Raw genomic sequence first — 144,179 nt, 5'->3', positions numbered from 1 at the left:
ATCTTGCAAATCTAAAATGGCGCCTCCCGTGCTTTGCCTTCTTCCCCGATTTAACAAAATGGCACCTCCCGCGCTTTGCCTTCTTCCCCGCTGATTAAGATGGTGCCTCCCGCGCTTTGCCTTCTTCCCCGCTGTTGTTAGCGCTGCTTTCCATGGTTTCTTGCGCGTTTAATATTTTAAAAAAAATTATTTTCCCGTCGTGGAACAACCATGTGGGACTCTTGCCTCCCTCTTCGCGGGTCTATACGCAGCCCGGCTTCGTAGCACCGGCCGCGCCCTGTGTGCTCCACCCTCTCTCTCTCTTCTTCCCGACAACGCTGCTCGGCCCCGTTGCAAACCACCCGCTCGAGTTCGCGACCGCCGCAGCCCAGGAAAGATCAGTGCACTACCTGCCACCAGCCCGATTAGCTGAAGCACCGTCGACAGGAACCATGCCCCGCATCCGACAGCTTCTCCAGCAATCTTCAACTCTGCAACACAGGGCGGATGCCCACGGTCGACGCCCATTTCTACTGCCTCTTACTTTCTTTTCTTTCTGGCCTCGACCTCTGCTCACGTCGCTGTAGGAATGGATCCCAGGAGGTGGTGCAGACTGTAGGTAGGTTCGTATCTGCTCGTCGCCAGTATTATGTCCGTGAATGATTGAGACACGGACAGTAGGAGCTAATCAAAGCACGTCTTTACTGGTGGAAGTCAATAGTGAAACTAAAACAACAGAGGCTCACTAGCGCCTTTTATACAGGGGTGGTCACTGCCGGTACTGCAGTCTGAGACCAGTTATTCTCTTAAAGGTACATACACAACAACTTCTGCCTTGTAGATTGTAGAAATGCATTGGGGAGTCAGGAGGTGAGACACTCGCTGCAGAATATCGAGCCTCTGACCTGCTCTTGTTGCCACAGTATTTATGTGGCTCGTCCAGTTAAGTTTCTGGTCAATGGTGACCCCAGGATGTTGATGGTGGGGGATTCGGCGATGGTAATGTAATTGAATGTCAAGGGGTGGTTGTTAGATGTTTGCTCATTGGAGATAGTCATTGCCTGCCACTTGTGTGATGTGAAGGTTACCTGCCACTTTTATCAGCCCAAGCCTGAATGTTGTCCAGGTCTTGCTGCATGTGGGCATGGCCTACTTCATTATCTGAGGAGTTGCGAATGGCATTGAACACTGTGCAGTCATCAGCGAACATCCCCACTTCTGACCTTATGATGGAAAGAAGGTCATTGATGAAGCAGCTGAAGAAACTTGGGCCTAGGACACTGCCCTGAGGAATTCCTGCAGTGATGTCCGAGGGCTGTGATAATTGTCCTCCAACCACCACAATCATCTTCCTTTGTGCTAGGAGTGACCCAAGCCAGTGGAGTGTTTTCCCCCTGATTCCCATTGACTTCAGTTTTACTAGGGCTCCTTGATGCCACACTTGGTCAAATGCTGCATTGATGTCAAATGAAATCACTCTAACCTCACCTCTGGGATTCAACTCTTTTGTCCACATTATGACCAAGACTGTAATGAAATCTGGAGCCGAGTGGTCCTAGCGGAATCTAAACTGGGTATCAGTGAGCAGGTTATCGGTGAGTTAGTGCTGCTTGATAGCACTGTCGACGACACCTTCCATCACTTTGCTGATGATTGAGATTAGACTGATGGGGCGGTAATCGCCGAATTGGATTTGTCCTGCTTTTTGTGGACAGGATATACCTGGGCAGTTTTCCACATTGTCGGATAGATGCCAGTGTTATAGCTGTACTGGAACAGCTTCGCTACAGACACAGCTTGTTCTGGAGGACAAGTCTTCAGCACGACAGCTGGGATGTTCCTGAATCCAGTGTGCTCAGCCGTTTCTTGATATCAAGTGGAGTGAATCGAATTGGCTGAAGACTGGCTTCTGTGTCTGTGGGGACCTCAGCAGGAGGCTGATATGAATCATCCACTCGGCACCTCTGGCTAAAGATAGTTGCAAACGTCTCAGCTTTGTCTTTTGTACTCACGTGCTGGGCTCCACCATCATTAAGGTTGGGGATATTCATGGAGCCTCCTCCTCCCGTTAGTTGTTTATGACTGGATGTGGCAGGGCTGCAGAGCTTTGATCTGATCCGTTGATTGTCGGATCGCTTAGCTACGTCTATAGCATGCTGCTTCCGTTTTTTAGCATGCACGTAGTCCAGATTGGCACCTCATTTTTAGATACGCCTGGTGCTGTTCCTGGCATGCTCTTCTACACCCTTTATTGAACCAGGGTTGGTGCCCTGGCTTGATGTTAATGGTGGAGTGAGGGTTATGACGGGCCATGAGATTACAGATTGTGGTGGAATACAATTCTGCTGCTGCTGATGGCCCACAGCGCCTCATGGGTGCCCAGTTTTAAGCTACTAGATCTGTTCTCAATCCATCTCATTTAGCACTGTGGTAGTGCCACACAAATGATGGAGGGTGTCCTCAGTGTGAAGTTAGGAATTTGTTTCCACAATGACTGTGCGGTGGTCACTGTATTGATTTCTTTGTGGGTTCAATGATGAGACATTTATGAAAGAGAATGAGTTTTAATCTAAAGTCTGTTCAACTCTTTTATACAGCTTTTACAGGAGACACGATGTTGTGATGCATCCAGAACGAAACCGAAACTAAAACTAACTGCCTTGCTTCTCTCGGTCACATGCCCTCTGCTGGTCAGGCACAAGCAATCAATACATGCAATCATGCTATTAAGGCATCATAATCGAACAGGCAAATACCATCTCTATTTGCTGATATCATTACATCTCCTTTTCTTAAAACAAAAGTATTTTACTTTTAACTAACAACATGTTTTCTTTGTATTAATCTGCATTTTAACTGTAACACTTAATGAACTTACATTATCATTATCATGATCAAGGTTTTTTAACCTTGCTTTGTGTGTTCACATGAAATATGTCAATACACTAGAACTTGAAGAAAGAATAAGATAACTTTACTTCCTTCTATAACAATAGTCCTTAAATTTGCTCAATGAGTCTCTCAGGAGGATTCACGTGTCTTGAGGATTTTCTGATTGATTGTCCTTGAATCTGAGTTGTTGCCTCAGATGATTGGTTCTCAGCTGTGTGATCAGGTTGTTCAGCAGTATCAGTCTCTTGACCTGCTGTGGCTGGTCCCATGAGAAGATCCCTACGATTTCTTCTCAGAACAGCACCCTCATCTGTCTGAATGGTGTATGATCTTGGTTGAACTTCACTCAGGACAGTTCCCTTCTGAGTCCATGTGTTTGTTTTGTCTTTCAACCTTACTTGGTCACCAGTGTGGAGTTCAGGTAGGTTTTGTGTTCCTCTGTCATAGTAGTACTTTTGCTTTTCTTTCTGTTGTTCTTTGAACTTACTCACTTTCTCCCCCTCTTTTGTTTTCAGGAGGTTCTCCGGGATGGGTAGGTTTGACCTTAGCCGACGTCCCATCAGGAGTTGGGCTGGTGACATACCACACTCGAGCGGCGTTGTGCGGTATACAAGCATGCTTTGGTAGAAGTCAGTTCCACTGTCTTTTGCCTTGTACATCAGTCTTTTCACTGTCTGGACCGATTTTTCCACTAGTCCGTTGGACTGTGGAAAGTGAGGACTTGACGTTGTGTGGACAAAGTCCCACTCTTTGGCAAAATGTCGGAAACTTGCATTGTAAAACTGAGGTCCGTTGTCTGTGAAGACCTCGTTTGCCACGCCATGTCTGGAGAATATGGCTTTCATACATGTTATCACAGCATCTGCAGTGATGGTGTGCAGTCTACAAACCTCTGGATACAGGGAGTAATAGTCTGTGACTACAAGATAGTCCTTCCCTTGACATACGAATAGGTCAGCGCCTACCTTCTGGTAAGGTCTGTTTGGTGCTGGGTGTGGCTTTAGTGGTTCTACCAGATTGCTTGCTCGATATTTCAGGCATATTGTGCAGTTTGACACCTCATTTGTCACATCTTGGTTGATTCGTGGCCAGTACATCACCTCTCGTGCTCTTTTCTTACACTTTTCGATTCCCAGATGTCCTCCATGGATCTTTTTTAGCATCTCTCTTCTCAGACTCTTTGGGATAACTATTTTACTTCCTTTGTAGATGATGTCTTCGACCACTGATAGTTCCGCCCTGCAGTTCCAGTACTCTGCTATATCAGGTGAGCAGTCTTGCTTCATGTTGGGCCATCCATCCAAGATGCTTTTTCTCAGTCGTCTCATTGTTTCATCTTTGTTTGTCTCAGTCTTTATGAGCTCCATTTTTGCATCTGCTATGGGCAGTGCACTTGTGATCATGTCCACGTAGGCGTTCACTTTGTCATCCATTGTGGTGTTTGCGGGCTCACTTGGGTCTACAGCTCTGGACGTGTCTGCTGTATACATCAGCTTACCCGGTGTGTACGCAACATTCAGTGTATAGCGTTGCAGCCTGATCATCATTCTTTGTATTCTAAGCGGACAGCTATTTAGTGGCTTTTGGAACAATGCAATCAAGGGCTTATGGTCAGTCTCTACACTGATTGCTTGTCCTGCCACAAACTGGTGAAATCTTTCACAGGCGTATGTGATGCTGAGCAGCTCCTTTTCTGTTTGAGCATATCGCGTCTCCGCGTCTGTCATTGAGCGCGATGCATATGCAATAGGTTGCCAGTAGTCATATTGTTGCAGAAGAACGGCACCGAGCCCACTCTGTGATGCATCTGATGATATCTTGATGGGCCTCGCTGGGTCATAAAACCTCAGAACTGGTTCCTCTGTGAGCAGTTTCTTTCGATCGCTCCATGACTTCTCATGCTCATGATTCCATTCCCATTCTATGTTCTTTTCAGTTAGTCTTCTCAGTGGCGCCATCTTTTCTGAGAGGTTGGATATGAATTTCCCCATGTAGTTGATCATTCCATTAAACCTCTGCACGTCCTTTTTGCATTGTGGCTTTGGCATTTTCTCAATGGCGGACACCTTTCTGGGATCTGGTCTGATGCCCTCACTGCTAAGGATATCTCCCACGAATGTCAGTTCTGTCACCCTGAGCTGGCATTTCTCTCTATTCAGCTTCAGGTTTGTTTTCCTTGTTGCTTCCAGCACTTTTTTCAGTCTCTCGTCATGCTCAGTTCTCGTGGTTCCCCATACTATGATGTCATCCATTGATGTATCAACTCCCTCCAGGTGCTCATAGATCATATGGATAGTCTTGTGATACACTTCAGGAGCTGAGGCAATGCCAAATGGTAACCTTAGGAATCTGTATCTGCCAAATGGACTGTTGAACATGCACAGTCTTGAACTTGCTTCATCCAGCTTCATCTGCCAAAATCCTGATGATGCATCTAACTTGCTGAAATATTTTGCATTTGCAAACTGTGCCATGATTTCCTCACGTGTAGGAAGCTTGAAGTGCTCTCTCTTTATTGCTCTGTTTAGATCTCTTGGATCCAGGCAAATTCTGAGCTTTCCATTCTTTTTGTCCACTACGACGAGGGAACTCACCCACTCAGTTGGCTCATCTATCTTCTGAATCATGTTCAGGCTTTCTATCCTGTCCAACTCTGCCTTCAGTTGCTTTTGAAGAGCAAACGGAACTTTTCTGCATGGATGTATGACCGGTGTCATACTTTTATCTACTCTGATCGTGTGTTCTCCTGGAATGCAGCCTAGACCCTTAAATAGGTCGTTGTACTCTTTCATGAGTTCATCATAGACTGTCTCTCCTTCGCTTTCCACAACGAGGACTCTCTTTACCAGGTTCAGTCTCTCACAGGCTTTTAAACCTAGTATAGCTTGCACATCCTTTGGCACCACAATTAATGCTAGCGTGTGCTCTCTGTCCTTGTGTGTTACTTTGACAATGCATCTTCCTTTCACTGGTATATCAGTACCTGAGTATCCTGTCACTTTCACTTTTATTCCATGTATCTTTGGTCTGGGTCTAATTTTCTTAAAATCAGTCTCTGATATCACATTAACTTGTGCTCCAGTATCCAATTTAAATGTGTATGTCATTCACTTTTAGTGTCAACATCCAGTCTCTTTCTTCTTTTTTGTTTTCAGACACAACATCTACATTGAACTCCTCTATCTCGCTTTCATCTACTGTATGGACCTTGCTTTGTTGCGCTTGGTTCTTACAGCAACGGGCATAATGGTTGTTCTTGTTGCAACTATTGCATGTTTTACCATATGCTGGACACTTTCTTGGTGGATGCTGTGTATCGCATCGACTACATGACTTTCGATTGTCCCTTTCATTTTCGTTCGCTGGCCACGCCTCTTTTTTCACATTGGCGCTCTTTTTGTTAAACGGTTTGTGTCCGTTCTTACTCACTGCATCCACGTTGCAGCTACTATCACTGAACAGCTCTTTTGCTTGCGACTTCACAGTCTCTGTAGCCCTACACAGTGCTATGGCTTTTCCCAGGTCTAGATCTTGCTCTCTTAGCAGTCTTTCCCTTGGACCGTTATCTGGAATACCACACACCAGTCTGTCTTTTATCAGCGAGTCTGTCAGTCCCCCAAATTCACACGATTTGCTTCTGTTTCTCAGTTCAGTCACATACTGATCAATAGTCTCACCTGTTTTCTGTACACATGTGAAAAATCTGTGCCTCTCAAACGTCACGTTACGTTTAGGTATGCAGTAGGCCTCAAACTGTTCCATTATTTTATCTAGCTTCATTTTGTCTCCATTAGCAGCGAATGTGAAGTTATTATACACCTCCAGCGCTTCATCACGCACGACATGTAAGAACATTGACGATTTCTTTTTATTACTTTTCTCATCAGCTCCGATTGCTGATAAATACAACCCCACACGTTGTTTGAATCTCCTCCAATTTTCAGCCACATTACCTGTCAACTGAAGCGTCGCCGGTGGGAGTAAACCTTCCATTTTTCACTTCGTTAGCTATTCTCTAATGGTAAGTAACGATGTTCTCTTTTGGCTTGCTAATCTGTGGAGAGCTGATTTAACTTCAAATTTTTTCTCTTCATCTCTTTCAGCCACTTCTGACACCATGTATTGATTTCTTTGTGGGTTCAATGAGGAGACATTTATGAAAGAGAATGTCTTTTAATCTAAAGCTTTGTTCAACTCTTTTATACAGCTTTTACAGGAGACATGATGCTGTGATGCATCTAGAACGAAACCGAAACTAAAACTAACTGCCTTGCTTCTCTCGGTCACATGCCCTCTGCTGGTCAGGCACAAGCAATCAATACATGCAATCATGCTATTAAGGCATCATAATCGAACAGGCAAATACCATCTCTATTTGCTGATATCATTACAGTCACTGCTGCCAATGCTGTCATGAACAGATGCATCTGCGACAGGTAGATTGGTGAGGACGAGGTCAAGTATGTTTTTCCCTTGTGTTGCTTTGCTCACCATCTGTCGCAGGCCCAGTCTGACAGCTATGTCCTTCAGGACTCGACCAGCTCTGTCAATAGAGGTGCTACCGAGCCACTCTTGGTGATGGACCTTGAAGTCCCCCACCCAGATTACATTTGGTGCCTTTGCTACTCTCAGTGCTTCTTCCAAGTGGTGTTCAACATGGAGGAGTACTGATTCATCAGCTGAGGGAGGGCAGTAGGTGGTAATCAGCAGGAGGTTTCCTTGCTCTGCTTGACCTGAAGCCATGAGACTTCATGGGGTCCGGAGTCAATGTTGAGGACGCCCAGGGCCACTCCTTCCCGACTGTATAACACTGTGCCGCCACCCCTGGAGGGTCTGTCCTGCCGATGGGACACGACATACCCAGGGTTGGTGATGGAGGAGTCTGGGACATTGGCTGTAAAGTATTATTCTGTAAGTATGACTGTGTCAGGCGGCTGCTTGACTAGTCTGTGGGACAGCTCTCCCAATTTGGGCACAAGTCCCCAGATGTTGGTGAGGAAGACATTGCAGGGTCGACTGGGCTGTTGTCGTATCTGTAGCTGCTGCTGAGGTCGATGCCGGGTCGTCCGTCCGGTTTTATGTTTATTGTTTTTATAGCAGTTTTTTTACAATTGAGTGCCTTGCTAGGCAGTTAAGAGTCAACCACATTGCTGTGGGCCTGGAGTCACATACAGACCAGACCAGGTAAGAATGACAGATTTCCTTCCCTAAAGGACATTAGTGAACCAGATTGTTTTTTACGATAAAACGATAGTTTTCATGGTCCCTGACATGAATCTTGCCATTCATGTAGAAATGACTTATGAAAGAATACTGGGCGGCCTGCTCGTGGCACTGTCCAGGGAGAGTATAAACACTCGGGCACGGGCCCAGCTTGCTCAGGACATTTTGTAAACAGGAACTAGTGAAGGACACAACTAGACCTCCATGTTGTGAAACAGTTGATTAAAGCCTTGTTTAATACTCAGACCAAGTGCCTAGTAGTTTTCTTATGTCAATTTAATCGACTGTTTGCTGCTCCACGCTCTGAATGGTTTTGGGAACAGACGGTTATGACTCAAACGGTAGAAGGGAACCAGAGGTAGTAATCAATCCATCATGGAGAAACTACTTCGACCCGCCTGTCTTGACCTGGACCCGAATTCACCTACAACTGCTAAGGTATGGAAACATTGGTATCGTACCTTCAGCGACTTCCTCAGGGTGTGTGGTGAGAATGTTCCTGATAAGTTAGAGATACTTGCCAATTATGTATCCCCTCATGTGTTTGACTATATCGAAGACTGTGTAGACTATGACTCCGTTATCCAAATACTACAGCAACTATATGTTAAGGCCCCAAAAGAAATTTTTGCTTGGCATCTACTGGCCACAACTCGACAACAACCCGGGGTATCACTTGATGAATTCCTTCAAAAGCTTCTCAGGCTCAGCAAGGATTGTAATCTCAAAGCTGTCTCAGCTGAGCAGTACCAGGAGGAGTTAATTCGTGATTCCTTTATTAATGGAATTGTGTCTCCCTTCATACGCCAGCGTCTGTTGGAGAATAAAACCCTCAAGTTACAAGCTGCCTATGACCAGGCATGTTCTCTGGACTTAGCAAAAAAATGCAGATGCCTATCTTTTACCGCATGCACGGACTGCTGCTATCACTTTTGGTGACTCCTCCAATGGACCTCGGGCGGAAGCCCTCACTGATGACGACCCTGCCCTAGCGGCATCTTGGCAATCTGGAAGGAAGTGTTTCTTCTGTGGAGGTGCATTTCACTATAGGAAATGCTGTCCTGCTCGTAACGCAACCTGCAATCATTGCAGTAAGAAAGGTCACTTTTCTAAGGTATGCCAGTCAAGTGCCTCTGTTAGTTTTGCAGCTGCTACCTATAAAACTGCTCCTCCCCCAAGAGCCACTACTAAGGTTACAGCTACTATCTATAAAACTGCTCCTCCCCCAAGAGCCACTACTAAGGTTACAGCTGTCAAGGGTAAAACTGCTCCTACTCCCATCACAGCTGTTTTTCCCCAAAGCCTGTCCCATGCAGCCACGAAGGTTTCGGTAAAGGAATACATTTTGAGTGCACTAATCGACTCATGCAGTTCTGACAGCGTCATCAGTGAGCAGGCTGTCAGTAAGTTAAAACTGCGTATTTACTCCTCGGACAGGGAAATTGCAATGGCTCTGATGACACTGACCACCAACTCTTCCAGCGTTTGTCTTGTCGACCTTATTTTCAATGGCTGCACTTATATCTCCACCCGGCTCAGGGTGCTCAAAAACCCATGCAGTGATGTGCTCCTGGGACAGGATTTCCAGAAACACAAAAGACTCACTTTCGAGTTTGGAGGGTCAAAGCCAGAGCTATTTCCAAAGTACCGTTTTGTGAGCTTTCGCCGGCTTCGCTCGATGAGCCCTCCTTGTTTGCCAATCTTCCCCCTGATATAAGCCCATAGTCACTAAATCATGATGTTTCAGCCAAGATGATCTACCCTTTATCGAGGCAGAGATCTCTCGCCTTCTAGCTGACGGTATCATTGAGCCATGTTCATCTTCCTGGCGGGCTCAAGTCGTCGTTGTTAAAAATCCTCCGAAGCAACACAAGAAACGTCATTGCATCGATTACTCGCAAACTATTAACCAGTACACTGACCTGGATGCCTACCCACTACCACGTATTGATGACATGGTCAATAAACTTGCCAACTACAAGGTATTTTCAGCTTTTGACTTAAAGAGCACATACCATCAAGTACCGTTAAAGGACACTGACAAAAAGTATACGGCCTTTGAGGCCAATGGTCGGCTTTACCAGTTTTGTCACCTTCCATTTTGGGTTACCAATGGGGTGGCTGTCTTCCAATGGGCAATGGATAGCCTAGTCAAACAGGAGAACTTAACGGACACTATTCCATATCTGGATAATATCACCATTGCTGGTCATGACCAGAAGGAACATTATGCCAACCTCCAGAAATTTCTTGACGTTCTCCGTCGTCGCAACTTAACCTTAAATTAGTCCAAATCTGTGAAATCAGTACCATCAGTCAACATCCTTGGCTACTGGGTGGGCAATGGTGTCATTAAACCGGATCCGGAGTGACTTCATCTGCTTCAGGAGCTCCCTCCTCCTACGAATCTCGGCTCTCTTCGTTGGGCCCTTGGCATGTTCGCCTATTATGCGAAGTGGATACCCCACTTTTCTGACAAGATCCAGCCCCTGCTTCACGTGAAGTCATTTCCATTGGAGGCAACGGCTATTTCAGCTTTCAACCTTCTCAAGCAACAACTGGAAAAGCCACGCTTCATTCCATTGATGAAAATCTCCCTTTCGTGGTCAAGTGCGATGCATCGGAGGTGGCGATCTCGGCTACCTTGAATCAAGGTGGTCGACCCGTTGCATTTCTGTCCAGAACTTTGCAGGGTAGCGAGCTCCATTATCCTCCTGTCGAGAAGGAGGCTACGGCTATCATTGAAGCAGTACGTAAATGGAGTCATTTTCTCACTCGTCGCCATTTCACGCTTATAACCAATCAGCGCTCTGTGGCTTTTATGCTGGATAACCGGAAACGCACTAAGATCAAGAATAACAAAATACAGCTCTGGAGGATGGAATTGGCCGCCTTTGGCTACACCATACATTATTGACCCGGCAAAGAGAATTTGGCCCCAGATACCCTCACGCGTGCATTCTGCTCTTCCATGTCAACTTCTCTTGCGGATCTTCATACTGACTTATGCCATCCTGGTGTTACCCGTATGTTACACTTTGTGCGATCTAAAAATCTCCCATTTTCTACGGAAGACGTGAGAAGAACGTGCTCCACTTGTAGAAATTGTGTGGAATTAAAACCGCAATTCTTCCGTCCGTCGGATGGCTTGCTCATACATGCTACACAGCCTATGCAGCGACTCAGCATTGGCTTTAAAGGGCCACTGCCTTCCTCAATGCGAAACACCTACTTGCTTACTATGGTGGACGAATATTCACACTTTCCCTTTGCTTTCCCCGTCCCAATATGCTTACTTCTACAGTGATCAAATGCCTCGATCAGGTCTTTTCCCTTTGCAGTACGGCCAATTTCATCCACTCTGATTGGGGTCCCTCCTTCATGTCAAGTGAACTCAAAAGTTATCTTTCCCAACGGGAAATCGCCACAAGTAGAACGACACCATATCATCCTATTGGAAACGGACAGGTTGAGAGATACAACGCTATCATTTGGAACGCTGTTCATCTTGCACTGAGGTCACACAACCTATCAGACCAGCAGTGGGAAACTATGCTCCCTGACGCATTGCATTCCATCAGGTCTCTTCTTTCTACATCCACCAACGCTACTTCTCACGAACGATTCTTCGGGTTCCAGCGTCGCTCCACTCATGGGATGTCCCTACCATCATGGTTGGCAGCTTCTGGCCCCGTGCTGCTCCGAAGATTTGTCCGATCCTCTAAGAGTGATCCCCTCGTCGACGAAGTGGAACTGACGGATGTCAATCCCACGTACGCATACGTGCGGTACCCTGATGGCTGGGAATCCGCAGTGTCACTTCGGGATCTGGCTCCCTGCCCAACCGGTCCCACGGACCCAATCGAGGGTGGGATCCGTATTAACGATGCCGATACCCTGTGCTCTTCTGAGGATGATGCCCTACCTGGGACATCAAGGGATCTGCCAGCTATTCCGCTGGATCAACCCGGGGAACAGATCGCTCCCTGCGGGATGGCCACCCGAAGCCAGGACGCCTGTCAGTCACTGACTACTGGGCAGGATGAAGCCAGCTCTGCGCCTGTGGGGGCCCAAACCTGGAGCCACGATCTCCCCAGTCCCCCCCCCCCAGGTCAATCAAGGTGACACGCACTCTGCCAGCCCACCGGTATGAACTAAGCGACCCAGGAACCAAAACATGGTCCGAAGAGACATGCCTTCCAGCCACCAACAGAGATCCAAACACACCCGGAGCCACGATCCCCCCAGTCCCCCTCAGGTCGATTAAGGCGACATGGACTCTGCCAGCCCGCTGGTATGAACTAAGCGACCCAGGGACCAAAACACGGTCCGAGGTGATGTGCCTTCCGGCCACCGACGGAGATCCAAATGACTGTGTCTATTCTTAGTCTGACTAATTTGGTAGAAAGAAGCCGCCGGACTTCCAAACTTTCAGGCGGGAAGAATGACATGAATCTTGCCATTCATGTAGAAATGACTTATGAAATAATACTGGGCAGCCTGCTGGTGGCGCTGTCTAGGGAGAGTATAAATACTCCGGCATGGGCCCAGCTTGTTCAGGACATTTTGTAAACAGGAACTAGTGAAGGACAACTAGACCTCCATGTTGTGAAACAGTTGATTAAAGCCTTGTTTAATACTCAGACCAAGTACCTAATAGTTTTCTTACGTCAGTCCCCATGACTGATACTAATTTTTTATTCCAGATTTATTACATTAACTCAATTTAAATTCCCCAGCTTCCATGGTGGGATTTGAACTCACATCTCCGGATCATTAGTCCAAGCCACCGGATTACTAGTTCAGTAACATAACCACTCTGCTCCCATTCCCGAGAAAGAGACAGACCCTGGACTGTAGAGAGAAACAAACAGACCCTGGACTGGAGAGTGAGAGAGACATACCCTGGACTGGAGAGAGTGACAGACAGATCCTGGACTGGAGAGTGAGAGAGACATACCCTGGACTGGAGAGAGTGACAGACAGATCCTGGACTGGAGAGTGAGAGAGACAGACCCTGGACTGAAGAGTCACAACCCTGGACTGGAGAGTGGGAGAGACAGACCCTGGGCTGGAGAGAGAGTCACAGACCCTGGACTGGAGAGAGAGTCACAGACCCTGGACTGGAGAGAGAGGGAGACAGACCCGGGACTGGAGAGAGAGAGAGAGACAGACCCTGGACTGGAGAGAGAGACAGACCCTGGACTGGAGAGAGAGAGAGAGACAGACCCTGGACTGGAGAGACATACACCCTGGACTGGAGAGTGAGAGAGACAGACCCTGGACTGGAGAGAGAGTCACAGACCCTAGACTGGAGAGAGAGTCACAGACCCTGGACTGGAGAGTGGGAGAGACAGACCCTGGACTGGAGAGAGGGTCACAGACCCTGGATTAGAGAGAGAGTCACAGACCCTGGACTGGAGAGAGAGGGAGACAGACCCGGGACTGGAGAGAGAGAGAGAGAGACAGACCCTGGACTGGAGAGAGAGTGAGACAGACCCTGGACTGGAGAGAGAGAGAGAGACAGACCCTGGACTGGAGAGACATACACCCTGGACTGGAGAGTGAGAGAGACAGACCCTGGACTGGAGGGAGAGACATAGACCCTGGACTGGAGAGTGAGAGAGACAGACCCTGGACTGGAGAGCGATTCACAGACCCTGGACTGGAGAGAGAGAGAGACAGACCCTGGACTGGAGAGACATACACCCTGGACTGGAGAGTGAGAGAGACAGACCCTGGACTGGAGAGCGATTCACAGACCCTGGACTGGAGAGAGAGAGAGACAGACCCTAGACTGGAGAGAGAGAGACAGACCCTAGACTGGAGAGAGACACACAGACCCTGGACTGGAGAGAGAGAGAGAGAGACAGAACCTGGACTGGAGAGAGACACATAGAACCTGGACTGGAGAGAGAGAGAGAGACAGACCATAAACTGGAGAGAGAAACACAGACCCTGGACTGGAGAGAGAGGGAGACAGTAGGCGGAAAGGCTTTGGGGAGTCAGGAGGTGAGATACTCGCCGCAGAATACCCAGCCTCTGGCCTGCTCTTGTAGCCACAGTATTTATGTGGTTAGTCCAGTTAAGTTTCTGGTCAATATTTACCCCCAGGATGTTGATGGTGGGGAATGCGACGATGGTAGTGCCGTTGTAAGTCAAGGGGAGACGGTTAAACTCTCTCTTGTTGGAGATGGTCATTGCCTGGCACTTGTGTGGCACGAATGTTAGTTGCCACTTGTCAGCCTAAGCCTGAATATTGTCCCGGTCTTGCTGCATGCGGGCACGGACTGCTTCATTATCTGAGGAGTTGTTGCTCCTATCTGGAGAGAGTGCTAAACCTGTGTTAAAAGATGGGATATGTTGTGTATGTACCTTTAAGAGAAGAACTGATTCTATACTGCAGTACCGGCAGTGACCACCCCTGTATATAAAGCCATAGCAGGCATCTGTACTTCAGTCTTAAGTTACCCTCTGTTCAGTAAATACCTGTTTTATTATTCTCCTGCAGTCCGTGTATCATTAAGGCGCGGACACTACAATGGCGACGAACAGGTTTGAACTCACCTGCAGTACTGCATCACCCCACGGGGATCTTTCCCTGAGAAGAAGCTTCTTGGAGGTCGAAGTCAGGCAACGGGCGTCGACCGCGGGCAACTGCCCAAGGATCCTTCGGAGTTCGGAGAGTTGCAGGAGAGGCTGTGGAGAGCTGGGCTTGGCTCCCCAGTCAAGGTGTTCCAGCAAATCGTGCTGGTAGCAGGTAGTGCGCTGACCCTTCCGGACTGCGGCGGGCTCGAGCTCGATCGAGCGGCTCTGCAAAGGGGCCGTGCAGCGTCGTCGGGAGGAAAAGAGAGAGAGAGAGGGTGGAGCGCACAGGGCGCGGTCGGTGCTCAAGAACCGGGCAGCGTAGCGAAAATAAAACAAGGGGAAGGAAAAGTGAGACGCGCCGAAGCTGCGGGTCGCCGCCATTACCCTGCAGAATGCTAGGAGCAGCGTGGCAGCAAGGGGAAGAAGGAAAAGCACGGGAGGCGCCATTTTATCCATTGGGGAAGAAGGAAAAGCACGGGAGGCGCCATTTTAATCCATTGGTGAAGAAGAAAAAGCGCGGGAGGCGCCATTTTAAATCACCCAAGATGCCGAAAAGTGGCAGTATCACTGCTTTCGACAACGAGGTAGAAGACTGGACCACGTATGTGGAAAGAATTGAAGTGTACTGCAAGGCAAATGAGGTGGCCGATGGAAAGAAGGTGTCGGTATTATTAAATTTGATGGGCGCGAGAACGTACGGCCTATTGCGGAATTTAATTACCCCAGCTAAACCAATGGAGAAAAATTTTGAAGAGATTGTTAATATCTTACAGGAACACCTAAACCCTACACCGCTGCTGATAGCAGAAAGATTTAAGTTCCATAAAAGAAACCAGCACAAAGATGAGAGCAATGCTGACTATCTTACGGAACTATGCAAGTTATCGAAGCACTGCCAGTTCGGAGCAGGACTGGCAGACACCTTACAGGATAAGTTTGTCTGCGGGCTCCAGAGTGAAGGAACCCAGAAACGACTACTTTCGGAAAAGGACCTGACGCTAGAACAGGCTTTCAGCATGGCAGTATCCTACGAAGCAGCAGCACGGGGAGCTGCGGAAATACAACAGAAACCACAAGAATACAGCGCTAACGAAATGGTGTATGGAGCAGAAAAGTGCTATCGCTGCGGCAGAACAACCCATGATCAGAAGGACTGCTGGTTTAAGGACAAAGTATGCAGGCAATGTGGGAAAATGGGACACATAGCAAGAGTCTGCAGGTCGGGAAAGAAAACCAACACTACAAGAACTACTAAGGAAAAGTACAAGAAAGTAAAGAAATTGACACAGTAGTTCGGAAGATCAGGAGAGTGATAAGGACTTTGGGAGCAGGAGATTAAGTTGTCTAAAGTTACACAACGTGATCGCAAAGGAGGATCACCGAACCATTTGGGTCACCCTCATGATAGCAGGGTCCCCAGTAAAGATGGAATTGGGCACAGGATCAGCCCTAACTGTCATGAATCGACGAGACTATGAGCGGCTATTCTCACAAATACCCTTGAAGGACACGTCCATTGTATTGAAGACATACACGGGGCAAAAAGTCTACCCCAGAGGAAAAATAAGGGTGCCAGTTGAATACAACGGCAAGGAAACACAGAAACTGTATCTATATATACTACAAGATGGAGGACCACCATTATTGGGACGTGAATGGATCCAAAAAATACAATTGGATTGGCATTCCATTCAGGCGCTAACTGTGACTGACAAAAAGGATGATGACATCACACCTGGACGACTGTCAAAAATTCTAACTGACGCGAAAGAGGTGTTCCAACAAGGACTTGGGACTCTAAAAGGAGTAACAGCAACGATAAAAATCGAAGATAACGCAAACCCAAAATTTTTTAAGGCCAGACCAATACCTTACGCGATCCACCCAGCTGTTCAAGCAGAGCTGGAGAGTCTAGAGCATTCGGGTGTGCTGTCCAAGGTGGACTGGAGCGAGTGGGCCTCACCCATCACTCCTGTAATGAAGAAATCATTGAGCAGCACGCCTGGGGAGCCGAAGAAGGTTTGCATCTGTGGGGACTTCAAGGTAACTGTGAACCCAGTCCTGCACACAGTACAATATCCACTTCCACGGATAGAAGATATTTTCGCCTCACTATCTGGAGGGAAATGCTTTACAAAGATTGATCTGGCCCAAGCATATCTACAAATGGAGGTGGAAGAAACATCTAGGAAGTACCTCACGATAAACACTCACAAAGGCCTTTACCAGTACAATCGACTGGTATTTGGGGTAGCATCAGCCCCGGCTATTTGGCAGAGGGCGATGGAACAAGTCCTGCAAGGGATCCCGGGGACCCAGTGTTATTTGGACAACATCCTGGTTACGGGCGAAAATGACAGTGAACACCTTGCCAACCTGGAGCAGGTGCTCACTAGATTACGGGAGTATGGGCTACGAGCCAACCGCCCCAAATGCGAGTTCTTCAGGAGACAAATCTCATATTGTGGCCACATGATTGATGAGGAAGGGTTGCATAAGTCGCCGGACAAGATTGAGGCTGTAGTCAAGGCTCCAGCACCGGAAAATGTGTCGCAACTGAGGTCGTTCCTCGGGTTGGTGAACTACTACCATAAGTTCTTGCTGAATTTATCTACAATTCTGCACCCACTGAACGCCCTGCTGCAAACTGGAGTAACATGGAAATGGAGTGATGAGTGTAAGCGTGCCTTTCAGAAATGTAAATGCCTAATCACTTCAAAAGAAGTATTGGCCCACTACAATCCAACACTACCAATTCGGTTAGCATGTGATGCACCTCCCTACGGCATCGGAGCGGTGCTGTCACACAAATTCCTTGACGGTTCGGAGAGGCCAATAGCCTTTGCGTCGCGCTCGTTAACCTCAGCCGAGTGTAACTACGCCCAGATTGACAGGGAGGCCCTCAGCCTGGTGTGGGGGGTGAAGAAGTTCAATCACTATCTGCACGGGGAGAAATTCACCCTACTGACTGATCATCAGCCCCTGATCTCCATTTTTAACCCAAAGAAGGGCATTCCGGTGATGACGGTGCAACGGCTGCAAAGATGGTCACTTTTTCTAGAGGCACTTCAGTACAACATAGAGTACAAGGGTACGAAACAGCATGGAAATGCTGATGGGCTGTTGCGCCTACCGTTGCCTACGGTAGAGGAAGCACCTGCAGTGGACCCTGTTGAGATATTCCATGCGACCATAGTCGAATGTCTACCTGTTACAAACTCAAGTATAGAGAAGGAAACCCGAAATGACCCGACACTCTCTCAGGTCTATGATTTGACGGTGAAGGGATGGCCAGCACATGGCGACTCACTGTTGCCAGCATTCTCGCCAAGGAGAGAACAGCTGTCAGTGTGCTGGGGGACCTTGATGTGTGGATCCCGAGTGGTAATTCCACCCAAGTTGAGAGATAGAGTGCTCAATGAGCTTCATGAGGGTCATCTAGGAGGGGTGAAAATTAAGAGCCTAGCCAGGGCGTTTGTGTGGTGGCCGGGAATCGATAAAGAAATCGAGGACCAAGAGATGCACAGGATGCCAGAAGGTCCAAAACGCTCCACCACAGGCCCCGCTACATCCATGGGAGTGGCCCTCATCTCCATGGCAACGGGTACACATTGATTTTGCTGGTCCATTTATGGACTCAATGTTCCTAATCGCTGTGGACGCCCATTCGAAATGGCCAGAGGTCATCAAAATGTCCTCCACCACCACGGAGAAAACTATTGCAGTCCTACGGACCATCTTCGCCAGGAATGGTTTGCCAGAACAGATTTGCTCCGACAATGGGCCACAGTTTGTGTCCGAGGATTTCCGGAGGTTTCTGAGGAATAATGGGGTGAAACATTACACATCTGCCCCACATCATCCAGCCGCAAATGGATTGGCTGAGAGGTTTGTTCAGACCTTTAAAAAGGCAATAAAGGCAATGTATAACGACGACATACCACTACAACACAAGGTGGATAATTTCTTGTTTGCTTACTGGAATGCGACACATGCAGTCACCAACCAAGCTCCAGCCGTAGTGTTCTTCAACCGAAGGCTAAGATGTTGCCTGGATTTGCTCAAACCAAACATAAGATGAGATGTTGAGGATAAGCAATTCCAGCACATAAATGAGAAGCCAACCAGGAGCTTCAAGATAGGGCAACCAGTCTTGGCCCGTGAATACTGAACAGAAAAATGGCAGCCAGGAACGATATGCACACAGCAGGGACCACTAATGTACACAGTGGACGTTGGAGAGAGCATCATGAGATGCTATGCTGACCAGATTCTAGAGTCACAGGAACAAGCCAAACCAATACCACGAGCAGGTGCACCTGGTAATCAACCCGAAGTACAGATTGCGTCTACCTCAGAAGCAGTGGTATTGGAAGCTGACGAACCAACCAATGACAATGAGCCAGAATCAACTCCGCCGCAAGAGCAGGATACTCGAGAAAGGCGCTATCCAGTCAGGATCAGGAAGCCTCCTCAAAGACTGAACTTATAAATGATTATTTCAGTTGATGTATAGAGTACAGAGAAAATTGTAATTGTAATTAGTTATTATTTAGTTGTTAAATGAATGTTATGTAGTGTTTATCTAAAAGGGGAGGAATTGTTGTGTATGTACCTTTAAGAGAAGAACTGATTCTATACTGCAGTACCGGCAGTGACCGCCCCTGTATATAAAGCCATAGCAGGCTTCTGTACTTCAGTCTTAAGTTACCCTCTGTTCAGTAAATACCTGTTTTATTGTTCTCCTGCAGTCCATGTATTATTAAGGCGTGGACACTACAGGATATACCGGCGTTTCAATGGGTGACTCCGTTCATTACTTTGTCTGCTTGATCCTTTTCTACCTTGTGTTGTGTTCTGGTTTCCTGGTGTCTGGATGAGTTTATGCTCTCCAACGGGATGTCTCTCTGTCTCCCCCCAGTGGTAGGCCTTCGTGCTGTGCGGGATCATCATGGTGTGTCCAGGAGCTTTCATTTTTGGCCAGAGCACGGTGAGCTCTATCTACCAGGGCCGACACAACTGACCGCAGTCCCTCCAGGCTCCATCTTCACCCCCTCCTCCGACATTTTGCACGACAGGCTGGTGCCAATTGATCCAGTCTAAAGGGACCTGAACCGTGCGGTCAGTTCCAATGTTTCCAGAGACTCTGCCTGCCCTGTGAGCTGAGACACAACTAGAACTGCCTCTGCCCTGGGACCATTTGATTCTGCAATAACCTGTCTTTTCCTTGCAGGAGACATTTGGTGCTCTGGGTTTTCCTGCTGGCAGTTCTACAGTCCTGGTGATTCTGACCCTCTCTCTGGAACACGCGTTGTCACAGTTTTTCCCTCCAGTTCCTCTGAGGCTGTTTTTCTTGCCTCCCGTGGGGCTGCTCCTCGTCCTCCAGTGTTTGTGTGTTGTTGTGTGCCATGTGATGCTGAAAGCTTTCTCAAACCACTGCTCTTTATGGTGAAATTTTAATGGAAGGGTTTTTGTCTAACTATTGTGGCTATTCTTGCATCACTAAAATTGTGCACTTGGGATTGCAACCCAGCTATTGTTAAAAGACTAAAGACATGAAGCCCTCTCCCTGCACCCACTCCCTCCCCGAGCCCATCACTAACTCCTGCTCTCACTGACCCAGGAGCACTGACACTGCCTTGTCTGTCTGTAGCCACCGTGGGACTCGCAAAGGAAACGTTTGAACATGAAAATCACTGCTGCTGTTGAACATGAAAATCACTGCTGTTGTTTAATGTTTCTCAACATTTAATAACATTTCCATTTTTCAGTAGAGTCACTTTTTTAATTTAAATACTGCATCTGGGGGAATATTTGCTTATGGTGCGGTAGTACAAGCCTTGTCTGGGCTGCAACTCAGCCACACCAACCAGAAGGGTCGCAGGTGCAATCCTGGTTCTGTTCTGAGTTCACCAATTGTAGCCAGTGGTGTGGGATAGGGATACTGCAATTGGCCTGAGGCCGGTGTCGAGAGCAGCGGTACAGTGAGTATTTAATCTCACTTTCGCTGGCTTTTTTCAGTCTTACCAATCTCACAGACCAGCGGCAGCGTTCCAGAGCCACGTCATGATTCAAAAAGTGACACGGGCAAGAGGAAGTAGCTGATTGCGTGAGTACGGCCAGGTGAGTATTTATACTACTCTATAGTTTGACTGTTAAGTTTAATAGTTTATAAAGTTTAGAAGGTCTTAATTTTGTGGTTATAGTTTCTAAGGTCTCTGTTGTGTAGCGGGGAGCCCTTGAGTATATCATTTAATTGTAGTTTAATTAGTGGTATTGATTTGATTTGATTTAATTTAAATTAATTAAAGGGTAAGTCATGGCAGCACAGCTCGACCCCGTGGTATGATCCTCCTGCACTATGTGAGAAATCAGGGACACTTCCTGTGTCCCTGACGACCATGTGTGCGGGAAGTGTATCCAGCTGCAGCTACTGGCAGACCGCATTGCGGCGCTGGTGCTGTGAATGGATACATACTGGAGCATTTGCGATGCTGAGGACATCGTGGATAGCACATTTTATGAATTGTCCACACCGCAGGTAAAGGCTGCACAGACAGGAAGGGAATGGGTGATCACCAGGCAGAGTAGTAGGCGCAGGCAGGTAGTGCAGGGGCCCCCTGTGGCCATCCCCCTCTCAAACAGATATACCGCTTTGGATATTGTTGAGGGAGATGGCTTATCGGGGGAAGGCAGCAGCAGCCAACTGCCTGGCACCATGGGTGGTTCTGCTGCACAGGACAGGAGGAAAAAGAGCAGGAAAGCTATAGTGATAGGGGATTCTACTGTAAGGGGAATAGATAGGCGTTTCTGCAGCCGCAAACGAGACTCCAGGATGGTATGTTGCCTTCCTGGTGCAAGGGTCAAGGAGGTCTCGGAGCGCCTACAGAGCATTCTGGAGGGGGAGGGTGAACAGCCAGTTGTCGTGGTGCATATAGGTACCAATGATACAGGTAAAAAACGGGATGAGGTCCTAAAAGCTGAATATAGGCAGTTAGGAGGTAAATTTAAAAATAGGACCTCAAAGGTAGTAATCTCAGGATTGCTACCAGTGCCACGTGCTAGTCAGAGTAGAAATAGAAGGATATTTCAACTGAATACGTGGCTAGAGGAATGGTGCAAGGGGGAGGGATTAAAATTCCTGGGACATTGGAACCGGTTCTGGTGGAACCAGTACAAACTGGACGGTTTGCACCTGGGCAGGACCGGGACCGATGTCCTAGGGGGAGTGTTTGCTAGTGCTGTTGGGGAGGGCTTAAACTAAAATGGCAGGGGGTTGGGAACCTATGCAGGGAGACAGAGGAAAGGGAAGCAAGGATAGAAGCAAAAGACAGGAAGGAGACAAGCAAAGGTGGAAGTCAGAGAAATCAAGGGTGTAAATCAAACATGGCCACAGTAAATAATAATTCAAAAAGGTCTAAGAGTGTTAAACAAACAAGCCTGAAGGCTTTGTGTCTTAATGCAAGGAGCATTCGTAATAAGGTGGATGAATTAGCTGCACAAATAGATGTAAACAGATATGATATAATTGGGATTATGGAGACATGGCTCCAGGGTGACCCAGGCTGGGAATTCAACATCCAGGGGTATTCAATATTCAGGAAGGACAGGCAAAAAGGAAAAGGCAGTGTGGTAGCATTGCTGGTTAAAGAGGAGATTAACACAATAGTAAGGAAGGATATTAGCTCTGATGATGTGGAATCTGTATGGGTAGAGCTGAGAAATATCAAGGGGCAGAAAACATTAGTGGGAGTTGTATACAGACCCCCAAACAGTAATGCTGAGGTTGTGGATGGCATTAAACGGGAACACGTGCAATAAGGGCACAGCAGCTATCATGGATGACTTTAATCTACATATAGATTGGTCTAACCAAATTAGTAACAAAACTGTGGAGGAGGAATTCCTAGAGTGTATACGGGATGGTTTCCTGGACCAATATGTTGGGGGAACCAACTAGAGATCAGGCCATCTTAGACTGGGTATTATGTAATGAGAAAGGATTCATTAGCAATCTTGTTGTGCGAGGCCCCTTGGGGTGGAGCGATCATAATATGATCGAATTCTTCATTAAGATGGAGAATGAAGTATTTGACTCAGAGACTAGGGTCCTGAATTTAAATAAAGGAAACTATGATGGTATGAGGCGTGAGTTGGCTAGGATGGATTGGGGAACATTACTTAAGGGGTTGATGGTGGATAGGCAATGGCAAACATTTAAAGAACGCATGGATGAACTACAGAATTTGTTCATCCCTGTTTGGCATAAAAATAAAACCATAAAGGTGACTCAACCGTGGCTAACAAGGGAAATTAGGGATAGCATAAGATCCAAGGAGAGGACATATAAGTTGGCCAGAAAAAGCAGCAAACCTGAGGATTGGGAGCAGTTTAGGATTCAGCAAAGGAGGACAAAGGGATTAATTAAGAGGGGGAAAATAGAGTATGAGAGTAAGCTTTCAGGGAACATAAAAACTGACTGTAAAAGCTTCTATAGATATGTGAAGAGAAAAAGATTGGTGAAGTCAAGCGTAAATCCCTTGCTGTCAGAATCAGGGGAATTTATAATGGGCAACAAAGAAATGGCAGACCAATTAAATACATACTTTGGTTCTGTCTTCATAAAGGAGGGCACTAATAACCTCCCAGAGATGTCGGGGAACATAGGGTCTAATGAGAGGGAGGAACTGAATGAAATCAGTATTTGTAGGGAAATGCTGTTAGGGAAATTGATGGGATTGAAGGTCGATAAATCCCCAGGGCCTGATAATCTACATCCTAGGGTACTTAAGGAAGTGGCCCTAGAAATAGTAGATGCATTGCTGGTCATCTTCCAAAATTCTTTAGACTTTGGAACAGTTCCCATGTATGGAGGGTAGCTAATGTAACCCCACTATTCAAAAAAGGTGGTAGAGAGAAAACTGGGAATTATAGACCGGTAAGCCTGACATTGATAGTGGGGAAAATGCTAGAGCCCATAATAAAAGATGTAATAGCAGAGCACTTGGAAAACAGTGACTGGATCGGACAAAGTCAACATGGATTTAAAAAGGCAAATCATGCTTGACTAATCTATGAGAATTTTTTGAGGATGTAACTGGTTACCGGCACCCGGCTACCGACCATAGAGCACATATACCAGAAACGCTGTTTACGGAGGTCACGGACCATCATCAAAGACCCTACCCACCCCAGCCATAGTCTGTTCGCCCTCCTGCCAGCTGGGAGACGCTACAGATGCATTCGCACCCGTACGACCAGATTTAGGAACAGCTTCTTTCCCAGGGCTGTCATCCTACTGAACTCCACAAATAAACTAAAGCCTGCACATCTGCCAATGCACTTTATTATGGTTATGTTTATGTTAATGTATTACAAGCCAAATTAATGTTGAATGTTTAAATGTCTTAATCTAAATGTACACTCTCGGGAGCCGCAAGCCTGCATTTCGTTGTACTGCACTTGTGCACTAACAATGACAATAAAGTTGATTATTATTATTATTATTATGGTAGAATAGATGAGGGAGAACCAGTGGATGTGGTGTATTTGGACTTTCAGAAGGCTTTCGATAAGGTCCCGCATAAGAGATTAGCGTGCAAAATTCAAGCACATGGGATTGGGGGTAAGGTACTGACTTAGATAGAGAACTGGTTGGCAGACAGGAAGCAAAGAGTTGGAATAAACAGGTCTTTTTCTGAGTGGCAGGCAGTGACTAGTGGGGTACCGCAGGGATCGTTACTAGGAACCCAGCTATTCACATATATAAATGATCTAGACGAGGGAAATAGATGTAATATCTCAAGTTTGCAGACGACACAAGCTGGGTGGGCGTGTGTGCTGTGAGGAGATGCAGAGAAACTCCAGTATGATTTGGACAGGTTGGGTGATTGGGCAGATGCATGGCAAAGGCAGTATAATGTGGATAAATGCGAGGTTATCCACTTTGGTGGCAAAAACAGGAAGACAGATCATTATCTGAATGGCAATAGATTGGGAAAAGGGGAAGTGCAACGAGACCTGGGTGTCCTTGTGCACCAGTCGCTGAAGGAAAGCATGCAGGTGGTTAAGAAGGCAAATGGTATGTTGGCCTTCATAGCGAGAGGATTCGAGTACAGGAGCAAGGATGTCTTGCTGCAGTTGTACAGGGCTTGGTGAGACCACACCTTGACTATTGTGTGCAGTTTTGGTCACCTTATCTGAGGAAGGATGTTCTTGCCATGGAGGGAGTGTAGCAAAGATTCACCAGGCTAATACCTGGGATTGCGAGAGTGACGTATGAGGCGAGATTGGGTCGACTGGGCTTGTATTCGCTGGAGTTTAGAAGAATGAGAGTCACTTTTTAAATTTACAATACCGCACCTGAGGGAATATTTGCTTATGGTGCGGTGGTACAAGCCTTGTCTGGGCTGCAACTCAGCCACACCAACCAGAAGGGTCGCAGGTGCAATCCTGGTTCTGTTCTGAATTCACCAATTGTAGCCAGTGGTGGGGGATAGGGATACTGCAATTGGCCTGAGCATCCAATCCCTCCATGGCCTCGCCCCTCATCTCTGTAAACTTCTCCAGACCTACAACCCTCCGGGATCTCTGCGCCTCTTCAATTCTGCTCTTGCAAATTCCCGATTTCCTTCACCCCTCCATTGGTGGCCGTGCCTTCAGCTGCCTAGGCTCTTAACTCTGGAATTAGTTTCCTGAACCTCTCCGCCTCTCTAGCTCTTTCTCCTTTAAGATGCTCCATAAAACCTACCTCTTTGACCAAGCTTTTGGTCACCTGACCCAATATCTCCTTATGAGGCTCTGTGTCACATTTTGTCTGATAATTCTCCTGTGAAGTGCCTTGGGATGTTTTACTGTTAAAACTGCTGAATAAATGGAAGTTGTTGTCCTTGGGCTGGGAGGAAGGAGAGAGCAGGGATCCTGATTGCTCTCCGGTGACCCACTGCTGCAAACTGTTACTGGTCGGAGCACAATCTAGGCCCAGACTTCAGCGCAGATATGAGCAAGTGAAGCATCGTCTCAACTGTCGTCCTAAGGGTGAGGCATTAAAGTGAGGCCCTGTCTGCCTGTTCCAGGTGTATGCTGAAGATCCTGTGGCACTACTGGAAGAGCAGAGGGTTCTCCTGGTGTGCTGGGGAACAGTCCTTCACCAGGCACCAAACACCAGTTAACTGGTCACCCATTGCTGCTGGAGGGACCTAGAAATGTGCCAAATAGTTGATGTGACCCTATGTTAAGTCACTGCGGTGCAAAGTAACTCATTGTATGTGAAGCACTGAATGAAGGTGTTGTATGAAAGTGTGTGTGTGTTGAGGGGAGAACAGTCGGAGGGAGGGAAATTCCTGAAAATTTGGATATGATCTCTCCCTGAGCAGAGAACACACTGGGATGCTCAAAGTATGAGTTTCAGTAACTTTTGTCCCCATTCCCCCTCGAGGCTCTGCCTCTTGCCGAGAGCACAGATTCATGGCCACTGACTGCCCTCATTACCTCACCTCCTGTGCCCGTCCTTTGTGACAGAGCCTGGGTAGAGTGTTGGCAAGATATTTGACTGTGGAAGGCTGCTGTGGTGAGCCCCATCCAGACCATATGTGACTTTCCAGAATGGGGTACAAGATAGTGATCAGGAGGTGGAACTCTGGCTCCTGCCCCGTCCCTGCACACACACAATGGTACGGAGGCCAACTCAGATCAGCTGACTCACCACAAATCCACGAGCGAACCTGGGATTCTTCGATCTGTGTGGCTCTCTGCATGGGTGGACTGAGCCATTGGGTCGGTATTAATGCAATGATTTGTGTTCAATACTCGCCCAGGACCTAACTCGCATCATTCCACCACATCTGTCTCCAATAAACCGGATAGTATTGGGTACTCAATGATCCCGACTCATTATTCCATCAGATCATGAGCCAGGAATCATAGGTAGGAGGCGTGGGGTCCAGTTCGGCTAAGGTTTCGTGTTGATGGCCATGATAATGTCTGGGCCGAGGGTCTGGTACATCATCATCCATTTTACCATAATATTCACACGGGTTGTACCGACTCCTCCTGATGGTTCTCTTGTACACAAGCCAGGCTGACACTCCAGTATGGTTCTGAGGGAGTACTGCACTGTTGGCAGTGCCATCTTTTGAATTTGATGTTAAAACTAGGGGGACGTAAAAGATCCCATGGCCCTATTGGAAGAAGAGCAGCGGAAATCTCCTGGTGTCTTGGCCAATATTTATCCCTCAGCCACCATCACTAAAACAGATTATCTGATCGTTATTAAATTGCTGTATGTGGGATCTTGCTGTGTGCAAATTGGCTGCCGTGTTTCCCACATTCCAACAGTGGCTACACTTCAAAAGTACGTCATTGGCTGTACGGTGCTTTGGAAGGTTGTGAAAGGCGCTGTATAAATGGATGTTCTCTATAAGTGGGTCAGAATTAGCAGTGACTACTATGGCGGAGTCTACCAGAATGTGAACTAAAACAGCTTGAAAGCAAGATTGCATGAGAGAAAAGCTGTTGAGAAGGCAAATGGGATCGAGTTCTATACACAAGGGTACAGGACGTTGGTTAGACCATAAGTTGGAGTATTGTGTCTCATTACAGAAAGGATAGATTCACCAGAATGATGCCAGGGAGAAATGGACATATACAAAAAACGTAGTCGTCGTCGGTGTCTTCACACTGTTCCCTTTTGGGGAACTGTATGAAGTGGTGGAAGGATTTCTGGCCGCGTTAATGCTCCTTCCATGACCGTAACCATCTACATACCAGCCATTAGGTCGTTAGTCCTATGGCAGGAGGGTTTCACGGGCTCCCACAACCCATACGAAGGGAGGGGGGGGGGGGCACCCACACCCACGGACACAAGTATCCCGCTGGCTGTCAACCCAGAATTTAGAGCCGGAGCTCCGACTCCACTTGCCGGGACTGTCTGGAGCGGGGTTCGAAACCCTACACCACCTGGCCCAGCGGCGGGGATGCTACCGCTACGCCAAAGGCCCACTCCAAAAAACTTAGTAAAACTAGGATGGGAATTGAAAACTCCGTCAGACCTATTCTGTATTGAAGGCGCTATATAAATACAATTGGTGTAGTATTCACTGAGTGGAGAAGGTTAAGCAGGGATCCATTAGTGTAAGAGATAATCACAATGAGGAATGGAATGGAACAATCTCCCCTTCAGAAGCTCAGCTCCAACCTGAGGACCCAGACAAGTGCGAGCTGCTTTGTATTGATTATGAACTGAACAGTTGAGACAGGCTCAGACATCCCATGATCCTGGGCCAGGTCCCAGAGGTGAAAGGGAAGAGTTTGTTTAATGCCCTATGAACTTTCTCTGGGCGTTGTCCTGGAGATTAATCTTCAATTCCTGGAGACTCCAGGACAATCCTGGAGAAGTGGCAACCATTCCCACCCAGACACAAGAAGACAGGAAGGAGTAGAGTTTAGATCATTTATTTGAAGTGTCATTGTGCTTCAGAATGTCCTGTTGTGCCTCGCCCCCAGTCTCATGCACTGAGGGGCTGCAGCATGTACCCGTCCTATATAACTACCAGTTTAGGGAATAAAATCAACATCAAGCAGCATCAAAGGTCACTGAAACCAGGTCCACACCAGGGCGCGGCCCGGATAATGTTTTTTTTAAAAAGTGGTTCACTTTCCTGGGTCCAGTCTGCCCTCTTGCCCCAGCTTTGGTTGAAAGGGCAGGTCAGTGATCTTCTCCTTGGTTTCTACCATCAGCAATCGGATTGTGAGGGACCAGAGAGTTGGCCCAGGTGACTGCTTCCACTGTCTCCCTGCTCTCCTCTCATTGGTTGCCCACAGGGCCGCATTCTCCGCAGTAGAACAAGGGAGTGCGGACTTGAGGCCTCGAGACAATTCCCCGGGTACCTCACTCGGTCACCGAGAGGCCTCGGGTACCTCACTCGGTCACCGAGAGGCCCCGGGTACCTCACTCATAAGAACATAAGAAATAGGAGCAGGAGTAGGCCAATCGGCCCCTCGAGCCTGCTCCGCCATTCAATAAGATCATGGCTGATCTGATCCTAACCGCCAATCTACTATCACAGAACCATCTCCTGAATCTAACAGAATTAGACACACGAAATAGGAGCAGGATCAGGCTGCACGGCCCCTGGGCCCGCTCCGCTACCCACAGGGCCATGACCGATCCGAACCTAGACTCATGTCCAAATTCCTGCCCGCTCCCCGTAACCCTTAATTCCCTTTACTTCTAGGAAACTGTCTATTTCTGTTTTAAATTTATGTAATGATGTAGCTTCTACAGCTTTTTCGGGCAGCATATTCCATGGACCTACCACCCTGAGTGAAGTAGTTCCTCCTCATCTCAGTTTTGAAAGAGCAGCCCCTTATTCCAAGACTATGCCCCCTAGTTCTAGTTTCACCTATCATCGGGAACATCCTCCCCGCATCCACCCAATCCAACCCCTTCACAATCTTATATGTTTCAATAAGATCGCCTCTCATTCCTCTGAACTCCAATGAGTAGAGTCCCAATCTACTCAACCTCTCCTCATATGTCCATCCCCTCATCCCCGGGATTAACCGAGTGAACCTTCTTTGTACTGACTCGAGAGCAAGTATGTCCTTTCTTAAGTATGGACACCAAAACTGTACGCAGTATTCCAGGTGCGGTCTCACCAATACCTTGTACAACTGAAGCAATACCTCCCTATTTTTATATTCTATCCCCCTAGCAATGAAAGCCAACATTCCATTGGCCTTCTTAATCACTTGCTGCACCTGCATACTAACCTTTTGAGTTTCGTGCACCAGGACCCCCAGATTCCTTTGTACTTCAGTACTTTCCAGTTTCTCGCCATTAAGATAATAACTTGCTCAACGATTTTTCCTGCCAAAGTGCATAACCTCACACTTTCCAGTATTGTATTCCATCTGCCAAATCTCTGCCCACTTACTTAGCCTGTCTATGTCCCCTTGCAGGTTTTTTGTGTCCTCCTCACTCACTACTTTCCCTCCCATCTTAGTATCATCTGCAAACTTTGATATGTTACACTCGGTCCCCTCCTCCAAATCGTTAATATAGATTGTAAAGAGTTGGGGACCCAGCACTGACCCCTGCGGAACACCACTAGTTACTGATTGCCAGTCTGAGAATGAACCATTTATCCCAACTCTCTGCCTTCTGTTAGATAGCCAATCCTCTATCCATGCCAGAATATTACCCCCAATCCCGTGATTTTTTATCACTCGGTCACCAAGAGCTGAATACAGCTGTTTTGTTCACTGTGCAGGGAAGAACTTGTGTAATAGAAACTCCAAAGGCAGATGAGGGCTTTAGCGACCCTCTAAAAATAACCAACACCATTCCCAACGCAACACATTTAGCTCATTCTTTTAACTTTTCCTCCTCCTGAAGGTGTGGCCTGCTTGTTGGGGTGAGATTGATGGATTTAACCAGAGAATTGCTGGACAAGTGACCACCGTCCATCGAGTTCGCCTTCGACCATCCTGTTAATCCCATGATAGGATAATGGAGTTATTGACCAATCACAGCAATCAGTCTCTATCAGTGAATCTACAACAGACTCAGACACGAGGCGAGGGAAACCCCAGGGGTGGAGAGCTTGGGGAACCAGAGGTCCAAAGTCACCTGCCCCTCCCAAGCTTGCTACACTCACCACATGTCACCTCTCAAATTACTCATATACTGTCTCCCAAAATGTTATTTTATGTCCGAAATCTATCAAATCAAGGGAAGACTTGTGCCCCTTTCCGGAGGAGGTAAAGGTGTTGAGTTTGTTCACCGGTCTCTGACCTTTTTATAAAATCACAGTTAACAATTATATATAAAAACATTTGGTTAAAAAGTTCCCTCTAGGAACTGATTGGTTTGTACATTCCAGGGATTAGTGATCCCATAATTACAAAAAAGACACATCCCAAATTGGGATTTTTACCTAAAAATAGCAACGACACCAAGCTGAGCCGAACTGGGCCGAGGGGTCTCCCCGTACACAGGGGCCGGCCCCAGACTGAGCCGAGGGGACTCCCCATACACAGGGGCCCGGCCCCAGACTGAGCCGAGGGGACTCCCCGTACACAGGCTCTTCCACTGAGCTGTGAGCAGGGTCGGACCTCCAGGCCACGTTAATATCCCATTTACTGGGCAGGATTGGCTCAGGTGCCTAAAGCGTTGCCCGGGGCAATGCGGCAACCCAACATTAAACCGTGATGTGGGAGACTCGGAACCCCTCTCGGTGGGGGATTTTTTTGTTAGCGATCATTTTGCCAGGTCCACCATTTAGTTTCGGGCTGTGGGCAGAGCTTAGCTCCCACAAGTCCGTATCCATCAACCGGGGGCGGATTGGCTGGTCCGCGACTCTTTGTAAGATATTCCCCGTACTCTGGTTATCCGGCGTCGCTGAATCTGCCCGAGAAAGAGAGAGTATAAACAGGACGGAGACAGCGGCGAGAGAACTGTTCCTGATCTATGGGCTATCCGATCATGAAAGACAGTCCCAGTAACACTAGCCAGGCTTGCTCTAATAGGGCTGTGACATTTCTCAGAGTGCCCCTAACGAACACGCTTATGTCAGTAATGAGAGCATCCTGCAGGCAGGTCCTCCAACACCTGTTAAACCCACGGGCCCGGCAGCCCCTCCAGCGCTGTATGATTGAAGTTGTGATAACGTTGGTTCCAGTACCCAGGACAGGCCTCCAATCTGTCCAGGTCTAGTTTCTCCTGCAATGTCGGCACTAATGCAGCCAATCAAAAAACGGGCTCCTTCCTTACCTTTCAGTTTCATAAGAGAAAGTTCTCTGAATTAATGGTGGCAACTCTTATCTAACTAACGTTATTTGTATTGGTCCGATTGGAGTCTCTGTTACTAGGCGAGATATTGCTGGTTTGATTAGATTTGGCCCAGCTTGGTGCAGTTTGTTTTGGTCCCTGTGCTATGATTAAAAAGCCCACTGCGAGCACGTGTATGCGTGTGAGAAAAATTAAAAAATTAGATCATAATAAGGCAACAAGCTAGCAAGGCAACGAGCTGTGTAGGCAAGGCGGCAGCCCCATCAGTACGGAGAATTGGAGAGGAAGGATTCAAACATCTTCAAGGCTTGTGCTGGTTTCCACTGTGGTACCATGTGTCCAGCTCCCTGAGGAGAGAGAGAGTAAGGATTGGTCTCCTGACACATAAATGGCTCCCAACATCTCCCTGGTTACACGGGCTCCACACACTTTCCACCCAGCTCCCATTTCCCTATCTGAACTGAAAGCAGCCCATAATGACCAGTGCTCAGGGAGGTTGGTTGCTAGGCACTGCAGCATCGGTGAGGTCATAAAGCAGTGACAGTTCCCATGACACTTTGCCTGAATATCGTGACATCACAGATGTAACTTAGCAACTGTGAATTGTTGAGAACAACGTTGCCATGCCGACCAGCTATCAACCTTCAAGTTCATGAATCTGATCCCCACAAACATCACTCACTGCCCTGTGTGGATTTACATGGACTTCAAATCAGTTGGGTCCTTTCTTTCTGGAGAGACACATAACTTTCTGCCTCCTAATCATTACTATCCCTTTTATTGAGAACTCTAGGTGAAGGGCCATGGTGCAGGACACTAGCATCCAAGCTGAGAGGAGGAATGAAGACGAGGTAAATCGAGAAGTCCTGACTGGATTACGCCAACCCTGTAGATTTCAGGAGTACAAGACTACAGGAGGTGAGGAGGTCTGTGTGAGACGGAGGGGGCGGGGTGAGGCGGTGGGGGTTGGGCCAGTGTCAGACGGGGGGGCGGGGCCAGAGCCAGACACAGGTGGGGGGGGGGGGGGTGCAGTGCCAGACAGGGGCGGGGGCCAATATCACAGGGGTCAGTGTAGGAGCAGGGGAGTTCCCGGCTCCCCAGCGTCCTGGGCAACATTTATCCTGCAAACAATATCACGATAACAGATTATCTGTTCATTATCACATTGCTGTTCGTGGGATCCTGCTGTGTGCAATTTGGCTGCTGCGTTTCCTACATTACAACAGTGACTGCTCTTCAAAAGTACTTCATTGGCTGTAAAGCACTTTGGGACAGTCTGAGATCGAGAAAGGTGCTGTGTAAATGCTCTTTCATTTCTTTCTCAGACAAGCCTGATTGTAGTAATTACTCTGGTTCATTCAGCGCTCTCTGTGGTCAGATTGTGTCCTATCTCGTGTTACACCTTTACTGGTAGTGTCACTGCGGGTACAGATTCCACCATTACTCACGTCATTGTATGCTGGACTAAAGGAAAAACGGAGTAAAGGAGCGTTAGTTACCTTGACGGTCAGGAAGGTGAGGTTCCCGTACTGCTCGTAGAACCCTGCAATCTGGTTATTGCAAATCCACGGTTGGTAATCTACGGTTTTCTGGTGGTGAAGCAAGTTAGTCAGTCAGGTAGTTAGTTATTCATTCGGAATTATACACCTGCAGCTCAACTCTTACCGAAGTTCACAGGCTGAGCTCCCGCCCTGACCACACAGGCCGGAGGTTTGACTTTCCACATTACTAACCTGCAAGGACCTTGCTTACAGACACACGGTTATCCCACTGCCCCAGAATCTGCCTGGCAATGTGAGAGGGGTGAGCTCAACCGATTATGTTAGAGAACCGTTGTTGACAGAGAGGGCCTTCGATACAGACAGAACATCGGAGTGCTGGGCTCGTGCCCATGCCAGCACTCAATATCTGGGATCACTGCACATTCCACTTGGAAAGGGCAAACTGCTCAACGCTCTGGAATGACCCCCTCCCCCCTCCCCTGGGGCACTGACCCTTGCTTGGGTTCAGTCTCACAGGCCTGGTACCTTTCCCAAGACGATCATCCTTCATTTGATGAGTACCTCAAAACCATCCAGGACAAAGCAGCCGGCTTGATTGGCAGCCCATCCACCACCTTAAACATTCATTCCCTCCACCACTGGCGCACCAAGGCTGCCGTGTGTACCATCTACCAGATGCACTGCAGCAACTCGCCAAGGCTTCTTCGGCAGCACCTCCCAAACCCGCGAACTCTACCACCTAGAAAGACAAGGGCAGCAGGCGCATGGGAACACCACCACCTCCAAGTTCCCCTCCAAGCCACACAGTTCAAGAAGACGGCTCAACACCATCTTCTAAGGGCAATTAGGGATGGGCAATAAATGCCGGCCTTACCAGCGACGCCCACATTCCAAACATGAATAACAAAAACCGAAACCTCAACGGACTCGATCCCAGGCCTGACCAGACATCCACCCACACACTTTCCAGCAGGGGTCAGTGATCAGCAGCGGAGAAACTCCCGCTGTTTTCCCTGTTCCTTAACTACTAAAATCTCCACTGCCCCCCCTCCCGGGGCCAGATCGGCTGCCTAACCAAGCACTGAACGTTACCATAATATTACAACTTGGAAGGGTTAACAGAGTCACCGAGCTCTGAAAATCAAGGGGGAACATCTCAGCTGCCAGTCCTAGTACAGAGTGGGATCCTACGTACCTTCTGATTCAGTGACCGCACAAACCAGTTGTCGCCCAGGAAGTTGCAGGCCATGTCAGTGTCACCATTGTAGACCAGCGCGCGGAGACCCTTGCTGAGCAGCTTCAGGTAGAAGTCCTCCATGGTGCTGTAGATGCGCTGGTAGCTTTCACCAACCACTTCACTGCAGGGGGAGGAGATGCTTTAGCTCAGGTTAGAATAAATACATCAAAATTAATTCCAGGCCCAATTCACGAGTTTCGAAGTTTGAGGGGTGATCTAATCGAGGTGTTTAAAATCAAAAAGGATTCGACAGGGTAGATTTTTGTTCGGCAAGGGGATTAAGGGTTACGGAACCAAGGCGGGCTCCAACAGCACCATGTAAAGACATTGCTCCTCACCTCTGAGAATTTTTAATTGATGTCCCCTCATCACGGACTCGCAACCAGAGGAAGTAGACTTTCTATATTCACCATCAAAACACTTCATCATTTTAAAAACCTCGTCTAAATCCCTTAACCCTCTCTGCCCCAGTGGAAACAGTCCCAGAACCTCAAGTCTCTCATAACTATAGTTCCCCATCCCTAGCAACATCCTGGTGAATCTGCGCTGTACGCTCTCTCTGGCTTTAATACCCCTTTTATAACAGGAGGCCCAAAACTACATCGTACTGTAACTGTGGCCTAACCAATGCTTTGTATAAATTGATTACCTCTTTACTCTCTGCCCTTAATTATAAAATCCAAATTCTAATGGCCCTTTTTATGATGGCTTTATCTATCTTTCCATGAACTTTCAGGAAATATGTATTTGAACCCGAGGGCCTTGCTGTTCATCCACACCCTTCAGTGTCTTTCCATCGAGTGCACACTCCCTACTCCTCATTTTGCCTCTTCTAATTATTTCCTCACACTCAGCCATGTCAAATGGAGCTTCCAGCTGTCAACCCATTCCACTAACTTTTCTACGTCCATTGGTGTCTTTTCCAGTCCTCCGCTGTTTGCCAAACCTTCTACTTTTGGGGGACATCAGCAAACTTCAAGTTAATGAGGTGAATTTTCACTTTTACACATAGGAGGTAGTGGGTCTTCCACTCGATTTGCACCCTGCCTGATTTTCATTTCCACTGAACCCATTTGAAGAGGGTGTAAACCGGGCGGGGCGTAAACCCAGTGTTCGATCCACTAACAGGAAAGTTCACCCACTACTGAAGTTAGACCAACATATCAAGTTGCCCAGTTTATCCCACTCCAGAGACTTGAGCACATAATCTAGGCTCCCTCTTCTAATGGAGTGCTGTATTGGCGTAGGTGCCGTCTTTCAGAGGATACGTTAAACTGAGGCCCAGTCTGCCCTCTCAGATGGACATAAAAGATCCCATGTCACTATTCGGAAAAGAGCAGGGGAGTTCTCCCGGGTCCTGGCCAATATTAATCCCTCAACCAACATCACTGAAACAGATTATCTGGTCATTCCAGACAGGAAGGAGAAAAGCAAAAGTGGCAGTCAGAGAAATCAAGGGTTTAAATCAAACATGGCCACAGTAAATAATAATTCTAAAAGGTCTAAGAGTGTTAAAAAATAAGCTTGCAGGCTTTGTGTCTTAATGCGAGGAGCATTCATAATAATTTGGATGAATTAGCTGCGCAAATAGATGTAAACGGATATGATATATTTGGGATTATGGAGACATAGCTCCAGAGTGACCAAGGCTGGGAATTCAACATCCAGGGGTATCCAATATTCAGGAAAGACAGGCAAAAGGTAAAAGGAGGTGGGGTAGCATTGCTGGTTAAAGAGGAGATTAACACAATAGTAAGGAAGGATATTAGCTCTGATGATGTGGCATCTGTATGGGTAGAGCTGAGAAATACCAAGGGGCAGAAAACTTTGGTTCTGTCTTCACAAAGGAGGACACAAATAACCTCCCAGAGATGTCAGGGAACATAGGGTCTAATGAGAGGGAGAAACTGAATGAAATCAGTATTTGTAGGGAAATGGTGTTAGGGAAATTGACGGGATTGAAGGCCGATAAATCCCCAGGGCCTGATAATCTACATCCTAGGGTACTTAAAGAAGTGGCCCTAGAAATAGTAGATGCATTGCTCGTCATCTTCCAAAATTCTATGGACTCTGGAACAGTGCCCATGGATTGGAGGGTAGCTAATGTAACCCCACTATTCAAAAAAGGTGGTAGAGAGAAATTGGAGAATTATAGACCCGTAAGCCTGACATTGGTAGTGGGGAAAATGCTAGAGTTCATTATAAAAGATGTAATAGCAGAGCACTTGGAAAACAGTGACAGGATCGGACAAAGTCAACATGGATTTACAAAAGGTAAATCATGCTTGACTAATCTACTGGAATTTTTTCAGGATGTAACTGGTAGAATAGATAAGGGAGAACCAGTGGATGTGGTGTATTTGGACTTTCAGAAGGCTTTCGATAAGGTCCCGCATAAGAGATTAGCGTGTAAAGTTAAAGCACATGGGATTGGGGGTAAGGTACTGACTTGGATAGAAAACTGGTCTTTTTCCGAGTGGCAGGCAGTGACTAGTGGGGTACCACAGGGATCAGTGCTAGGCTAGGACCCCAGTTATTCAAAATATATATTAATGATCTAGACGAGGGAACTAAATGTAATATCGCCAAGTTTGCAGACGACACAAAGCTGGGTGGGCGTGTGTGCTGTGGGGAGGATGCAGAGAAACTCCAGTATGATTTGGACAGGTTGGGTGACTGGGCATATGCATGGCAGATGCAGTATAATGAGGATAAATGCGAGGTTATCCACTTTGGTGGCAAAGACAGGAAGGCAGATTAATATCTGAACGGCAATAGATTGAGAAAAGGGGAAGTGCAACGAGACCTGGGTGTCCTTGTGCACCAGTCGCTGAAGGTAAGCATGCAGGTGCAGCAGGCGGTTAAGAAGGCAAATGGTATGTTGGCCTTCATAGCGAGAGGATTCGATTACAGGAGCAAGGATGTCTTGTTGCAGTTGTACAGGGCCTTGGTGAGACCACATCTTGAGTATTGTGTGCAGTTTTGGTCGCCTTATCTGAGGAAGGATGTTCTTGCCACGGAGGGAGTGCAGCGAAGATTCACCAGACTGATACCTGGGTTGGCAGGAATGACATATGAAGAGAGATTGAGTCGATTCGGCTTGTACTCGCTGGAGTTTAGAAGAATGAGAGGGGATCTCATTGAAACTTATAAAATTCTAACAGGACTAGACAGACTAGATGCAGGAAGGATGTTCCCGATGGTGGGGGAGTCCAGAACCAGGGGTCACAGTCTAAGGATAAGGGGTAAGCCATTTAGGACTGAGATGAGGAGGAATTTCTTCACCCAGAGAGTGGTGAACTTGTGGAATTCTCTACCACAGAAGACAGTTGAGGCCAATTCATGAAATATATTCAAGAAGGAGTTAGATATATTTCTTAAGGCTAAAGGGATCAAGGGGTATGGGGAGAAAGCAGGGACAGTGTACTGAATTTGGATGATCAGCCATAATCTCATTAAATGGCGGAATAGGCTTGAGGGGCTGAATGGTCTACTTCTGCTCCTATCTTCTATGTTTCTATGATTCATCACATTGCTGTCTATGAGGTCTTGCTATGCGTAAGTTGGCTGCCGCATTTCCTACATTACACAGTGACTACACTTCAAAAGTACTTCATTGGCTGTGAAGCGCTTTGGAATGTCCGGAGGTGGTGAAAAGTGCTGTAGAAATGCAAGTCTTTCTTTCTTTCTTTGCTCTGCATCCAATCGAAGGCACATCTTGCACACGTAATATTGCCAGTGCGCCAGGATGTTCACTTACCTGCAGAGTTCCCAGGCCTGGACCTTTTCGGGGATGTGCAGGGCTCGTCTCACATCAGCACGGTTGAGCCAGGTCCACTGAGCTGTATCGTTGATACACGGAGGAACCAGATTACTGGATGTGTGTGTGTTCTGGTGAGAGAGAGAGAGAGAGAGAGAGAGAGAGACTTACTGCAGCGTCGAGGGGAAGTGAGTGACACAGAGCGCAGATACACCACGAGAAACTACCAACACACCAAAAACAACTAAACCCAACTCCTCACAGAAAGATAGGCAAGATCATTTCTACAATGTACTGGAGGCTCCAGATAATTAGCAAATATTTTACACTGACATCATGAAATATATACAATAAAAGCGTCTGGAAGGAGAGTGGCCAATTGGGATTCTGTAGGATGGGAGTGAATGGGAAAGGGTAGGGGCCATTGGGATTTTATACAGTGGTGTGAATGGGAAGGGGTCGGGTCCATTGGGATTTTATACAGAAAGGAAATAAATGGTTCGTACCTTCACTACCTCAAACTGGTAAAATTGAAAGAGGTTCTTGATGTCTCTGAGGAAACGCATGTAACTGCCCTGTACTCCCCCAGCACAGTCCATGTACAGCGAGTACACATTAAGTCCACTATCGTAGATGATCATGAAGGCCTCCTTGATCTGTAAAGAAAATAAATTTTCACTGTGTTTTCTCAGGTCTACCCGAGTACCCATCACTTTGTCACCTTTATACCACATCTGTCTCTCCATCCGGAACTCACAACATGTGAGCCAAGGATTATACCTACATGTGACCTGGGGGTCACATATACAAACCTATGAAGGTGGCAGGACAAGTTGATGAGGCCACTAAAAAAACCTTACAGGATCCTGGGCTTTATAAAGAGGCAGAGAGTACAAAAGCAATGAGTTTGTGCTAAATGAGATGTTAAACCAAGGCTGATCTGCTCTCGTAGAAGATCCCATAACACTATTTGAAGAGCAGGGGAGTTCACCGAGGTGTCCTGGTCAATATTTATCCCTCAATCAACATCACTAAAAACAGATGAGCTGGTCATTATCACATTGCCGTTTGTGAGAGTTTGCTGTGCGTAAATTGGCTGCCACGTTTCCTACATTACAACAGTCACTACATTTCAAAAGTGCTTCATTGGCTGTAAAGCGCATTGGAGAAGTCCTGAGGTCGTTAAAGGCATTATATAAAGTCAAGTCTTTCTTTCTTTAATCCTTTAAAAATTATTGGCTGGGCTTTAGCTGCAGTATTGTGTCCAGTTCTGGGCACCACACTTTAGAAAGGATGTCAAGGCCTTGGAGAGAGTGCAGGGGAGATTTACTAGAATGGTACCAGGGATGAGGGACTGCAGTTATGTGGAGAGACTGGAGAAAGCTGGGGTTGTTCTCCTTAGAGCAGAGAAGGTTAACGGGAAATTAAATGGAGGTGTTCAAAATCATGAGGGGTTTTGATCGAGTAGATAGAAACAGTTTCCACTGGCAGGAGGGTCGGTAACCAGAGGACAGAGATTTAAAGGTAATTGGCAAAAGAACCAGGAGGTAGATGGGATTTTTTTTCCACAGCGAGTTATGATCTGAAATGCACTGCCTGAAAGGGCAGTGGAAGCAGATTCAATAGTAACTTTCAAAAGGGAATTGGACCAAGACTTGAAGGGGGGAAATTTGCAAGGTTATGGGCAAAGGGCAGGGGAGTGGGACTAATTGGATGGCTCCTTCAAAGAGCTGGCACAGACACGATGGGCCAAATGGCCTCCTTCTGTGCTGTAAGATTTTATAAGAAGGAGTGCCGCAGAAACTGATCACTCCCTGGTTTAGAACGCACAAGTAAGTGCTTCTCAACTCAGCCCTGGCAGTTTTCCCCTCCGATTGACTTCCCTTACCTGTCCTCGCCTGAACATGGAGATTCTTGCTGAGGTACAACTCAGCCATCCAGTACCTCACCCCAACTGGGCCAGTATTCACGTGAGAGCTTAGAGAAGGAATGTCGAAGGCTGAAGAAATCGCACCTGCACCCGATTCTGTCCCGACGAGACGCCCAGACTGAAAAATGGAAACTGCACCAAACCGAGACCGGTCAACTCGTCAAAGGCCAGGAATAGAGCCAGGTCTGTGTGGCTCAGTACCACACCGTGTGGTGCAGTTCCATACGGAGTCACTGGGGGAGCCAGAGCATTTTCTGATGTCCATGTGATGTGACTAATGGTCTAGGACCACTGTGACAGTCTGTTATTCCCAGCACAACCCACTTTCACTTTGAATTAATGAGGTGGGGGGCTGGGGGGCGGGCGGGAGAGTGACTTAGAATGGAAAATGCCAGCGCAGAGAGGCCGGTTCCGATTTGAATCACTGATCTGGGCCAATTAAGTTAATCTCAGCTGGTGTGGTGATGGGGTCATTGTTTGGCTTGGAGACGATGGACTATCCAGTGACCCCTGCTGGGAGATATTGACAGGTTGCTGTGATGCCCTCCACAGTGGAACAGCCTGCCGCCACACATCATCTAGGCCATCATGCGAACGGCTGGTTACCTGGGGTAGGACTGCCACATGTGGAACTATAACAGAGAAGATAGGAGCAGGAGTAGGTCATTCGGCCCCTCGAGCCTGCTCCGCCATTCAATGCGATCATGGCTGATTCTTCAAATTCAGTACCCTGTCCATGCTTTCTCCCCATATCCCTTAATCCCCTTAGCCTTAAGAAATATATCTAACTCCTTCTTGAATATATTTAATGAATTGGCCTCAATTATCTTCTGTGGTAGAGAATTCCACAAGTTCACCACTCTCTGGGTGAAGAAATTCCTCCTCATTTCTGTCCTAAATGGCTTACCCCTTATCTTTAGACTGTGACCCCTGGTTCTGGGCTCCCCTGCCATCGGGAACAGCCTTCCTGCATTTAGTCTGTCTAGTCCTGTTAGAATTTTTTAAGTTTCAATGAAATCCCGTCTTATTCTTCTAAATTCTAGCGAATATAAGCCTAATCAACTCAATTTCTCTTCATACGTCATTCCTGCCATCCCAGGTATCAGTCTGGTGAATCTTCGCTGCACTCCCTCTATGGCAAGAACATCCTTCCTCAGATAAGGCGACCAAAACTGCACACAATACTCAAGGTGTAGTCGCACCAAGGCACTGTACAACTGCAGCAAGACATCCTTGCTCCTGTACTCGAAACCTCTCGCTATGAAGGCCAGCATACTATTTGCCTTCTTAACTGCCTTCTGCACCTGCATGCTTACCTTTAGCGACTGGTGCACAAGGACACTCAGGACTCGTTGCACTTCCCCTTTTCCCAATCTATTGCCGTTCAGATAATAATCTGCCTTCCTGTTTTTGCCACCAAAGTGGATAACCTCACATTTATCCACATTATACTGCATCTGTCCAATCGCCCAACCTGTCCAAATCATACTGGAGTTTCTCTGCATCCTCCTCACAGCACACACGCTCACCCAGCTTTGTGTCGTCTGCAAACTTGGAGATATTACATCTAGTTCCCTCGTCTAGATCATTAATATATATTGTGAATAACTGGGGTCCTAGCACCAATCCCTGCGGTACCCCACTAGTCACTGCCTTCCACTCAGAAAAAGACCCATTTATTCCAACTCTTTGCTTCCTGTCTGCCAACCAGTTTTCTATCCAAGTCAGTACCTTACCCCCAATCCCATGTGCTTTAACTTTGCACACTAGTCTCTTATGCGGGACCTTATCGAAAGCCTTCTGAAATTCCAAACACAACACATCCACTGGTTCTCCCTTATCTATTCTACCAGTTACATCCTCAAAAAATTCCAGTAGATTAGTCAAGCATGATTTACCTTTTGTAAATCCATGTTGACTTTGTCCGATCCTGTCAGTGTTTTCCAAGTGCTCTGCTATTACATCTTTTATAATGGACTACCGATGTCAGGCTTACCGGTCTATAATTCCCCGTTTTTTCTGTACCACCTTTTTTAAATAGTGGGGTTACATTAGCTACCCTCCAATCCATGGGAACTGTTGCAGAGTCTATAGAATTTTGGAAGATGACCAGCAATGCATCTACTATTTCTAGGGCCACTTCCTTAAGTACACTAGGATGTAGATTATCAGGCCCTGGAGATTTATCGGCCTTCAATCCCGTCAATTTCCCTAACACCGTTTCCCTACAAATACTGATTTCATTCAGTTCCTCCCTCTCATTAGACCCTATGTTCCCGACATCTCTGGGAGTTTATTTGTGTCCTCCTTTGTGAAGACAGAACCAAAATATGTATTTAATTGGTCTTCCATGTCTTTGTTATCCATTATAAATTCCCCTGATTCTGACTGCAAGGGACCTACGCTTGACTTTACCAATCTTTTTCTCTTCAAATATCTATAGAAGTTTTACAATCAGTTTTTATGTTCCCTGAAAGCTTACTCTCATACTCTATTTTCCCCCTCTTAATTAATCCCTTTGTCCTCCTTTGCTGAATCCTAAATTGCTCCCAATCCTCAGGTTTGCTGCTTTTTCTGGCCAATTTATATGTCCTCTCCTTGGATCTTATGCTATACCTAATTTCCCTTGTTAGCCAACGTTGAGTCACTTTTTTTGTTTTATTTTTATGCCAAACTGGGATGAACAAATTCTGTAGTTCATCCATGCGATCTTTAAATGTTTGCCATTGCCTATTCACCGTCAACCCTTTAAGTAACATTCCCCAATCCATCCTAGCCACCTTAATGAAGAATTCTATCATATTATGATCGCTCCTCCCCAAGGGGCCTCGCACAACAAGTTTGCTAATTAATCCTTTCTCATTACATAATACCCAGTCTAAGATGGCCTGATCTCTAGTTGGTTCCTCGACATATTGGTCCAGGAAACCATCCCGTATACACTCTAGGAATTCCTCTTCCACAATATTGTTACCAATTTGGTTAGACCAATCTATATGTAGATTAAAGTCACCCATGATAACTGCTGTGCCCTTATTGCACGCATCTCTAATTTCCCGTTTAATGCCATACGCAACCTCAGCATTACTGTTTGGGGGTCAGTATACAACTCCCACTAATGTTTTCTGCCCCTTGGTATTTCTCAGCTCTACCCATACAGATTCCACATCATCAGAGTTAATATCCTTCCTTACTATTGTGTTAATCTCCTCTTTAACCAGCAATGCTACCCCACCGCCTTTTCCTTTTTGCCTGTCCTTCCTGAATATTGAATACCCCTGGATGTTGAATTCCCAGCCTTGGTCACCCTGGAGCCAAGTCTCCGTAATCCCAATTATATCATATCCGTTTACATCTATTTGTGCAGCTAATTCATCCACCTTATTACAAATGCTCCTCGCATTAAGACACAAAGCCTTCAGGTTTGTTTTTTTTAACACTCTTAGACCTTTTGGAATTATTGTTTACTGCGGCCATGTTTGATTTACACCCTTGATTTCTCTGACTTTCACTTTTGCTTTTCTCCTTCCTGTCTTTTGCTTCTATCCTTGCTTCTCTTTCTTCTGTCTCCCTGCACAGGTTCCCAACCCCCTGCCATTTTAGTTTAAACCCTCCCCAACAGCACTAGCAAACACTCCACAGAGGACATCGGTCCTGGTCCTGCCCAGGTGCAAACCGTCCAGTTTGTACTGGTCCCACCTCCCCCAGAACCGGTTCCAATGTCCCAGGAATTTGAATCCCTCCCCCTTGCACCATTCCTCTAGTCACGTATTCATCTGAAATATCCTTCTATTTCTACTCTGACTAGCACGTGGCACTGATAGCAATCCTGAGATTACTACCTTTGAGGTCCTATTTTTTAAATTTACCTCTTAATTCCCTATATTCAGCTTTTAGGACCTCATCCCGTTTTCTACCTATATCATTGGTACCTATATGCACCACGACAACTGGCTGTCCCACCCTCCACCTCCAGAATGCCCTGCAGCCGCTCCAAGACATCCTTGACCCTTGCACCAGGGAGGCAACATACCATCCTGAAGTCTCGTTTGCAGCCGCAGAAACGCCTATCTATTCCCCTTACAATAGAATCCCCTATCACTATAGCTCTCCCGCTCTTTTTCCTCCCGTCCCGTGCAGCAGAACCACCCATGGTGCCAGGAGGTTGGTTGCTGCTGCCTTCCCCCGATAAGCCATCCTCCCCAACAATATCCGAAGCGGTATATCTGTTTGAGAGGGGGATGGCTACAGGGGACCCCTGCACTACCTGCCTGCGCCTACTACTCTGCCTGGCGGTCACCCATTCCCTTCCTGCCTGTGCAGCCTTTACCTGCGGTGTGACCAACTGATTAAACGGGATATCCACGACATCCTAAGCATCGCGAATGCTCCACTATGTATCCATTCGCAGCTCCAGCACCGCAATGCGGTCTGCCAGTAGCTGCAGCTGGACACACTTCCCGCACACATGGTCGTCAGGGACACAGGAAGTGTCCCTGATTTCCCACATAGTGCAGGGGGAGCATGCCACGGGGCCTAGCATTCAGCGGCTACCTCAGGAGAGGGAAAACCTGGGGGGTGGGGAGTTTAAGTTTAATCCAGCCCACCCAGAGTGGGATACTGACCCCATCAGATCGACAGGGCGACTTTATGGAAAGTTAAAAACCGAGTAGCTGATCTGATGGAGTCAGTTTCGCACCGTGTGAGTTGGGTTAAAATTGCCCCCCCTCTAGAAAACGGAGAAGTGTTCATCAGCCATGGCTCAGTGGGTAGCACTCTCACCTTGTAGTCAGAAGGTCGTGGGTTCAAATCCCACTCCAGAAACTTGAGCACATAATCCAGGCTGACACTCCACTGCAGTACTGAGGGAGTGCTGCACTGTCAGAGGTGCTGTCTTTTTGAGGGTACGTTAGACTGTTGACTGGTCTGCCCTCTCAGGTGGATGCAACAGATCCCATGGCACTGTGCAGAAAGAGCAGGGGAGTTCTCCCCGGTGTCTTGGCCAATATTTATCCCTCTACCAACATCACTAAAGCAGATTATCTGGTCATTATCACATTGCTGTTTAAAGGAACTTGCTGTGCACATATTGGCTGCTGCATTTCCTACATTGCAACAGTGACTATTTGAAAAGTACTTCATTGGCTGTAAAGCAGTTCAGGACATCCTGAGTTCATGAAAGGCGCTATATAAATGCAAGTCTTTCTTTCATATATCCACAGCATACAGAATCAGAGAGCGAGGGCAATAAGTGAACGAGGAGAACCTACCGATTCTTGGCAGTTACAGTTGGTGTTGTTGTAGAAGTTGCAGGATCCGTCGTTGCAGCAGTATGTGTTCAGGCTGCTCCACAATCTTTAACAGGGAAGAAAAAAAATGTGATCTAGTTCGCGACATCCAACTGTGCCTGTGTGCGTTTTGAAGGCCAGACGCCCTGATCATGAGGCATTTCCTCCCCGTCCCGTTCCCCATCCTCAGTCTCCTCACGTCAAGCTCAGTCTGCAGCCACCATTGGTCCTCCATACACCGAGTTCCCTATCTCAGCAGGCGGGAGGTGCTGAGATGCCCACTCCTCAATTAGTGACACTGAGACTGTCAATATCTACAGAACCCAGTATTTGCATATATTGTACTTTCATTAATCCAATTCTAACAAGTTTAATGCATTGTTGTAGATTCCACAAATCCCAATAGAAATTAATGGAGTTAATTAATCTGCTATGTTTTTAAATTGTCCTCTCCCCGCCCACACGACTCAATTAGAGGGATTATGGTCTCTCTGTATAATGATGGTACATCGTTCTATAATGGAAACTGTGCACCAATAATTAATATAAAAAAAGTGTTAAATCCTTTATATAATCTTTCTCAATACGAGAAAACAAATTAAGCAGATTGAGACTGGCCTCAGTTGTACCAAACCATTACCAGTGGATGAAGGCGGCTCACCACCACCTTCTCGGTCCACCAAGGGATGGGCAATCAGTGCCGGCCTTGCTAGCAACGCCCACATGCCACGACTCAATAAAAAAAAAAGCCAAAGACCTGACTACAAGTGATGGGAGCTGCAGAACCTCCTGGGCAATCCATTTTTAGGAAGGTGAAATTACAATGTGAAAAGTTTACGTAGCCCGTTTCTATCATAAATGTGGACGTAGGATTGTATAATGGAAACTAGTTAATCTCCTGTGACATTGAACATAGTAAGTCAGAGAATATGGCCACTCTCATACCTGTCTATGTTGTCTCATGCTGCTTTCTCTTTGCTCCTGCTTCTTTCCCCATAACTATTCTTGTTTTTTTTCTTCTTTCCTTTACTTTCAGATGGGAGGTGATGTGTCGGGGAAAAGAGCCACTAATGGCTGCTGGCTCCATTTGGGGTAGGGGGTTGTGGTGAAAATGTGCTCCCTCTCCCAATTACCTGTGCTTCCCCACTCCTCCGTCCTATCGTGTCCCCTACACCTTCACCTTCACACTACCTGCTCAACCCTGGTACTCTCCACCCACTCGCATCATTCCTACTTGCTCCCCCAAGGGCGTCTTGCAAGCAGCCAGACGCTCTAACCCTCAACCAGTAACCCTCTTCCCCTCCCTTCTGTTTTCATCAAAGAGGCTTCCAAAGTTCAAATTGTCGTTTGTTTTTTTTTATAAAAGAACTCAAATTAGAATGAGGAAAGACACTACACTATCTGCCTTTCTCTCTATTTATTTTGCACTTTTGTATCCTAGGTGTTATAAACTAGAAACTCAAGTGTAAAAGTGTAACATTTACCTTTTCGAACAGTCAACAAAACACAGGTGTTATATAATTACTTGGCTTTGAAATTCAACTTGTGTTAATATTCTTTTCTGAAAATTGAACCGACAACATGCCGACTGTTCTTTTGGCTTGTTTTCTTTATCAGAGCCCATTTTCTCATGGTGTTTTCTTGCCTCAGAAAACTGCTGGAAGCTGCTAACTGAGATGATAAAGCCCAGGCTTGGCACAAAGGCCGCTGACCAATGTTGAATGGCGGCGACCAATCAAATCAAAGAGCAGCGGTCACATTGCAGCCGCTGGCGCAGTCTCCAGGAAGTGGCGCTGGCCGGAATGAAAGCCCGGATGATTCAATGGGAACGGCTCATCCCACATTGAACAGAGCTGCTGAGCTTTTAGTGCAACTTTTTGGGGGAGGGGGGGGCGATGCCCCTTTAAGGCTGACCTCGCATACATGCGCCTGTTGATATAATAAACATGGTTTAGGGTTGTGAACGCGATACCCACGTGTCCCCGAATAGTCCATGATAGTATCCGAAGTAGGCGAGTGACTGGTCGTTGAAGTACGTGCTGCTCAGTCCGTTCCCGACTGCAAACCCCTACAACACAGAACGTAGTGTCACCACAACAAACTGGAGTCCTGCTGAGCCCCGAGCCCGAAGGCTGTGGCTCCAGTGTATACAGGCGCCGGCATTCCTCTGCCACCTCGTCCAATGGGGCCAATCTTCACGTGCAAGATGCTGAGGCCAACTGCTCCCCCCACTCCCAGCTGAGATGAGCTAACTCTGCCGAGGCCAGGGATTGGACGGCGCCCCACCGCGCACTGCGTTTGCCCACTGAGCCACCAAAGAATTGTATCTTGTGTCAGGAGCTCAGTGGGTCGCACTCTCGCCTCCGAGTCAGAAGGTTGTGAATTCGAGTCCCACTCTTGAGACTGGAGCACATAAATTGAGCCTGATGCTTCAGTGCAGTACTGAGGGAGTGCTGCACTGTCTGAGGTGCTGTTTTTTTGGACGAGACATTAACCCGAGGCTCTCTCGGTTCTCTCAGCTGGACATAAAACATCCCACAACACTATTTTGAAAAAGAGCAGGGGAGTTCTCCCCGGTGACCTGGCCAATATTTATCCTTCAACCAACATCACTAAAACAGATGATCTGGTAATTAACACATTGCTGTTTGAGGGGCCTTGTGTCTGCGGCATTTCCTACATTCCAGTCTCTCCCTCGCCACCTGCTTGATCGGACGTGCTCTCGACTCTCAGATTACAGGTTAAGACAAGCCCCATCTGCCTGTGCAGGTGGATGTAGAAGATCTCACGGCACCAGTTGGAGAGAAGCAGGGGAGTTCTCGGTCTCTTGGACAAGTGTCCTCCCTCAGTCAATACTGCCAAAAAACGATTAACTGGTCCTTTATCTCATTTGCTGTTTGTGGGATCTTGCTGTGTGCAAATTGACTGCCGCATTTCCCTACATTACATCAGTGGCTACACTTTGAAAGTACTTCATTGGTTATGAGGCGCTTTGAGACGTCCTGATAAAGTGCTGTATAAAATACAGGCTCTTTATTCTCTCGCACCAACACACCCTTTAACAAATGCTTCAATCCCACGTTAGAGTGCGGGGCTGGGGGTAGGGGCAGCATTCCAGACCACAGCTGAGACACGCCACCCATTTACGAATGGGCGGATAACACGTGGCCGGGGAAGGGCACGAGAAGCTGATCCCGGTTTCCATGTCGGAAGGAAGCGTAAATACCTTGAGGTTGATCTTAGCTGCGCCGGTCGCGATCCTGAGGCTCAGGGTCGGCGTGTAGACTCCCCCGTAACTCTCGCCAATCACGTAGAAGTCGTTCCTCGTGAAGTTGGGGAACTTCCTGAAGAAATCCTGCAGGGACAGGTAGTTGTTCTCTGCGACCTGCGGAGGTGGGGGGAGAAGGGAGAAGCGGGGGTGGAATACAGGATCGGGGGGTTAGTGCTATGCTTCCCACGGGGCGAAAGGACAAAGATCGATAGAGGACCTGCATGCGAGACTCATTGACATTACTGGGCTACGGGCTGTCAGCTGCCCCGTAAGCTTTGCGACGGAGTTCTGTCATTCTCCAAGACATTCCAATGTCAGCCGTGGCTCAGTTGGTAGCACTCTCACCTTCTGAGTCAGAAGGTTGTGGGTTCAAGTCCCACTGCAGAGACTTCAGCACATAATCCATATACTGAGGGAGTGCTGCACTGTCGGAGGTGTCGTCTTGAGGATGGGACCTTAAATTGTGGACCTGTTTGACCTCTCAGGTGGATGTAAATGATCCCAAGGTTTGTGGGATCTTTCTGTGCATATCGTGGCTGCCGCGTTTCCTACATTACAACAGTGACTATGGTCCAGAAGTTCTTCATTGACTATAAAGTGCTTTTGGGCATTGTGAGGTTGTGAAAGGCGCTATGTAAATGCAACTTCTTTCTTTGACCTGATAACTAAATTGCTCTCGGCTACAAAGCATAATATGTGTGAAATTCTGATATATTTGTTATATTCAGATTTCAGTAAGGCTTATTGCCAAACAAGTGATCAGCCGACAAAGTAGGACAGCATGTAATAGGCAACAATCTTCTTTGGTGGATTGTAAAGTGATGAAACTAGAGAAAGCAAAGGGTGGTTGTGAATTGAGCTGTCTCAGCGTGGCAAAGGAGCACTGTATTTGAGGCAGTGGGCGATTGAGGGGGCATCGGTTTTTGGGACTGCCCAGATCAACAAAGGAGTGTTTTTCTGCACTTGCCTGTGTCCTACACTCCGAGAGATCTGTTGATTAATGAAAGATTTCGAAGTGTATTTATTGAGGCACAGGATAACAGGAGAGGGTTGGTTCTATCACCAGGCTCTGGCCATGGTACTGGAGGAGAGTGTCCTTTGTGCGTGATATTTGGCCAATGATTAAATCCTTTAAGTGCTTTTTGTATTGTGGTGGCTTGTTTCCTATGCTGCTTCACACTGTCGCTGTTTAGTTCAGATTCCAGGACACTGGATCCAGGAGCCAACATCGGGATTAACGCGGCTAAATCCCGCTCCCTTTCCCAGTGGGAAAGTTGGGCCAAGAGCTGGTCTTTCAGATTCCAAACTAAGCAAGTGCAGTGTAAAGGGCCCTGGAAGATGAGAGAAGCACCTTCACGTTACAGAGAGACATGTCCCAGTCAGGAAACACACCCAGTTTAAACAAAAGAACAATCCTGCCCGGGCAACCAGTGCTGAGAAAGATCAGACGTTCACCTACACATCAACAGTCGCCACACGTCACAATGTCACTCGTTGTATGGAGTGCAATGAGACGCTTCAATCGAAGGCACTGTCGAAATACAATTAAACTACCCAGTTGAGGGATGGGCTCATCATCCCCAAAATCAGAGCCAGGAATGGCAGCAGCAGGAGAGGGCAGAAACCAGGGGGATGGAGGGAGGGGTAGAGAAGAGCAGAGGCCTAGGGCAATGAACAAAATGAACAGGTAGAACAGGCTGGGCTGCGTAAAGGTTCAGGTAGAACAAGGTCCGTCTAAACAACAGTCTAGATGGGGAGAGTCAACGCCAGCTGCTCAAGCAGCTACCTCATGTGACATCGATTGTTGAAAGCAAGAAATAAACTGCCCTGGGCTTCAAGGGTGAGGTGTTTTGCAATTTACAAGCACGTTTCTGTTAAGTCTGTGGGTTGTATTATAAATAATCACAGACTCCACTGTTAACAAAATAAAACACGTCTTTACTATTCAGAGGCTCGGGCGATTCTGCCCTAGTTAACGTATCACAACCCTTATATACTGGTGTGGTCACTATCGGTATTACAGTATACATGAGCCAACAAATAGTGCCACACCGAAAGTAGTGCTCTTAAAGGCGAACGGTTACATTCTATAGTTCCCTTAAAGGTAAACGGTTACATACACAACACTCCTCCCTTTTTAGCTTATTACTTACAGAATCCCCTTTAAACATACAATCTTCAACTTCATATAACAGTTTACAGATATACTCTCGATGGAGTCAACGTCATATAACAGTTTACATGTTTAGTCTCTGTGGAGGTTTCCGGATCCTCTCTGGATAACGCCGAAGTGGTGTCGTCATTCCTAGCGGCCCAGTAGGGGTGCCTGGCAAAATCGATTCAGCTGGAACAACAGTGTCAGGTTCATCTGAATCCAATGTTACTAGATCAGCAGTAGGTGTTCTAGGTATTTCAGTTTCAACATTACTCGGGTCAGGTGGTGAAGTCGAGTGCTCATTTGTGGCGGACTCTATGAGCTGGTCAACATGGCGCCTTATTACATTGTCCCCAATGTTCACCGTGTACATCAACGGGCCTAGCCTTTTTTTAATAGTTCCAGGCTGCCATTTTTCTGTACGATAGTCCCGGGCCAAAACTTGTTGCCCCATCTTGAAAGACCTAGTTGCCCTGTCATTGATGTTCTGGAATTGCCGGTTCTCCACGTCCCTTCTGACATTGGGTTTAAGTAGATCCAGCCGGCATCTTAAGCGTCTGTTAAAAAACATCATTGCGGGAGTTTGATTTGTGACCGCATGTGTTGCATTTCGGTATGCCAACAAAAAACTGTCTACCTTATGTTGTAGACTTATGTCTTCATTACTCATGGCCTTTACGGCCTTCTTGAAGGTCTGGACGAACCTTTCAGCCAACCCATTGGAGGCGGGATGGTATGGGGCTGATGTGTAATGTTTAACCCCATTGCTCTTTAGGAATTTCTTGAATTCCTCGGACACAAATTGTGGTCCGTTATCGGAACAGATCTGTTCCGGCAGGCCATTCCGAGCAAACATGGTTCTTAACACCGTGATGGTTTTCTCCGTCGTGGTGGTGGTCATTTTAATTACTTCCGGCCACTTGGAGTGGGCATCTACCGCTATCAGGAACATCGAGTCCATAAATGGACCAGCAAAGTCGATGTGTACTCTTTGCCAAGGAGATGAGGGCCACTCCCATGGGTGCAGAGGAGCCGGTGGTGGTGCGTTCTGAACCCTCTGACATCCTAGGCAATTCTTGGTGATCTCCTCTATGTTCCCGTCGATGCCTGGCCACCACACAAATGCTCTCGCTAAATTCTTCATCTTTACTCCACCCAGATGTCCTTCGTGCAGCTCCTTGAGTACTTTCTTTTGGAGTTTGGGCGGAATCACCACTCTCGACCCACACATTAGGGTTCCTCGGCACACCGACAGTTGTTCTTTCCTCTGTGAGAATGCCTGCAGTGTTGGTTCGCTCTGTGCTGGCCATCCCTTCACCGTTAAGTCATAGACTCGTGAAAGAGTCGGGTCATTCCTTGTCTCCTTCTCAATCATTGAGTTTGTTATCGGCAGACATTCCACAATGGACGAGTGGAACAACTCCACTGGGTCCCCTGTACTCGCTTCTTCTACTGTCGGCAATGGTAAGCGTGATAACCCATCGGCATTTCCGTGTTTTGTTGACCTTTTGTACTCAATGTCATACTGGTGTGCCCCAAGTAAGACTGACCATCTTTGTAGCCTTTGTGCTGTCATGTTGGACACGGCCTTGTTCGGGTTAAATATGGACACCAACGGCTGGTGGTCTGTCAGCAATGTGAACCTCTTACATTGCAAGTAATGGTTGAATTTCTTCACGCCCCACACAAGACTGAGGGCCTCCCTGTCTATCTGGGCGTAATTTCGCTCCGCGGTTGTCAAAGATCGGGACGCGAAAGCCACTGGCCTTTCCGAGCCATTTGGAAGCCTGTGCGAAAGTACTGCTCCAATTCCGTACGGTGAAGCATCACACGCCAGCCGAAGGGGTAATGCTGGGTTGAAATGAGCCAACACTTCCTCGGAGGTAATCAACTCCTTGCTTCTGCGAAAAGCCTTTTTGCACTCCTCACTCCACTTCCATGGTGTCTCCTTTCGCAACAGCTCATTCAGTGGATGCAGCACCGTGGACAAATTTGGTAGGAACTTGTGGTAGTAATTGATCAACCCCAAGAATGATCTTAACTGTGACACGTTCCCTGGAGCGGGAGCCTTCACGACCGCTTCTATCTTCTCCGGTGATTTATGTAGTCCCTCGCGGTCAATGATATGACCGCAGTATGAGATTCGTTTTTGGAAAAACTCACACTTATTGCGGTTAACCCTAAGGCCATACTCCTTTAACCTGGTGAGTACCAGTTTCAAATTCGTGAGGTGTTCCTCTTCATCCATTCCCGTGATTAGGATATCATCCAAATAGCACTGCGTGCTTGGAATTCCTTGTAACACCTGTTCCATGGCCCTCTGCCAAATTGCTGGTGCCGAAGCCACTCCAAAGACCAGTCTGTTATAGCGGTACAAACCTCTGTGGGTATTGATAGTTAGGTATTGGCGTGACTCTTCCTCAACCTCCATCTGCAAATATGCCTGAGCTAGGTCTATCTTCGTGAAGTGTTTTCCTCCAGCCAACGAAGCGAAAATATCTTCAATCCTTGGCAGCGGGTATTGCACCGAATGAAGCACTGGGTTCACTGTGATCTTGAAATCCCCGCAGATACGGACCTTCCCCGGTCCCCCTGGCTTACTACTTGGTGAGGATTTCATGACGGGTACAATGGGCGTGGCCCACTCACTGTAGTCTACTTTTGACAGAACCCCTGATCGTTCAAGTTCTTCTAGTTCTGCCTCCACTGCTGGTCGTATTGCATACGGTACCGACCTGGCCTTACAAAACTTTGGGCTTGCATGTTCTGCAATCTTAACCCTTGCTTTAATACCTCGCAGCTTACCCAGCCCTTGTTGGAATGCTTCTTTCGCTTCATCTAATATTCGGGACAACCGTTCAGATTTGACATCCTCTTTCTCGTGCTCCACCGACATGGCGTTTAGCTCATGCCAATCCATCTTTATTTTTCGGATCCACTCCCGTCCTAGAAGTGGTGGACCTCCCTCAGGCAGTACATACAGATCCAGACGGCGGTAATTTTTGTCTTTGTATCGCACATTAACTCCTGCCTTCCCAATAGGGAATACTTTGTGTCCCGTGTATGTCTGTAGTACTAATTCTGTATTCCGTAGTGGAATATGTTTGAAAAACTTTTTATAGTCATGCTTATTCATGACCGTCAATGCCGATCCCGTGTCTACTTCCATTTTGACTTTGGCCTTTTCAATCCGCAGCGTCATCCAAATGGTTTGTCTGTCAGCTTCGTTGTTCACGTTGTGAATTTTTAGACTGTCCAGTCCCTTGTATTTGAAGTGTGAGTCGGACTTTTGTTCCCTTGGACTCTCCTTGTACCCTTTTTTTGCGGACTCCCTCTTGTTGTCCGTCATTCTTGACCGGCATACTTTTGCTATGTGCCCGATCCTGCCACATTTCCTACATTCTTGGTTCTTAAACCAGCACTGACTCTGGTCGTGCGTTGTCTTTCCACAACGGTAGCATTTGGAAGTGCTTGCAGTAATTTGATCCTTCAGCACTGCTACGATCTCTTCGAAGGTCTGGTCCACTGGTTTAACTGGTGCTATTAGATGTTTCAAGAGCCCGTATGTTTTTGCTCCCATCGAATTTAACAAAGTTATTGCCTTGTCGTATATGGCTACGCAATATATTCCTATGCGTTCCCCATACGTGGCCCTGTCTTCTATTTCAGCATTAAAATCATTAATATTTCCTCGCTTAGGCATCTTCTTCTCTTTCCGAGAACAGCACAAGTATTTCTTTACTTATTATTAATTTTCTTCTCTTCTTGAGAACACCACAAGTATTGCTTTACTTATTTCTTGTTTCTGAAAATTCTAATTAATTTTCTAAGATGGCGGTTTCCCGCTTCTGCCTTCTTCCCCAGCGGTTTTCCCGCGAAAAATGGCGGCTTTCCCGCGCTTCTCGCTCTCCCCGCCCACTTCAATGGCGGTTTTCCCGCGCTTGACGGTCTTCACCCGTCCCCCGACGCTGTCTTTCAGCCTGAGTGCGGCCCTTATCAGCTCTCCCGATCGGTGGCCCTGTCTTTGCAGCCAACGCTGCGGCTTACCCACGAGGTTATGGAGGCTTCAGGGTCCTAATGCCTGTCGCTTCCAGCCTGTCGGTTCCAGACTGGTGAGGATTGAAACCTCTCTTCAACGTCCTGTCTTCGGACGAAGCCGCCGTGGAACAACTGCCGCAGGGTTCGAATCCTGACTCGTCGCCAATGTTAAGTCTGTGGGTTGTATTATAAATAATCACAGACTCCACTGTTAACAAAATAAAACACGTCTTTACTATTCAGAGGCTCGGGCGATTCTGCCCGAGTTAACGTATCACAACCCTTATATACTGGTGTGGTCACTATCGGTATTACAGTATACATGAGCCAACAAATAGTGCCACACCGAAAGTAGTGCTCTTAAAGGCGAACGGTTACATTCTATAGTTCCCTTAAAGGTAAACGGTTACATACACAACAGTTTCTACCCCCTCCTCTCTGGTAGGTGGTGACCTGGCCCCCGGCACACGCACTTGCTACCTGGGATGTCCTAACGGATGGGCAGGCAGGGCCGGGGGCTGGGCTGGGCTGGGCCGGGCACAATACCTCATTATCGTTGGTGGCGTAGTTTTGATCATCATCGTAGGAGAAGCCGACCCCAGCCGGTGACTCCAGGTACAGCACGTTGGCCACCTTGTTCCAGCTGTACTGGTTGATGTAGAGTGTGCTGCCGTCATCCTGCACCTGCAAGCAAATGAATCGGAGTCAACAGGATCTGAGCTTTCACCCTCAATCCACACTAACCAACTCACCCCCCCACCCCCCACCTTGAGGTCATCCAAAACTTGGCTGCCCATGTCCTAACTTGCACCAAGTCCCGTTCACCCATCACCCCTGTGCTCGCTGACCTACAATGGCTTGCGGTTAAGCAGTGCCTCGATTTCAAACCCCCCTCCGAGATATCTGCGCTCCTCCAATTCTGCCCTCTTGAGCTTCCCCGATTATAATCGCTCAACCTTTGGTGGCCGTGCCTTCTGCTGTCTAGGCCCTAAGTCCTGGAATTCCCTGCCTAAACCTCTCCACCTCGCTACCTCTCTTTTCTCCTTTAAGACGCTACTTAAAACCTACCTCTTTGACCAAGCTTTTGGTCACCTGCCCTAATTTATGCTTATGTGGATCGGTGTCAAATTTTTTGACTAACAATGCTCCTGTGCAGCGCCTTTGGATGTTTTACTACGTTAAAGGCGCTATATAAATACAAGTTGTTGTTGCTGTTGCTATTGATGCACCACCACAAGCTGGTAAGTGGGCATTGGGTCAGGACAGAACCAGGCTTGCCAGTGATGGATCCTCCTTACTAATGGCCACTGTTCATGTATTAGCCCAGACAGTCAATGTTGGTGAGATATTCTACTAACGGGGCATCGCATGTCCATTCGTGCACATACAGCAGGGTCAGTGGATAGTGACTGTAACAGGAACCCTGGCTGTTCCCTTCCCACAGTCCAGGGGGAGTTAAAGCCAATGCTGCTGTCCTGACTGAGATTAGTCAACAGTGAAGCTCAATCCTCGCCCTTCGGTAAAGGAAGTACTGACATGCAAAGGTCCATTTTCAGAGAGGAATCCATCCAAGGAGCTGCACCCAGGTCCACCGTTCAGCCACAGGACCAGAGGGTCTGTGACTGGATTTTGCTGAGACGTCACAAACCTGCAGGACACAAAACAAGTTGGAATTAATGTCGACTACTGAGGCCCCTGCAAGACTATGGAGTGGTGAGAACTTGTTTTATAGCCACTGGGTTGGACTTAATCCTTTTGAAGGAGAGTCACCCATCAGGACCACTTCAAACCTCTTTACACCTGGGTGTTTTTTGCAGTAAATGTTCAGCATCACCAACCACTCCCATAATGTTTCCCACATTACAACATTGACTACACTCCAAAAGTACTTCATTGGCTGTAAAGTGCTTTGAGATGTTCAGTGGTCGTGAAAGGCACTGTATAAATGCAAGTCTTTCTTTCTTTCATAAGTGGACCTTGAGTCCCCGACAATCTGGAGCGCTCCCTTTCCTACCCAAAATCCAGGTAAATGATCGTATGGCCCAGGGATGATAACAGAGAACTTCACTCCGTATACTAACGACTGAAATGATACATGCCATTCCATGCGTTCTCCCTACATGAAAGGTGAACTGAATAAACAATCTATCAAGGAAAGGCACAGGCTTTGGACCATCAACTGTTTATTCACATATAAGGTACGTGAATGAACAGACACAGTTGTCATAGTGAGAACAATCTATTCTCCGGCTCTCCTTAGTTGTGAAATATAATAAAAAGCACCTTACTACCTCTCTAAACACGAGCTGACTTTCTCTCATTTAGCCTTTCAAAGCTAACCTGGTTCAGATTTTTAAAACACAGACAGCTTCGTGTGTGTGTGTGTGTGTGTGTGTGTGTTGAAATTGGGGAGGGGGGCTGATGGGCCTTCAATAACCACAAAACTAGAAGTTATAGACTTAAACAAGTTGGCTTTTAATCACTAAGATCAGAGCTAACATCTCAACACGCCGACTGGTTCACAGGAGTGAGTCATACAGATCCTGGGATCTTTATGTAAGAGAAGTCAGGGGCGGAGCCAAGAGCCAAGACCTGGAACCTCCCAGGTTAGTCGGGAAAGAGGAAGTGAAACTATACACAGTGGGGGAGGGTAATATACATGAGTGCAAAACGAATACAGGATCAAGACAAACAGATTTCATTACAGGGGCTTTGTCCACTGATCTGTTCAAAGTTACCACTCTGAGATCAACAATATTGACATAGGAGAAGGAGGCTCCCGAGGGTCTGTGCGGCTAAGCCCCCTGCTGCGTCAGTGGAATAAAGAGACATCCTGGACCATCAGGTATCACAAGTGCCTAAAATGTTTGCGATTGTACAATAACAATGCTCCTTTAGAATAACTGGTTAGCACTTCAAATCATCACTGTACAAAGCTTGCCTCCGGGCTGCTAGCTTATTGTTGAGAAAAATACTGAATCTAACATTACAGAAATATCATGAACATTAAAAAATCTAGCTGAGGAATACGAGGCAAAATCCAATTGGCCACAGCTGGTCACCTCTCTGAACTCGGACTCCATTGCAACCTGTCTTGTCTCTGTATTTTAATCAATGCTCACTGTCTCCCTAACTTTGCTCTTGTTCCTTCTAACCTCCAAATACCCAGTCTCGGTTGCGCTTTTCCTTCAAATATCCTCACGGTGTTGAAATGAAGAACCATCGCACTTTATCTGACACCAGCTCATTCATTCCCATTAACGATCCTTCCTGCCTTCTGTTTATCCTTCTTTCTACAATCCTCAGGTTTTTTAAATCTAACCTGGGTGTCACCTAATCACTATGTCCTGTCATCTCATCTCGGTGTCAGTTGTGGCTCAGTGGCAGCACTCTTGCCTCAGAGTCAGAAGGTTGTGGGTTCAAGTCCTGCTCCAGAGACTTGAGCACATGATCCAGGCTGACACTCCGGTGCAGTACTGAGGGAATGCTGCACTGTCGGAGGTGCAGGCTGACACTACGGTGCAGTACTGAGGAAATGCTGCACTGTCGGAGGTGCCGTCTTTCAGATGAGATGTGAAACCGAGGCCCCGTCTGTCTCAGGTGGACATAAAAGATCCCATGGCACTACTCGAAGACGACCAGGGAAGTTATCCTCGGTGTCCTGGCCAATATTTATCCCTCAACCAACTTCATTGAAAACAGATTATCTGGCCATTACCTCATTGCTGTTCATGTGATCTTGCTGTGCACAAATTGGTTGCCTTGTTTCCTGCATTACAACAGTGACCACGCCTCAACCAAGTACTCACTGCCTGTAAACCGCTTTGGGGCGTCCAGAGTTCACAAAAGGCGCTATACAAATTCAAGTTCTCTCCTTTCCTTTATCTCTTACTCTTTTGAACCCTGGCGATGTTCTGCACTAGGGGCCTCGTCTCTTCCCTTTTATTTCCTGATGTTGCAACTGGGGACAAAGTGCTGACTGGAGCAAAGGCCGGTTACATCTACAGCAGACACTTGCCAACAATAGTTTACATAACATTTGCTATCTTCCGACCACAGTCACAGTGACTTTAGAGACAGGTCAAGCTGTTCATATGACCTACCATAGTGTACTTAGGCTGCAGGCTCCCAGCCCCACCAATCCCCTATAGAAGCCTGAGCCCGAGACAAGCATTGAATTCCAATGGTCCAATCTACATCCTATTCAATGCCATTGCACAAAGCCTTGATGCAAACAGGAGGTTATCGTGTTTCACCTAGAGAAACACTGGGTTCAATATCCACCCCTTCTATCACTGGCACACTCTGGCTGCACTATAGCAACTCACCAAGGTTACTTCACTTCACCAGCACCTCCCTCCCCGGAGCTCAGCTGCGTGCTATAACTGGCCTCAGCACTCCCGGGTCAAGGGAGGATCAGGCGGGATCACCATCCGATGATTCCCAGCTGGAAGGTCCGCATGTGCAGATGTCAGACGAGAACACAATCGGGCTTGGGTGTGATGCCCTCCACGGTTGAACGACCCACTGACGCTCACTGTCTAGGCCCTCACGGAAGCTATGGTGGGGCATCCATGGGAACCTAATCCAACACAAATCAGCAGCTTCGAGAGAGTAGAGACAGATGTGGAGTTAAAAGTGTGTGTGTGTCCCTATGGAGTCTGGTACTTGAGGCGACGAGGAAGCTAAAGCAGCTTTCGGGTCAAAGATCGTTACCAAGCACCTCCACTGAATCAATGGCGTGATCAGAATCCTCTTCCTGTATATACTGGAGAGGCCCACACAGCCAGCGCATGGTGGGTGTATTGGAGTGAGGGAGAAAGAGAGCGAGCAAGGTTGAAAAGGCACTGCAGCTTTCAGCTTTAACTAGCCAGTGAGTGCGCGGTTATAATCTGTGCAGGAAATAAACCCTCAGTTGTAACAGCACAAGTCAGCAACAGCTTCAAACTCAGCCCAGTCAGGAAAGGCCTCTCGTGATGTGGCAATAAACCACACAGAAAAAACCACACAGATTGGATTGGAAGGCCCCACATTCCATTCCCGGTTAGAGCTGAGTGAACTGATCTCAGCTGGGGACTGAATCTGACCTCAGCACCCTCGACTAGGAGAGAATGCAGGGAAAAATGACTCCCGATTGCTATCGATGACCCGCAGCTGCGAGGGCGCATGTGCAACTCAGCTGTGATGCCTCCCACAGTTGAAGAGTTGGCTGACTCGCCGACCCAGCCTCACACATGAATAATGGCCATTTGGACAAGAGTAAGTGCTGTGGGTCTTCAGCTGAGAAGGGGAAGCACACGCAGACTGTCTTTCACATCAGGCACATCAACTGAAGGAAAACAGTGAGAAATGTTCCCACTCCAACGCTAGACTTTAAAGGCCTGAAATCTCCACCCCAATCAGACACTGTGAGCAGAGCCTGTGCTGGCCCGAGACCCACACCCCTCCCCTGCCCATCATCCAGCGGCCTCAGTGTAAAGTGCCAGCTCCAGGGGTAGTGTCATCGCCACATTCTGCCAAGGCCCACCCTGAACAAGGGGCAGGACATGGGGAAGAGTACAGGAACAGGGTGAAGGGGGGGCGGGGGGAGGACAGGAAGAGGGTGAGAGAGGCGAGGACAGGAAGAGGGTGAAGGGGCAAGGAGAGAGAGGACAGGAAGAGGGTGAAGGGGGCGAGGAGAGGACAGGAAGAGGGTGAAGGGGGCAAGGAGAGGGAGGACAGGAAGAGGGTGAAGGGGCGAGGAGAGGGAGGACAGGAAGAGGGTGAAGGGGGCGAGGACAGGAAGAGGGTGAAGGGGCGAGGAGGGGAGGACAGGAAGAGGGTGAAGGGGGCGAGGACAGGAAGAGGGTGAAGGGGCGAGAAGGGGGAGGACAGGAAGAGGGTGAAGGGGCGAGGAGAGGACAGGAAGAGGGTGAAGGGGGCGAGGAGAGGGAGGACAGGAAGAGGGTGAAGGGAGCGGGGGGAGGACAGGAAGAGGGTGAAGGGGGCGAGGACAGGAAGAGGGTGAAGGGGCGAGGAGGGGGAGGACAGGAAGAGGGTGAAGGGGGTGAGGAGAGGGAGACAGGCCAGTGTCGGGAGCGGCGAGAGTGGAGTTTCAGTGAGTATTTAAACTCACTTTCGCGGGCTTTTTTCACAGGCCATTGTCGGGAGTGGTGAGAACGGAGTTTCAGTGAGTATTTAAACTCACTTTCGTGGGCTTTTTTTCCACAAGCTTACCAATCTCGCAGACCGGTGCCGGCGTTCCAGAGCCACGTCACGATTCAAAACGTGGCGCGGGCAGGAGGAAGCAGCTGATTATATAGTATAAATACTCACCCAGTTTGACAGTTAAGGTTCATAGTTTATAAAGTTTAGAAGGTCTTTATTTTGTGGTTATAGTTTCGAAGGTCTCTGTTGTGTAGCGGGGAGTGCTAGGAAACAAGGGCCCTTGAGTATATCATTTAATTGGAGTAGAATTGATGGTATGGATTTAATTTAAATTAATTAAAGGGTAAGTCATGGCAGCAAAGCTCGGCCCCGTGGCATGCTCCTCCTGCACTATGTGGGAAATCAGGGACACTTCCTGTGTCCCTGACGACCCGTGTGCAGGAAGTGTATCCAACTGCAGCTACTGGCAGACCGCATTGCGGCGCTGGAGCTGCGAATGGATGCATACTGGAGCATTCGTGATGTTGAGGACGTCGTGGATATCACGTTTAATCAGTTGGTCACACCGCAGGTAAAGGCTGCACAGGCAGGAAGGGAATGGGTGACCGCCAGAGTAGTAGGGGTAGGCAGGGGTCCCCTGTGGCCATCCCCCTCTCAAACAGATATACCGCTTTTGATATTGTTGGGGAGGATGGCTTATTGGGGAAGGCAGCAGCAACCAACTTCCTGGCACCATGGGTGGTTCTGCTGCATGGGACGGGAGGAAAAAGAGCGAGAGAGCTATAGTGATAGAGGATTCTATTGTAATGGGAATAGATAGGTGGTTCTGCGGCCACAAACGAGACTCCAGATGTTATGTTGCCTCCCTGGTGCAAGGGTCAAGGATGTCTCGGAGCGGCTGCATGGCATTCTGGAGGGGGAGGGTGAACAGCCAGTTGTCGTGGTGCATATAGGTACCAACGATACAGGTAAAAAATGGGATGAGGTCCTAAAAGCTGAATATAGGGAGTTAGGAGGTAAATTTAAAAATAGGACCTCAAAAGCTAGTAATCTCAGGATTGCTACCAGTGCCATGTGCTAGTCAGAGTAGAAATAGAAGGATATTTCAGATGAATACGTGGCTAGAAGAATGGTGCAGGGGCGGGGGGGGGGGGGGGAAGATTCAAATTCCTGGGACATTGGAACCAGTTCTGGGGGAGGTGGGACCAGTACAAACTGGACGGTTTGCACCTGGGCAGGACCAGGACCGATGTCCTAGGGGATGTGTTTGCTAGTGCTGTTGGGGAGGGTTTAAAATAAAATGGCAGGGGGATGAGAACCTGTGCAGGGAGACAGAGGAAAGGTAAGCAAGGATAGAAGCAAAGGACAGGAAGGAGAAAAGCAAAAGTGGCAGTCAGAGAAATCAAGGGTGTAAATCAAACATGGCCGCAGTAAACAATCTTTCTAAAAGGTCTAAGAGTGTTAAAAAAATAAGCCTGAAGGCATTGTGTCTTAATGCGAGGAGCATTCATAATAAGGTGGATGAATTAGCTGCACAAATAGATGTAAACGGATATGATATAATTGGGATTACGGAGACATGGCTCCAGGGTGACCAAGGCTGGGAATTCAACATCCAGGGGTATTCAATATTCAGGAAGGACAGGCAAAAAGGAAAAGGCAGTGGGGTAGCATTGCTGGTTAAAGAGGAGATTAACACAATAGTAAGGAAGGATATTAGCTCTGATGATGTGGAATCTGTATGGGTAGAGCTGAGAAATACTAAGGGGCAGAAAACATTAGTGGGAGTTGTATACAGACCCCCAAACAGTAATGCTGAGGTTGGGGATGGCATTAAATGGGAAATTAGAGATGCATGCAATAAGGGCACAGCAGTTATCATGGGTGACTTTAATCTACATATAGATTGGTCTAACCAAATTAGTAACAATACTGAGGAATTCCTAGAGTGTATACGGGATGGTTTCCTGGACCAATATGTCGAGGAACCAACTAGAGATCAGGCCATCTACATAAGAACATAAGAAGTAGGAGCAGGAGTAGGCCATACGGCCCCTCGGGCCTGCTCCGCCATTCAATAGGATCATGGCTGATCCGAACCTAGACTCACGTCCACTTCCCTGCCCGCTCCCCGTAACCCCTAATTCCCTTATCAGCTAGGAAGCTGTCTATCTCCGTTTTAAATTTATTTAATGTCACAGCTTCCACAGCTCTCTGAGGTAGCAAATTCCATAGATTTACTACCCTCTGAGTGAAGAAGTTTCTCCTCATCTCAGTTTTGAAACGGCAGCCCCTTATTCTAAGGTTATGCCCCCTAGTTCTAGTCTCACCCATCAGTAGAAACATCCTCCCCGCATCCACCTGATCAACCCCCTCACAATCTTATATGTTTCGAAAAGATCGCCTTATAGGAACGGAGGTTCCTATTCGAATAATGGAATTCAACTCAGTGAAACAAAATAACAAAGTTTAATGAACAAACAAGTTAACTGGTAAAACTACAGGAGAAGATGTACACAAGTCTATTCAGCTTGCCAGCACCTCAACTGCTGCAAGGTTTATGGAAGCTGACGTCATCACGTTCTCCGCGCCACTGGCGGTCACGTGATCGGCGTCATGACGTCATCACGCAGAGTGCAAGAAAGTACATACAGTATAGTTAACAGACAGTTTAAAAGGTGCAGTCCGCAGCTGCACTACACTGTAGTTAAAGGGATTGTTGCTAATTGCCCAGAGTCTCTTGGTGGCTCCGCCACAGGCGCCCCCCCAGAATTCTCTTTAACAGTGTCAAACGAACAGGAGGTTTGATGATCCTGCCCGACCGACTATGAAACTCAGGCAGCAGCAGTGGAATGTTGGAAGACGAGCTGGTGTTTGGCTGTGTCTGAAGCAGCGCATCAGGGGTGGAGGAAACAGTAGCAGGAGGTGTGGGCGAGGACGAGGCAGAAGCAGGCAGTTCAATAGCGGGCTGTTGCATAACTGGTCTGGCAGTCAACAGTGGTCGTCCACGGCGAGGTGGCTGGGCGACAACAACTGGTTCACCCCGATCTAGATGGGCTGGTTTAAGTCGGTCGATAGAGATGGTATCGGACTTGCCTCCCACTTCGACCGTGAAAAAATTTTCTCCTGATGAGATGACACGAAACGGTCCAGCATAAGGTGGTCTGAGCGGATCTCTGAGCGTCCTGCCGAATAAAAACGTAATCGGAGCTCATGAGTTCTGCCGGAACACGAGGCCTCTGTAGGCTGTGATGCGAGGTTGGAATAGGCAGGAAATTCTTTGCCGCCTCATGATGCTGAGCCGGCGACCACGGTTCTGTACGTGAAGGGAGGAAGTCCCCTGGCACTCGAAGTGCTTGACCGTAGACTAACTCAGCTGATGAAGACTGGAGGTCATCTTTAGGGGCTGTGCGGAGGCCTAGCATTACCCAATGGAGTCTGTCCACCCAATTGGGACCACGCAAGCTGGCACGGAGGGACGGCTCGAGAGACCGATGAAACCTCTCGCACAGACCATTCGCCTGCGGATGGTAAGCGGTGGTACAGTGCAGCTTGATACCCAAACCCTGTGCAACTGCGTTCCACAATTCTGACGTGAATTGTGGACCTCGGTCGGAGGAGATGTCAGATGGCACCCCAAACCGAGCCACCCATGACGAAATGAACGCCCTGGAGACGTCCGCTGCAGTGGTAGCGACCAAGGGAATCGCCTCTGGCCACCTGGTGCTGCGGTCCACTACCGTCAGGAGATGCGTAAAACCCCGCGAAGCGGGGAGAGGACCCACTAAGTCCACGTGTACATGATCGAACCGGCGTTCCGGCACCGGGAAGATGGCCACTGGAGCCTTAACATGACGATGGACTTCTGATTTTTGACAGTCCACGCAATTGTTTACCCAGTTCCGAACGTCCGAATGCATCCCTTTCCAAACAAATTTGCGGGACATGAATTCTTACGCCATTCGACCGGCACAATGGGCCGGGGCACTCCCATGGATGTGTCACACAAGAGCGTGGTTCCTGCTGCTTGGAACATAACATCGGCTACCTGCAAACTAGAAGGCGTGGTCTGATACGCCTGTACTTCGGGATCTGCCAGTTCTTCCGCCAACCCGATGAAATCGATTCCCAGGTGAACTGCCTGGACTGGGGCACGTGAAAGGCAATCGGCCACGAGATTATCTTTGCCGGATACATGTCGTAAATCCGTCGTAAATTCGGATATAAATATAAGGTGGCGCTGTTGCCGAGCTGACCACGGCTCCGCCGTTTTAGCCATTGCGAACTTGAGCGGCTTATGGTCCACGAACGCAGTGAACGGGCGCCCTTCCAAGAGAAAACGAAAATGCCGGATGGCCAAAAACAGGGCCAGTAACTCCGTCAAAAGTGCTATATTTTCGCTCGTTCTTGCGCAGTTGGCGGCTGAAAAAGGCCAACAGCTGCCAAGTCCCGTCAACCCATCGGTAGTGAGGGCGACGGTCGCGCCCGGGAGTGGGTGTGCCAGCATGGTTGCATCTCTGCCAACGCCGCCTTGGTGTCAAGGAACGCCTGGTCCATCTGCGGTGTCCAAGCGATAACCTCCTTGCCCGACTTCCCTTTGAGTGCTTCGTACAGCGGCTGCATCAACTGGGCTGCCTTGGGGACAAAACGATTATAAAAATTTACCATCCCCAGGAACTCCTGAAGAGATTTGACTGTGTGGGGCCGCGGGAATGCCGTAACTGCCTCTACCTTGGTGGCCAGTGGGACGGCGCCTTCGGAGGTAATCCTATGCCCCAGAAAGTCAATGCTGGTTAACCCAAACTGGCATTTGGCTAGGTTTATGATGAGGCCATGTTGGCTGAGACGGGCAAAGAGTGTACGTAAATGGACCATGTGCTCATTCGTATCCTTACTAGCGATGAGAATGTCATCCAAGTAAACGAAAATGAAGGGAAGATCCCGCAACACAGAGTCCATGAGTCGCTGAAAGGCCTGAGCCGCGTTTTTCAATCTGAACGGCATTCGGAGGAACTCAAAAAGGCCAAACGGTGTGATGACCGCCGTTTTGGGGACATCCTGAGGATACACAGGAACTTGGTAATATCCGTGGACGAGATCTACTTTGGAAAATACTGAGTTGCCAGCCAGATGAGCCGAAAAATCTTGTATATGCGGTATTGGATACCTATCCGGCGTAGTGGCTTTGTTAAGGCGTCTGTAATCCCCACAAGGCCTCCATCCGCCGCCTGGTTTAGGGACAATGTGTAGTGGGGAGGACCAAGGACTGTCGGAACGTCGGACAATCCCAAGGCGCTCCATGGTCTGAAACTCCGCTTTTGCAGCTGCAAGCTTTCCGGGTTCCAATCTTCGTGACCGAGCATAAACAGGCGATCCCGTCGTGGTGATGTGATGTGCCACACCGTGCCTTGCGACTGCTGCCGAAAACGTAGGCCTAGTGAGCTCCGGGAACTCGCCGAGTAGGCGCGTAAACCCGTCCTGCGATGGAACCGCACAGGCGACCGACCAGGAGACGGCGGTGCTGCGGTGGCAAGGCACCGCGTGGAAAGTGGACGCATTAATGAGTCAGCAGTGTTAGACGTCGACCAGAAAGCCGTTGGCACAGAAAAAATCAGCCCCTAGGATGGCCTGTGATACTTTAGCCGTTATAAACTCCCACACAAAACACTGACCGCTGAGGGTTAAATTGACTGTCCGTTTGCCGAACGTGCGAATAGCCGCACCATTGGCTGCCTCGAGAGAAGGACCGTGACCGCCAGATTGCAGATCCAGCTTTGAAGGTGGCAAAATACTGCACTGTGAACCAGTGTCACACAGGAATCGTCGCCCTGTCATGGAATCCGTAATATAAAGGAGTTTTCCCGCTGAACCGACTGCCATGGTGAACTGGGCGTGTTTTTCAGACCCTGTCGTCCTTATCGAAGCTCGTGGGCCTGCTGGAGACTTTTTTCGGCGAAACTACAGGGAGAACGGCAGCGTCGAGCCTTGGCGCCAAAACGGGCGTGGTACGTACACCAGCCTGCTGGAGGAGGGCTGGGCTTCACTCGCATGGGGGAAAGGCGCCTTGTGGCTGCACAACACTGCTGTGTGACCATAAAAATCTTGTCTGCCTCTGCAGCGAGCTCGGCACAGTCCGTAATTGCAGAACTGGCCAAGGCTGCCTGAATTGGTTCAGGTAGCTGGCAGAGCAAGAGTTCTCGGAACAAAAAACATTGGGGCTCCGAACCCAAAAACGTGAGCATCTGGCTCATCAGTTCCGATGGTTTTGAATCCCCGAGGCCGGGCATAGAAATAAGCCTGCGTGTGCGCTCCGACTTATTTAGACCAAACACCTGTAGCAAACGAGTTTTTAGAGCTTCATACTTGCCCTCTGCCGGTGGATTGCCAAGGAGGCTGACGACCCACGAGGCCGTGGTGCTGTCGAGAGCGGAGACCACGTAATAATAACGGGTCGAATCCGCTGTAATCTCCCGGAGTGCGAACTGGGCTTCTGCCTGGAAAAACCATGCTGCTGGTTGCTGTTCCCAGAACTGCGGCAGTTTGAGGGCGACGGCGTTCGTGTTCATTATAAATATCTCAACTAAAGTTGTCCGACGAGATCGGGGTCACCAATATAGGAATGGAGGTTCCTATCCGAATAATGGAATTCAACTCAGTGAAACAAAATAACAAAGTTTAATGAACAAACAAGTTAACTGGTAAAACTACAGGAGAAGATGTACACAGGTCTATTCAGCTTACCAGCACCTCAACAACTGCTGCAAGGTTTATGGAAGCTGACGTCATGACGTCATCACGTTCTCCGCGCCACTGGCGGTCACGTGATCGGCGTCATGATGTCATCACGCAGAGTGCAAGAAAGTACATACAGTATAGTTAACAGACAGTTTAAAGGTGCAGTCCGCAGCTGCACTACACTGTAGTTAAAGGGATTGTTGCTAATTGCCCCGAGTCTCTTGGTGGCTCCGCCACAGCCTCTCATTCTTCTGAATTCCAATGAGTAGAGGCCTAACCTACTCAACCTTTCCTCATAAGTCAACCCCCTCATCTCCGGAATCAACCGAGTGAACCCTCTCTGAACTGCCTCAAGAGCAAGTATATATTTTCTTAAATATGGAAACCAAAACTGTACGCAATATTCCAGGTGTGGCCTCACCAGTACCCTGTATAACTGAAGCAAGACTTCCCTGCTTTTATACTCCATCCCCCTTGCAATAAAAGCCAAGATTCCATTGGCCTTCCTGATCACCTGCTGTACCTGCATACTAACCTTCTGTGTTTCATGCACCAGGACCCCCAGATCCCTTTGTACTGTAGCACTTTGCAGTTTCTCTCCATTTAGATAATAACTTGCTCTTTGATTTTTTCTGCCAAAGTGCATAACCTCACACTTTCCAACATTATATTCCATCTGCCAAATTTCTGCCCACTCACTTAGCCTGTCTATGTCCTTTTGCAGGTTTTTTATGTCCTCCTCACTCACTGCTTTCCCTCCCATCTTTGTATCGTCGGCAAACTTGGATATGTTGCACTGGGTCCCCTCCTCCAAATCGTTAATATAGATTGTAAAGAGTCGGAGACTGGGTATTATGTAATGAGAAAGGATTAATTAGCAATCTTGTTGTGCGAGGCCCCTTGGGGAGGAGCGATCATAATATTATAGAATTCTTCATTAAGATGGAGAGTGAAGTAGTTGATTCAGAGACTTGGGAACTGAATTTAAATAAAGGAAACTACAATGGTATGAGGTGCGAGTTGGCTAGGATGGATTGGGGAATGTTACTTAAAGGGTTGACGGTGAATAGGCAATGGCAAACATTTAAAGATCACATGGATGAACTACAGAATTTGTTCACCCCTGTTTGGCATAAAAATAAAACAAAAAAGGTGACTCAACATTGGCTAACAAGAGAAATTAGGGATAGCATAAGATCCAAGGAGAGGACATATAAATTTGCCAGAAAAAGCAGCAAACCTGAGGATTGGGGGCAGTATTTGATCGAGTGTGGCATCAAGGAGCCCTAGCAAAACTGAAGTCAATGGGAATCAAGGGGAAAACTCTCCATTGGTTGGAATCATACCTAACACAAAGGAAGTTGGCTGTGGTTGTTGGAGGTCATTCATCTCAATCACATGACATCACTGCAGGAGTTCCTCAGGGCAGTGTCCTAGGCCCAACCATCTTCAGCTGTTTCATCAATGACCTTCCCTCCATCATAAGGTCAGAAGTGGGGATGTTCGCTGATGATTGCACACTGTTCAGCACCATTCAAGACTCGTCAGATACTGACGCAGTCCGTGTCCATATGCAGCAAGACCTGGACAACATTCAGACTTGGGCTGACAAGTGGCAAGTAACATTCGCACCACACAAGTGCCAGGCAATGACCATCTCCAACAAGCGAGACTCTAACCATCTCCCCTTGACATTCAATGGCATTACCATCGCTGAATCCCCCACTATCAACATCCTGGGGGTTACCATTGATCAGAAACTGAACTGGACCAGCCATATAAATACTGTGGCTACAAGAGCAGGCCAGAGGCTGGGAATTCTGCGGCGAGTGTCTCACCTCCTGACTCCCCAAAGCCTTTCCACCATCTACAAGGCACAAGTCAGGAGTGTGATGGAATACTCTCCACTTGCCTGGATGAGTGCAGCTCCAACAACACTCAAGAAGCTCGACACCATTCAGGATAAAGCAGCCCGCTTGATTGGCACTCCATCCACCACCTTCAACATTCACTCCCTCCACCACCGGCGCACTGTGGCTGCAGTGTGTACCATCTACAAGATGCACTGCAGCAACTCGCCAAAGCTCCTTCAACAGCACCTTCCAAACCCGCGACCTCTACCACTTAGAAGGACAAGGGCAGCAGACGCATGGGAACATCACCACCTACAAGTTCCCCTCCAAGCCACACACCATCCTGACTTGGACCTGTATCGCCGTTCCTTCAGTGTCGCTGGGCCAAAATCCTGGAACTCCCTTTCTAACAGCATTGTGGGTGTACCTACACCATATGGACTGCAGCGGTTCAAGAAGGTGGCTCACCACCATCTTCTCAAGGGCAATTAGGGATGGGCACTAAATGCAGGCCTAGCCAGCCAGCGACGCCCACATCCCATCAATGAATAAAAAAACGTTTAGGATTCAGCAAAGGAGGACAAAGGGATTAATTAAGAGGGGGAAAATAGAGTATGAGAGTAAGCTTACAGGGAACATAAAAAACTGACTGTAAAGGCTTCTATAGATATGTGAAGAGAAAAAGATTGGTAAAGTCAAGCGTAGGTCCCTTGCAGTCAGAATCAGGGGAATTTATAACGGGGAACAAAGACATGGCATATCAATTAAATACATACTTTGGTTCTGTCTTCACAAAGGAGGACACAAATAAACTCCCAGAGATGTCGGGGAAAATAGTGTCTAATGAGAGGGAGGAACTGAATGAAATCAGTATTTGTAGGGAAATGGTGTTAGGGAAATTGATGGGATTGAAGGCCGATAAATCACCAGGGCCTGATAATCTACATCCTAGGGTACTTAAGGAAGTGGCCCTAGAAATAGTAGATGCATTGCTGGTCATCTTCCAAAATTCTATAGACTCTGCAACAGTTCCCATGGATTGGAGGGTAGCTAACGTAACCCCACTATTTAAAAAAGGTGGTGGAGAAAAAAATGGGGAATTATGGACCGGTAAGCCTGACATTGGTAGTGGGGAAAATGCTAGAGTCCATTCTAAAAGATGTAATAGCAGAGCACTTGGAAAACAGTGACAGGATCGGACAAAGTCAACATGGACTTACAAAAGGTAAATCATGCTTGACTAATCTACTGGAATTTTTTCAGGATGTAACTGGTAGAATAGATAAGGAAGAACCAGTGGATGTGGGAGGGGTGGGGGTGGGGGAGATGGGAGGGGTGGGGGGGGATGGGGTGGCTGGTCGGCGGCTCGGTTTACCTCCATCGCCTAAACGGCCGTAACTAAACTGTGAAAGCAAAAGACCATTTCTTCCTTCACTTATTTCAGTGTCTGGTGATATGGAGGCATTTGTTATCGCCGGGCATCACTGGCCATTAGTTACAAAAGTCATCATTGGTCTTTAAACAGCTTTCAACCAAAGAGCACATCTCAGATCAGAAGCCATGCCCCACCCTATCCGCACCACCCCCCTCCCCGATCCTCATTCCATCCCACCCTCCCATCCCCTACACACTTGGGTTTGCATTTGGCAAAATATGGCAGTGGTTTATAAAGCAGGGAGTTTTAAAAAAAGACATATTTAATGGTTTCTAAAAGGTTTTAAAAATGAGGAAGTTGCCGTAAATATCTGTCGCTGAGAATCTGGCCTAGCTCTCTCGGATTCAATCACTGAGACTGACGGAACTTCCTTCCTCCATGGCTTCTGCCCAAGATCACCTGCATCTGCTGAAGCTGGAGCAGAGCCAGTGTTTGAAACTGATCCCACAGGGCTGCAACCCGAACCCAGGCGGCACACAGGAAACCCCCTGCTCGGCCTCTCACTGCTGAACACGGGCCGTATCTGCCAATCAATCAGCTTTGCTACTCAAGTTCTCCGATTACATGGCAGAATCTCACCTCCCCTTCGCAGCTGCTCACAGAACAACAGCCTCCTAAAAGCCAGGGGCCATTTTCTAGCTCCGCTCTCGAATGTGGGGAATGGAAGGCGATTCTCCTGTGGTTGAAGGAAGGCATGGTGTGTTAATCGGGAGCTGCAGCATTCCTCGGGCTGGGCTCATTATATGGGCACAACCCATCCACTCCTGCTCTGGACCAAAGGTCTTCTGACCGAAGCAGAGACCATGTCAACAGTTAAGAATAGGTCAGATAGCTGGATGAAAAAAAGGGGGACAAAGGGACATGGGAACAGGGTAGGCACATGGGATCAGGATACTGCCCATGTGAAGGCAAACACCAACACAGCCAAGGTGGGACAAACGGCCCATTTCCTAGTTGTAATTTCTATGTTCTTAAAATAAAAACCCATTTTTTCCCCACTTCCCTCTCTCGTGATGCAGATTTTAGTTCATTTTTTTTTCTTCGCCAATTACACACACACATCTATCAAGGGATATGGAGCAAAGGCAGGGAAATAGAAGCCAGATGCAGATCAGTCCTGATCTAATTGAATGCTAGACCAGGCCCAAAGGGCTGAATGGCCTCCTCCTGTTCCTTATGTTCTTACAGCGATCAGGAGCAGGGACTTGGGCTAATTTCCCTCAGCCGAGGGTCACAGGACCCAACTGTTGCACGTCTACCAGTGGCCCTCCCGCGATTAGCTGACTGAGCACCGAACGGGCAATCAGCTTTCCTAATCTGCAGGAGGCAGCTATTAACTCACCTTGAGGGCAGCTGGCTTACACAACGTAAGTTTTAAATCGGCAGCAACAGCACGTCTGAAATCGCGACCCATTAACCCATTCCCTGTCCTTCCTCTAAATCACCTCACATTCAGCTTCTGGCAAAAGGTGCCAATTCTGAGCTATTCTGCTTGGACCCCAGCTATTCATAATATATATTAATGATCTAGACGAGGGAACTAGATGTAATATCTCCAAGTTTGCAGGCGACACAAAGCTGGGTGGGCATGTGTGCTGTGAGGAGGATGCAGAGAAACTCCAGTATGATTTGGACAGGTTGGGTGATTGGGCAGATGCAGTATAATGTGGATAAATGAGAGGTTATCCACTTTGGTGGCAAAAACAGGAAGGCAGATTATTATCTGAATGGCAATAAATTGGGAGAAGGGGAAGTGCAACGAGACCTGGGTGTCCTTGTGCATCAGTCGCTGAAGGTAAGCATTCAGGTGCAACAGGCGGTTAAGAAGGCAAATGGTATGTTGGCCTTCATAGCGAGAGGATTCGAGTACAGGAGCAAGGATGGCTTGCTGCAGTTGTACAGGGCCTTGGTGAGACCACACCTTGAGTATTGTGTGCAGTTATGGTCGCCTTATCTGAGGAAGGATGTTCTTGCCATGGAGGGAGTGCAGCGAAGATTCACCAGACTGATACCTGGGATGGCAGGAATGACGTATGAGGAGATTGGGTCGATTGGGCTTATACTCACTGGAGTTTAGAAGAATGAGAGGGGATCCCATTGAAACTTATAAAATTCTAACAGGACTAGACAGACTAGATGCAGGAAGGATGTTCCCAATGGTGGGGGAGTCCAGAACCAGGGATCACAGTCCAAGGATAAGGGGTAAGCCATTTAGGACTGATGGAGAAATTTCTTCACCCAGAGAGTGGTGAACCTGTCGAATTCTCTATCACAGAAGGCAGTTGAGGCTAATTCATTAAATATATTCAAGAAGGAGTTAGATATATTTCTTAAAGCTAAAGGGATCAAGCGATATGGGGTATCACTGTCACCTCTGAATCAGAAGGTTGTGGCTGCGAGTCCCACTCCAGAGACTTGAGCGCATAATCTAGGCTGTCACTCCAGTGCTGTACTGAGGGATTGCTGCACTGTCGGAGGAGTCATCTCTCAGATGAGACGTTAAACCGAGGCTCCGTCTGCTCCCTCAGGTGGATGTAAAAAATCCCACGGCACTATTTCGAAGAAGCGCAGGGGAGTTCTCCCTGGTCAATGTTTATCCCTCAACCAACATCACTAAACCCAGATGATCCGGTCATTCAACAACAACTTGTATTTATATAGTGCCTTTAACGTAGTAACATGTCCCAATGCGCTTCACAGGAGTGTTATAAGTAAAAAATTTGACTCCGAGCCACATAAGGAGAAATTAGGGCAGGTGACCAAAAGCATGGTCAAAGAGCTGGGTTTTAAGGAGCGTCTTAAAGGAGGAAAGAGAGGTAGCGAGGCGGAGAGGTTTAGACAGGGAATTCCAGAGCTTAGGGCCCAGGCAACAGAAGGCACGGCTACCCATGGTTGAGCGATTATAATCAGGGATGCTCAAGAGGGCAGTATTAGAGGAGCGCAGATATCTCGGGGGGTTGTGGGGCTGAAGGATATTACAGAGATGGGGAGGGGCGAGGCCATGGAGGGATTTGAAAACAAGGATGAGAATTTTGTAATCGAGGCATTGCTTAACTGGGAGCCAATGTAGGTCAGCGAACACAGGGGTGATGGGTGAACGGGGCTTGGTGCAAGTTAGGACACAGGCAGCAGAGTTTTGGATCATCTCAAGTTTACATAGGGTAGAACATGGGAGGCCAGCCATGAGTGCGTTGGAATAGTCAAGTCCAGAGGTAACAATGCTGTTTGTGGGAGCTTGCTGCAAGCAAACTGGCTGCTGCGTTTCCTACATTACAATAGTGAACACTTCAAAAGTACTTCATTGGCTGTAATGCACTTTGAGACATCCTGAGGATGTGAAAGGTGCTATAGAAATACAAGTTTTTCTTTTGTTCTTTGTTGAATAACCCCCCCACACACCGCCAGTCACAGTCTAGGATCGCGCCTGAAGAATGGTCACCAGGTGCGGAATTCCGAGAATGTCATTTTCAAATCCTTTAGTTATGTTTAATCACAAGAGTCTCTCCCTGACTTCTCTTTGTTAGCAACACTTGCTTCTCAGAAGCAGGAATGTACAAAAATGACGGGCAGGGAAAGACTGTCGGGTCCATCAATCCTGTCCCACACGATGATGCCTGAAGCATCGTGAATAGACATCCTCTCCCCAGCAGCAGCGTAATCTCCTGGGAGAGAGAAAGAAACAGATAAAAACCCAAGCCCAATTAGGCCCTTGAGTATAAAAGATTGAAGGGTGATATAATTGAGGTGTTTAAGATGATTAAAGGATTTGATAGGGTAGATAGAGATAAACTATTTCTTCCGGTGGGAGAGTCCAGAACAAGGGGATAGAACTTTAACATTAGAGCTCGGCAGTTCAGGGGATGTCAGGAGGCACTTCTTCACAAATCTAGAACTTTCTCCCCCAAAAAGCTGTTACGGCTGTGGGTCAATTCAGCATTTCAAAACTGAGATTGATAGGTTTTTGTTAGGTAAGGACATTGAGGGTTACGGAACCAAGGTGAGTAGCTGGAGTTAAGATACAGATTAACCATGATCTAATTGAATGGTGGAACAGACGCGAGGGGCTGAATGGCCTCCTCCTGTTCCCATGTTACTGGAGAGGGGGATTTGGAAAATTCCTCTCAGGCGATGGAAACGAGTCCAGGAGATCACACTGGCCATGCTTACATCACCTGCTCTTTCACCCGCCTATTAGAGGGCCCTGCCCCAGCCAGGAAGCAGCCCAGCTCTCTTCTGCAGGGCTGGGCCAGTCGGGAAAGAACAAGCGCACTGGTTCCAGATTACCCCGTGTAGAGATTCAGGAACCCAGCGACTCCTGGGGGAAACAAGGGGGCCTGCAATCCCAAAATATTGGTAGGCTGGGGCAAGAGAAATCTCCTGGGACAATCTGCATGACCCAGATGGCCTCTGAGCGATCAGAGAATGGGATATTGCCATAAGGTGCAACTGGCAGTGGAGAAAGTGTGGGAGGGAATTTGAGCGGTAAATCCATGTTGTGCATGAGGTAGAGTTTCCCCAACAATAACCTCCCTCCCCCGAGTGATTCGCCCCGACACCGAAAGCCTGTCAAAGAGGCTTGTGCTCCCTTAAAGTGGCATCAGCTTAAACAGGGTCAAAGAAATCTTTGGCAAACCCACAACTTGCACATGACACAACTGCCATTGAAAACCACCCAGACCAAAAAAAAAACATTTGCCAAGTGTCTCCGTGAAGAAGGGTTGCCCCTTTTAAAATGCCATTTCATAGATTCATAGAATGGTTACAGCAGGAAAGATCGCCATTCGGCCCGTCGAGCTCGTGCCAGCTCTCTGCAAGAGCACTTCAGCTAGTCCCACTCCCCTGCCCTTTCCCCGTAGCCCTGCAAATATTTTTCCTTCAGGTACTTATCCAACTCCCTTTTCAAAGCCATGATTGAGTCTGCCTCCACCATCCTTTCAGACAGTGCATTCCAGATCCTAACCACTCGCTGCATAAAAAAGTTTTTCCTCATGTCGCCTTTGGTTCTTCTGCCAATCACCTTAAATCTGTGTCCTCTGGTTCTCGACCCTTCTGCCAACGGGAACAGTTTCTCTCTCTCTACTCTGACCAGACCCCTCATGATTTTGAACACCTCTATCAAATCTTCTCTCAATCTTCTCTGCTCTAAGGAGAACAACCCCAGCTTCTCCAGTCTATTCACGTAACTGAAGTCCCTCATCCCTGGGTTAATTCTCGTAAATCTTTTCTGCACCCTCTCTAAGGCCTTTACATCCTTCCTAAAGTGCGGTGCCCAGAATTGGACACAATACTCCAGTTAAGGCCAAACCAGTATTTTATACAGGTCCATCATAATTTCCATGCTTTTTGTACTCTATGCCTCTATTTATGCAGCCCAGGATCCCTTAAGCTTTTTTTAACTGCTTTCTCAACCTACCCTGCCACCTTCAACGATTTGTGCACATATACCCCCAGGTCTCTCTGTTCATGCATCCCCTTTAGAATTGTACCCTTCAGTTTATATTGCCTCTCCTCATTCTTTCTACCGAAATGTATCACTTCAAACTGTTCTAAATTAAATTTGCAAACAGTCCTTAAACTAAGTAATTATTTTAACCACAGTTCATACTGAACATTGCAGCAACATCTCTTGTGCTAAAACCCCCTCAATCATCCAACTAATCTTCCTCATTCAGGATTAGTGCAGGATTCTGTGACCTCTCGATCACACACAACCCATCCAATGCAAATACCGGCTCTTACTGCGCGGGGGGGGGGGGGGGGGGGGGAGAAAGAGACATGGGTACAGTCGGAGAGTCCTGGCTTTGAAAGGCTTATTTCCTCTTCCTCCCCTCTGACTCTGGTTGGGTGCAGATTCCACAAACACCAGTCACATTCTGTTACCTCGCCCATTCTTCTTGCGTGATCCCAAACATGGATGGCAAGGGGATATTCGACAATGGAGGGCATCACACACAATCACACGATCCAGCAGGGGTTAAATGGAAAGTGACTAGTAGCAGCAAAGGCTGGTCGGTTCCCCTCAATCTGCCCCCACCCCGGCCCAGGGCTTGGCTCTGAGGCCAGTCGCAATGCCCAGCTCGCCAGAGCAGGGATCCAAGCTGCGATCTTGCTGGTGGTATTGCACGCACCGAGAGCTCAGGAGAGCGGGTACAGTCAGGCACCAGTTCAGCCTTGTCCCCAATGCCTGGGCAGGCTGTGCCGCCTCTCTCCGCTCCCGTGGAGCTCAGCATCAACTCATTCACTTACCAGTAGTGCAGATGTTTGCCAGGAGCCGCCTGCAGGTAGCCGGACCACTGCCTGAAGTTGAGACTGGTGCTCAGACCCGGCAAGGACAGCACTTCATCCGGGGAGAAATATCCCAGAGCGCCGCTCACACAAAGCAACAGTAAGAGCCACGCCATCGCTCCCGAGCAGCCGGACAGACAGTGACGAGTGCTCGCAGGATCGCCGAGGAATGGGGGCGGCCGGGGCTGGCGGCTCCTAATATGACCGGGCTCCAAATAGGAAGATCACATGACCGGCAGTAACTGAGAGATTCTCGCAAACACCAACACATGGAAATAACAACAGAAAATGCTGGAAAAACTCAGCAAGTCAGGCAACATCCGTGGAGAGAAATTTGAGTTGACGTTTCGGGTTTGACCCTTCTTCAAAACTGGAGAGAAAAGGAACTAGATCGAAGGCAGGGCTGCGATCGGACAAAAGAATAAAAGAACCAAAAGAAGTAAAAGAGATTAGAAGCTAGACGAGATGGTAATAGGCTGTGATTAGGTGTAAAGTGTACTGGCAGGGCAAAAGATAGCTGCCAGGTGTGAGAGAGAAACAAAAGGAAAGGGGGGGGGGAAAGGAAAGGAGTGGAAAAATATAAGTGAAAATGAAATAGGGGCCGAGGTTATGATCTGAAATTGTTGAACTCGATATTGAGACCGGAAGGCTGCAGAGTGCCTAATCGGAAGATGAGGTGCTGTTCCTCGAGTTTACGTTGAGCTTCCGTGGAACAGTACAAGAGGCCAAGGACGGTGAGGTCCGAGTGGGAATGGGAATGGGAATGGAACACATGGAGGCTCCTGTAACCCTGCCACAAAGTGAGAGAGAGAGACCTAGCCTGGGCTGGAGAGAGAGAGAGGGAGACACAGAGCCTGGACGAGAGAGAGATAGATGTAAAGTCTGTGGGTTATATGGTGAATTAATACACAGACTACAAGAGTAACTTAAACAGGACTTTACTATTCGAAGGTCAGGGCGAATCTGCCCAATAAATCCTTACACAGCACTTATATACCGGTGTGGTCACTCCCGGTATTACAGTATACAGCAGCCAAGATAAAGTAGTGCAACACCTAAAATAGTTCTCTTAAAGGTGGACGGTTACATACAATAGTTCTCTTAAAGGTAGAACGGTTACATACACTACAATCCTCCCTTTTTAGCTTACAACATACTTATTCCCCATTAAACATAACATATATCCAACTTCATGTAAAACAGTTCACAGATGTAGTCTCTGCGGAAACAGTTCACAGATTCAGTCTCTGCGGGAAACAGTTCACAGAATCAGTCTCTGCGGAAAACAGTTCACAGATTCAGTCTCGGTGTAGTCGGTTCATGTTGCTGGAGTGACTCATCCAATGGTCCTTCACTGGACTTAACAGCTTGAACTTCCGTCACTTCTGAACCAGCATTGTTGACTTTTAAAAGCTTGAGTACCTTCGGAAGTTTTTCTACTTCCAAACTGATTTGGCTCCGTACGGAGAGACCACGTGCGTGACCTGGTAGAGGTGATAATGGTTCAGATGGTCATCATCTTCTGCTTCGTCTTTTCCTTTTCTGCTTCTTGGAGACTCTCTGGGCTCCACTGTCAGCTGCCAGCTGCATGCACCGTTCCTCCTTCTCGTCCTCCTTTTTCCGTAGTAGCGCCACCATCTCCCGATGTTCCTTAGACTTTAGGTGATTCTTCATGGTTTCTGCACTTTGGGAGTTTTCATCACAAGCTGGGCAGAGCAGGTCATCATAATATTCGGTGTCGTCCAACAGGTCATGGTAATATTCGGTGTCGTCCTGAGCTAGGCCAGCGAGAGGGTCTTCTATTTCCTCCATACCCAGCTGGCCGTTAGCCAGCTTTTGTTCCAAATCCAGGCATCTTTCCTGAAGAGACTTCTTCATGAGTTCAGTTTCATCCAGCTTTTTCTGGGCTTCCTGCAAGTCTTTTACTACTGACCTCATTCGTGATTTCAATACTTCAACTTCATTGGGAGATTGATTGATTGTATTATTCAATCCCTCTACTGGAGCAGCTGTTTCAGCATTCTGTTGTTCAACATTGACGTGAATCAGCGTACTTTTGGCATCCAAGGTTTGCTCTGCTGCCATCTTCTCAGTCTGTGTTGCAACCTCAGCTATTCCAATAACTTTTGGGAGCTCCAATCCCCTCTCCTTTGAAGATTTAGACTCATGTCCAAATTGTTCCCATTTCAGAGTCTTGTCCCTCAGCATATGAAGGAGTTGGCTGACCGTTGACTCTTCTGACCTCATCCGTTTCCCAGTAGCTGCAGGGCTGTTTATAACCTTGCCCTGGGGCTCCTTTGCTGTTTCTACTTCGCCATCATCCACAGCCTCCACCATTCGAATTTCCACAAATGAATCGTCCGGTGATGCTGCACCCAACTTCAGTAGGAGCTCGGAATTCATGGCGACCAACTCAGCCTTTTCTGCCTGCAATCTGCTAACAAGCGCCTTCAGTTGCTGAACATCTTGCTCCACCAGATTAGAGCACGCACCTTCAGAAACCGAATCAGCTTTGATGCATTTGGCCTCCTTGCGCAGACAGTTTGTGTGCTCCTGCTCCCTTTTCTCCCTCAGCTGTTTCTGTTGTCTTTCCAGATTCTCCCACTCTGTGTCAAAGAACGTTTTCATTGCTTTTATCTCTTGCTCGAGACGGCAACTCAATTGTTCTAATTGCTGTTGTAATTTGAAATGGAGTTGAGTTCGAGCCCGGTGTTCCTCAGACTTGTGCATGTCTGTAAACTGGACAGACTCAGAATTCTCTGCCAAACTATGTTGTTGTTGTTCAGTGGAATTCTGTTCTGAAACTTTGTTCTCCTTTGAAGCATCAGTATTTATGCACTCCTTCATTTTTCCAACCTTAGTCAGCAAGTCCATTTTAGACTTGTCTTTCGCACCTGGGCTGGTCTTGTCGTCATCCGTTTCAGAGTCTGAGCTGATTGTCTTCACCGAGTTCTCACTCGTTATAGCTTTTAGGTAGTGCCATTCCATGTTTATTTCCCTGATCCACTCCCATCCCAGAAGTGGTGGACCTCCCTCAGGTAGTACATATAAATCCATTCCTTGGTATTCTTTGCCCCTGTCTCTCACCTTGACTTGTATCTTTCCCATGGGGTATACTTTATGCCCCGTGTATGTCTGCAATACGATCTTGGTATCTCTCAAGGGTATATGTGAGAATAGCCGGTTGTAATCCCTTCGATTTATGACTGATAGGGCTGATCCTGTGTCCAATTCCATTTTCACTTGGACTCCGGCTACTTTTAGTGTGACCCAGATAGTTTGTAGGTCAGCTTCCTTACTCACATTGTAAATTCTCAGACTACCCAGTTCCTGGCCATTCGGGTCTGAATCTGAATTCTGTTCATCTGAACTCTTCTCAGCCACCTTGTGTACCTTGCTGTACTTATCCTGCGGTGACTTTTTTCTGTTGTTGGTCTTCTTTCCTGACCGGCATACTTTAGCTATGTGACCAAGCTTGCCACATTTTCTACATTCCTGGTTTTTAAACCAGCATTGGTTCTGGTCGTGTGTTGTCTTCCCACAACGATAACATTTTGTTGTGCCCGAAGTCATTTGATCCACGCTGAGTACCGCTGCCTTCAGCTGCATTTCCGCAGTGCCTCTCGCGGCTGCTTCGTGTGATGCTGCAATCAGGACAGCCTTGTCAAGTGTAAGATCATTCTCTTCGAGCAGTCGCTTTTGTGTTCCTTCCTTCGACAACCCGCACACGAACTTGTCTCTCAATGCCTCTGTCAGATTTTCCCCAAACTGGCAGTATTTCGCTAGTCTACGCAGTTCGACCAAGTATTCTGCGTTGCTTTCCTCTTTCCGTTGCGTTCTCGCATAAAATTTGAATCGTTCCGCCAACATCAGCGGTGTGGGGTTCAAATGATCCTTCAGGACAGCAACAATATCAGCGAAAGTCTGATCCGCCGGTTTAGCTGGTGATAGAAGATGCTTCAATAGCCCGTATGTCTTCGCCCCCATTGCGTTTAATAAGGTGAGAGCTTTATCATCATCTGCTATTTTATTGACCTCAATATATCTCGATGCGTTCTACGTACGTGGCCCAATCTTCCACCTCGGAATCAAAGTTGTTGATGTTACCATGCTTAGGCATCTTCACTATCTTTTTGAGAAACCACAACGAATTTGTTCGTTACTTTTGTTTTTCCAAAAATGGCGGTTTCCCGCGCTTGTCTTCTTCCCCGTCCACTTTCAAAATGGCGGTTTCCCGCTTCTGTCTTCTTCCCCGCCTACTGGCGGCTTCCCGCGTTTCTTCCCCTGGCGGGAGGGGTAAGCTTTCCTTCGGGCGACGACCGCTGGCTTTCGGAGTTCGCAGCCTGCGCACCGGCTTCAGTGCGTTCCTTGTTCGCTTTTCTCGGCCGGCAACCGGCGCTGGGGACAACCCGTTGGCGGCGAACAGTTCCAGCCGCTGGACGGAATCTCGCTCGGTCTCCCTCGCTCGGTCCCGTTCCCCCTTCACTCGGGCTCTGTCTCTCCCTCAGCGGCTTCCAATCGCGCCTCCCAGCCCTCTCGCAGTCCGGTCCTTTCCTCCCCCGGCTGCGGCTGAGTTCTCCGCGGTTTTATTTATTTTTATATCTTCCCGCGCCTTACGATCCCGGTCGCAGCGCCTCGTGGCCTCGGTAGCTGCCCGGCCTTTTTCGCCGGTCGCGGTCTAGCTGTCTCACGACGCTGTTGCGTCTCCCAGCCCGCTTGTAGCCCGGTCTCTCACACCGGCTGCGTTCCCGCTTGTAGCCCGGTCTCTCACACCGGCTGCGTTCCCGCTTGTACCGCGGCTTCCGTGCCCTACGCTGCCCCAGTCCCAGCGCCTCTGGGCCCGACTTCTGTCTGGCTCCTTTCCCCCGACCGTGGTCGAGTTCACCGCCCTTATCCTCCGTTTCTTTTTATTTTCCCCCTACTCACAGTCAACGTGGCCGACTTGCTTCTCTTGGCTGATCGGCTCACTCACCGCCGTGGCAGAAGGAACAATAACAGCCTGTTGCTGATGGAAGGCTTCGTGTCTGAATCCTTCCTTCTTCCTTGCTCTGCAGACTCGAGTCTTCTCCCAGCAGAACGACGAGGGCGGATGCCTCTTCTCGACGCTCGTTAACTGCTTCGGGTGTGTCGCTGCCGCAGGGTAAGATCGAACCCGTCGCCACTGTAAAGTCTGTGGGTTATATGGTGAATTAATACACAGACTACAAGAGTAACTTAAACAGGACTTTACTATTCGAAGGTCAGGGCGAATCTGCCCAATAAATCCTTACACAGCACTTATATACCGGTGTGGTCACTCCCGGTATTACAGTATACAGCAGCCAAGATAAAGTAGTGCAACACCTAAAATAGTTCTCTTAAAGGTGGACGGTTACATACAATAGTTCTCTTAAAGGTAGAACGGTTACATACACTACAATCCTCCCTTTTTAGCTTACAACATACTTATTCCCCATTAAACATAACATATATCCAACTTCATGTAAAACAGTTCACAGATGTAGTCTCTGCGGAAACAGTTCACAGATTCAGTCTCTGCGGGAAACAGTTCACAGAATCAGTCTCTGCGGAAAACAGTTCACAGATTCAGTCTCGGTGTAGTCGGTTCATGTTGCTGGAGTGACTCATCCAATGGTCCTTCACCGGACTTAACAGCTTGAACTTCCGTCACTTCTGAACCAGCATTGTTGACTTTTAAAAGCTTGAGTACCTTGGGAAGTTTTTCTACTTCCAAACTGATTTGGCTCCGTACGGAGAGACCACGTGCGTGACCTGGTAGAGGTGATAATGGTTCAGATGGTCATCATCTTCTGCTTCGTCTTTTCCTTTTCTGCTTCTTGGAGACTCTCTGGGCTCCACTGTCAGCTGCCAGCTGCATGCACCGTTCCTCCTTCTCGTCCTCCTTTTTCCGTAGTAGCGCCACCATCTCCCGATGTTCCTTAGACTTTAGGTGATTCTTCATGGTTTCTGCACTTTGGGAGTTTTCATCACAAGCTGGGCAGAGCAGGTCATCGTAATATTCGGTGTCGTCCAACAGGTCATGGTAATATTCGGTGTCGTCCTGAGCTAGGCCAGCGAGAGGGTCTTCTATTTCCTCCATACCCAGCTGGCCATTAGCCAGCTTTTGTTCCAAATCCAGGCATCTTTCCTGAAGAGACTTCTTCATGCGTTCAGTTTCATCCAGCTTTTTCTGGGCTTCCTGCAAGTCTTTTACTACTGACCTCATTCGTGATTTCAATACTTCAACTTCATTGGGAGATTGATTGATTGTATTATTCAATCCCTCTACTGGAGCAGCTGTTTCAGCATTCTGTTGTACAACATTGACATGAATCAGCGTACTTTTGGCATCCAAGGTTTGCTCTGCTGCCATCTTCTCAGTCTGTGTTGCAACCTCAGCTATTCCAATAACTTTTGGGAGCTCCAATCCCCTCTCCTTTGAAGATTTAGACTCATGTCCAAATTGTTCCCATTTCAGAGTCTTGTCCCTCAGCATATGAAGGAGTTGGCTGACCGTTGACTCTTCTGACCTCATCCGTTTCCCAGTAGCTGCAGGGCTGTTTATAACCTTGCCCTGGGGCTCCTTTGCTGTTTCTACTTCGCCATCATCCACAGCCTCCACCATTCGAATTTCCACAAATGAATCGTCCGGTGATGCTGCACCCAACTTCAGTAGGAGCTCGGAATTCATGGCGACCAACTCAGCCTTTTCTGCCTGCAATCTGCTAACAAGCGCCTTCAGTTGCTGAACATCTTGCTCCACCAGATTAGAGCATGCACCTTCAGAAACCGAATCAGCTTTGATGCATTTGGCCTCCTTGCGCAGACAGTTTGTGTGCTCCTGCTCCCTTTTCTCCCTCAGCTGTTTCTGTTGTCTTTCCAGATTCTCCCACTCTGTGTCAAAGAACGTTTTCATTGCTTTTATCTCTTGCTCGAGACGGCAACTCAATTGTTCTAATTGCTGTTGTAATTTGAAATGGAGTTGAGTTCGAGCCCGGTGTTCCTCAGACTTGTGCATGTCTGTAAACTGGACAGACTCAGAATTCTCTGCCAAACTATGTTGTTGTTGTTCAGTGGAATTCTGTTCTGAAACTTTGTACTCCTTTGAAGCATCAGTATTTATGCACTCCTTCATTTTTCCAACCTTAGTCAGCAAGTCCATTTTAGACTTGTCTTTCGAACCTGGGCTGGTCTTGTCGTCATCCGTTTCAGAGTCTGAGCTGATTGTCTTCACCGAGTTCTCACTCGTTATAGCTTTTAGGTAGTGCCATTCCATGTTTATTTCCCTGATGCACTCCCGTCCCAGAAGTGGTGGACCTCCCTCATGCAGTACATATAAATCCATTCCTTGGTGTTCTTTGCCCCTGTCTCTCACCTTGACTTGTATCTTTCCCATGGGGTATACTTTATGCCCCGTGTATGTCTGCAATACGATCTTGGTATCTCTCAAGGGTATATGTGAGAATAGCCGGTTGTAATCCCTTCGATTTATGACTGATAGGGCTGATCCTGTGTCCAATTCCATTTTCACTTGGACTCCGGCTACTTTTAGTGTGACCCAGATAGTTTGTAGGTCAGCTTCCTTACTCACATTGTAAATTCTCAGACTACCCAGTTCCTGGCCGTTCGGGTCTGAATCTGAATTCTGTTCATCTGAACTCTTCTCAGCCACCTTGTGTACCTTGCTGTACTTTTCCTGCGGTGACTTTTTTCTGTTGTTGGTCTTCTTTCCTGACCGGCATACTTTAGCTATGTGACCAAGCTTGCCACATTTTCTACATTCCTGGTTTTTAAACCAGCATTGGTTCTGGTCGTGTGTTGTCTTCCCACAACGATAACATTTTGTTGTACCCGAAGTCATTTGATCCACGCTGAGTACCGCTGCCTTCAGCTGCATTTCCGCAGTGCCTCTCGCGGCTGCTTCATGTGATGCTGCAATCAGGACAGCCTTGTCAAGTGTAAGATCGTTCTCTTCGAGCAGTCGCTTTTGTGTTCCTTCCTTCGACAACCTGCACACGAACTTGTCTCTCAATGCCTCTGTCAGATTTTCCCCAAACTGGCAGTATTTCGCTCGTCTACGCAGTTCGACCAAGTATCCTGCGTTGCTTTCCTCTTTCCGTTGCGTTCTCGCATAAAATTTGAATCGTTCCGCCAACATCAGCGGTGTGGGGTTCAAATGATCCTCCAGGACAGCAACAATATCAGCGAAAGTCTGATCCGTCGGTTTAGCTGGTGATAGAAGATGCTTCAATAGCCCGTATGTCTTCGCCCCCATTGCGTTTAATAAGGTGAGAGCTTTATCATCATCTGCTATTTTATTGGCCTCACAATATATCTCGATGCGTTCTACGTACGTGGCCCAATCTTCCACCTCGGAATCAAAGTTGTTGATGTTACCATGCTTAGGCATCTTCACTATCTTTTTGAGAAACCACAACGAATTTGTTCGTTACTTTTTTTTTCCAAAAATGGCGGTTTCCCGCGCTTGTCTTCTTCCCCGTCCACTTTCAAAATGGCGGTTTCCCGCTTCTGTCTTCTTCCCCGCCTACTGGCGGCTTCCCGCGTTTCTTCCCCTGGCGGGAGGGGTAAGCTTTCCTTCGGGCGACGACCGCTGGCTTTCGGAGTTCGCAGCCTGCGCACCGGCTTCAGTGCGTTCCTTGTTCCCTTTTCTCGGCCGGCAACCGGCGCTGGGGACAACTCGTTGGCGGCGAACAGTTCCAGCCGCTGGGTGGAATCTCGCTCAGTCTCCCTCGCTCGGTCCCGTGCGTTCCTTGTTCCCTTTTCTCGGCCGGCAACCGGCGCTGGGGACAACCCGTTGGCGGCGAACAGTTCCAGCCGCTGGACGGAATCTCGCTCGGTCTCCCTCGCTCGGTCCCGTTCCCCCTTCACTCGGCCTCTGTCTCTCCCTCAGCGGCTTCCAATCGCGCCTCCCAGCCCTCTCGCAGTCCGGTCCTTTCCTCCCCCGGCTGCGGCTGAGTTCTCCGCGGTTTTATTTATTTTTATATCTTCCCGCGCCTTACGATCCCGGTCGCAGCGCCTCGTGGCCTCGGTAGCTGCCCGGCCTTTTTTGCCGGTCGCGGCCTAGCTGTCTCACGACGCTGTTGCGTCTCCCAGCCCGCTTGTAGCCCGGTCTCTCACACCGGCTGCGTTCCCGCTTGTAGCCCGGTCTCTCACACCGGCTGCGTTCCCGCTTGTACCGCGGCTTCCGTGCCCTACGCTGCCCCAGTCTCAGCGCCTCTGGGCCCGACTTCTGTCTGGCTCCTTTCCCCCGACCGTGGTCGAGTTCACCGCCCTTATCCTCCGTTTCTTTTTATTTTCCCCCTACTCACAGTCAACGTGGCCGACTTGCTTCTCTTGGCTGATCGGCTCACTCACCGCCATGGCAGAAGGAACAATAACAGCCTGTTGCTGATGGAAGGCTTCGTGTCTGAATCCTTCCTTCTTCCTTGCTCTGCAGACTCGAGTCTTCTCCCAGCAGAACGACGAGGGCGGGTGCCTCTTCTCGATGCTCGTTAACTGCTTCGGGTGTGTCGCTGCCGCAGGGTAAGATCGAACCCGTCGCCACTGTAAAGTCTGTGGGTTATATGGTGAATTAATACACAGACTACAAGAGTAACTTAAGCAGGACTTTACTATTCGAAGGTCAGGGTGAATCTGCCCAATAAATCCTTACACAGCACTTATATACCGGTGTGGTCACTCCCGGTATTACAGTATACAGCAGCCAAGATAAAGTAGTGCAACACCTAAAATAGTTCTCTTAAAGGTGGACGGTTACATACAATAGTTCTCTTAAAGGTAGAACGGTTACATACACTACAATCCTCCCTTTTTAGCTTACAACATACTTATTCCCCATTAAACATAACATATATCCAACTTCATGTAAAACAGTTCACAGATGTAGTCTCTGCGGAAACAGTTCACAGATTCAGTCTCTGCGGGAAACAGTTCACAGAATCAGTCTCTGCGGAAAACAGTTCACAGATTCAGTCTCGGTGTAGTCGGTTCACGTTGCTGGAGTGACTCATCCAATGGTCCTTCACCGGACTTAACAGCTTGAACTTCCGTCACTTCTGAACCAGCATTGTTGACTTTTAAAAGCTTGAGTACCTTGAGAAGTTTTTCTACTTCCAAACTGATTTGGCTCCGTACGGAGAGACCACGTGCGTGACCTGGTAGAGGTGATAATGGTTCAGATGGTCATCATCTTCTGCTTCGTCTTTTCCTTTTCTGCTTCTTGGAGACTCTCTGGGCTCCACTGTCAGCTGCCAGCTGCATGCACCGTTCCTCCTTCTCGTCCTCCTTTTTCCGTAGTAGCGCCACCATCTCCCGATGTTCCTTAGACTTTCGGTGATTCTTCATGGTTTCTGCACTTTGGGAGTTTTCATCACAAGCTGGGCAGAGCAGGTCATCGTAATATTCGGTGTCGTCCAACAGGTCATGGTAATATTCGGTGTCATCCTGAGCTAGGCCAGCGAGAGGGTCTTCTATTTCCTCCATACCCAGCTGGCCGTTAGCCAGCTTTTGTTCCAAATCCAGACATCTTTCCTGAAGAGACTTCTTCATGCGTTCAGTTTCATCCAGCTTTTTCTGGGCTTCCTGCAAGTCTTTTACTACTGACCTCATTCGTGATTTCAATACTTCAACTTCATTGGGAGATTGATTGATTGTATTATTCAATCCCTCTACTGGAGCAGCTGTTTCAGCATTCTGTTGTCCAACATTGACGTGAATCAGCGTACTTTTGGCATCCAAGGTTTGCTCTGCTGCCATCTTCTCAGTCTGTGTTGCAACCTCAGCTATTCCAATAACTTTTGGGAGCTCCAAACCCCACTCCTTTGAAGATTTAGACTCATGTCCAAATTGTTCCCATTTCAGAGTCTTGTCCCTCAGCATATGAAGGAGTTGGCTGACCGTTGACTCTTCTGACCTCATCCGTTTCCCAGTAGCTGCAGGGCTGTTTATAACCTTGCCCTGGGGCTCCTTTGCTGTTTCTACTTCGCCATCATCCGCAGCCTCCACCATTCGAATTTCCACAAATGAATCGTCCGGTGATGCTGCACCCAACTTCAGTAGGAGCTCGGAATTCATGGCGACCAACTCAGCCTTTTCTGCCTGCAATCTGCTAACAAGCGCCTTCAGTTGCTGAACATCTTGCTCCACCAGATTAGAGCACGCACCTTCAGAAACCGAATCAGCTTTGATTCGTTTGGCCTCCTTGCGCAGACGGTTTGTGTGCTCCTGCTCCCTTTTCTCCCTCAGCTGTTTCTGTTGTCTTTCCAGATTCTCCCACTTTGTGTCAAAGAACGTTTTCATTGCTTTTATCTCTTGCTCGAGACGGCAACTCAATTGTTCTAATTGCTGTTGTAATTTGAAATGGAGTTGAGTTCGAGCCCGGTGTTCCTCAGACTTGTGCATGTCTGTAAACTGGACAGACTCAGAATTCTCTGCCAAACTATGTTGTTGTTGTTCAGTGGAATTCTGTTCTGAAACTTTGTTCTCCTTTGAAGCATCAGTATTTATGCACTCCTTCATTTTTCCAACCTTAGTCAGCAAGTCCATTTTAGACTTGTCTTTCGCACCTGGGCTGGTCTTGTCGTCATCCGTTTCAGAGTCTGAGCTGATTGTCTTCACCGAGTTCTCACTCGTTATAGCTTTTAGGTAGTGCCATTCCATATTTATTTCCCTGATCCACTCCCGTCCCAGAAGTGGTGGACCTCCCTCATGCAGTACATATAAATCCATTCCTTGGTGTTCTTTGCCCCTGTCTCTCACCTTGACTTGTATCTTTCCCATGGGGTATACTTTATGCCCCGTGTATGTCTGCAATACGATCTTGGTATCTCTCAAGGGTATATGTGAGAATAGCCGGTTGTAATCCCTTCGATTTATGACTGATAGGGCTGATCCTGTGTCCAATTCCATTTTCACTTGGACTCCGGCTACTTTTAGTGTGACCCAGATAGTTTGTAGGTCAGCTTCCTTACTCACATTGTAAATTCTCAGACTACCCAGTTCCTGGCCGTTCGGGTCTGAATCTGAATTCTGTTCATCTGAACTCTTCTCAGCCACCTTGTGTACCTTGCTGTACTTTTCCTGCGGTGACTTTTTTCTGTTGTTGGTCTTCTTTCCTGACCGGCATACTTTAGCTATGTGACCAAGCTTGCCACATTTTCTACATTCCTGGTTTTTAAACCAGCATTGGTTCTGGTCGTGTGTTGTCTTCCCACAACGATAACATTTTGTTGTACCCGAAGTCATTTGATCCACGCTGAGTACCGCTGCCTTCAGCTGCATTTCCGCAGTGCCTCTCGCGGCTGCTTCGTGTGATGCTGCAATCAGGACAGCCTTGTCAAGTGTAAGATCGTTCTCTTCGAGCAGTCGCTTTTGTGTTCCTTCCTTCGACAACCTGCGCACGAACTTGTCTCTCAATGCCTCTGTCAGATTTTCCCCAAACTGGCAGTATTTCGCTCGTCTACGCAGTTCGACCAAGTATCCTGCGTTGCTTTCCTCTTTCCGTTGCGTTCTCGCATAAAATTTGAATCGTTCCGCCAACATCAGCGGTGTGGGGTTCAAATGATCCTCCAGGACAGCAACAATATCAGCGAACGTCTGATCCGCCGGTTTAGCTGGTGATAGAAGATGCTTCAATAGCCCGTATGTCTTCGCCCCCATTGCGTTTAATAAGGTGAGAGCTTTATCATCATCTGCTATTTTATTGGCCTCACAATATATCTCGATGCGTTCTACGTACGTGGCCCAATCTTCCACCTCGGAATCAAAGTTGTTGATGTTACCATGCTTAGGCATCTTCACTATCTTTTTGAGAAACCACAACGAATTTGTTCGTTACTTTTTTTTTCCAAAAATGGCGATTTCCCGCGCTTGTCTTCTTCCCCGTCCACTTTCAAAATGGCGGTTTCCCGCTTCTGTCTTCTTCCCCGCCTACTGGCGGCTTCCCGCGTTTCTTCCCCTGGCGGGAGGGGTAAGCTTTCCTTCGGGCGACGACCGCTGGCTTTCGGAGTTCGCAGCCTGCGCACCGGCTTCAGTGCGTTCCTTGTTCCCTTTTCTCGGCCGGCAACCGGCGCTGGGGACAACTCGTTGGCGGCGAACAGTTCCAGCCGCTGGGTGGAATCTCGCTCAGTCTCCCTCGCTCGGTCCCGTGCGTTCCTTGTTCCCTTTTCTCGGCCGGCAACCGGCGCTGGGGACAACCCGTTGGCGGCGAACAGTTCCAGCCGCTGGACGGAATCTCGCTCGGTCTCCCTCGCTCGGTCCCGTTCCCCCTTCACTCGGGCTCTGTCTCTCCCTCAGCGGCTTCCAATCGCGCCTCCCAGCCCTCTCGCAGTCCGGTCCTTTCCTCCCCCGGCTGCGGCTGAGTTCTCCGCGGTTTTATTTATTTTTATATCTTCCCGCGCCTTACGATCCCGGTCGCAGCACCTCGTGGCCTCGGTAGCTGCCCGGCCTTTTTTGCCGGTCGCGGTCTAGCTGTCTCACGACGCTGTTGCGTCTCCCAGCCCGCTTGTAGCCCGGTCTCTCACACCGGCTGCGTTCCCGCTTGTAGCCCGGTCTCTCACACCGGCTGCGTTCCCGCTTGTACCGCGGCTTCCGTGCCCTACGCTGCCCCAGTCTCAGCGCCTCTGGGCCCGACTTCTGTCTGGCTCCTTTCCCCCGACCGTGGTCGAGTTCACCGCCCTTATCCTCCGTTTCTTTTTATTTTCCCCCTACTCACAGTCAACGTGGCCGACTTGCTTCTCTTGGCTGATCGGCTCACTCACCGCCATGGCAGAAGGAACAATAACAGCCTGTTGCTGATGGAAGGCTTCGTGTCTGAATCCTTCCTTCTTCCTTGCTCTGCAGACTCGAGTCTTCTCCCAGCAGAACGACGAGGGCGGGTGCCTCTTCTCGATGCTCGTTAACTGCTTCGGGTGTGTCGCTGCCGCAGGGTAAGATCGAACCCGTCGCCACTGTAAAGTCTGTGGGTTATATGGTGAATTAATACACAGACTACAAGAGTAACTTAAGCAGGACTTTACTATTCGAAGGTCAGGGTGAATCTGCCCAATAAATCCTTACACAGCACTTATATACCGGTGTGGTCACTCCCGGTATTACAGTATACAGCAGCCAAGATAAAGTAGTGCAACACCTAAAATAGTTCTCTTAAAGGTGGACGGTTACATACAATAGTTCTCTTAAAGGTAGAACGGTTACATACACTACAATCCTCCCTTTTTAGCTTACAACATACTTATTCCCCATTAAACATAACATATATCCAACTTCATGTAAAACAGTTCACAGATGTAGGCTCTGCGGAAACAGTTCACAGATTCAGTCTCTGCGGGAAACAGTTCACAGATTCAGTCTCGGTGTAGTCGGTTCACGTTGCTGGAGTGACTCATCCAATGGTCCTTCACCGGACTTAACAGCTTGAACTTCCGTCACTTCTGAACCAGCATTGTTGACTTTTAAAAGCTTGAGTAGCTTGGGAAGTTTTTCTACTTCCAAACTGATTTGGCTCCGTACGGAGAGACCACGTGCGTGACCTGGTAGAGGTGATAATGGTTCAGATGGTCATCATCTTCTGCTTCGTCTTTTCCTTTTCTGCTTCTTGGAGACTCTCTGGGCTCCACTGTCAGCTGCCAGCTGCATGCACCGTTCCTCCTTCTCGTCCTCCTTTTTCCGTAGTAGCGCCACCATCTCCCGATGTTCCTTAGACTTTCGGTGATTCTTCATGGTTTCTGCACTTTGGGAGTTTTCATCACAAGCTGGGCAGAGCAGGTCATCGTAATATTCGGTGTCGTCCAACAGGTCATGGTAATATTCGGTGTCATCCTGAGCTAGGCCAGCGAGAGGGTCTTCTATTTCCTCCATACCCAGCTGGCCGTTAGCCAGCTTTTGTTCCAAATCCAGACATCTTTCCTGAAGAGACTTCTTCATGCGTTCAGTTTCATCCAGCTTTTTCTGGGCTTCCTGCAAGTCTTTTACTACTGACCTCATTCGTGATTTCAATACTTCAACTTCATTGGGAGATTGATTGATTGTATTATTCAATCCCTCTACTGGAGCAGCTGTTTCAGCATTCTGTTGTCCAACATTGACGTGAATCAGCGTACTTTTGGCATCCAAGGTTTGCTCTGCTGCCATCTTCTCAGTCTGTGTTGCAACCTCAGCTATTCCAATAACTTTTGGGAGCTCCAAACCCCACTCCTTTGAAGATTTAGACTCATGTCCAAATTGTTCCCATTTCAGAGTCTTGTCCCTCAGCATATGAAGGAGTTGGCTGACCGTTGACTCTTCTGACCTCATCCGTTTCCCAGTAGCTGCAGGGCTGTTTATAACCTTGCCCTGGGGCTCCTTTGCTGTTTCTACTTCGCCATCATCCGCAGCCTCCACCATTCGAATTTCCACAAATGAATCGTCCGGTGATGCTGCACCCAACTTCAGTAGGAGCTCGGAATTCATGGCGACCAACTCAGCCTTTTCTGCCTGCAATCTGCTAACAAGCGCCTTCAGTTGCTGAACATCTTGCTCCACCAGATTAGAGCACGCACCTTCAGAAACCGAATCAGCTTTGATTCGTTTGGCCTCCTTGCGCAGACGGTTTGTGTGCTCCTGCTCCCTTTTCTCCCTCAGCTGTTTCTGTTGTCTTTCCAGATTCTCCCACTTTGTGTCAAAGAACGTTTTCATTGCTTTTATCTCTTGCTCGAGACGGCAACTCAATTGTTCTAATTGCTGTTGTAATTTGAAATGGAGTTGAGTTCGAGCCCGGTGTTCCTCAGACTTGTGCATGTCTGTAAACTGGACAGACTCAGAATTCTCTGCCAAACTATGTTGTTGTTGTTCAGTGGAATTCTGTTCTGAAACTTTGTTCTCCTTTGAAGCATCAGTATTTATGCACTCCTTCATTTTTCCAACCTTAGTCAGCAAGTCCATTTTAGACTTGTCTTTCGCACCTGGGCTGGTCTTGTCGTCATCCGTTTCAGAGTCTGAGCTGATTGTCTTCACCGAGTTCTCACTCGTTATAGCTTTTAGGTAGTGCCATTCCATGTTTATTTCCCTGATCCACTCCCGTCCCAGAAGTGGTGGACCTCCCTCAGGTAGTCCATATAAATCCATTCCTTGGTGTTCTTTGCCCCTGTCTCTCACCTTGACTTGTATCTTTCCCATGGGGTATACTTTATGCCCCGTGTATGTCTGCAATACGATCTTGGTATCTCTCAAGGGTATATGTGAGAATAGCCGGTTGTAATCCCTTCGATTTATGACTGATAGGGCTGATCCTGTGTCCAATTCCATTTTCACTTGGACTCCGGCTACTTTTAGTGTGACCCAGATAGTTTGTAGGTCAGCTTCCTTACTCACATTGTAAATTCTCAGACTACCCAGTTCCTGGCCGTTCGGGTCTGAATCTGAATTCTGTTCATCTGAACTCTTCTCAGCCACCTTGTGTACCTTGCTGTACTTTTCCTGCGGTGACTTTTTTCTGTTGTTGGTCTTCTTTCCTGACCGGCATACTTTAGCTATGTGACCAAGCTTGCCACATTTTCTACATTCCTGGTTTTTAAACCAGCATTGGTTCTGGTCGTGTGTTGTCTTCCCACAACGATAACATTTTGTTGTACCCGAAGTCATTTGATCCACGCTGAGTACCGCTGCCTTCAGCTGCATTTCCGCAGTGCCTCTCGCGGCTGCTTCGTGTGATGCTGCAATCAGGATAGCCTTGTCAAGTGTAAGATCGTTCTCTTCGAGCAGTCGCTTTTGTGTTCCTTCCTTCGACAACCCGCGCACGAACTTGTCTCTCAATGCCTCTGTCAGATTTTCCCCAAACTGGCAGTATTTCGCTAGTCTACGCAGTTCGACCAAGTATTCTGCGTTGCTTTCCTCTTTCCGTTGCGTTCTCGCATTAAATTTGAATCGTTCCGCCAACATCAGCGGTGTGGGGTTCAAATGATCCTTCAGGACAGCAACAATATCAGCGAAAGTCTGATCCGCCGGTTTAGCTGGTGATAGAAGATGCTTCAATAGCCCGTATGTCTTCGCCCCCATTGCGTTTAATAAGGTGAGAGCTTTATCATCATCTGCTATTTTATTGGCCTCACAATATATCTCGATGCGTTCTACGTACGTGGCCCAATCTTCCACCTCGGAATCAAAGTTGTTGATGTTACCATGCTTAGGCATCTTCACTATCTTTTTGAGAAATCACAACGAATTTGTTCGTTACTTTTTTTTTTTTTTCCAAAAATGGCGGTTTCCCGCGCTTGTCTTCTTCCCCGTCCACTTTCAAAATGGCGGTTTCCCGCTTCTGTCTTCTTCCCCGCCTACTGGCGGCTTCCCGCGTTTCTTCCCCTGGCGGGAGGGGTAAGCTTTCCTTCGGGCGACGACCGCTGGCTTTCGGAGTTCGCAGCCTGCGCACCGGCTTCAGTGCGTTCCTTGTTCCCTTTTCTCGGCCGGCAACCGGCGCTGGGGACAACCCGTTGGCGGCGAACAGTTCCAGCCGCTGGGCGGCATCTTGCTCGGTCTCCCTCGCTCGGTCCCGTGCGTTCCTTGTTCCCTTTTCTCGGCCGGCAACCGGCGCTGGGGACAACCCGTTGGCGGCGAACAGTTCCAGCCGCTGGACGGAATCTCGCTCGGTCTCCCTCGCTCGGTCCCATTCCCCCTTCACTCGGGCTCTGTCTCTCCCTCAGCAGCTTCCAATCACACCTCCCAGCCCTCTCGCAGTCCGGTCCTTTCCTCCCCCGGCTGCGGCTGAGTTCTCCGCGGTTTTATTTATTTTTATATCTTCCCGCGCCTTATGATCCCGGTCGCAGCGCCTCGTGGCCTCGGTAGCTGCCCGGCCTTTTTCGCCGGTCGCGGTCTAGCTGTCTCACGACGCTGTTGCGTCTCCCAGCCCGCTTGTAGCCCGGTCTCTCACAGCGGCTGCGTTCCCGCTTGTTGCCCGGTCTCTCACACCGGCTGCGTTCCCGCTTGTACCGCGGCTTCCGTGCCCTACGCTGCCCCAGTCTCAGCGCCTCTGGGCCCGACTTCTGTCTGGCTCCTTTCCCCCGACCGTGGTCGAGTTCACCGCCCTTATCCTCCGTTTCTTTTTATTTTCCCCCTACTCACAGTCAACGTGGCCGACTTGCTTCTCTTGGCTGATCGGCTCACTCACCGCCGTGGCAGAAGGAACAATAACAGCCTGTTGCTGATGGAAGGCTTCGTGTCTGAATCCTTCCTTCTTCCTTGCTCTGCAGACTCGAGTCTTCTCCCAGCAGAACGACGAGGGCGGGTGCCTCTTCTCGATGCTCGTTAACTGCTTCGGGTGTGTTGCTGCCGCAGGGTAAGATCGAACCCGTCGCCACTGTAAAGTCTGTGGGTTATATGGTGAATTAATACACAGACTACAAGAGTAACTTAAACAGGACTTTACTATTCGAAGGTCAGGGCGAATCTGCCCAATAAATCCTTACACAGCACTTATATACCGGTGTGGTCACTCCCGGTATTACAGTATACAGCAGCCAAGATAAAGTAGTGCAACACCTAAAATAGTTCTCTTAAAGGTGGACGGTTACATACAATAGTTCTCTTAAAGGTAGAACGGTTACATACACTACAATCCTCCCTTTTTAGCTTACAACATACTTATTCCCCATTAAACATAACATATATCCAACTTCATGTAAAACAGTTCACAGATTCAGTCTCTGCGGGAAACAGTTCACAGAATCAGTCTCTGCGGAAAACAGTTCACAGATTCAGTCTCGGTGTAGTCGGTTCACGTTGCTGGAGTGACTCATCCAATGGTCCTTCACCGGACTTAACAGCTTGAACTTCCATCACTTCTGAACCAGCATTGTTGACTTTTAAAAGCTTGAGTACCTTGGGAAATTTTTCTACTTCCAAACTGATTTGGCTCCGTACGGAGAGACCACGTGCGTGACCTGGTAGAGGTGATAATGGTTCAGATGGTCATCATCTTCTGCTTCGTCTTTTCCTTTTCTGCTTCTTGGAGACTCTCTGGGCTCCACTGTCAGCTGCCAGCTGCATGCACCGTTCCTCCTTCTCGTCCTCCTTTTTCCGTAGTAGCGCCACCATCTCCCGATGTTCCTTAGACTTTAGGTGATTCTTCATGGTTTCTGCACTTTGGGAGTTTTCATCACAAGCTGGGCAGAGCAGGTCATCGTAATATTCGGTGTCGTCCAACATGTCATGGTAATATTCGGTGTCGTCCTGAGCTAGGCCAGCGAGAGGGTCTTCTATTTCCTCCATACCCAGCTGGCCGTTAGCCAGCTTTTGTTCCAAATCCAGACATCTTTCCTGAAGAGACTTCTTCATGCGTTCAGTTTCATCCAGCTTTTTCTGGGCTTCCTGCAAGTCTTTTACTACTGACCTCATTCGTGATTTCAATACTTCAACTTCATTGGGAGATTGATTGATTGTATTATTCAATCCCTCTACTGGAGCAGCTGTTTCAGCATTCTGTTGTCCAACATTGACGTGAATCAGCGTACTTTTGACATCCAAGGTTTGCTCTGCTGCCATCTTCTCAGTCTGTGTTGCAACCTCAGCTATTCCAATAACTTTTGGGAGCTCCAATCCCCTCTCCTTTGAAGATTTAGACTCATGTCCAAATTGTTCCCATTTCAGAGTCTTGTCCCTCAGCATATGAAGGAGTTGGCTGACCGTTGACTCTTCTGACCTCATCCGTTTCCCAGTAGCTGCAGGGCTGTTTATAACCTTGCCCTGGGGCTCCTTTGCTGTTTCTACTTCGCCATCATCCGCAGCCTCCACCATTCGAATTTCCACAAATGAATCATCCGGTGATGCTGCACCCAACTTCAGTAGGAGCTCGGAATTCATGGCGACCAACTCAGCCTTTTCTGCCTGCAATCTGCTAACAAGCGCCTTCAGTTGCTGAACATCTTGCTCCACCAGATTAGAGCACGCACCTTCAGAAACCGAATCAGCTTTGATTCGTTTGGCCTCCTTGCGCAGACGGTTTGTGTGCTCCTGCTCCCTTTTCTCCCTCAGCTGTTTCTGTTGTCTTTCCAGATTCTCCCACTCTGTGTCAAAGAACGTTTTCATTGCTTTTATCTCTTGCTCGAGAGAGCAACTCAATTGTTCTAATTTGAAATGGAGTTGAGTTCGAGCCCGGTGTTCCTCAGACTTGTGCATGTCTGTAAACTGGACAGACTCAGAATTCTCTGCCAAACTATGTTGTTGTTGTTCAGTGGAATTCTGTTCTGAAACTTTGTTCTCCTTTGAAGCATCAGTATTTATGCACTCCTTCATTTTTCCAACCTTAGTCAGCAAGTCCATTTTAGACTTGTCTTTCGCACCTGGGCTGGTCTTGTCGTCATCCGTTTCAGAGTCTGAGCTGATTGTCTTCACCGAGTTCTCACTCGTTATAGCTTTTAGGGAGTGCCATTCCATGTTTATTTCCCTGATCCACTCCCGTCCCAGAAGTGGTGCACCTCCCTCAGGTAGTACATATAAATCCATTCCTTGGTGTTCTTTGCCCCTGTCTCTCACCTTGACTTGTATCTTTCCCATGGGGTATACTTTATGCCCCGTGTATGTCTGCAATACGATCTTGGTATCTCTCAAGGCTATATGTGAGAATAGCCGGTTGTAATCCCTTCGATTTATGACTGATAGGCTGATCCTGTGTCCAATTCCATTTTCACTTGGACTCCGGCTACTTTTAGTGTGACCCAGATAGTTTGTAGGTCAGCTTCCTTACTCACATTGTAAATTCTCAGACTACCCAGTTCCTGGCCGTTCGGTTCTGAATCTGAATTCTGTTCATCTGAACTCTTCTCAGCCACCTTGTGTACCTTGCTGTACTTTTCCTGCGGTGACTTTTTTCTGTTGTTGGTCTTCTTTCCTGACCGGCATACTTTAGCTATGTGACCAAGCTTGCCACATTTTCTACATTCCTGGTTTTTAAACCAGCATTGGTTCTGGTCGTGTGTTGTCTTCCCACAGCAATAACATTTTGTTGTACCCGAAGTCATTTGATCCACGCTGAGTACCGCTGCCTTCAGCTGCATTTCCGCAGTGCCTCTCGCGGCTGCTTCGTGTGATGCTGCAATAAGGACAGCCTTGTCAAGTGTAAGATCGTTCTCTTCGAGCAGTCGCTTTTGTGTTCCTTCCTTCGACAACCTGCACACGAACTTGTCTCTCAATGCCTCTGTCAGATTTTCCCCAAACTGGCAGTATTTCGCTAGTCTACGCAGTTCGACCAAGTATTCTGCGTTGCTTTCCTCTTTCCGTTACGTTCTCGCATAAAATTTGAATCGTTCCACCAACATCAGCGGTGTGGGGTTCAAATGATCCTTCAGGACAGCAACAATATCAGCGAAAGTCTGATCCGCCGGTTTAGCTGGTGATAGAAGATGCTTCAATAGCCCGTATGTCTTTGCCCCCATTGCGTTTAATAAGGTGAGAGCTTTATCATCATCTGCTATTTTATTGGCCTCACAATATATCTCGATGCGTTCTACGTACGTGGCCCAATCTTCCACCTCGGAATCAAAGTTGTTGATGTTACCATGCTTAGGCATCTTCACTATCTTTTTGAGAAACCACAACGAATTTGTTCGTTACTTTTTTTTTTTTTCCAAAAATGGCGGTTTCCCGCGCTTGTCTTCTTCCCCGTCCACTTTCAAAATGGCGGTTTCCCGCTTCTGTCTTCTTCCCCGCCTACTGGCGGCTTCCCGCGTTTCTTCCCCTGGCGGGAGGGGTAAGCTTTCCTTCGGGCGACGACCGCTGGCTTTCGGAGTTTGCAGCCTGCGCACCGGCTTCAGTGCGTTCCTTGTTCCCTTTTCTCGGCCGGCAACCGGCGCTGGGGACAACCCGTTGGCGGTGAACAGTTCCAGCCACTGAGTGGAATCTCGCTCGGTCTCCCTCGCTCGGTCCCGTGCGTTCCTTGTTCCCTTTTCTCGGCCGGCAACCGGCGCTGTGGACAACCCGTTGGCGGCGAACAGTTCCAGCCGCTGGACGGAATCTCGCTCGGTCTCCCTCGCTCGGTCCCGTTCCCCCTTCACTCGGGCTCTGTCTCTCCCTTAGTGGCTTCCAATCGTGCCTCCCAGCCCCCTCGCAGTCCGGTCCTTTCCTCCCCCGGCTGCGGCTGAGTTCTCCGCGGTTTTATTTATTTTTATATCTTCCCGCGCCTTACGATCCCGGTCGCAGCGCCTCGTGGCCTCGGTAGCTGCCCGGCCTTTTTCGCCGGTCGCGGTCTAGCTGTCTCACGACGCTGTTGCGTCTCCCAGCCCGCTTGTAGCCCGGTCTCTCACACTGGCTGCGTTCCCGCTTGTAGCCCGGTCTCTCACACTGGCTGCGTTCCCGCTTGTACCGCGGCTTCCGTGCCCTACGCTGCCCCAGTCTCAGCGCCTCTGGGCCCGACTTCTGTCTGGCTCCTTTCCCCCGACCGTGGTCGAGTTCACCGCCCTTATCCTCCGTTTCTTTTTATTTTCCCCCTACTCACAGTCAACGTGGCCGACTTGCTTCTCTTGGCTGATCGGCTCACTCACCGCCGTGGCAGAAGGAACAATAACAGCCTGTTGCTGATGGAAGGCTTCGTGTCTGAATCCTTCCTTCTTCCTTGCTCTGCAGACTCGAGTCTTCTCCCAGCAGAACGACGAGGGCGGGTGCCTCTTCTCGACGCTCGTTAACTGCTTCAGGTGTGTCGCTGCCGCAGGGTAAGATCGAACCCGTCGCCACTGTAAAGTCTGTGGGTTATATGGTGAATTAATACACAGACTACAAGAGTAACTTAAACAGGACTTTACTATTCGAAGGTCAGGGCGAATCTGCCCAATAAATCCTTACACAGCACTTATATACCGGTGTGGTTACTCCCGGTATTACAATATACAGCAGCCAAGATAAAGTAGTGCAACACCTAAAATAGTTCTCTTAAAGGTGGACGGTTACATACAATAGTTCTCTTAAAGGTAGAACGGTTACATACACTACAATAGAGACAGACCCTAGCCTGAGGATAGAGAGACAGAGAGCCTGGACTGGAGAGAGAGATACAGACCCTGGACTGGAGAGAGAGAAAGACAGAGCCTGGACTGGAGAGAGAGACACACACACAGAGCCTGGACTGGAGAGAGAGAGACACACAGAGCCTGGACTGGAGAGAGAGAGACACACAGAGTCTGGACTGGAGAGAGAGAGACACAGAGCCTGGACTGGAGAGAGAGTTTAAATCAAACATGGCCACAGTAAATAATAATTCTAATAGGTCTAAGAGCGTTAAAAAAAAAGCCTGAAGGCTTTGTGTCTTAATGCGAGGAGCATTCGTAATAAGGTGGTTGAATTAGCTGCGCAATTAGAGGTAAACAAATATGATTTGATTGGGATTACGGAAACATGGCTCCAGGGTGGTGGAAGGCTGGGAACTCAACATCCAGGGGTATACAATATTCAGGAAAGATAGGCAAAAAGGAAAGGGAGGTGGGGTAGCATTGCTGGTTAAAGAGGGGATTAACACAATTGTAAGGAAGAATATTAGCTCTGATGATGTGGAACCTGTATGGGTAGAACTGAGAAATGCCAATGGGCAGAAAACGTTAGTGGGAGTGGTATATAGACCTCCAAACAGTAATGCGGAGGTTGGGGATGGCATTAAAAGGGAAATTAGAGAAGCGTGCAATAAGGGCACAGCAGTCATCATGGGTGACTTTAATCTACAAATAGATTGGGCCAACCAAATTAGTAACAATATACTGTGGAGGAGGAATTCCTGGAGTGTTTACGGGATGGTTTACTGGACCAATATGTCGAGGAATCAACTAGAGATCAAGCCATCTTAGACTGGGTATTATGTAATGAGAAAGGATTAATTAGCAATCTTGTTGTATGAGGCCCCTTGGGGTGGAGCGATCATAATATGATAGAATTCTTCATTAAGGTGGAGAGTGACGTAGTTGACTCAGAGACTAGGGTCCTGAATTTAAATAAAGGAAACTATTAGGCGTGAGTTGGGTAGGATTGATTGTGGAATGTCACTCAAAGGGTTGACGGTGGATAGGCAATGGCAAACATTCAAAGACCGCATGGATGAACTACAGAATTTGTTCATCCCAGTTTGGCATAAAAAATAAAACAAAAAGGGTGACTCAACCGTGGCTAACAAGGGAAATTAAGGATAGCATAAGATCCAAGGAGGGGACATATAAATTGGCCAGAAAAAGCAGTAAACCTGAGGATTGGGAGCAGTTTAGGATTCAACAAAGGAGGACAAAGGGATTAACTAAGAAGGGGAAAATAGAATATGAGAGTAAGCTTGCATTGAACATAAAAACTGACTGTAAAAGCTTTTATAGTTATGTGAAGAGAAAAAGATTGGTGAAGTCAAGCGTAGGTCCCTTGCAGTCAGAATCAGGGGAATTTATAATGGGGAACAAAGAAATGGGTGACCAATTAAATACATATTTTGGTTCTGTCTTCACAAAGGAGGACACAAATAACCTCCCAGAGATGTCGGGGAACATAGGGTCTGATGAAAGGGAGGAACTGAAAGAAATCAGTATTTGTAGGGAAATGGTGTTAGGGAAATTGATGGGATTGAAGGCTGATAAATCCCCAGGGCCAGATAATCTACATCCTAGGGTACTTAAGGAAGTGGCCCTTAAATAGTAGATGCGTTGCTGATCATCTTCCAATATTCGATGGAATCTGGAACAGTACCCATGGATTGGAGGGTAGCTAATGTTACCCCACTATTCAAAAAAGGTGGTAGAGAGAAAACGGGGAATTACAGACCGGTAAGTCTGACAGTAGTGGGGAAAATGCTAGAGTCCATTATAAAAGATGTAATAGCAGAGCACTTGGAAAACAGTGACAGGATCGGATAAAGTCAACATGGATTTACAAAAGGTAGATCGTGCTTGACTAATCCACTGGAATTTTTTGAGGACGTAACTGGTAAAATAGATAAGGGAGAACCAGTGAATGTGGTGTATTTGGACTTTCAAAAGGCTTTCGATAAGGTCCCGCATAAGAGATTAGCGTGTAAAGTTAAGGCACATGGGATTGGGGGCAAGGTATTGTAATATTTGCAGAATTTGTGCATCTCCCCGAAGGTTATTATCGATAAAAGGGACCCTGCGTGGACATTTTTGAAATTAAAAAGGGTACCCAAGATGGCATCCGTGCCTCATGGCAGAAAGCTTACGGGTCTCCAAAATGGATTCTGCAGCACAGACAGTTTGGGGAAATCGAAACTAAGGCTGCAGGTTTCCTGTGAAAAGAACTTTGTGTTTTGGGACCCAGACAAAACTGTGAATTATGTATTAGGCCGAATTAGAGGCAGATCTAAATTCAATGAGGCCTACAGTTAAAGCCATCAAACAGTCTGCATACATAATCGGAAACAGATTAAACACATCCATCGAGGCTGGACCAGCCCATCAAGGACTTTCAGGACAATATGAGTCAATTATCGGGCCGGTAGATGCAATTACCAGCCATCTAAAAACCGTCAGTATAGATTGCTACCATTATTTTAGCTAGCCCGCCAAAATTAAAACAAAGAACTAACCTGATTTGGTGTGCAGATAAGGGTTTTTCGACGAAGGTATAACTGAAGGCCCCCAGGTAGCAATCAGAAGAAGAAGAAGGAACTCCTGCTCTGCTCTCCTGCCGCTCTGCTGCTGTCGGTACTGCCGCTCCCCGGCTCTTCGGCCCCTCACCCTCATGGCTGCCACTCTTCCCCCATCCCACGCTTACCCCCTGGCCTTTGCCCGTGCCCTCTCCCACTCCATCTGGACTCGCCCCAGCACCGGGTCGGGCGAACACGGGCAATTCAGGTCAGGCGAAGCGGGACGCGACGAGGGGAGGAGAAGGGAAGACCACCCGGGGAAGGCCAACTGAGGGTAGGCTTCAAATCATCGGGCCTTCAGCCTCAGCCGGCCTGCGAGTATCTTCATGCAAACTCAAGCTGTCGACATCCCTGCAAGGTAAAGTACCCAAGCAGAGACTGTAACTTTTTGCCTGTAGAAGTGTACACTAATAATTTTCCATAAGATTGTATCGAGTTTTCCTCTTCAATAAAATCTTGGTTTTGTTTGCATCCAACCACCTGTCTACTCGAGTCTTCTCTGTATCGCTGCCTGTATCTAAGTCCGGTGTCCAGAACCCAGGGGGCGAGCGATTCGAACCGCTCAAGGAAGGTAGTCAGAGGCAAAGCTGACTGACCCGAACACGCCTGTGTAAAACCTCCTACAGAAATGGCGACCATGGCAGGACACCGGCAACAAGGTTGCGATACAGTAGACAGTGGTTCGGATGAGCAAACCGTGATGGAGGAAAGGATTTCTGATTATGTTTTTAGCAAGGTGAATATCACTAAGAAGTGGATCACCACTCTGTTAAAGGCTGGGCGTCCGGTAGATGCAGCAGCCAAGTGGACAGAGGGAAAGGAACACAAGAAGTCCTTAGAGAAAGCAGTTTGGCTGATGTGCTTTAAAAAGCAGATCCAGCTTCTGGACGGGCTCGTTGCCGCACAGGCAATCGAGTTAAGGGAGTCAGCCCTGGAGATCCAGGATAAGGCTCTCGTGGGGGAAAATTTGTTAGTAGCTCTGCAGGCTTTGAACCAAGAAAGAGTACATCTAGTAAGGGAACACAAGGCCCAGTTGGAATATCTACGGTGTCAAGTCACCGAGGCCAAGGGAAACGAGTCAAGGTTGTGGGAGAAAAACGCCCGCATGGCAAGGCAGGTTAGGGAACAGGAAGAGAAAGTGCAGGAGGTAAAAGCCGCTTACAAGCTAGCTAATGAACAGGGGTTTGAGGAGTCAGACCACGGCCCCTGCCAAGAGAGGATAGAAAATCTGAGCCGGGCCCTCCGGAAGGCAAAAGGCATGGTATGCCTCATAAGCCCAAAGGCAGGTCAGGCAGATTTTATGGGGAATGAGGGGAGAACAGTTCCAGTGTCACTGGTAGTGTCTAGGGACGACCCGGTTGGAAGAAAGGAGACCTCACGACCACCACCTATAGCGCCAAGTTTCAGCGAGGTTTGGCAGCAAGGGGGGGGGTGGAGCCAGAGGTGGAGGCGGAGGTAGAGCAACCCTCACCCGAAAAGTCGGAACCGGAGCCGATGTGCCCAGCACGGCATCGGAGGTTCGACCCACCCGCCAATGGCGAAGATGAGGGACCCCTCCAAAACCAGTTCGTATTACCCTTTAACACCCAACAGCTTAGGGTTATGGTCAACCATGTCCCGAAGCTTTCCGCCAAGGGAGACCCCTCGATCCACTTCAGGGAAATAGAGCAGGCCGCCAGCGTCAACGATTGTGATGATGCTGAAAAGGCCAAGCTGCTGCTGTTCTCCCTGGAGAGTAATCTCCTCCAATCCCTCTCTGAAGAGTGTAAGAGGGGACAGAGCGGGTACGAGGAGCTTAGAGACGCGGTTCTGGAGGCCATGGGGATGGATGAGGGAAGTTCTTTCTCCCGCGTGGAGAAGACGGTACAGCTCTCAGGGGAGACCCCGCAGGCTTTTGCGGACCGGTTGTGGCCGGTGTACCGGAAAGCCTGTCCGGGGACGCAGGACCGGGGATTCCTGAACGGGGATCCTCTGACGCATTGGCTCCGTTGTCTAGTGGCGAACAGCTTGCCACAGATCCGGGCCAAGGCAGAAGCCTGGTTCGACCCCAAAGATCCCCAGACCACAGAGATCACGGTAATTAGACACTCACTCTGGCCTATAAAAACGGTAGGGGAGCCGATGCACACCCACCCAAGGGTAAACTGCATGAGGTAAAACCCGGTAGGAAAGAGTGGCACCAGGAAGGGAGTAACCCCCCCAGCACAAAGACCAATTGTTATGGGTGTGGGAAGGACGGTCACTGGTGGAAGGAGTGTAAGAACCCTTGGAAGGATAACAAGGGAAAGCATCCCACAGCCCCGGCCCAAAAGGCGGGGGTAGGGGCCCATTCCACGGAGGTTGAGTCACTTTTGGATGCCATGAGGTCCTTATTGACTGGCCAGGGGAGAGTAGCAGCCACCATCGGTGCTCTCACCCCATCAGCCCCATCCCACCCACAACCGTGACTAGAGCCGGCGCAGCCTGTGTATCTGTGCTCGCTCCAATATGATGAGTGGAGGAGACCCATGATGGTGATGGAGGTGGAAAAGGTAGTGGGGACCTATCTGTTGGACACGGGGGCATCATGCACCGTGATCTACTCAGCTAACCCCACCACCTCACCTCTCTCTAGCGGGGTCCCATACAGTCTATCGGGGTTCACGGGTAAGGAACAGGCTGGCTCAGTCTCCATCCCGCTCGCCATTCGGATAGGACCGCTCCGCTCCACGTGGATGTGCGTCCTGATGAATTGGGAAGTGGAGGGTGGAAGAGGGGTCCTGGGGGCCGATTTTATTGTAGGTCACAGGATCCTGTTGGATTTAAGGAATCACTGCCTCTGGGGGGCAGGAAAGGTAAAGAACGGTGAGGTCATAGTTATCCCGGGTAAGGAAGGGAAGGGGACCCTCTGCACCATGAAGCCCAAAGAGGATTATAACCTTGGGCTCATGGTCAGCAGCACCCCACCAGAGTTCCAGGCATTTGTGCAGGCTCACCTGGTCGCATTTGCCACTCAGAAACACGACTGCGGGAGGGTCACAGGGTTTGAGGTCAGCGTAGACGGGGACCCCATGGCCCGACCACAGAAACAGTATAACTTCCCCAGGGAAGCAGAGCCGGACATGGAAGCAGCCATGTCCTCGTTAGTACGGCAGGGAGTTCTGAGGCCGATAGCCACCCATGTGAACTCTCCGTTGTGGCCGGTTAGAAAACCGGACAATTCCTGGAGGGCCACGGTGGACTATCGGGTGCTCAATAGTAACATCCCAGCCTGTGCACCCACGGTAGCAGCAGTTGCCGACCTGATAGGAAGCATCCCAGCATCCGCGACCACTTTCACGGTGCTGGATATTTCCAATGGGTTTTGGTCCATCCCTGTAAGGAGGGAGGATCAGTACAAGTTTGCCTTTACGTTTAAAGGACAACAGTATACGTGGAACTGCTTGCCTCAGGGCTTGCATAATAGCCCTAGCATCTTCCATCAGTGCATGGCAGACAGTTTGAAGGACTTTAGTCAGCCCGGACAGTTGGTACAATATGTGGATGACCTGCTCCTGTTCACTGATTCGAAAGAGGAGCATGGCCCACTGTTGGCCGAACTGCTGGAGCTGCTAGAACAGAAGGGTTTCAAAGTGAATCCCAAGAAGGCGCAGATCGGCCAGCAGGAGGTGAAATTCCTCGGTCTGACCGTGCGCGCTGGAGAAAGGGCCATAGATAAGACTAGGAGGGAGGCGGTGCAAGAACTACCGGTCCCCAAGACAGTAACGGGTGTGAGGTCTTTCCTGGGGCTCACTGGGTACTGTAGAGACTTCATTGAGGACTATGCAGCTACCGCAGCCCCTCTGCTCCGACTCCTACACAAGGGAGTGGGGTGGTTGTGGGATGAGGGTTGCCAGGCAGCATTTGTTAGGCTCAAGGAAGACTTGCAGACCACGCCAGCCTTAGGAGCCATAGATGGGGGGAAAGAGTTTTTCCTGGAGGTAGCGGCCAGCGGGGACAGCCTGAGTGCTGTGCTGCTCCAAGAGCGGCACGGCCGGCTGTGGCCGGTGGTCTACTCCTCCAGAATACTCACAGATGTGGAAAGGAGCTATTCCAATTGTGAACGGCATCTTTTGGCCACACATTGGGCTGTGAAAAGATCTTTGATCTTCACAGGCACCTCTCCCATCATCCTCTTCATCCATCACACACCCACCCAGATGCTTCTGGACGGGAGGATCAAGGATGGGACAGTGAGCAGTGCCCACATTGCCCGCTGGACCTTGCTCCTTTCGCAGATGGATCTGAAGGTGAAGGGTCTCTGTGAGCCAAAGCTCGCAGCCAACATGGTATATCCTGGAACAGCCCATCGGTGTTCCATAGAAGGGGTTTGGGAAGTAAACATAGGTTTACGGGCCGGGATACATCCCATAGGCCGCGCGATCTATGTAGACGGTTCTAGCACGGAATCGGCTGGCAAGCGTCTCACGGGGTGTGGAGTTTACGACCCAGTGGCAAAAATTACCCTGGCGATCAAGCTCCCCAGCACCATGAGCGCCCAACAGGCTGAACTGTCCGCGGTGGTGTACGTTGTTACACACCCCGAGATCTTCCTCACCCCCTACATGATTTGCTCGGACAGTATGTTTACGTGCAATTCGTGTACGGAGTACCTGGCCATCTGGTCCCACCGCGGATACACCTCCGCTGACGGGAGACCCCTCACAGTAAAGCCCCTGCTGGAAAAGATCCTGGCAGCAGTGGGGGAGGAAGGGGAGGTTTTCATCCACAAGGTGAAGGCCCATTCCTCCACAGAACCCCGCGGTCAGGGCAACCAGCAGGCTGACTTGCTCGCCAAGGAGGGTGCCCGTGCAGGCATTTTCTGGGACCCATTCAGATCCAGACCCATGGCGGCGGTCAGAGGTAGGGACGGGACCCAAGGGAATGTAGGAGTAGCATTAGCCCCGGACCTCAAGATGGTCCAAGCCCAAGACCCCGCCCTCAACCCCAGTGCCATAACCAAGGGAAAGGAGATAGAAGGTCCTAATGGCACAACGACTCTCTCCATCAAAGAGGGTATGCTGTTCCGGAGGGGGGGGGGCAGTGGGTTGTACCGCAGCAGCACCGGAGGGAATTCCTTCAACTGGCCCATGGGGGTCCAGGAGCGGGACACCCCGGGCCTGAAACTACCTGGCAACAGGTGGAACAGGCGGGATGGTGGCTGGGACTCAGGGACAATGTCTGCGAGTTCTGTGCAGGCTGTCTTGTGTGCGCTGCAAACAACCCTGACCCCCACAGAAGGAAGGTCCCCATGGGACACGTCAGGAGGGTCGAGGGACCATGGCAGTCGATACAGGTCGACTACATCGGGCCCCTGCCCACTGCCCAGGGAGGGTATAAGTACTGCCTAGTCCTGGTGGACGTGTTTACCAAGTGGGTAGAGGCTTTTCCCTGCAGAACTGCCACAGCTCTGGGTACTGCCAGCATCCTAGTCCGGGAAGTGTTCTTGAGGTGGGGACTACCACAGTTTGTGGAGTCCGACCAAGGGAGTCACTTCACCGGACAGGTGATGCAGAACACCCTGATGCTGCTTGACATCGAGGGGAAATGGCACGTAGCCCACAACCCCCAGTCATCGGGGATCGTAGAGCGTATGAACCAGAACGAAACGGTTGACTCGCCTCGTAAATGGGCCGAAGTCCTACCGTTGGTTTTGATGGGGATCCGAGCCAGCCAGTCTAAAAGCACTGGGTATTCCCCGTACAAGCTGATGACTGGCAGGGTTATGCGGACCCCCACCCATGTGCTAGCCCCGGTGCTCACGGAGGGTCAACTCAGGGAGGTAAACCGGGACAAGCTCGCCCGAAACCTTTTTGAGCACCTGAAGCAGGTCCATGAGCAGGCGGCTGGGAACATGAGAAGGCAGCATCGGAGCAACCGATTGCTGCTCGAGCCAAGGAAGCACCACGAGTGGGAGATAGGAGATCAGGTCATGGTAAGAAACTATGCCCGAGTGGGTAGTTTGGAGCCATTGTACATGGGGCCCTACAGTATTGTAGACAAAGCTAGCCCCATGGTGTACGCCGTGAAGATGCCCCGGCATACGAAATGGTTTCACATCAACCAGTGCAAACTGTTTCAGCCTGAAAGGGGAAAACAGCCAGTTGGGGTAAGGTCTGAGGATAAAGATCCTCAGCCTGCAGCATGAGCGAGTTCACAGACCACACAGGCAGACGCTGTGGCTTGCTTGAAGGGAGGGTCCATCCAGCCCATCGATTGGGACACGCCCCCACTCTTCTGGGATCCAGACGAGAGGGAGGGACTTGAGGGCGAAAACCCCGCCCCTAACCCAGGTGTAGAGAGGGAGGGACCTGAGGTCGAAAACCCCGCCCCGGACCCAGCCATGGGACCTGGGGGCGGAGACTCTCAGCTCGCAGCAGCAGGCTGCGAAAAGTTACCTGCCCCCAGCCCAGGTTCAGGAGGGGTCAAGCCTGGAGGAGCAACAGTTCGGGTAAAAGGCCCAGTGGCCAAGAAAGCCCCACCCGCCAAAGCCCCCAGAAAGTCCCTGCGGACGCCTCAGCCAAGAAAGCCATGGTCACCAGCCCTCCAGTTACCAAGAGCCGCCCCTCGAGCCAGGGAGAGGTCCAAGGACAGAGGTCCTCAGCCAGCAGCCTCGAGCTGCACGGGACCAACCGTGAAGGATGATGCGGTCATGCCGGGGGTAGCGGCGAGCCGCGGTCCGACCAGGGATTAGCCTGTCCGCCCGGAGATGGGCGGCGGATGTATATAGGTTTAAGTTTAAGTAAGGTGTAATTGTTTAGCTTAAGTTTGGGTGTTTGTAATTTAAGTTAAATAGCGTGATGGGTAGTTTTAAGTTAAGCTGTCTGTTAAGAGTGTATATTTGGGTCGAGGTCGCGGGACCCGACCATGCCTCACCAAGCCAGGGAATCTCTTGGGGACCTGGCTGCATGTTTTTTTACATCTTTTGCAGAAAGATGTTCGGGATGGACTGGATCGTGCTCCTATTCGCCCTAGTCGGGATGAGCAAGGAAAGGAGGGGCGACGTCCAAGACTCCCACATCTATGGGTGTTCAGGAGACAAGGCGCCCCTGGCGATCGATGGGAGCGGCGAACGGGATGCGGAGGAGACCGCTGTCTACTTCCACGAGGGAAGGTGGCCAGGATGGTTGGGGTCCAATTCGTCTCAGTACTCCAGCCAAACCGGAATCACGCACGGGGAAGCCTCCCTCCTGTGCCCCCGGGTGCGAGTCATTTCCACGAGGGTCAGCGTCACCGTTGGAAAGCGAATATGTTCAACATGCAAAGGACACATTCCACTGGACAGATGGTGGTGGCTCCGAAAGTTGAGCAAGGACATGAGGAACCCCGAAGTTGAATGGGAGCGTTTGGGTAATAACACCCATCGGACAATTACCGGGACTCATGGAGGACTGAGTGTATGCTGGGACAAGTGGTGGGAACCGGACCAAGGGATTTACATCTGTATGTGGGGGTCAGAGGTCTGCCCCGCAGGCATATCCATTATGTTCCACCGGCAGTGGCACGACACCAGGAAGGGAATAAGGTCAGATGCCAGCCGGAAGGTGTGTGCGGTCCCGTATTCCCAGATCCCAGTCAATGCCACTGAGCTGGTAACCCGCCCCCGTAAGCCCCCGCCCACGGCGCAGGCGGCGAGGTTATCCAGGGAAGATTGCCCCACCACCACCAAGGGACCAGGGAATGGATTGGTACTAGTCCCCACCGATCAGATGCTGTACCGGGGGTTCACTACGCGGTAGCCTCCGTGATTTTGAATCTCACGGAGGTACAGTTACCGGAGTGGTGCCCCAAAGAAACAGAGCAGTTATACCAGGCCCTATTAAAAGATATGTTCAAGAAATTTTACGAGTTCGATTTTGCCCACGTGGACAAGACCGAACTCTACACCACACGCCGGGAATTTTTGGGTAACCCAGAGACAAAGAAGGGGCGTATGGCATGATGTTTTTACTGTGTTTAACACTAGGTCCTCTGTCATTAACAGCTTGGATGACATGGAGCTGCAGACCCAGATAAATGGTTTAAAAACACAGTTAAAAGGGATATTACTGGATGAGAACAAGGTAGTGGGCTCGGAGTTGCATGAGCACCAGGCCATGACGGTCCATTTAAAAGAGATTATAGCCGAGTTGGAAAAGCATGCAAAGACGGTAGATGCTCTCATAAGGGAGGACAGAAATGCTTCTGACCAAGCTGCGCAGAATGAGGTGTGCGTGTTATACGGGGCGTGTTTGCTGGGTGAGGGCCGCAGTAATCTGGAGCATTTAAAACAAGGTTTGGTCCCCTCCTGGATTAGCAACAAGCACCTCGCAGCCCTCCACCCTTTTGAGAACACATTGAGCCCGTGCCAACTCCGGCTAGCCTCCGAAGCCTATCCAGTCCCCGTGGATTGTGGGCGGTCCAACCACACAATCATGGGAGTAGTAGTTAGGATGCCGGTCATGGGTAGGACAGCCTGACCCGCCCCGGTATACAGGGTTGAGAACATTGGAGTCGTTCAGGGGGGTGCACACATTCGGTTCACAGCGGTCCCGCCTTACGTCATTAAGTGGGAGCACGCTATGACAGGTACTCACCTATCAGGGTGCCGGAGCTGGGGAGCACACATAATCCTGTGCCCCCAGCACTTGAATGCCTTCTCAAGACCGCAGTGTGGGTTCAGAGCTGCTGACGTGAAGCCTATAAATTGCACCATGGAGGCAATGGCACAAGGCCATGTTCCCCCGCAGGTAGCATATATAGGGGGTGGGACATATTGTGTCACCACCGGCGTGTCCCACTACCAGCACGGGCAGCACAGCTGGTGCCCGGTTAGTGACAGCAGTTTCTGTTTTAAACCCAAGGCAGAAGTTCGAGTGGCCCAGGAGCAAATTGTCCCCGTCCCTGAACCCACCACTGTTCACCTCACTGTGAAGGAGAATTTTACGAACTTGCAGAAGTACGTAGCGCACTTTGGCTATGAAATTCCCCCTCTCCCTGAACATTTGACCAAAATTCTAAAAGCCGTTATAGTTTCACAGAAACATTTCTACACTCTCAAACAGAAAACAGTAGAGATAGGGACTAAGATATTGGATATTTTGACTCCACCCTGGTGGATCCTTTTTAATAATATAGAGGTCCCTAGTGGATCAGGCTGGCCTCCCATATTCTCGTGGTTTGCCAGTTAGGAATGGTGCTGTATTTAGTTTGCATCCAGTGTAAGGGAAAAGGTCGGTGGTCAGAATTCCGAAATCAGAGCTTTTGGAAAGAACATTATGTAAAGGTGGAGGAAGATACGCCGGTTTAAGCTTCTCCCTGTTTTCGATTGAAGAATAGTTGTTTCTTTGTGTTTATTATTTTCAATTAAAGGTTTTTCTTTTGTTGTTTTCTTTTGCGACGCGTTTTAATAAAGATATGTGTACCAAGTGGTGCAGGGGTGTAGGACCCCCTCCATGCTTGGATGTGTGTGTAAAGCCTGTGATTTTACTCTTTGTATGCTGATGTACGCTACATTTTCGCAGAATGGGAAGTGCATATGTCGTGAGTATATTAGATAGATAATTACAGGGGAAGGCTGAATATGGAGGGTCAGAAATTTTTTTTGCTCACCTTGAAAAGTATGATACTTCAAGCAAGTTTTAGTATCACAGGGCGGAATGTAAGATTTGCAAAATTTGTGCATCTCCCCGAAGGTTATTATCGATAAAAGGGACCCTGCGTGGACATTTTTGAAATTAAAAAGGGTACTCAAGATGGCATCCGTGCCTCGTGGCAGAAAGCTTATGGGTCTCCAAAATGGATTCTGCAGCACAGACAGTTTGGGGAAATCGAAACTGTAGTGTATGTGCCTTTAAGAGCCCCATGTGTGCTGTAATGCCAGTAATGGCCACTCGGGCTATATAAGCCTGTATATTGTGTTATATCCGTTAGTACCCCTCCAGACTTTGCTTAGTAAACACCTATGAACCAACTCCTGTCTTCAGTGTCTCTATCAACACACAGACACAACAGTGGCGATGAAGTGGAAACAGACATACCTGCAATTCAGCAGCACCTCAAGGACATCGATTCCTCTGGCATCCAGAAGAATCAAGAAAGTGAAAAAAAGCTGTGGTTTCACCAGCTGGCCAAGCTGGTGGCAGGTACTGCGCTAATCCTTCCTGGGCATCAGGCTGGGGCTCCAGCGGCTGGTTTTACAGCTGGGCCAAGCAGCAAAAGCGGAGGCAAGCAGTAACAGACGGGGAGGGAGCACTCGGGAGACGGCCGGCGCTGCAAAAAGGTCGGCGTTCAGACCTAGAGAGAAAGTCCGGCGGGAACGAGTCTCCAACTGCAAATAAATAAATTAAAAAAGAACGGAAACCGCGGGAAACAGCGTTGTCATCGGCAGCAGCGGCGGGAAAGCACGGGAAGCGCCATAGCTTTTCTGCAGAAAAGAAAGAAAAGCGCGGGAAGCACCATATCTTTTCTAAGATGCCTAAGCCTGGCAATATTGATGCTTTTGATAGCGAGATAGAGGATTGGACCACATATGTGGAAAGAGTGGAGGTATATTGCACTGCAAATGGAATAGAAGATGAAAAAAAAGCTTCAGTACTACTGAATCTAATGGGCGCAAAGACATACGGGCTGTTACGAAATTTAATCACTCCAGCCAAACCAAAGGACAAGGATTTTAAAGAAATTGTTGATACCCTACAGGAGCACTTAAACCCAACACCGCTGCTGATAGCGGAACGATTCAAATTCTTCAAGAGAAATCAACACAAGAATGAAAGTAACGCTGATTACCTCACCGAATTAAGAAAGCTATCAAAACACTGCCAATTCGGGGCAGGACTAGCAGATTATCTTCGAGACAAATTCGTCTGCGGTCTCTTAAGTGAAGGAACACAGAAAAGGCTGCTTTCTGAAAAAGATTTAACACTGGACAAGGCTTTCAGTATGGCTGTATCATACGAAGCAGCCGCAAGAGGAGCTGCAGAAATACAACAAAAAACACAAGACTTCGGCACCCATGAAATGACACAGGGTTTCGAGAGATGTTATCGCTGCGGCAGATCCACCCATGACCAGAGGGACTGCTGGTTCAAGGACAAAGCATGCAGGCAATGCGGAAAGATTGGACACATTGCACAGGTATGCCGATCTGGACAAAATAAATCCACAGACAGGAAAAAAAAAATCAATAAAGAAAAGTACAGAAAAGTACAAATGATGACGGACAGTAGCTCCGAAGACCAGAAGAGCGATAGCGACTCCGAAAACAAGAGACTAAGCTGTCTCAAATTACATAATGTACTTGCCAAAGATGATTACCAGACCATTTGGGTTACCCTCACGATAGCAGGGTCCCCAGTTAAAATGGAGCTAGATACAGGATCAGCTCTGACCGTAATAAATCGACGGGATTACGAGAGGTTATTTCCGTATATACCTTTAAAAGACACATCCATTAACTTACAAACATATACGGGGCAGAAAGTATACCCCAAAGGAAAAATAAGGGTGCCTGTTGTATACAATGGCAAGGAAATACAAAAGTTGTATTTATACATTCTACAAGATGGTGGCCCACCGCTGTTAGGACGTGAATGGATCAGGAAAATACGTTTAGACTGGCACTCCATTCAGGCACTGACGGTGACCAGTAAGAAAAAAAACGATGATGACGTCATACCTGAACGATTAAAAGACATCTTGGCCAACGCCAAAGAAGTGTTTCAAGAGAAACTAGGAACCTTGAAAAGGCATCACCGCCTCAATAAAAGTAGAAGATGCAGCAATTCCCAAGTTTTTTAAAGCAAGACCAGTGCCATACGCAATTTGTCCAGCAGTCGAGGCAGAGCTGGAGAATTTGGAAAATGCAGGTCTACAGATGAAGGTTGAAGAGGCCTCTAAAAAATATCTCACGATAAATACACACAAAGGTCTGTACCAGTACAATCGACTGGTTTTCGGAGTAGCATCCGCTCCAGCTATCTGGCAAAGAGCTATGGAGCAAATCCTCCAAGGGATTCCGGGTACTCAATGCTACCTAGACGACATCCTTGTAACAGGAGAAAACGACAACGAGCACCTTGCAAATTTGGAGCAGGTGCTCACTAGGCTGAGAGAACGGGGCCTACGAGCAAATCGCACCAAGTGCGAATTTTTCCGAAATCAAATATCATATTGTGGCCACATAATAAATAAGGAAGGGTTGCATAAGTCACCTGAAAAAATTGAAGTGGTCATAAAAGCCCCAGCACCTGAAAATGTTTCACAATTAAGGTCGTTCCTGGGATTAATAAATTACTATCATAAATTTTTACCGAACTTATCAACTCTTCTACACCCTCTTAATGAACTGCTACAAACAGGAGTAATTTGGAAATGGAGCGAAGACTGTAAACGTGCCTTCCATAAATGCAAAGACTTAATCACATCCAAAGAAGTTTTGGCTCATTACAACCCATCACTGCCAATCAGACTGGCGTGCGATGCATCCCCTTACGGCATAGGAGCAGTATTATCGCATAAATTCCCTGATGGCTCGGAACGGCTGATAGCTTTTGCGTCACGCTCATTGAACTCAGCTGAGCGTAACTATGCCCAAATCGACAGGGAAGCACTCAGCCTGGTATGGGGAGTGAAGAAATTCAACTATTACCTACACGGAAAAAAATTTACCTGGTTGACTGACCATCAACCCCTCATCTCCATATTCAACCCTAAAAAGGGTGTTCCCATTATGACAGCGCAAAGGCTACAGAGGTGGTCCCTTTTTCTCGGGGCACACCAATACAACATAGAATACAAAGGATCAAAACAGCATGGGAATGCTGACGATTTATCGCGCCTACCATTGCCAACGGTAGACGAGGCACCTACAGTAGACCCAGTGGAGATGTTCCACTCAACCATAGTGGAATGTCTACCAGTAACAAATTCTGCCATTGAAAAGGAAACGAGAAATGACCCGACTCTCTCACAAGTCTACGACTTAACGGTGAAGGGATGGCCAGCACATGGTGAACCACTGTTGCCAGCATTCTCGCAAAGAAGAGAACAGCTGTCAGTATGCCGAGGAACCTTGATGTGTGGATCCAGAGTGGTGATTCCACCCAAACTCCGGGATAAAGTGCTAAAGGAGCTTCACAAGGGGCATCTGGGTGGAGTGAAAATGAAGAACCTAGCCAGAGCGTTTGTGTGGTGGCCAGGTATCGATGGAGACATCGAAGAAATAACCAAGAGCTGTCTAGGATGCCAGAAGGTCCAAAACGCCCCACCACAAGCCCCTCTACATCCATGGGAGTGGCCCTCATCTCCATGGCAAAGGGTACATATCGACTTTGCTGGTCCATTTATGGACTCAATGTTCTTAATCGCGGTTGATGCACACTCCAAGTGGCCGGAGGTAATAAAGATGTCCTCCACCACCACGGAAAAAACCATCACAGTATTAAGGACCATATTTGCCAGGAATGGGCTGCCTGAACAGATCTGTTCTGATAATGGACTGCAATTTGAGTCCGAAGAATTCAGGAAGTTTTTAAAAAACAATGGGGTTAAGCACTACACGTCCGCCCCATACCATCCCGCCACCAATGGATTGGCTGAAAGGTTTGTCCAGACCTTCAAGAAGGTCATAAAGGCCATGGGTAATGAAGACATAAAACTTCAGCACAAGGTGGATAACTTCTTGTTCGCATACAGGAATGCAACACATATGGTTACCAACCAAACTCCTGCCATGATGTTCTTCAATAGAAACCTAAGATGCCGGCTGGATTTGATCAAGCCCAACATCAGAAGGGACATGGAGAACCAGCAATTTCAAGGCATGAATAAAAGGCCAAATAGAACCTTCCAGATCGGTCAACAAGTTTTGGCCCGGGACTACCGTACTGAGAAATGGCAGCCTGGAACTATCTGCACACGACTAGGACCACTGATGTATACCGTGGACATCGGAGAAAGCATAATAAGGCACCATGCTGACCAAATCATAGAGTCATCCGAAAAGGGACAACCTACACCACAACTCTATACGCCTAATGATGAAGTAGAGATACCCATATCTACCTCCGATCCGGTGATACTGGAACCCGATGAACCCGACACTGGCATTCAAGCTGAATCAGCCTTGCCAACAGAACCTACTACACCACCAGAAACTACTACACCACCGAGGCGTTATCCGGACCGAGTCAGGAAGCCTCCAGAGAGACTGACTTATAATTAATTAACTGCAGCAATGTGTATATTATTTTTCTTATAACATGTAATTAATAATTACTTAAAATATTATGTACTGGTTGGCTAAAAGGGGAGGAATTGTAGTGTATGTGCCTTTAAGAGCCCCATGTGTGCTGTAATGCCGGTAATGGCCACTCGGGCTATATAAGCCTGTATATTGTGTTATATCCGTTAGTACCCCTCCAGACTTTGCTTAGTAAACACCTATGAACCAATTCCTGTCTTCAGTGTCTCTATCAACACACAGACACAACAGAAACTAAGGCTGCAGGTTTCCTGTGAAAAGAACTTTGTGTTTTGGAACCCAGACAAAACTGTGAATTATGTATTAGGCCGAATTGGAGGCAGATCTAAATTCAATGAGGCCTACAGTTAAAGCCATCAAACAGTCTGCATACATAATCGGAAACAGATTAAACACATCCATCGAGGCTGGACCAGCCCATCAAGGACTTTCAGGACAATACGAGTCAATTATCGGGCTGGTAGATGCAATTACCGGCCATCTAAAAACTGTCAGTATAGATTGCTACCATTATTTTAACTAGCCCGCCAAAATGAAAACAAAGAACTAACCTGATTTGGCGTGCAGATAAGGGTTTTTCGACGAAGGTATAACTGAAGGCCCCCAGGCAGCAATCAGAAGAAGAAGAAGGAACTCCTGCTCTGCTCTCCTGCCGCTCTGCTGCTGTCGGTACTGCTGCTCCCCGGCTCTTCGGCCTCTCACCCTCCTGGCTGCCACTCTTCCCCCGTCCCGCGCTTAACCCCTGGCCTTTGCCCGTGCCCTCTCCCACTCCATCCAAACTCGCCCCAACACCGGGTCGGGCGAACACGGGCAATTCAGGCCAGGCGAAGCGGGACACAACGAGAGGAGGAGGAGGGAAGACCACCCGGGGAAGGCCAACTGAGGGTAGGCTTTGAATCATCGGGCCTTCAGCCTCAGCCGGCCTGTGAGTATCTTCATGCAAACTCAAGCTGTCGGCGAAGAACCATCCCTGCAAGGTAAAGTACCCAAGCAGAGACTGTAACTTTGGGGTACTCGAACCTGGAAAACGCCCTTGCAGCACCCGGAGCCCACATGACGACGGCAGGCTCCAGAGAGCACCAAGAGCGAACCCTGAACCCAACTGCTGTTTTGAGTCTAGCAAACCCTTTTGATTGGTGAGCATGAATTCTGACCCCTCATAGCTTAACCTAGTTAGGTATAGGGGGTGGGATAAGGATAAGGGGATTGTTAAGGTAGTCGTTTTCCCTCGATGTGCCGTGTGTTCCCCATTCCCTGTATAAGTATAGTATTATTATGACTCTCTTGTAATTTTTGCCTGTAGAAGTGTACACTAATAATTTTCCATAAGATTGTATCGAGTTTTCCTCTTCAATAAAATCTTGGTTTTGTTTGCATCCAACCACCTGTCTACTCGAGTCTTCTCTATATCGCTGTCTATATCTAAGTCCGGTGTCCAGAACCCAGGGGGCGAGCGATTCGAACCGCTCAAGGAAGGTAGTCAGAGGCAAAGCTGACTGACCCGAACACGCCTGTGCAAAACCCCCTACAGTACTGACTTGGATAGAGAACTGGTTGGCAGACAGAAAGCAAAGAGTTGGAATAAATGGGTCTTTTTCCGAGTGGCAGGCAGTGACTAGTGGGGTGCCGCAGGGATCGGTCCTTGGACTCCAGCTATTCACAATGGCCTAGAAATTCGGTATAGCCGCGTTTGGGGCGCTAGTCCTGGCGAAGTGCAAAGTTTAGCGCCAGGCGCAATTTAGCGCCACCTAGCGCGATATTGGGTTGCAGCGCCCCTAAAGGTGATTGCGGTGCTAAATCAGGCGCTGCACGCTACTCTTAAGGCGCTAACGCGGCGGCGCAACCCAATTTTGCGGTGGCGGGGCGCAGCGAGGGAGCTGTCAATAATCACTTTCCCTGAGACACAGTGGCGCCGGCCAACTCTTAAAGGGGCAGGTCAATTGGCATCACCAGACACACTCACTGCCTTGTAGGCCTTCAAAGCGGTGGGAGCCTACCTGTGGCGCACCAGCCTAGCAAGACATGGAAAGGGTGAGGCAGAGAATGGAACGCCTCACTGATGGGGCATTGGATGCTTTGGTTGGCGCAGTGGAATCAAGGCCAAGGAAGATGGTTGAATGTGATTTATGTTTTGGACAGTCTCCCGGGTGTGAGAGGCAGTTATGTGTCAGTGTATTACTTTTGCTTTCTGTTGCCATAGCTTTCTCATGTTTGAAGGGACCACATTTTGTGTAATGAAACACTTTCTTCATTTACAATGGCCATGCCTGCTATTTACATGCATTTTGCCCTTCTCAGGCTTGGGGGTATCAGACCGGTTCCATTCCTGTTCTTGGAATGGCAGCAAGCATTCCGTGAGAGGGGCCTAGAAGCTACTTCTGATCAGCCTCTGACGCGCAGCCTGAGAAGAGCCGCTCGCGTAGAAGTTCAGGCCAGCAGCCATCTTCTCAGCCGCCGACAGAGATGTCCTGCACCTTATCTGAGGCTGCAGATCTGGCTGAAGCAGCTGGCATGGCTCAGTCACCACCTCTTTTCTAAATCGCAGCCTTCTGACACACTGCTCCTCCGGCATGTTCATGTAGGAAAACTGCTGTTGGATAACCCTGCCAGCATAAGGTCTGCTGTGGCGACGTCTGTTGGCCCTCTTCCATCTGGCCATGCCCGCCCCCCTCTCCCTGCGTCTCAGTGCCCTTTCCAGATGATTCAGCAGCAGGACGTTCCCCTCCAATGCAGCCCCCATAATAAGTGCCCACAGGTGATAGATCCGTGATTCTGAGAGAATGATGTTGTTCAATAACCACACGGATGCTGTAACTGAACAATCAACAGGTATTTACTGGAGTAGGGTAATCTCAAGACTGGGGTACAGAGGCATGCTCAAGGCTTATATACAGGTGTGGTCACTGCCGGTACTACAGTATAGAGGAGCTGTAACAGTAGTTCTCTCTTAAAGGTACATACACCACAATTCCTCCCCTTTTAGATTAGTAGTACCCATAATATTCAAATAACAATTAACACTTTAACATGTACATTAATGGCCCCTGCCGTGTGCATATCGTTCCGGGTTGCCATTTCTCTGTTCAGTAGTCACGGGCCAAGACTGGTTGTCCTACATTGAAGCTCCTTGTCGGCTTCTCATTGATGTGCTGGAATTGTTTATCCTCAACATTTCTTGGCACATTTGGTCTAAGCAAGTCCAGACGAGATCGCAACCTTCAGTTAAAGAACATCATGGCCGGGGTCTGGTTGGTAACTGCATGTGTCGCGTTTCGGTAGGCTAATAAGAAATTGTCCACCTTATGCTGTAGTGGAATTTCATCATCACACATGGCCTTTATCACCTTCTTAAAGGTTTGTACGAACCTCTCAGCCAATCCATTTGTGGCTGGATGATACGGGGCGGATGTGTAATGCCTTATCCCATTCCTTCTCATAAATTTTTGAAACTCTTCGGATACAAACTGTGGTCCATTATCAGAGCAAATCTGCTCTGGCAAGCCGTTTCTGGCAAATATGGTCTGTAGGACTGCAATCGTTTTCTCTGTAGTGGTTGAGGACATTTGTATCACCTCAGGCCACTTCGAATGAGCATCCACTGCTATTAAGAACATTGAGTCCATGAATGGACCAGCAAAATCAATATGCACCCGTTGCCAAGGAGAGGAGGGCCACTCCCTTGGGTGTAGAGGGGCATGTGGTGGTGCATTTTGGACCTTCTGGCATCCTGAGCAGCTCTTGGTTAGGTCTTCGATTTGTTGATCAATCCCCGGCCTCCACACATAAGCCCTAGCAAGGCTTTTCACTTTCACTCCCTCCAGATGACCTTCATGTAGCTCATTTAGCACTCTCTCCCTTAACTTGGGTGGAATCACCACTCTGGATCCACACATCACTGTCCCCTGGCATACTGACAGCTGTTCTCTTCTGGATGAGAATGCTGGCAACAGTGAGTCACCATGTGTTGGCCATCCCCTCACCGTCAAATCATATACCCGAGACAGCGTCGGATCATTGCGGGTCTCCTTCTCTATATCCGCGTTCGTTACTGGCAATCGTTCAATTATTGACGAATAAAATATCTCGACAGGATCCACTGCTGGTGCTTCCTCCACAGTAGGCAGTGGCAGGCGCGATAGCCCATCAGCGTTTCCATGCTGTTTCGTGCCTTTATATTCTATTTCATATTGATTCGCCCCTAGAAACAGGGACCATCTTTGTAACCGTTGTGCAGTCATCACTGGAACGCCCTTCTTAGGATTAAAGATGGAGACAAGTGGTTGGTGGTCAGTCAGCAAGGTGAACTTCTGCCCATGCAGATAGTGGTTGAATTTTTTTACTCCCCATATTAGGCTGAGGGCCTCCCTGTCAATCTGGGCGTAGTTGCGCTCGGCTGAGGTTAGTGACCGAGACGCAAAGGCTACTGGCCTCTCCAACCCGTCTGGGAATTTGTGCGACAGCACCGCTCCAATACCATAGGGTGATGCATCACATGCCAAACGAATTGATAGTGCTGGGTTGAAATGGGCCAAAACCACTTTTGATGTGATCAATTCTTTATACTTCTGGAAAGCTCGCCTACGTTCGTCATTCCACTTCCATGGTACCCCTTTTTGCAGTAGGGTGTTCAGTGGGTGTAATACCGTGGACAAATTTGGTAAGAACTTATGGTAGTAGTTTACCAGCCCGAGGAACGACCTCAGTTGTGACACATTTTCCGGTGCTGGAGCCTTGACTACTGCCTCAATCTTTTCAGGGGACTTATGTAACCCCTCTTCATCGATGATGTGGCCACAATACGAGATCTGCTTCTAGAAAAACTCACACTTGTGACGATTAGCTCATAGCCCATATTCCTTTAATCTGGTGAGCACCTTCTCCAAGTTGGTGAGGTGATCACTGTCATTTTCGCCCGTGACCAGGATGTCGTCCAAATAACACTGGGTCCCTGGAATCCCTTGCAGGACTTGATCCATCGACCTTTGCCAAATAGCCGGAGCTGATGCTACCCCGAACACCAGCCGGTTGTATTGATAAAGACCTTTATGAGTGTTAATCGTAAGGTATTGTTTCGAGGCTTCTTCTACCTCCATTTGGAAGTACGCCTGGGCTAGATCAATTTTGGTGAAGCGTTTACCTTCAGTTAGCGATGCGAAAATATCCTCAATTCGTGGAAGCGGATATTGTACCGTGTGAAGGACTGGGTTCACTGTCACCTTAAAATCCCCACAGATGCGGACCTTCTTTGGTTCCCCAGGCATATTACTCAACGACCTCTTCATTACAGGAACGATGGCTGTAGCCCACTCGCTCCAGTCCACTTTGGACAGTACTCCTGAACGTTCCAACCCTTCCAGCTCTGCTTCAACAGCTGGTCTGATCGCATAAGGCACTGGTCTGGCCTTAAGAAACTTTGGGCTTGCATTTTCCTCTATTTTAATCGTTGCTGTTATGCCTTTTAGTGTTCCTAGTCCCTCCTGGAACACTACTTTTGCGTCAGTTAGCATTTTTGACAGTCGTCCAGGTGTGACGTCATCATCCTTTTTGGCCTCAACCTTCAGTGCCTGTATGGAATGCCAATCTAATGGTACCTTCCAGATCCATTCACGTCCTAGCAGTGGTGGTCCTTCATCTGGCAATACATATATATACATTTTAGGTATTTCCTGGCCTTTATATATCACTTTCACCCTTATTTTTCCTTTGGGGTAGACTTTTTGCCCCGTATACGTCTTCAAGACAATCTCTGTAGCTTTCAAGGGTATATGTGAAAATAGCCGCTTGTAGTCCCTTTGGTTTATGACTGTTAGGGCTGATCCTGTGTCCAATTCCATTTTCACTTGGACTCCATCTATCTTGAGTGTAACCCAGATAGTCTGGTGATCCTCCATTTTGGTTACCTTATGTAGTTTCAGACAACCCAGCTCCTTGCTTCCGGAGTCTGTGTCACTTTTCTGTTCGTCTGAACCACTGTCCTTCACCTGGTGTACCTTTTTGTACTTCCCCTGTGGAGATTTCTTACTGTTGGTTTTCTTCCCAGACCTGCAGACTCTTGCTATGTGTCCTGCTTTTCCACACTGTCTGCACACTTGGTCCTTGAACCAACAATCCTTCTGGTCATGTGTTGTTCTGCCGCAGTGATAGCACTTCCCTGTTCCATAGGACATTTCATTGGTGCCATATTCTTGCCGTCTCCGTTGTATCTCTGCAGCTCCCCTTGCAGCTGCTTCATGTGATACTGCCATACTGAAGGCCTTGTCCAACGTAAGATCCTTTTCTGATAGAAGCCGTTTCTGGGTTCCTTCACTTTGTAGCCCACACACAAACTTGTCCCTTAACATATCTGCTAGCCCCGCTCCAAACTGACAGTGTTTCGATAGCTTGCGCAGTTCCGTTAGGTACTCAGCATTGCTTTCATCTTTGTGTTGGTTCTTTTTATGGAACTTAAATCGTTCTGCTATCAGCAGCAATGTGGGGTTTAAGTGGTCCTGTAGGATTTCTACTATGCTTTCGAAATTCTTGTTCACTGGCTTCTCTGGGGTTATTAGATTTCGCAGTAACCCATAAGTTTTTGCACCCATGGAATTTAACAAAACCAGTGCTTTACTAGCATCTGGCACTTCATTCGCCCTGCAGTACACCTCAATACGTTCCACATATGTCGCCCAATCTTCGACTTCATTGTCGAACGTAGAGATACTGCCACTCTTCGGCATCCCTGGGTGTGATTTAACTGTCAAAAATGGCGTCTCCCGTGCTTCCCCTCCTTCTCCGCTGACACAAAATGGCGTCTCCCGCGCTTTCCTTCCTTCCCGCGGTCGCCCTTTTTCTCCGCTGCGGCTTCTAAAAATGGCGTCTCCTGCGCTCTTCCTTCTTCTCCGCGGCTCAATGGCGTCTCCCGCGCTCACCCTTCTTCTCCCCGCGGACACTGTTCAGCCCTTGAGCCCTGGCCGTGCTCTGCGCGTTCTTTTTTTTTTTCTCTATGCTGCTCGGTCCTGAACCAGGCTGTTGCTTTACCCTCTCTCTCTCCGGTTTTTTTTTTTTTTTCTCGACGCCGCTCGGTTTTCAACCCCCGGCTGCGCCCTGTGCGCCTCACCCTATGTCTTAACCTGTCGACGCTGCTCGGCTTTCTCTCCGCCGTCGGTCGGCCCCAGCCGCCGCTGTCCGGGAAGGGTCTGCGCTGGACCTGTCGTCAGTCTCTTGCTGAACGTCATGGCTGGGGAACCAAGCCCGGCTCTCCACAGCCTCCCCTGCGATGTTCACTCTATGCCGGACGACTGGGTGGTTGCTCGTGGTCGACGCCCGTGTTCCTGGCCTCGACTTTTTTTTTTTTCGTTACACCACCCTCCCGGAGCGAATCCTCGAAGGGAAATGCAGAGTGGCAGGTAGATTTGAATCGACACTCGTCGCTACTGTTAGATCCGTGATTCTGAGAGTATGCTGTTTTTCAATAACCACACGGATGCTGTAACTTAATGATAAACAGGTATTTACTGGAGGAGGGTAGTCTCAAGGCTGGGGGTACAGAGGCATGCGCAAAGCTTATATACAGGTGTGGTCACTGCCGGTACTACAGTATACAGGAGCTGTAAAAGTAGTTCTGTCTTAAAGGCAAATACACTACACAGGCCCTGGACCAGAGAGGGAGAGAGAGAGAGACAGACCCTGGACTGGAGAGAGAGACACACACACAAACTCTGGACCAGAGACAGAGAGAGACAGACAGACCCTGGAGCGGAGAGAGAGAGAGAGAGAAAGACAGACCCTGGACTGGAGAGAGAGAAAGAGAGAGAGAGAGACAGCTCCTGGATGAGAGAGAGAGAGAGAGACAGACCCTGGACCAGAGACAGAGAGAGAGAGACAGACAGACAGACCCTTGAGCAGAGAGCGAGAGAGAGAGAGAAAGACAGACCCTGGACGAGAGAGACAGAGAGACAGACCCTGGACCAGAGAGAGAGACAGACACTGGGCTCGAGAGAGAGAGACAGACAGACCCTGGACTGGAGAGAGAGAGACAGACCCTGGTGTTACGTCCGTGAATAATTGAGACACGGACAGCAGGAGTGAACAAAGTAAGTCTTTACTGGTTGAAGTCAATAGTGAAAACTAAAAACACAGAGGCTCACTAGCACCTTTTATACAGGGGTGGTCACTGCCGGTACTGCAGTCTGAGACCAGTTATTCTCTTAAAGGTACATACACAACAATACCTCCCCTTTTAGATAAACAGTACAGAACATTCATTTAACAACTAAATGGTAACTAATTACACTCACAATTACTGTTGCTAGATACATTGGTTAAGTTTAAGCAATTATAAGTTCAGTCTTTGAGGAGGCTTCCTGATTCTGTCTGGATAACGCCCCTTTGGGGTATCAGGTTCTTCTGGCAATGTTGAGTCGGGATCAATGTCGTTGTTTGGTTCATCTGCTTCCAATATTACCAGTTCTGCGGTAGCTGCAATTGGAACGTCGATTTCATTACCAGGTGTATCAGATCGTGGTGTGGAGTTGACGTTTTCCAGTGACTCTAGAATCTGGTCAGCATGGCGTCTTACAATGCTCTCCCCAACGTCCACGGTATACATGAGAGGTCCTTGTCGTGTACAAATCATTCCTGGCTGCCATTTCTCAGTGCGGTAGTCCCGGGCCAAAACTGGTTGACCTATCTTAAAACTCCTGGTCGGCCTTTCATTCATATTCTGAAACTGCCTGTTCTCCACATCTCTTCGGCCGTTTGGCTTAACCAAATCCAAGCGGCATCGTAGTCTTCGATTGAAGAACATCATGGCTGGAGTTTGGTTGGTAACCGCATGTGTCGCATTCCGGTAGGCAAACAAGAAGTTGTCCACCTTGTGTTGTAGGGGTATATCTTCATTACACATTGCCTTGATAGCCTTCTTGAATGTTTGGACAAACCTCTCGGCCAATCCATTAGTGGCTGGATGATATGGGCAGATGTGTAATGCTTAACACCATTGTTCTTTAAGAACCTCCGGAACTCTTCAGACACAAACTGTGGTCCATTGTCAGAGCAAATCTGTTCAGGCAGCCCATTCCTGGCGAATATGGTTCGTAAAACTGTGATAGTTTTTTCCATGGTGGTTGAGGACATTTTTATTACCTCTGGCCACTTTGAATGTGCATCCACCGCAATTAAAAACATCGAGTCCATGACGGGACCAGCAAAATCAATGTGCACCCTTTGCCATGGAGATGAGGGCCACTCCCATGGATGCAGAGGAGCTTGTGGTGGGGCGTTTTGGACCTTCTGGCATCCTGCACAGCTCTTGGTCATCTCTTCGATTTCTCTATCGATTCCCGGCCACCACACAAACGCTCTGGCTAAGCTCTTCATTTTTACCCCACCCAGATGACCCTCATGAAGCTCATTGAGCACTCTATCTGTCAACTTAGGTGGAATTACTACTCTGGATCCACACATCAAGGTTCCTCTGCACACTGACAGCTGTTCTCTTCTCGGCGAGAATGCTGGCAGCAGTGGTTCGCCATGTGCTGGCCATCCCTTCACCGTTAAATCATAGACCCGTGATAGTGTCGGGTCATTCCGTGTTTCCTTTTCTATGTTTGCATTCGTCACAGGGAGACATTCGACTATGGTCGAGTGGAATAACTCCATTGGATCCACTGCAAGGTCTTCTTCTTCCACCGTCGGCAACGGTAGACGTGACAATCCATCAGTATTTCCATGCTGTTTAGTTCCTTTGTACTCGATGTCATATTGGTGTGCCCCTAGGAAAAGGGACCATCTCTGCAGCCGTTGTGCTGTCATTATCGGTACGCCCTTCTGAGGGTTGAAAATGGAGACAAGAGGTTGATGATCGGTTAGTAGAGTAAATTTTTGACCGTGCAGGTAGTGATTGAACTTCTTCACCCCACACACTAGGCTGAGGGCCTCTCTGTCAATCTGGGCGTAGTTACGCTCGGCAGAAGTTAACGAGCGTGACGCAAAAGCTATCGGCCTCTCTAAACCATCAAGGAATTTATGTGACAGTACCGCCCCAATGCCGTAGGGAGACGCATCACACGCCAGCCTGATTGGCAGTGCTGGGTTGTAGTGAGCCAATACTTCCCTTGAAGTGATTAAGTCCTTACTCTTCTGAAAAGCACGCTTACAATCATCGCTCCATTTCCATGCTACCCCCGTTCGTAGCAGAGCATTCAGTGGGTGCAGAATTGTCGACAAATTTGGCAAAAACTTATGATAGTAATTCACCAATCTGAGGAATGACCTCAGTTGCGACACATTTTCAGGCACTGGGGCCTTAACAACCGCTTCAATTTTGTCAGGGGACTTATGTAACCCCTCTTCATCAATCACGTGGCCACAATACGATATCTGTTTCTTAAAATATTTGCACTTGGGGCGGTTGGCTCGCAGCCCATGTTCCTGTAGTCCAGTGAGCACCTGTTCTAGGTTGTTAAGGTGTTCACTGTCATCTTCGCCTGTTACAAGGATGTCGTCCAAGTAACACTGAGTCCCCGGAATCCCTTGCAGAACTTGTTCCATCGCTCTTTGCCATATCGCCTGAGCCGATGCTACTCCGAATACCAATCGATGATACTGGTAAAGACCTTTGTGAGTGTTTATCGTGAGATACTTCCTAGAGGACTCCTCAACCTCCATCTGCAAATATGCTTGTGCTAGGTCAATTTTTGTAAAACGCTTCCCTCCAGACAGTGAGGCGAAGATGTCTTCTATCCTTGGAAGAGGATATTGTACTGTGTGAATGACTGGGTTCACCATCACCTTGAAATCCCCACAGATGCGAATCTTCCTTGGCTCCTGGACTTATTGCTTAACGTTTTCTTCATGACAGGAACGATGGGTGTCGCCCACTCGCTCCAGTCGACCTTAGACAACATGCCCGCCTTCTCCAGATTCTCCAGCTCTGCCTCGACGGCTGGGCGAATTGCATATGGTACTGGTCTTGCTTTGAAAAACTTGGGAACTGCATTCTCTTCTATTTTTATCGAGGCGGTTATGCCTTTAAGCTTGCCCAGTTCTTGTTGAAATACCTCTTTGGCGTTAGCTAAGATTGTTGACAATCGTCCAGGAGTGACGTCTTCATCTTTTTTACCGTCCACCGTCATTGCATGAATGGAGTGCCAATCTAAGTTTATCTTTCTGATCCATTCCCCTCCCAATAACGGTGGTCCACCATTTGGCAGTATGTAGAGATACAATTTCTGTATTTTCTTGCCGTTGTATTCGACAGGCACCTTTATTTTTCCTCTGCGTTATACTTTTTGCCCCGTATACATCGTCAAGATGATGCATGTCTCTCTCAAGGGTATGTGTGAAAATAGCCGCTCGTAGTCTCATCGATTCATGACGGTTAGCGCTGATCCTGTATCCAATTCCATTTTAACTTGGGACCCTGCTATCGTGAGGGTGACCCAAATGTTTCAGTGATCCTCTTTTGCGATTACATTGTGAAGTTTGAGACAGCTTAGTCTCCTGTTCCCGAATTCACTATCGCTCATCTGGTCTTCGGAACTACTGTCCGTCATCTTTTGTACTTTCTTGTACGGTTCCTTAGTAGCCTTTTTGTTGTCGCTGGTCTTCTTCCCAGACCTGCAAACTCATGCAATGTGTCCCATCTTCCCGCATTGCCTGCATATTTCGTCTTTGGACCAGCAGTCCTTCTGGTCATGGTTAGTTCTGCCGCAGCGATAACATTTTTCAAATCCCCGTGTCATTTCGTGGGTGCCGTATTCCTGTGGTTTTTGTTGAATTTCTGCAGCTCCCCTGGCTGCTGCTTCATATGATACTGCCATGCTAAAAGCCTTATCTAGCATCAGCTCTTTCTCTGAGAGTAACTTCTTCTGTGTTCCTTCACTCAGGAGTCCACAGACAAATTTGTCCCGTAGGGTATCTGCCAGTCCTGCTCCGAACTGGCAGTGCTTTGACAGCTTACGTAGTTCCGTAAGATACTCAGCATTGCTCTCATCTTTGTGCTGAGTTCTCCTGTGGAATTTAAATCTTTCTGCTATCAACAGCGGTGCAGGGTTTAAGTGTTCCTATAGGACAGCAACAATTTTGTTAAAACTCTTCGCCTTCGGTTTGGCTGGAGTAATCAGGTCCTGCAATAGGCCGTACGTTCTAGCGCCCATTAAGTTTAGCAATATCGATGCCTTTTTCCCCTCCGCTATTTCGTTTGCCTCGAAATATACCTCGACTCTTTCCACATATGTGGTCCAGTCCTCTATTGTATTATCAAAAGCAGTGATACAGCCAGTCTTCGGCATCTTGCAAATATAAAATGGCACCTCCCGTGCTTTGACTTCTTCCCCGATTTAACAAAATGGCGTCTCCCGCGCTTTGCCTTCTTCCCCGCTGTTTTTAGCACTGCTTTCCACGGTTTCTTGCGCGTTTAATATTGATTCTTTTTCTTTTATTATTTTCCCGTCGTGCAGCGGACCCTCTGGGACACTTCCCTCCCTCTTCTTAGGTCCGAACGCTGCCTGGATTCGAAGCACCGGCCGCGCCCTGTGTGCTCCACCCTCTCTCTCTCTCTCTGCTTCCCGACTCGCTGCCCGGCCCCGTTGAAAAGCCACCCGATCGAGCTCTAGCCCGCCGCAGCCCAGGAAGGATCAGTGCACTACCTGCCACCAGCCCGATTAGCTGGGAAACCACAGACCGAGGAACCCAGCCTGGCTCTGGACAGTCTCTCCTGCACGTTTTCAATCCGACGATTTGGAGGGCGGTTGCCCACAGTCGACGCCCGTTTCTCGAGTTTCTTTGGATTTTTTTTTTTCTTTCTTCTGGCTTCGACCTTCAATAACATCGTCTGAGGTGCTGCCGAGTTGCAGGTAAGTTCGTTTCTTACTCGTCACCAGTGTTACGTCCGTGAATAATTGAGACACGGACAGCAGGAGTGAACAAAATAAGTCTTTACTGGTGGAAGTCAATAGTGAAAACTAAAAACACAGAGGCTCACTAGTGCCTTTTATACAGGGGTGGTCACTGCCGGTACTGCAGTCTGAGACCAGTTATTCTCTTAAAGGTACATACACAACACCTGGACCAGAGAGAGGGAGAGAGACACAGACCCTGGACCAGAGAGAGAGAGAGAGAGAGACAGATCCTGGACTGGAGAGAGAGACACAGAGCCAGGGTCAGAGAGAAAGAGAGATCCTGAACTGGAGACTTGGACCCTCGACTGAAGAGAGAGAGAGAGGGAGACACAGTCTGGACTGGAGAAGGAGGGAGAGAGAGGGAGAGAGAGACCCAGACCCTGGACTGGAGATAAAGACACAGACCCTGGACTGGAGAAAGAGAGAGAGAGATACAGACCCTGGACTGGAGAGAGACAAAGACACAGACCCTGGACTGGAGAGAGAGAGAGACAGACCCTGGACCAGAGAGAGAGAGAAAAAGAGAGAGAGACCCTGGACTGGAGAGAGAGAGACAGACAGACAGACCCTGGACCAGAGAGAGAGACAGACAGACAGACAGACAGACCCTGGACAGGAGAGAGAGATAGTAGCCATGGTGTGGAGTTGCCGGTGTTCGACTGGGGTGGACAAATGTAAGAAGTCACTCAACACCAGGTTATAGTCCAACAGTTTTATTTGAAATCACAAGCTTTCGGAGTGCTGCTCCTTCATCAGGAGCAGCGCTCCGAAAGCTTGTGATATCAAATAAAACTGTTGGACTATAACCTGGTGTTGTGTGACTTCTTACAGGAGAGAGAGACACAGACCTTGGATCGGAGAGAGAGACACAGACCCTGGACTGCAGAAATACACAGACCCTGGACTGCAGAGAGAGACACAGACCCTGGATCGGAGAGAGAGAGAGACAGACCCTGGACCAGAGAGAGGGAGACAGGGAGACACAGCCTGGACTGAAGAGAGAGAGAGAGAGAGATTCAGACTCTGGAGTGGAGAGAGAGAGAGAGAGAGAGAGAGAGACCCTGGACTGGAGAGAGAGAGACAGACAATGGACTGGAGAGAGACACACACCCTGACTGTGCAGATAGACAGAGAGAGAGAGAGACAGACAGACAGACAGAGAGACCCTGGATTGGAGAGAGAGAGAGAGAGAGAGAGAGAGACCCAGACCCTGGACTGGAGATAGAGACACAGACCCTGGACTGGAGAAAGAGAGAGAGAGATACAGACCCTGGACTGGAGAGAGACAAAGACACAGACCCTGGACTGGAGAGAGATAGAGACAGACCCTGGACAAGAGAGAGAGAGAAAAAGAGAGAGAGACCCTGGACTGGAGAGAGAGAGACAGACAGACAGACCCTGGACCAGAGAGAGAGACAGACAGACAGACAGACAGACCCTGGACAGGAGAGAGAGATAGTAGCCATGGTGTGGAGTTGCCGGTGTTCGACTGGGGTGGACAAATGTAAGAAGTCACTCAACACCAGGTTATAGTCCAACAGTTTTATTTGAAATCACAAGCTTTCGGAGCGCTGCTCCTTCATCCTCCTAAAATGCGAAAAATTCAACACATCAAGAAACATATTATTCAACAAGCTAAGCCAAACAACCCCAGATTTCAAGGAATTGGATGATCTGTCAAAATTGAGATTAGTCCTAGGAGAAGGAGACAGACCATACCTTGGGGCTAAATATGTAACAACATGTCACAACCTGAGGACTGTTTAAAAGTAAGACTGTTTAAAATTAATATTGAACGTACCAAATGAAGTAGAAAGACTGTTTAAAATTAATATTGTTTAAAAGTAATATTGTATATACCCAACAAATGTCAAATCGATTGACACCTACAGAATGTTGGAAAACTGTACCTTTTTGCTATGTAAGCTTTGGCAATATGGTTCTCTGTAAACTTTCATGCCAATAAAGCATTTGAACTGAACTGAACTGAACTGAACTGACAGACAGACAGAGAGACCCTGGATTGGAGAGAGAGAGAGAGAGAGAGAGAGAGAGAGAGACAAACAAACAGACCCCGAACTGCAGAGAGAGAGACACACACACACAGACCCTGGACAGGAGAGAGAGAGAGAGAGGGAAACACAGCCTGGACTAGAGATGGAAAGAGAGAGAGAGAGACAGAGACCCAGAACCTGGACTGAGATAAAGGCACAAACCCTGGACTGGAGAGGGAAAGACAGACACAAACCCTGGATTAGAGAGAGAGACACAGACCCTGGACTGGAGAAAGAGAGAGAGTGAGAGAAAGCGAGACAGACCCTGGACCAGAGAGAGAGAGAGAGAGAGAGACAGACCCTGGACTGGAGAGAGAGAGAGAGAGAGACAGACAGACCCTGGACCAGAGAGAGAGAGATAGAGAGTCAGACAGAGAGACCCTGGACCAGAGAGAGAGAGACAGACAGACCCTGGACCAGAGAGAGAGAGAGAGATAGAGAGTCAGACAGAGAGACCCTGGACCAGAGAGAGAGAGAGAGAGAGACCCTGCACCAGAGAGAGACAGACAGACAGACAGACAGAGACCGTGGACTGGAGAAAGAGACAGACGCAGACCCTGGACTGCAGAGAGACACACAGACCCTACATCTGAGAAAGAGAGAGACAGGCCCTGGACTGGAGAGAGAGAGAGAGGGAAACACAGCCTGGACTAGAGATGGAAAGAGAGAGAGAGAGAGAGAGAGAGACCCAGACCCTGGACTGAGATAAAGCCACAAACCCTGGACTGGAGAGAGAAAGACAGACACAAACCCTGGATTAGAGAGAGAGACACAGACCCTGGACTGGAGAAAGAGAGAGAGTGAGAGAAAGCGAGACAGACCCTGGACCAGAGAGAGAGAGAGAGCGAGAGACAGACCCTGGACTGGAGAGAGAGAGAGAGAGAGACAGACAGACCCTGGGCCAGAGAGAGAGAGAGATAGAGAGTCAGACAGAGAGACCCTGGACCAGAGAGAGAGAAAGAGACAGAGACCCTGCACCAGAGAGAGAGAGACAGACAGACAGACACAGACCCTGGACTGGAGAAAGAGACAGACGCAGACCCTGGCCTGCAGAGAGAGACACAGACCCTGGATCTGAGAAAGAGAGAGACAGACCCTGGACTGGAGAGAGAGAGAGAGAGATAGACAGACAGACAGACAGACCCTTGTAAGGTTCGCAAGAATTTCAGAAATTTCTACAGGTGGAATATACCTTAAAAACGCAGGATATCAAAATGGCTGTCAGGCCTCGTGGCAGAAGACAAAGACAGCCTCTCCCATCGCTGGCTGACAAAAGGTTTGAAAACACAAGCCTGTGTGAATGTTGAAGTACTTGAAACCGTCAATCAACTGCCGTTTAGGAAGTTTCACCCACAGGAGAAAGGATGTTTGTTTACAGAAGTCTCTACAATGTTGACACAAAGGCTTAAGTACTTAAAGCTGTCAATCAATTGCGGTTGGACTGCGACCGCAGGACAATGGTTTGTTTACAAACCGCTTGAGTGATGTTGACTGAACACTTAAGGATGCCTGAGACATTTTGTATTAAGCACAAACCAGTTAAAATGAATGGGTAATACATTCAAACCCATTACAGTCAAAGGGGAAAGATCGATCCCTTTTGTACAGCCCAGATACATCCAGATTTGGACGCGAAGACAACGGCTCCCAATGGGGTATAAAGATAGCCTCTCGGGCAGCCATTCTCTCTCTCTCTGCCGCCTCGCCTCCGTGCCCTGCCTACAAGCAGCAGCCCGCTCAAAGAAGTGGAAAAGCAGTAGTTACTTTGAATTACTGGGATATCTCTACTTCGGGGCAGTGAAGAATCCAATGCACGACTGCAGGGGCACAGAGCAGGCATTTACTGGTGAGCATAAAACTTTCTGGCCCATTGCAAGGCAACCTAGATAGGTATAAGGGGTGGGAATTAAGGGGAATTTTGTTAAATTGTAATTTTAGTCAATTTTCCCTCGATGTGTCCGTTCCTCCTCCCCGTTAAGCAAAAGTGTGCAGTATTAAGTAAAAGTGTGCTGTATTAAGCAAAGGTGTGCTGTATTAAGCAAAGGTGTGCTGTATTAAGCAAAGGTGTGCTGTATTAAGCAAAGGTGTGCTGTATTAAGTAAAAGTGTGCTGTATTCATCATTATTTTCAATTTATTCTTTATTTCAATAAATGCTGGTCTTCTTTGCACCCAACCACGAGTCTCGTTTTGTCTATATCGCTACTGAAATAAGTCCGACGGTCAGAACCAGAAAAGGGGTGCGATTCAAAACCGCACGGGGCTCTGGAGCAGCTCAGATACTTCTGACTGGCATGAGACAATAACCCCAGTAACCCCCCCCTATTTCTACACCCTGGACAGGAGAGAGAGAGAGAGAGAGAGAGAGAGAGACAGACAGACACAGACCCTGGATCGGAGAGAGAGAGAGACAGACCCTGGACTGGAGAGAGAGAGAGACAGACAAACCCTAGACAGGAGAGAGAGAGAGAGAGAAAGACAGACAGACCCTGGACAGGAAAGAGAGACAGACAGACAGACCCTGGGCCGGAGAGAGAGAGAGAGTGTCAAGGCGAGGCTGGTTCTGGACCCAAGTGCAGACAGACGAGGCGAGAAGCAGGTATGCAGTCTTAAATAAAAGTACTTTACTAGAATCACACAGGTAAACAGTTACAAACATAGGAGCTCAAGACAAGCTACCACTAGGCAAACGGCTTGTCAAGACTGAGCACAGAGGGAAGAAACCACAGAACTTAAATACAAGCAAAAACAGGTGATACCAATAAACCTGATAAAAGGCAGTTAAGTAATAAACACAGGAGAAACTAGTAACAATTAGCAAAGGGAAAAAAACAAGTGATGGTGCCATCTAGGGGTTACTGAGGGAACTAACCGGCACCCTCACAGAGAGAGAGAGATAACCTGCACCAGCTAGAGAGAGACAGACAAACAGACACAGACCTTGGACTGGAGAAAGAGACAGACGCAGACCCTGGACTGCAGAGAGAGACACAGACCCTGGATTGGAGATAGACCCTGAACCAGAGAGAGAGAGAGACAGACCCTGGAACAGAGAGAGAGAGAGAGAGACAGACCCTGGAGCAGAGAGAGAGAGAGAGAGAAACAGACCCTGGACCAGAGAGAGAGAGAGAGAGACAGACCCTGGACCGGAGAGAGAGAGAGACAGACAGACAGAACCTGGACCAGAGAGAGAGAGAGACAAACAGACCATGGACCAGAGAGAGACACAGACCCTGGATCAGAGAGAAAGAGACAGACCCTGGACTGGAGAGAGACAAAGACACAAACACTGGCAATATGGTTCCCTGTAAACTTTCATGCCAATAAAGCATTTGAATAGAATTGAACTGAACTGAATTGAGAGAGACAGACCCTGGACTGGAGAGAGAGAGAGAGAGAGAGACAGACAGACCCTGCACCGGAGAGAGAGAGAGAGACAGACCCTGGACCGGAGAGAGAGAGAGACAGACAGACCATGGACCAGAGAGAAAGAGAGAGACAGACCCTGAACCAGAGAGAGAGAGAAAGAGAGAGAGAGAGACAGACCCTGGACCGGAGAGAGAGAGAGAGACAGACAGACCCTGGACCAGAGAGAAAGACAGACGGACAGGCACAGATCCTGGACTGGAGAAAGACACAGACCCTGGACTGCAGAGAGAGACACAGACCCTGGATCGGAGAGAGAGAGACAGACCCTGGACCGGAGAGAGAGAGAGAGAGAGAGAGAGAGAGACAGACAGACACAGACCCTGGATTGGAGAAAGAAACAGACGCAGACCCTGGACTGCAGAGAAAGAGGGAGACACAGCCTGGACTGGAGAGAGAGAGAGAGAGAGATTCAGACTCTGGAGTAGAGAGAGAGAGAGAGACAGACCCTGGACTGGAGAGAGAGAGACAGACAATGGACTGGAGAGAGACACACACCCTGACTGTGGAGATAGATAGATAGAGAGAGAGAGACAGACAGACAGACAGAGACCCTGGACTGGAGTGAGAGACAAACAAACAGACCCAGAACTGCAGAGAGAGAGAGACACACACACACAGAACCTGGACTGGAGAGAGAGAGAGGGAAACACAGCCTGGACTGGAGATGGAGAGAGAGAGAGAGAGACAGACCCTGGACTGCAGAGAGAGACACAGACCCTGGATCAGAGAGAGAGAGAGACAGACCTTAGACTGGGGAGAGAGAGAGAGATAGACAGACAGACAGACCCTGGACCGGTGAGAGAGAGAGAGAGAGAGAGACAGACAGGCACAGACCCTGGATTGGAGAGAGAGAGAGACAGACCCTGGACTGGAGAGAGAGAGAGAGAGGCAGACACTGGACTGGAGAGAGAGAGAGAGAGACAGACACTGGACTGGAGAGAGAGAGAGAGAGAGAGACAGACACTGGACTGGAGAGAGAGAGACAGACAGACCCTGGACTGGAGAGAGAGAGAGAGAGAGACAGACACTGGACTGGAGAGAGAGAGAGACAGACAGACCCTGGATGAGAGAGAGGGAAAGAGAGAGATAGAGAGAGAGACAGACAGACCCTGCACAGGAAAGAGGGAGAGAGAGACAGACAGACCCTGGACTGGAGAGAGAGAGAGAGAGAGACCCTGCACCAGAGAGAGAGAGACAGACAGACAGACACAGACGCAGACCCTGGACTGCAGAGAGAGACACAGACCCTGGATCGGACAGAGAGAGAGAGTGAGAGAGAGACAGACCCTGGACCGGAGAGAGAGAGAGAAACAGACCCTGGACCAGAGAGAGAGAGAGGGAGAGACAGACCCTGGACCGGAGAGAGAGAGAGAGACAGGCCCTGGACCGGAGAGAGAGAGAGAGAGACAGACAGACAGACCCTGGACCAGAGAGAGAGAGAGACAGACCCTGGACCGGAGAGAGAGAGAGAGACAGACAGACCTTGGACCAGAGAGAGAGAGAGACAGACAAATGGACCGGAGAGAGAGAGAGAGAGACAGACAGACCATGGACCAGAGAGAGACACAGACCCTGGATCGGAGAGACAGAGACATACCCTGGACTGGAGAGAGACAAAGACACAGACCCTGAACCAGAGAGAGAGAGAGAGACAGACCCTGGACCGGAGAGAGAGAGAGAGACAGACAGACAGACCCTGGACCAGAGAGAGAGAGAGAGAGACAGACACTGGACCGGAGAGAGAGAGACAGACAGACAGACCATGTGTTGTGTCCGTCAGTAGTAAGACACAAGATTGCAGGAGAACGGTACAACAGGTGTTTACTCAACGTGGCTCACTCTGGAACTGAACTGTACAGATTACTACTCAGGTGTGGTCACTGCCGGTACTACAGTATACATGAGCTGTAAAAAGTAGTTCCCCCCTTAAAGGTATATACATTACAATACCTCCCCTTTTGGATTAACAGTACCATAACACTCATTTAACAATTAAATATCAAACTAATTACAATTAACACTTTTAACATACAACGTTAGCTGAAAATAGTCCATTTATATATTCAGTCTTTGGGGAGGCTTCCTGATCCTTTCTCGATAGTGCCTTTCCCGAGTGTCTCGCTCTTGGTGCGGAGGCGATTCTGGCACCCTGTCGTCGGTTGGGTCATCAGCTTCCGATGCTACTGTTTCTGGGGTAGATGCGAACTGTACGTTGGGTTCCTCACCAGGTACGTATGGGCGAGGCATGAGGTTGACTTGTTCCTGTGACTCTAGGATCTGGTCAGCATGGCGTCTCATGATGCTCTCCCCAACGTCCACTGTGTACATTAGTGGGCCCTGCCGTGTGCATATCGTTCCTGGCTGCCATTTTTCTGTTCGGTAGTCACGGGCCAAGACTGGTTGCCCTACATTGAAGCTCCTTGTTGGCTTCTCATGGATGTGCTGGAATTGCTTACTCTCAACATCTCTTTGTACGTTTGGTCTGAGCAAATCCAGGCGAGATCTTAACCTTTGGTTAAAGAACATCATGGCCGGGGCCTGGTTGGTGACTGCATGTGTCGCATTCCGGTAGGCGAACAGGAAATTGTCCACTGTTAAATCTGTGAGTTGTTCAAGTAATTAATACTGAGACTTAATCAGTAACAATAAAACAGGTCTTTACTGGTTGGAGGTAGGGACTATACGTAGGTCTTTACTTCATGCCCACAGGCGGGAACTGAGGGGAGATCAGTACCCACAGTACTATTTATACCCCTATGGCCAGGAGTGGTACTGCGTATCACTACGCCCAACAAGTAGTGCAGTCCTGTCCATAGGTTCAAAGTAGCACACATATTACATACACAACATTCCTCCCTTCCTAGCTTTACAGTCATCTCCCCATTTAACATAACGTAATAACATATATACATATATAACTTCAGGTTTACATAACAGAATAACATAGATACATAGATAACTTCATGTCAAAACAGATCACAGATTCAGTCTCTGCGGAAAACAGTTCACAGATTCAATCTCTGTGGTGGAGTCGGTTCACGTTGCTGGAGTGACTCATTCAATAGTCCTTCCATGGATTTAACAGTTTGAACTTCCGAACTGAATTGGCTCCGTTCGGAGGGACCACGTGTGTGATCTGGTAGAGGTGATAATGGTTCAGATGGGTCATCTTCTGTTTTTACTTTTCCATTTCTGCTTCTTGGAGACTCTCTGGGCTCCATTGTCAGCTGCCACAGCTGCCAGCTGCATGCGCAGTTCCTCCTTCTCTTCCTCCTGTTTCCGTCGTAGAGCCACCTTCTCCCGATGTTCCGTAGACTTTCGGTGCTCCTCCATGATTTCTGTATGGTGGGAGTCGAAGTTACAAGTTGGGCAGGACAGGACATAGTAATATTCGGTGTCGTCCTGATCTAGGCCAGCGAGAGGGTCTTCTATTTCCTCCATACCCAGCTGGGCGTTAGCCAGCTTTTGTTCCAAGTCCAGACATCTTTCCTGAAGAGACTTCTTCATGCGTACCTCTTCATCCAGCTTTTTCTGGGCTTTCAGCAAGTCGTTTACTAATGACCTCATTTGAGATTTTACTACTTCAACTTCTTTTGGAGATTGATTGATCGGACTATTCAATCCCTCTACCGGAGCAGCTGTTTCAGCGGTCTGTTGTTCTACGTTGACGTGAGTCAGCGTACTTTTGGCATCCAAGGGCTGCTCTGTTGCAGTCATCTCAGTCTGTGTTGCCACCTCAGCTCTTCCAATAACCTTTGAGAGCTCCGAACCCCTTTCGTTTGAATATTGAAGTTCGTGTTCAAGTTTTTCCCATTTCAGAGTCCTGTCCTTCAGCATATGCAGGAGTTGGCTGACCGTTAACTCCTCTGACATCAGACGTTTTGTGTGCTCCTGCTCCATTTTCTCCATCAGCTGCTTCTGTTGTCTTTCCAGATTCTCCAACTCTATATCAAAGAACTCTTTCGTTGCATTCAACTCTTGCTCACAACGGCGAAGCATTTGTTCTAATTGCTGTTGTAGTTTGAAATGGAGTTGAGTTCGAGCCCGGTGTCCCTCAGAAATGGGCACATCAGTAGACTTGCCAGACTCAGAATCCACAGTTAAACTATGTTGTTGTTGCTCAGTGGAATTCTGTGCTGAAACTTTGTCTTTTGCACCTGAGTTGGGCTTACCATCATCCGTTCCAGAGTCTGGGCCGACTATCTTCACCGAGTTCTCACTCGTTATTGTTTGTAGGAAATGCCAGCCCATATTCATTTTCCTAATCCACTCCCGTCCTAGTAGTGGAGGACCTCCTTCAGATATCACATATAAGTCCATTATTTGACTGTCTTCGCCCTTGTGGACCACTGCAACCTCTATTTTCCCAATGGGGTACACTCTTTGCCCCGTGTATGTTTCCAATATAATCCCCGTATCCTGTAGGGGAATATGTTGGAATAACTTTCCGTAATCTTTCTTATTTATGACCGTCAATGCCGATCCAGTGTCCAATTCCAGTTTTACTTGGACTCCTTCTATCTGAAGAGTGACCCAAATTGTCTGGAGGTCTGCACCCTTACCAGCGTTGAGTACTCTTAAGCTAGCCAGTTCATTACTGCTAGCGTCTGAATCGGACTCCTGTTCGGTCACCTTGTGTACCTTTGCGTATTTTCCTTGCGGTGACTTCTTGTTGCTGGTCTTCTTCGCTGACCTGCATACTCTAGCTATATGTCCAAGCCTACCACAAGTTCTACATTCTTGGTTTTTAAACCAACACTGGTTCTGATCATGCGTTGTCTTTCCACAACGATAACATTTGCCAGAACTCACACCCAATTTGTGTGCACTGAGCTCCGGTGACCATAGCTGCATTACTGCCGTGCCTCTCGCTGCGGCTTCGTGTGCTGCTGCCATAGTGACCGCCTTCTCAAGCGTCAGCTCATTCTCCTCGAGCAGTCGCTTTTGTGTATCCTGTTTAAATAAACCACACACAAATTTGTCTCGAAGTGCCTCTGTCAGTCCCGTTCTAAACTGGGAATATTTCGCTAATTTACGCAATTCCAGCAAATAATCAGCATTGCTTTCATGCTGTAGCTGCCTTCTGTCGTAAAATTTAAATCGTTCCGCTAGCATCAGCGGCGTGGGGTTTAGATGATCTTTCAGGACAGTAACAATCTCATCGAACGTCTTATCCGCCGGTTCATCTGGTGATAACAGGTGTTTCAATTGCCCGTATGTCTTCGCACCCATTAAATTTAATAATGTTAGGGCTTTATCTTGGTCACGAATTTTATTGGCCTTACAATAATTTTTTACTCTTTCAACATATCTGGCCCAATCTTCGAGGTCACTATCAAAGGTGCTAATATTCCCGTGTTTAGGCATTGTAGATTTGCAATTTCTCAGATTTTTTTTTTTTTTTTACTGCTATCCAAGATGGCGGCTTCCCGCTCTTGCCGTCGTCCTCCGCCCACAAAATGGCGGTTTTCCCGCGCTTGGCGGTCTTCACCCGTCCCCCAACGCCATCTCCCTTCAGCCCCCGAGTGCGGCCCTTATCTTCGCCGCGATCGCCCGAGTGCGGCCCTTATCAGCGGATGCGATCGCTGGATCGCGAAGCGGCTCTCGGCTCTTATCAGGAGATGCGATCGCTCCGTTGAAACGCCTCCCGCTCGAAGCGGCTCTCGCGCCCTATTCCTCCAGCTCCCCCAGCCCCGTTCGTGCGGCCAATGCGGTCGACTGCCTGTCGCGTCGCTGCCCGGCTCAGACAACGGCTTACCCACCACCAAGCTGGAGAAGAAGCTGACGGTCGCCGATGGAGGCTCCGAGGTCAGGATGTCTTCCAGTGGGGTGGAGAGGGTGGAAACCTCTCTGCAACGTCCTGGCTGTGGACGAAGCTGCCGTGGAGTGACTGCCGCAGGGTCCGAATCAGACTCGTCGCCAGTGTTAAATCTGTGAGTTGTTCAAGTAATTAATACTGAGACTTAATCAGTAACAATAAAACAGGTCTTTACTGGTTGGAGGTAGGGACTATACGTAGGTCTTTACTTCATGCCCACAGGCGGGAACTGAGGGGAGATCAGTACCCACAGTACTATTTATACCTCTATGGCCAGGAGTGGTACTGCGTATCACTACGCCCAACAAGTAGTGCAGTCCTGTCCATAGGTTCAAAGTAGCACACATATTACATACACAACATCCACCTTATGCTGCAGCGGAATGTTGTCTTTGTACATAGCCTTTATTGCCTTCTTAAAGGTTTGTACGAACCTCTCAGCCAATCCATTTGTGGCTGGATGATACGGGGCGGATGTGTAATGCCTTAGCCCATTCTTCTTCATAAATCTCCGGAACTCTTCGGACACAAACTGTGGTCCGTTATCGGAGCAAATCTGTTCTGGCAAGCTGTTCCTGGCAAAAATGGTCCGTAGGACTGCAATAGTTTTCTCCGTGGTGGTGGAGGACATTTTGATGACCTCAGGCCATTTCGAGTGCGCATCCACGGCTATTAAAAACATTGAGTCCATGAATGGACCAGTAAAATCAATATGCACCCGTTGCCATGGAGATGAGGGCCACTCCCATGGGTGTAGAGGGGCCTGTGGTGATGCATTTTGGACTTTCTGGCATCCTGAGCAGCTCTTGGTCAGGTCCTCGATTTGTTTATCGATTCCCAGCCACCACACATAAGCCCTGGCAAGGCTTTTCATTTTTACCCCTCCCAGATGACCCTCATGAAGCTCATTGAGCAATCAATCCCTTAACTTGCGTGGAATTACCACTCGGGATCCACACATCAAGATCCCCCGGCACACTGACAGCTGTTCTCTTCTTGTCGCGAATGCTGGCGACGGTGAGTCGCTATGTGCTGGCCATCCCTTCACCGTCAAATCATATACCCGAGACAGTGTCGGGTCATTTCGGGTCTGCTTTTCTATACGAGCATTAGTTACCGGTAGGTATTCAAGTATAGTCGAAAGAAATATTTTGACAGGATCCACTGCTGGTGTTTCCTCCGCAGTAGGCAGTGGCAGGCGTGATAGCCCATCAGCATTTCCATGCTGTTTCGTGCCCTTATATTCAATCTCATAGTGGTGCGCAACTAGAAAGAGTGACCATCTTTGTAGTCGTTGCGCAGTCATCACCGGAACGCCCTTCTTCGGATTAAAAATGGAGACAAGAGGCTGGTGGTCAGTCAGCAAGGTGAATTGCTGCCCGTGCAGATAGTGATTGAACTTTTTCACTCCCCACACTAGGCTGAGGGCCTCCCTGTCAATCTGGGCATAGTTACGCTCGGCTGAGGTTAGTGATCGTGACGCAAAGGCTATTGGCCTCTCTGAGCCGTCCGAGAATTTGTGCGACAGCACCGCTCCAATGCCGTAGGGTGACGCATCACATGCCAACAGAATTGGTAATGCTGGGTTGTAATGGGCCAATACCTCTTTCGATGTGATTAGTGTTTTGCTCTTCTGGAAAGCTCATCTACATTCGTCACTCCACTTCCATGGCACCCCAGTTTGCAGTAGGGTGTTCAGTGGGTGTATTATTGTAGACAAATTTGGCAAGAACTTATGGTAGTAGTTTACCAGCCTGAGGAACGACCTCAGTTGTGACACATTTTCCGGTGCTGGAGCCTTGACTACTGCCTCAATCTTCTCTGGGGACTTATGTAACCCCTCTTTATCGATAACGTGGCCACAATATGAGATCTGTTTTCTAAAAAACTCGCATTTGGGGTGGTTAGCTCGGAGCCCATATTCCTGCAATCTAGTGAGCACCTGCTCCAGGTTGGCAAGGTGATCACTGTCATTTTTGCCCATGACCAGGATGTCGTCCAAATAACACTGGGTGCCTGGGATCCCTTGCAGGACTTGTTCCATTGCCCTCTGTCAAATAGCCGGAGCTGATGCTACCCCGAATACCAGCCAGTTGTATTGGTAGAGACCTTTATGGGTGTTGATTGTGAGGTATTTTTTTGATGCTTCTTCTACCTCCATTTGCAGATACGCCTGGGCCAGATCAATCTTAGTGAAGCGTTTCCCTCCAGATAGCGAGGCGAAAATATCTTCAATCCGCGGAAGTGGATATTGTACGGTGTGAAGGGCCGGGTTCACTGTTACTGTTGTGTATGTAACCTGTTCCACCTTAAGAGAGCTTAAGCCTGTTCCACCTTAAGAGATGTACTACTTTCTCAGGCTGCTGTAGACGTAACAGTCACCCTTATTTTTCCTTTGGGGTAGGCTTTTTGCCTCGTGTACGTCTTCAAAATAATTTTTGTGTCTCTCCAGGGTATGTGTGAGAATAGCCACTCGTAGTCCTGTCGGTTTATGACTGTTAGGGCTGATCCTGTGTCCAATTCCATTTTTACCTGGACTCCTGCTATCTTGAGAGTGACCCAAATGGTTCGGTGATCCTCCGTTTTGATCACATTATGTAGTTTCAGACAACTCAGCTCTCTGCTTTCGGAGTCGGTATCACTCTTTTGTTCGTCTGAACTATTCTCCGTCACCTTATGTACCTTCTTGTACTTTTCTTTTGGAGATTTCTTATTGCTGGTTTTCTTTCCCGACCTGCAGACTCGTGCTGTGTGTCCTACTTTTCCACACTGTCTGCACACTTTGTCTTTGAACCAGCAATCATTATGGTCGTGTGTTGTTCTGCCGCAGCGATAGCACTTCTCTGTTCTGTATGACATTTTGTTTGTGCCATATTCTTGCGGTCTCTGTTGTATCTCTGCAGCTTCCCGTGCTGCTGCTTCATATGATACCGCAATGCTGAAAGCCTTGTCCAGCGTAAGGTCCTTTTCAGATAAAAGCCGTTTCTGGGTTCCTTCACTTTGAAGCCCACACACAAACTTGT

General features: G+C 48.4%; 1 protein-coding gene across 1 annotated transcript; it reads right to left on the bottom strand.

The window, feature by feature from the left end:
• Nucleotides 1-28,118: 28,118 nt before the first annotated feature.
• LOC147116207 (lysosomal protective protein) lies at nucleotides 28,119-77,320 on the bottom strand. The gene is made up of 11 exons (XM_085990929.1): nucleotides 77,072-77,320; nucleotides 56,192-56,303; nucleotides 55,202-55,339; nucleotides 48,418-48,576; nucleotides 47,168-47,259; nucleotides 45,174-45,258; nucleotides 38,480-38,629; nucleotides 37,974-38,104; nucleotides 34,172-34,334; nucleotides 32,974-33,063; nucleotides 28,119-31,821 (listed from the first exon to the last, which is right to left on the bottom strand). Exons 1-11 carry the CDS (start codon nucleotides 77,224-77,226, stop codon nucleotides 31,738-31,740), a joined length of 1,359 nt encoding a protein of 452 aa, XP_085847055.1. The 5' UTR covers nucleotides 77,227-77,320; the 3' UTR covers nucleotides 28,119-31,737.
• Between the last annotated feature and the right edge of the window lie 66,859 nt (nucleotides 77,321-144,179).

This window comes from Somniosus microcephalus, chromosome 6 (assembly GCF_052327205.1).
Source record: "Somniosus microcephalus isolate GS21.2 chromosome 6, FLI_Smic_1.0, whole genome shotgun sequence".
In the NCBI taxonomy this organism is placed as follows: Eukaryota; Metazoa; Chordata; class Chondrichthyes; order Squaliformes; family Somniosidae; genus Somniosus; species Somniosus microcephalus.
This window is presented reverse-complemented; position numbering and strand designations above follow the sequence as displayed.

Coding starts and splice junctions, on each gene's coding strand:
- LOC147116207 (XM_085990929.1), bottom strand. CDS start 77,226: ATGGCGTGGCTCTTACTGTTGCTTTGTGTGAGCGGCGCTCTGGGATAT. Junction 55,340..56,191: donor CTGAAAATGGACCTTTGCAT/GTCAGTACTTCC, acceptor ATTTGCTTGCAG/GTGCAGGATGACGGCAGCAC. Junction 47,260..48,417: donor CAGCTAAGATCAACCTCAAG/GTATTTACGCTT, acceptor TCTGTGTTGTAG/GGGTTTGCAGTCGGGAACGG.